Here is a 113,545-nt window from a genome sequence, read left to right on the forward strand (position 1 = left end):
CTACAACTACGTTAAAGATTTCTTGACAGACAGGCGAGCTGTTTTAGTGGCAGGGGACCTCCAGCTAGAAGAGCAAACGCTGGGGAGCACCGGCACCCCGCAGGGCTCCGTCATCTCGCCCACGCTCTTCAACCTGGTCATGATCGGCCTCGCAGAAAAGCTACAAGAACTGAAAGACGTCCGGCACACAATATACGCCGACGATATAACCCTTTGGGTGCACAAAGGCAGCGACGGTCACATCGAAACGGCACTGCAACTAGCAATCGAGACAATAGAGGAATACCTAGAGGGTACGGGTTTACGATGTTCGCCGAAAAAGTCAGAACTCCTACTCTACCGCCCCACGCAGAGGGGCAGACCACCCGGGAGTGGTCGGAATGCGGCAACGACAAAGCGCGAGTACGAAGAGATCAGACTATGTACGAGAAACGGAGCAACCATCCCGATAGTACACACAATTAGGGTCCTCGGCATGATAATCGAGGCCAACGGCGTCAACGGCGAAACGATCACTAAATTAAAGCACAAGACAGCTAACGCCATGCGAATCCTCAAGAGGATCACTAGCAGAAGAAACGGAATGAGGGAGGAGAGTCTCACACGACTCATACACTCTTTCGTCATTAGCCATATTGCGTACGTTGCGGCATTCCACAACTGGTACAAGGGAGAAGAAGCCAAGATCAATGTCCTCATTCGCAGGGTGTACAAGATAGCACTGGGTCTACCCGAGTCCACCAGCACGCATCGCTTGCTCCAGCTCGGACTTCACAACACGCTTAGCGAAATCGCCGAGGCGCAGCGCACTTCACAACTGGAAAGATTAACGGGAACGACAGCAGGCCGCCAGATCATGGAAAGTCTCGGCATCCGTTACCACGTACAACAAGGCCAGAAAGTCGCCATTCCAAACGCGATCAGACAAACGCTAAGAGTCGACCCGATTCCACGAAACGTCCACCCGGAACACAACCGGGGAAGAAGAGTGGCCAGGGCCAGAGCTCTCCTGCACAGCCATGGAGACGATACGGGGACAAGGTTTGTTGACGCCGCGGAATACGCAGAACGCTCGCGATTCGCGGTTGCGGTCGTCGATTCGTGCGGCAAAACGCGCATAACGTCAAGTGTAGCGTGCGAACGCGCAGAAGAGGCAGAGGAAGCGGCGGTGGCACTCGCCCTCACGGATCCGACGTGCACCGTGGTTCTCTGCGACTCGCGTCAGACGGTTAGAAACTTCGCCAAAGGATGGATCTCACAGAGAGCGGCCCAAGTCCTGAGGAACCGGCAAGTCCAGCAGGAGGTAGAATTCCAAACCAGAATTCAATGGTTCCCGGCGCACATGGGAGAAGTATCGAGGACGCATCGCAACCGCAACGAGACGGCACACGCCAAGGCGCGCGAGCTCGCGAACCGCGCCGGCGACCGTCGTCCGTGGAATAGCACCAAAGACTGCTTGATCAGCTACAACGAAATTACCAAGGCCCTCTGCCTGGCCCGCCGAACCTTCCCTCCGCCCAGCGACAAGCTGGACAGGGCGCACGCGGTGACCCTCAGACAACTGCAGACGCTCACGTACCCCAACCCGGAACTATACCACAGGCTTTACCCCGGTACATACCCGACAAATATATGCAAGGTCTGCAATGCCAATGTAGCCACTTTAACTCACATGCTCTGGGACTGCAACAAAAACCTTCACGGTGCTAATTCCGGAACCCTCCCGCCGCGGTTGGCCGCTGCCTTGCGCAGCCCCAGCCTCGGGGACCAACTCTGGGCCGTCCAGCAGGCCCGCGAGGCGACGGCGAGGCAGCGCCTCGACGTCCCCACGTGGGAGACCTAAGGCCCCGTCGGCGAAAGCTCTGCAGGACTATGAATAAAGTTGTTACCAACCAACCAACCTGTTCTCCTTGGCTCACGTGATTTTTTTTTGTCTTCTGGGTATCGCGGGAGAGAGTGGTGGGCGGGGTGGAGCTCCTGCGAAATCTGAGCGTTGTCTCTGCCCTTAAGGATGCCTGATGAGCGGCGAGGCCTAGGTTGGCCTCTCTACGCCGCACTAGGAACGTCTAAAGCGCTCACTTGAATCGTAAACACATCACTTTGATGCAGTTTGTAGGGAGCGTCGGGCACGCTTTTGTCCTGCTCTTGATGTAGTTAGGATGATGATGGTAGGTCCACGATGTGAACATGGGAGAGTTAGCAGTCGCCTGCAGCTTTCTGTACTCTTTCTGTAAGGCAAGCCGGCAAAATCTTTCGCTTGTTTGAAAACCTGACAGCATGAGAAGCACTCTCGGTACTGTAAAGTAATTACAATTACAAAAATATCATCGAATCAAGGACCTTATATCGGATTATTAGAGGCAGTTTTTACCCGACAAAACGCTTAGATTGCAGCTGGATGAGGGCGCTGGTGCATATTCGCAAGCGCGAAAAGAGGACGAGGAGGCAGCTACCGCGAGACCGCTTAGGGACGAACGCCCAGTCGTATCTGTGCTTCCACCCAGCGCATATATTACCGCGGCCAGGTTTCGCAGGTATCTGCTCTTGAAAGAATTCGCAGCATCAGCTCTGACCTCCTCTCCCGAATTCCGGCATCTCCTTTACCCGTGGTGCAGTAAAGGATGGTGATCACGCAAGCTTGAGGTTTCCTTCACTCGTCTACGTTGTCGCGTGCCTCTTTTAAACTTCTACCTTTATAGATCTGGTCTGGCGGTCTCCCCATTGTGCCCGTTCTGCGGAGAACCGGAAACGATAGATCATTTCTTGTTGACCTGCCGCCGTTTCTCCTCTTTACGGAGCCGCCTGCTGGAGCTTCCGTTACGACAGCTTGGTCTAAGTCTGTCAGCTGGGGTTGCTCTGTCTCTTGGGGCTTCCTCCCTTGGGCACAGCAACTGGAATGTGCTCTCCGCCATGCAAAACTTCCTTACAGACACTAAACGGCTGCCGTCTTAAGCTCTGGTGTTTCTCATGATCAATATTTCTCTGGAATGAAAGCTTTCTGAAACGTGGAATATTTAGCCCCGTTCTCTATTTCAGTCACCGATCTCACAGCATTTGTTTAACCTATTTCAATTACACATTTGAGATCCTTTCATTTATTTCCTAATTGCTATTATTATCATGATTATTTTATTTTTCCCCACAATTATTTTCTTGTTTAACTTTTTGTACACCTATCAGTTGCCGCCTGTGTCTTGGCCAATCCCCCGCAGTGGGTATGCGCCATTTTCTAGAGGACAACAACAACAACAACAACGTTGCCGCTGCCGGACAGCAGGAAAACCACTCTTCTCGGTTTACGTAGGTGAGTGACAACTGGATTCTCTTTTTTTTATTCCTAACTCCCTGTAAGGAGCACCTCAGTTAGTATTTTCTTTAGGCTTGAGCCTTTTTTTATCTGGTTCATGGTTGGTTGGTTGGTTGGTTTATGGGGTTTAACGTCCCAAAGCGACTCAGGCTATGAGAGACGCCGTAGTGGAGCGCTCCGGAAGTTTCGACCACCTGGGGTTATTTAACGTGCACTGACGTCGCACAGTACACGGGCCTCCAGAATTTCGCCTCCAAAGAAATTCAAACCGCCGCGGCCGGGATCGAACCTACGTATTTCGGGTCAGCAGCCGAGCACCATAACCACTGAGCCACCGCGGTGGCTTATCTGGTTCATGGGTCTCCAGCTAAACGTCAGAAGCATAGATACCCTCTAGTTCCTTGACAGTGTCTGAATCATTGTCTTGTCAAGGACTGTAAGGTAGGCCACAGCAATGGTGTCGTATTACAATCCCTGTCGTCGGTCGTAGCTGCAGTCTAATATTACGGAAAATCATTGCTGAAAGATTAAATTTCGATAGAACAAACGGGCGTAGGCATCTCTCAGAATAAGGCTGATGGGACGGATATCCTGAACGATGCTATTCGCTGAGAAAAGAAAATTTCTCTCCCTGATGTTAGGGGTCTAATTGTGAGCCAAAACCACTCTGTAGAGGACACGGGTGGGCGAATTGATGCAAGTGTTCGAATGGAACAGTGGCGCTAGCGCTTGAAGAGTAATGGTCAGAAAAAAAAAATTCAGGGTACACTTTGACTGTCTAAAGTGCGTACAGGCGAAACAGTTTTCCGCACTACTTTGCCTATGTGACACGGGTGACGTCACCACTCGATGACGTCACACATAACCGATGACGAAGTACTGACAAATTACTAATTAATGACTAATTACTGATTAATCCCTCAGTACTGACTGACTGCTAATTAATGGCGCTTAAGCTTTGCCTTTAGGAGTGGAACGCGACAGCGTGTTGTAGCGCTGCCAGGGAGTCCACGGAACGCCACCACCCGTTCGGCGCGATGCCTTGCCCTTTGAACGCACCGCTTTTTGAGGAAAGGAAACGGCGCAGTAATTCTCTGTCATCTCGGTGGACACCTGAACCGCACCGTAGAGGGAGGGAGGAAGTGGGAGTGAAAGAAGAAAGACAAAGATGGCCCGTAATGAAGAAAACTAAAATTGTATTTGAGGAAAGAAAATTACGAACTGTCTCACATATCTCGGTGGACACCCGTAAAACGCGGACACACCTGTCGACACGGACGCAGACACGGCTGCCGACACGGATTGCTAACGACAGCACGAGGCATTAAAGGCGTTCGCCTTAAAATGTCCCCCAGCGTCCCTAGGTCGAAGGCAACGCGCGACAGAGTAAGCCGTCTGGTCGCACAGTTTTTTTTTCTAATCAAGTAATAATTAAAGGAGAAAGATCTTACCCACTGCGACGCTACCGTTGTCATTGTCAAGGAACTAGAGGGTATATATGCTTCTGACGTTTAGCTTTACTGAAAGGTTGCTTCCAGGAAAGCCAGCCTTGGTACTGGCTCTCACACGACGCTTCAAAACTTTCGTTATTTTTTATTAAAATACTCAGAGGGACATTAGGGCATTGCATAGGGCGGCATAAAACTTCATAAAACAACCCCGTTGTTGTGCGGTAAGCCAGATATTGTGGTAATACGTTCCAGTATTGTGGTACGCGTAAAAAATTACTGTTCAAAGAATGCTGTGCTGCCCTAGTGTGGTGGAAGCTTTAGTTTTTGAACATTTCGGGAGGAAACATAAAGGATACAAGTAATTCGAGGCACTAATTCTTGTTCGATTACGAAAAATAGAGAAACATCATTTTTCGACGTTCTAATAAAGAGCAATGGTGTTGTTTTTTTTTTGTCTGCAGTACTGAGGAATTTATAAAGCTTGCTCACAACAAATCATGGCGCAACAGATTGTATATCCTCACATGTCCAACATTCTTCTACAAAAAGTTGTGAATATTGGAAAATTGCAAGGGGCTGTTAAGGAAATATTAAAGCTAATGCTCCATTCTTCCCATGTGTAGAAAATCTTTCTTTAGAAGTTTTTCCACAGTTCGCATCGAGCAGTTAAAGGTGCAGTGAAGAGGAATCTGAACTCGTCTTTTTGCCGCGGGAACTCTATCTACACTTTCTGAGCACTCTTAGAAACTTCGACTTATTGCCCTGTGTGGCCGATTTCCCTAATTAAATCGGATTAACGTCCGGCTCCCGCCTTTTATTTTTTTTTGAATTTTCCCCGTGCGGTGGGCGGAGTCGAGCAACGCGTGGAGTGCCCTTCAGCCAGCTCCAAGGAGGTTTTGCTTTCGCTTTATTTTGTTTTTTTAGGTTTCCTTGAACAAATAGTTTCATTCGCACATAATATAGCTACAAAACAAGCCCGCATAAATAAAAATACGCGCGGACTATTTGCTTTCGCGTATTACTACGTATTAGTTCGCCGATTGCAGAGCGGCAAGCCTCCACGGAGCAGGCTGAAAAGCACTGCACGCGTTGGCCGACTCCGTCCTACGTACGGGGAGAATTAAAAAAAAAAAGCTGAAGCCGGACGTTAATCCGATTTAATTAGGGAAATCGCCCACACAGGGCAATAGGTCGAAGTTTCTAAGAATGCTCGGAATGTATAGATTGAGTTCCCCCGGCAGAAAGACGAGTTCAGATTCCTCTTCACTCCACGTTTCAGATTGCCTTAGGAAGCCAATGGGGAACGCCGTTGCCGACGGCAAAACTTTAATAGCAAAAAATTTCAAGCCTGCGTGCTGACGGGACATAAGGAAATGTTACAATATATTAAAAATTGCGATCATAAAATCTTAACCGTTCAAAATTGCTTTTGTCCAGAACTGTTGGTTGTGATGGAAAGGAGCTCCTACAGCGATCATTTCCCTACCTTTAAGCAAGCTGTGCGATGGTGGTCGAACTTTCCGGAGCCCTTCACTACGGCGTCACTCATAGCCTGAGTCGCTTTGCGACATTAAACCACAATAAAAAACAAACAAACAATGAAACAAAGCAGCGATGCAGGAGTAATTTTCCTAAAGCGCTCTCATTTTTTCGTCCAGCTCAAACAGTCCCGTACGCAGTGCACCATAAGAATGGGACATCGTGAGATGGAACTTAGGCGACTGGGCTGTGTCCGACTGGCCAACCTAGAGGCAGCCAGGAGTCCCTTCTCGGGACGAATGATCGACTACCGTGCGCCCTATTCGGCTTCGGAAATCACCACATGCCACGTTGCCCGGCAGCTTTCCCTGTGGAACGAATTCCTGTTGTACGTCCATCTTGAACTGCGCGTCTCGCCAACATCAAACGGGCAGCTGAGCTTATCCACCACTGAAGTCGACGGCTTCCGTCTTTACGAGTTAAACCAGACTCGGGCACACCAAGGCACCACCCTGGTTTATTGGCTTCTCCACCGTCATCACTGCGTCGTTTCGTTCGAAGCACATCCTGATATTCTGAGGACGTACCCGGACATATTTGCCCGCATTCTCTACTCAAACAGAACCCTGAAGTCACTGAGCCTTCACGTTCTACGCACAGGCTTCCTTGAAGACTTTCGCCTGGCCATACCCAAACTGAATCACATGGAAAAACTGCAATGCACCTCAAATGAATCTTGCCCTGCAAAGCTTCTTGCTGCCATCTCTAAACTTCTCCGCACCACCACTTCGCTGACTGACCTGAACACATCTGCTGAACGCATAGACGGCCACCGCGCTGAAATGACATTCTTCGAAGCCCTCACTGCGAACTCGACCCTGCGGGTTCTTAGTCTTAGGCACGACGCTAGATACGGCCAGTACAAACACTATTTCGAAGATTACCTGAAAACTACCGTAACGCTAACGAGTCTAAAAATTGTGGCTGCATCCGAAGCTGAGTCACAGGCGTGGCTAAACAGCATTCTGAAAGGATTAACCTTCAACAGATCCCTGACTTTCGTAACACTGAAGAATTTTAAAATTGACTACATTTGCGTTGATGCCTTGACAAAGGTCTTCGTAAAAAATGCTGTGTTAAGGATTCTGCACTTAGGACCGTTAACAGAAAACTCATCCCGTCAACGCCGGATTGTTAGCGAGAGGTGTGTCGATGCAATCGCACAGAACAAATCTCTGGAAGAGCTCAGCCTAGCGCTTGACATATGGGGACCTGCCTTATGGAAACATCTTTTTAAGGCACTACCACCGCAGAGAGCGTTAAAGATAAATATTCTCTCATCTCCGCGAAACGCACCGCTGTTGAAAAATGTCTGCAGACTCCTCATGGGAAGTGGCGCTGAAGAAAAGGTTTTCCTGGGAACCTGCATTTGCGATGAGAACACCAATCTTGAAGAATGCAAAGCTTTCACAGCAATATGCTTCTCCAGCCGGACGCCTTTAGTGTTTGAGCGCGCCCTTGTAGAGCGTTTACCAACGTTCACTCGTGTGAAAAAGATCAGCTTTATGATATTCCCAGATGACCTAGACCATGCTTTTGCTGTTGCTAACTATGTTGCAGCAACGCAGACGCTACGAGCACTGAGTATATTCGTGCCGTATTATGAGATATTCGAAAACTTTCGCAGCATCTGGTGGACCAACATTCTCCAATCACTGTCTCAAAATTCCAGCATCATTGAACTGAAAATTTTCATCCTTAATATGGAGGTGGAAAATCTTCAAAGAGCCGCTGACGCCGTGAAGGAAAGCATGAACATCAGGCGACTCACCGTATCGTTGCAAGAACCTGCACAATCAACCGCCTTTGTGCGTCGCTTGTCGGCGGACATTACAGCCAACTACACGCTAACTCGAGTTGTTCTACAGACCGGGATAGAACCCTCTGAAAACTGGTTCTCAATCATGGACACAGCTCGCAGGAACAGGACCCTCGTCGACCGTGCTCTACTGTTTGCGAGGGCTTCTGTGTTTGACAAGTAAGAAAATTTCGCGCTGTGGAACGACCCGCCTGCTTCTAGTTGATGAATCTGTAGGCTAACTAAAATATTTTGCATGACTTCCAAAATAAGTAACTTTTCCATGCAGTCAAAATTGTATAAATTTATCCTAGTGGCAAGTGTTATTGCAAAGTTCTTGAAAAAATACCACACCTTATGCGCTCACGCTGTGGAAGCCGTACTTGTAAAAAACAAATAAAGTAAATGCTTTAGTGTAGCAAGTTAAGACACTATATAGGTAGTGAGCGTATAACCCCTCAAGTTGCTGCATCCATGGTTCCTACTGCATATATAACGATGTTCTGAGCTGTTGATACTAATTTGTGACAATTCTTCGTTTGTTCACTGAATACTGGTAGCTGTTCCTGCAGCCTGTGAGAGCTCATTTCTAGGAGATACTCTCCTGACTTCAGTAAAATGATAATCATAAGCCTGACTGCGCCCATGCACTCAAGGAGCAAGGCCTTTCCATATCTTTCCAATTTGCCCTGTCCTACCGCGAAATATTGTCGCACAAAAATAGACAGTTTTCTTTCTACCCAGGTCCTCTTATTTTACTTACGCCCCGGAGAATTTTATTTCAGAGAACTTAATCGTCGATAAAAAGGTATGGAAATCTCGAGCTTAAACTCTCTAAAAGGTTCTACACACTTTATCCGCCTACTGCCTTATCCCGGACAATTTCTACTTAAAAACCCTTAATCTTGAATAAAGAGGACTGGAAATCTTTGCATTAAACTCCCTAATAGGTTCTACACACTTGGTCTTCCTACTGCCTTATCCAGGACAAGTTATATATAAGAACCCATAACCCTTGATAAAAAGGTCTGGAAATCTCCGGCTTAAACTCCCTAATAGGTACTGCCCATTTGGGCTGCCTACTGCCTTTATAACTGGTCGTTCTGCTTCGCAGGTACTGTGCCACTGCTCTGGAGACAGTTTCCCAGCATGCAGCCCTCGTGCAAGAGTTCGCCGAGCTCGCAGCCGTTAGCGAAGCCGACGCAGCGGGGATGATCACATCGGCACTGCGGTCCATCCAAGAGATGGACGACTTCATGCGAGCTGCTGGCGTCGTCCGGGAGAGAGTCGTCTGTCATCCTCGTGAGGACGGGGGGACGCAGCTGGATGACCTGAATACGGACTGTTGGCTGCATGTCAGGCAATACCTGAAGGTGGACGACGTCAAGTATCCTTGATCTGGCTCCGAAATACAGTGGTCTTGTCATTTGCATGTTCAGTTCTCCGTGTCTCTCTGCGGATGCTTCTTTCAGCTTATAAGCATATTTATTCTGACCAGCACACAAACTGAAGTAAAGCAAAAGTTGCTAGAAATTCGCCACTTTACAAATTCTCAGCCATGCGCTGAGAAAAAGTGCCCCCGTAATTTTTGGCTGCTTGCACAAAAAATATCTTTGTGACATGGATCACGGTGTTTTCTTGTTGCAACCTGTAATTACCGTCTTTTATGCACATTATTTGTCTGATACATGTCTTATCCTAGCCTGCTGTTTCCGAAAGCTGGCTTTACATGAAGGTACAACGTTCGAGGCCAACAAACTAAAAAATAAATAAGAAAAGGCTTAGCTTCAAATAGGGAGTAGCACATTAATCTTACCAGAAAGTATTAGTATATTTCTTTGTGGGGCTCTAGTCGTAGATCCTTACACTTTTCCCACTGAGGGTATGTTCAAGTGGGTCAAGTGGTAACCTCCCTCATAAAACATACTGAGTCTTCAATAATTTATTTTGTATATTTTTGTTTGTACATAGTGTACGTTGCCGCCCTACCCCTATCCTTTCTTTCTATCGCTCCCCCTTTTCTTTCCCTCGCCCTGTCCTCTTCCTAAACTTTTTCTCACTCTAGCCGTAGCTCAGGTGCTTCAGGTTTCGGTGGCAGATGCCGCGTCTAGCAACATCTTTTTCTTGCTTTGTTATTCTATTAACAAGCATCGGCTAATACTACTACTACTACTACTACTACTACTACTACTACTACTACTACTACTACTACTGCTAATAATAATAATAATAATAATAATAATAATAATAATAATAATAATAATAATAATAATAATAATAATAGGCGATTAGTTTTCACATAAATTTTATTCGCAAGCGTAAGAAGCATAAACAAAATTGACTAAAAAAATTTAACCTCACTCAAACATTTTTCGGTTCCGTACAAGTTTTAACACGTTCGAACCTGTTCGAACCGGAAAGCGGAATGTCGCTGCGGAGCCAAACCTGAAAGGGGACCCTAAGCGCGCAAACCCGAAAATTGTGAACGCGGACGCGAACCCAATCCGAAAATCCAGTTCGGCACACTGGTACTAACGTCGTAAGGGACGTATCTCGCTCAGTTACCACATGGAGTTTTTTGACTCACCCTTACAAAAAATTTTTAGGCGGTCTAGAGAGTTCTCTCTATAATGTCTATAGACTCTCTAAAGACAAATCCTAGAGCACAGTTTATAGGCAATACAAATGCTATCGGGAGACTTTAGACAATCTATAAATTTATGGCCATACACTTTTAGTAGGCTTTTGCGCATAGACTCTCTAAAGTCTATGGATAGACAAAAATAAATACCTCTAGGGAGGCAATACAGTCTCTAAGAAGTCTATAGACTTTCTATAGACCATTTTGTCAAGAGGCGGGGAAGCCAGGCAGGCACACAACACTGATGTGTTTTGCCTCACTCTGTCCGAGGCGGACGTAGAACAATCACACGCGCGTTTCTTTTCGCACATTTCACACCAGAAAAAGAAGGATGCTGCAACGAGCTCACAGACACACTCACCAGGAGGAGGTTGACGAGTGCAAACTAGAAATTTCTTCCCATTTGTCTCCTTTGCCTTCCCTTTTCTGATTAAATCATGTTCAGATTTCGAACACTTGAATCTTTATTGGCCGAGAAAAGCTGCATATTCATTAAGACTCTTCTATTTGCATGTATTCGTAGTGAATTTCAGTACGAAAAGGGTTCAACTTCAAAAGGGAAACGGTAGCTGCAACGTTAAGAGACAGAGAGGGCAGAGTGGGTGAGGGATTAAGTACGGCATATTGCCACTAAAGTCTAAATGAAGAGGCAGAAAAGCGCTTGGGCAGTGCGTGTAATGCAAAGGCGATATAATCGATGGTGCGTAAGTGCAGCAGACTGGACTCCAAGGGAAGGGAAGCGACAGTAGCAAGGGGCTGCAGAGAGTTAGGAGGGCGGATTAGAAATCAAGTTTGCGTGTATAGGGTGGCTCTGGCTGGCACAGGATAGGGTTAATTGGAGAGATATCAAGGCGAAAGCCTGTAATGGCTCATGCTGTGTCGTGCGTTAAGAAAGCGTGTCACACGCGTTTAACTCGGGAACCAAAAAAGGTAGAAGAAATTCAATGGTTGCTTCCGATAGAAGAAGAAAAAAATGAACCTAGAAGCCAAGTTTGATGATGTAGGTATATCATTTTTTTTTTATTGGCAAAAATGTTCGAATTAAGTCGAAATAGCGCGGTCGTCGATATAGCAACGGGAAAGGTGTGACGTCAAATCCACCGGCAGTCGTCCCGACATAGTGAAAATTGTCACAGAGTGGTTTGTAAAGACGTCGGATTTGTGTCAAATTGCAAGGAGAAATGTGTAATTAAGCGTAATGAACACTTATGATCCCCGAAAGATGTACAATTTGGGTATCGATATAACCATGGGAACGGTGTGACGTCATATCCACCGGAAGTAGTCGTGGCATAGTGTTCTCGGCTTTCAGTTCTCAACACTTTAGTTGCCAAAGTGTCCACGCAATTTCTGGAGAGGCCTTTGTCCTGCAGGGGGCGTAGTCAGGCTGATGATGATGATGGCAACACGACGCATTGAGAGCGTAGCTAGTGTGAAATGGACGAACTTTCGCGTTGTTTTTACTATATGTATAAGTATACGATTGCCATGGCGAATATCGAACCCAGTTCGTTGCATTTTTCTTCTCGTATAGTATTTAGCGGGCAGAATACTTTAGTTTTCTTTACATTTTAGTTGCCCAGACAAATATATCCTTTAGTCATTTGATCTGATCATGATATGACCTCCGCAGTCCTGCTCTTGTTGAATTATGTGGTTAATGAAACCACATAACGCAACAAGGTTGGTCATGATGATGATGATTAATTCTTATGGCCCAAGGGCACCTGCGGCCAAAAAGCGCCATGGCACAAGGTTTTCTCGTATTGCTCAAGGTGGGGTCAAAGTGTCTCTTCGCGAGCATTTCACCCCGAATAAGCCGAGCACCAGGCCAGGGGGAGTTTGTACCCACTGCATCATTGGTAGGTGCCCGGCGGCACTGGGTATCGAACCCCGCACCTCCCGCATGTGAGGCGGATGCTCAAACCACTGCTGCGTTACATGAAACAAGGTAAACGCTAAGGTTAACGCTTAGTTTGGTTAGTTTGGTTTTAACAAATTATGGTGAACGCGTAGTTCGAGCTAAGCATTTTTATAGCATTGATCCCAAACCAAACTGCTATGAAACACTCTTGAAGAATGGCAATAATAAAACTCTTATTATCCAGACCAGAGTGGCCGTATGCTTAGACACCAAGCGAATAATGAAGAGTAAAGTATTCTTCTTCTGACTTATTAAGGAATATGACAAGCAAACACATGCTAGTATTTTTTAGGACAGTGCCATTGTGCTAGCTAAAATAAAATCAGATGCTAAAAATCATACGCTAATAAAATCACTTCGAGGTCAATTTCATGACCGTTACTCTTTTCAACGGAAAGTATACACTAATGATAACTGAACGAAACATGTTCGGCAATAGGCATCTAATTTTGTAGCCTAAAACAAAATGATGCAACAGTTTATTGTTGGTCCAAAACTGCCAGGTACTAAAGGCCTTTCAGGTAAGTTGCAAAGAAAGTCGACAGTGACAGTTTCTTTTAATCACAAAGTGAGCATTTCTCAAAATTTTTTAATTCTAGATGATCTTAACACCTAATTAAAAAACACCAGACCAGTGAATAACTACGAATTATTTCCGGCGACCATTAAAAAGACCGATTAATATTGAAAAAAAATTCTACCTCAAGTTCTTACTCCTCCTTGTCCCATTATTTCATAAAAAGTCTACTTTTTCGAATGCATTACTTTTTAACAATGCTTGCGATTTTTGGTGCGAAATTCCAACAGTCAAAAAATGTTTTTGATCTGCTTACAACAAAAAAAAAACATAATTAACCAAAAATTATAAATTTAACAAAATTTTATTTTTTCTCTGGCGACATTCAAACCCGATTTTGCGAAATCGCAGAAGCGACGTTTTACACCTCTTGCGATATGTGCTTTGTTTTTGAAGCAAACTGCAGTGTTTGGTACACAAAAAAGTTTCATTCCTGTGTCCTGACATATTTGCCCATCATATATGCAAATTTCATTTAAATCAAAAGATAATCATGGGACCCCCCGTGTAGGGCTTCTCCTTGGCGCATGTTTCCTTCCATGACGTTCCCACCTGCCCGGCACTATGCTGTCACGTGATCCACATGACCAGTTCCGGTAGGCGGGCCTTCGGTTCAGCGCTAACACTCGTTTAGTGGACGCTCCCGCTAAGCGATGCGCATACACGGCGCATGGCACCACTCCGACGCGTCTTGCGTACCCGGACGTAATGACAACAAAACACGGTAAAGCATGCATGCATTTCCGTAGAAGGGCAGGGAAGGCATGGCAGAGATTACACAAAAAATTTCACAGCGTCCACACCACAGCTGAGCTGTAATTGCTGATTACCGGACATGGTATTCAATTATCCCTTCTTTCTCTTTGTCTTCATTTCATCAGGCGACGCTGAGTTATTTCCGTTCTGCCAAGCATCGCCACAGTCCACAGTATGGTGCCTCCAAACAGTGCGTTGCGGACGGGAATCAGGCGTCCGCATTGTGACCTACTTCGATAGAACTGGGCCTTACGAGCCCAGACAGGCTAAGCTGCGAGAAGCCGCGTGCCTCGACATTTGTATTGTCTTCTGGGTATCGACGGCGAGAGCGGTTAGTGGGTGGGGTGGAGCTCCTGCGAAATATGAGCGTTGTCTGTGCCCTTCAGAATGCCTGATGAGCGGCGAGGCCTAGGTTGGCCTTTCTACGCCGCACTAGGAACGTCTAAAGCGCTCACTTGAATCGTAAACACATCACTTTGATGCAGTTTGTAGGGAGCGTCGGGCACGCTTTTGTCCTGCTGTTGATGTAGTTAGGATGATGATGATAGCTCCACAATGTGAACATGGGAGAGTTAGCAGTCGCCTGCAGCTTTCTGTACTCTTTCTGTAAGGCAAGCCGGCAAAATATAACCACAGCCAATTTTTAATGCGAGAGCGTTAAAGTTCCCGTTCCCCAGAAAATCCGATATCGGCGTTGTCAGCTTCGTCGATGCGATTCGGTTCGATTCGCGAAACATGAACGAGAGCTCTTGGAAGCCATTGAAGGGCAGAACAGAGTCTTCTCCGTTGTGAGGGGGTGTTGTACGAGTATAGCCATTCTTGCTCCCCAGGAACTGAGTGCACCGATTACGTTATAAATACACTTTCTGCAGTTCCTGCTCTTCACATACTCTTGTTTTTTGTTCTTGCTATTCTCTTTTGTTGTAGGCGTCCTTAGGGATACCGAAACGTTTCACGGTACCAGCGCCCAGAGTATTCTCCACCAATGTTTTCCTTTTGTGGTTTCGGACCATCCTATAGAGAGCGATAAAACAAGAGCAGAGTTTTTGAAGGAACAATAAGCGAATGTTTTCACTTTTGGGACCTGCAAAACACCTTAATTTCGCTTTTTGCCCCTCTTGTAGCCTGCTGGTAAAATAATTCCCTCGTAAAAACGCGAGGCGCAGATATGGTTAAACTAAGATGGACTGCTGCACGGCGCAACACAAAGCACACATCGCAGAAAGGTAATTGGAACGAGCGCTCAGTGTCCCTTCTACCTTTGTTTGATGTGCGCTTTGTGTTGCGCGATGCAGCAGTCCATCTGAAATAATGAGCCAACTAACCCCTAAACAAATGCCACTAAAATTTCTTAAACTTTGTGCAAAGTAACAACAGTAAGGAGTTGTAATGAATAAATCCTTACTTTAATGCAGGAAGCTTGGTTGGTTGAGCTGCACAGTTCCAAAAGTGGTGGCGTGGAGAAATTCGCGCCGTTCCGACCGATTTCTCGTTCACCAAGGATCACTTCGTGTGTTTTTTTTACCCTGTTTCGACAGCATCAATCTCGCCAGCCTTGAGTTCTTTTGCAGTGGACACGTGGCGGATCATGTCAGATAAATATACAATAACTTTGATCTCATCCCTTACAAAAATTTTTTTAGACAGTCCATAGACTGTCGATAGACTTCTGTCTATAAAGTCTATACGTTCTGTATGGTCAAATCCTAGAGAACAGTCTATAGGCAATACGGTTGCTATTGACAGTCTATAAACAATCTATAGATTTATGGCCATACACTTTTAGTAGGCTTTTGTCTATACGAGTCTATAGACTATGAATAGAAAACAAAGTAATATCTATAGGAATCGTTCATATTTATAACTGCGCGAACAAAACAAGGACCGAGCAAGAACACAGTAAGTTGGTTTCTCATTTTTTGCTCAGGTTTTAGTGATCTCTTTTTTGCCTTTTACCATGTTTATGTCTTCATTTTGTTGTTTTATCTGTGCTTCTTGGCGTGTTCGACATGTCGTGGACAAGGCACGTGGCTCGCGATCTTCGTCTTTTTGAGGTAAAATTTGCGCGTGTTTCTGAGTCACTTGTGTGCCGCTAGGCTCCTGGCCATTATCGTGGATTGTTTGGGACGTTCAGAGGAGATAGCGCACGTGTTTTAAGTGTTTTAAATGTTACGGATGATTTGGGGGGTGTGTTGATGGTATCCACAGAGGGTATAAAAAGACTACGGCAATCTTTTCGAATAAAAGTTGGGAGTCTGCGCTTGTGTGTGCTACTGTGTCCTTGCTCGGTCCTTGTTTTGTTCGCGCAGTTTTAAATATGAACGATTCAGACCAACTAGGCCGCCAGAAGATACTTTTGATCTATAGGAAGGCAATAGACTCTATAAGAAGTCTATAGACTGTCTATAGACCATTTTTATAAGGGATGTTTAAAAGCTATGTGGCGCTAAGTGAGAAACTGTTGCGTTCGGCCCCTTGTCGCAACCTGCCCCAGTCATCCCTAAATGCCTTGTTGGTCTGCCCTCTTGCAGGATCATCGCTGCGGGTGACGGGCAAGCTGACGGGCTCCCTGAACGGACAGGTCATCAGCGGCGAGGTGGACTTCCACTCGTACGTGGACACAGCCAACGGGCGTACCTACACCGCCCTGAGCCGCGTCTCCCCGACGTCGCTGGGCAGTGACCTGCGTGCCCTGCTCGCCCTCGGTGACATCATCGGATGGCTCTTCGCGCTGCCGCACGATGAGCGGGCGCGCAGCGGGTTCGTCCTCACCGGTGCGTGGCTACTCCGGAGGCATCGCGCATGCGCAGTGTCGCTTATAGAAAAAACGTCGGAGCTCAAAGGGACGAGACACGCATACGTACACTCCGAACAGAAGGGACTAAAAAGGGAGTAAAGTTGTCCTCTATAGCCCACTCCCTTTAAAAAAGGGTGTTGTGCGCTAGAGGACACCTTTACTCCCTCTTTACTCCCATATAGGTGCATTCATGTTTAGAGTGTATAAAACGAACAGGCCATGTAGCAGTGTCAATTGTCTCTTATACAGGGTGTTTCACCTAATATGTTCCACTGTTTTTAGAAATACGCTTTGTGAGTTATAAGAGCAGTTATTTTTCGGCATAGCTTTGTCAGCACTGCATCGCATCAGAATGCACCTAAGACGTTCTAACTATAGTCGGATACCACTCAAGTCTGCATTGAAGCTCCGCCTACATTCAGCCACCGCGCTCAGAACTCCTGCACGACAAAAAAGTAGTCCGCTGCTTAAACGTTTCTTGTTACGTAAACAAGAAGCTTATCACAAGAAAAAAATTATGACCTCTAGAATTTTGATGCGTGGATTGTTTGATGTAGTCAAAAATTAAAAAGCTGATTTCGTTTACAGTTGCGATTGCTCGGCGGTGTAATACAAGGCGCTGTGGACCGCAGCCCAGTGTTAGCAACTGCTGTTTTTTTAAGTTGTATCCTACTATAGTAGGCTGGTTAACCATAATTGAGTAGTTCACTTTTTAACTATAACTTTAATCTCCTTAATTATTGAGAGGCGTGTTACCCATCGTAAGCAATATCCATGTCAGTTTTTAGATTTTATAAAACGCAGTTACCCTCGGTGCCGTGGCACCAATAAATCTTGGCTACATCGCGTCAAAACACGTGCTCTTTCGAGAAGCTTGCAGGCAAAGCAATCCCACCAGGGCAAGTAACTCGTCGAAATAGACGAAATTTGGATCACAGCGCCGAGGGTAACTGCGTTTTCGAATTCCAAAGACTGATATGTATATTACTCACAGTGGCCTGCATGCCTCATAATAAATAAGAAGATTAAGAATAGTACTTAAAAAGTTGATTATTAAATATTTGTTAACCAGCCTACTAGGCAGCAGGTCTTAGCTTTATTCTGATGCGCTACACCACTGACAATGCTACGACGAAAAAAAGCGCTGTTCTAATTCAAAAAGGCTATTCTTAAAAATTGCATAACACCTCATGTGAAACACCCGGCAAACAAGGCATATGTTTTGTGACGTTACCTTCCAATACGATTGCTTAACATGCTTAACTACCTTTGCGGCGGTCGAGTTTCGATGGAGGCGAAATTCTAGAGACCCGTGTACTGTGCCACGTCAGTGCACGTTAAAGAACCCCAGGTGGTCGAAATTTCCAGAGCCCTTCACTACGGCGTCCCTCATAGCCTGAGTCGCTTTGGGACGTTAAACCCTATAAACCAAACCAAACCAAATCATCTTTGCTTTTTAAGTACCTACCTTATCGCAACATTGCGAGCACGTAACTTCTCACGAGGGGAATCGCCACTAGAGTGCGCAATCCCCCCGCGTTGAAAGGTCGCATGTTGCAGGCGGCGAATGCAACGTGACCTCGGAGGTGCACTTCAAGCAGACGGGCCACCACGTGACCATCCTGGGGAGCTTCCAGGGCTTCGACGTGTTCAATATGATGAAAGTCCATCTGGAGGTTCGCGGCAGCCTGCCCTCGGTCGCCCAGGGCTCGGGCGTCACCGTCACGGACTTCACGCAGGACTACAACCTAGTCGGACCAGGTGAGTTCTTTGTGTTTTTTCTTTTTTAAAGCCCTTTCTAACACATGTCCTTACGTCGTGTCGTGTCGTATTGGAATGAATCGCACAGCGCGACTTTCATGCAGGGCATGTAAGGCGAAACATGTTGGCCAAGTCTTTGCCAATATGTTTCCAATATTGGGCCAATTACCTGTGCTGCTTGGGAAGTGACCAACAACCCGTCAAAGGAGCACGGACACCAAACTTTTATTTCCGTGCTTTCGTCTCTATAATGATGCGTAAGAAATAAGTGTACATACATCAGCACGTGGTACTCGCCTCTGGCCACAAAATAATCTTTGTCGAATCTGATCTTTCATGCTGTTTCGGCTTCAACAGCCGAACTAGGGTACCCTAGCTCATGGAGGTAGGAAAAACTCAGGAGAGGCCCTCGCTATCCGAGCTGCACTCCAAAAAGTGTTCCGGAAGTCACGTGATTTCGCAAGGACTGCTGGGATTCTTTGGCCGCCGGCGGAGCCAATAGTAACGCTGAGCGTAGTGGCGTCGTCTGCTGCAATGTCTGCTGCGCATGCACAAGCGTGCTGAGACGGCCGCCAAGTAGGGGGTGAGCAGAGGGGGGGGGGGGGGGGGCGCCGGCTTAAGGATGTGACGTCACCGCCTCTCCTGAGTTCTTTCCTTCCTCCATGCTCTACCCGAACGGTGGCTGTGACGTCAAAGTTCAGTCTAGCTCACGTGGGGCACAAAAACTTGTATAATCGCTGTTTCTTGATTCGTTTTATTCCGGCTCTTGAGATTTGTTAGCCTTAGCGTTGTTTTGAACTGAAACTATTGTGGTTATGCGGTAGTTTCTGTAAAGATCATGGTGATGATAAACGCAGGCGTTGCAGATTCTGGAATTTTGAGCCCCGCTCACACTGAAGGGATACTCCGCGCAGCTCCGTGGCGTGATGTCCACGCTGCCTGCGCTTCTCCGCTGCACTAGTCACGCAACATCACTAGTGAACCGCGGCGACCTCATGCCCCATCGCTAACCATCGCCGTCTGCGAGTGTGAGTGGAATGCAGCCGACACTAGATGGCGAAGCAGGCGTTCCTACGTGGCAAACGCTGTCGCCTCCCGTTGGCCATTTTCAGTTGTGGAACGCGAGAAATTTAGTTCCTGGGCCCATCTTTCTGCGGAACTGCAAACCCGCTGGTCGTCAGGAGAAAAGACCTGCTGATTTGGGAAGCGGCGGGCTGACAGCGCTCTATGTTGCGAGTTTTCCCGCTAGTGTGAACTGAGCTTTAGGCACCATGATTTCATCGTCATCATCATCAGCCTGACTACGTCCACTGCAGGGCAAAGGCCTCTCCCATGTCTCTCCAATTAACCCTGTCCTTCGCCAGTTGCAGCCACCGTATTCCCGCAAATTTCTTAATCTCATCCGCCTACCTAACTTTCTGCCGCCCCCTGCTGCGCTTGCCTTCTCTTGGAATCCACTCCGTTACCCTTAAGGACCAGCGGTTATCTTGCCTTCACATTACATGACCTGCCCAAGCCCATTTCTTCCTCTTGATTTCAACTAGGATGTCATTAACCCGCGTTTGTTCCCTCACCCACTCCACCCTCTTCCGATCTCCTAATGTTACACCTATCATTTTCCTTTCCATAGCTCGCTGCGTTATTCTTAACTTAAGCTGAACCCTCTTGTTAGCCTCCACGTTTCTGCCCCATAGGTGAGTACCGGTAAGATACAGCTGTTGTATACTTTTCTCTTGAGGGATATTGGTAAAGTACCATTCATGATCTGAGAGAACCTGCCTTATGCGCACCACCCTATTCTTATTCTTCTAGTTATTTCCCTCTGATGATCCGGATCAGCTGTCACTACCTGCCCTAAATAGACATATTCTCTTACTACTTCCAGCACCTGGCTACCAATTGCGAACTGCTGTTCCCTTGCTAGACTGTCGAACGTTACTTTGTTTTTCTGCATGTTAATTTTTAGCCCCAACGTTCTGCTCTGCCTGTCTAATTCACTGATCATGCTTTGCAGTTCATGTCCTGAGTGACTTAGCAAGGCAATGTCATCAGCGAATCGCAAATTACTTAGATATTCTCCATTAACTCTTATCCCCAACTGTTCCCATTATAAGCCTAGAATACCTTCTGTAAACAGGCATTGAATAGCATAGGCGAGATCGTGTCTCCCTGCCTGACACCTTTCCTTATTGGAATTTTATTGCTGACTTTATGGAGAACTAAGGTAGCTGTGTAATCGTTATAAATATCTTGCAATATTTTCACATAACACTCTTCTACACCCGCCGCCGCGGTGGCTCAGCGGTTATGGTGCTCGGCTGCTGACCCGAAAGACGCGGGTTCGATCCCGGCCGCGGCGGCTGGAATTTCTTTGGAGGAGAAATTCTAGAGGCCCGTGTACTGTGCGATGTCAGTGCACGTTAAAGAACCCCAGGTGGTCGAAATTTCCGGAGCCCTCCACTACGGCGTCTCTCATAGCCTTAGTCGCTTTGGGACGTTAAACCCCATAAACCAAACCATCTTCTACACCCTGATTCCGCAATGCCTGCATGACAGCTGAGGTTTCTACTGACTCTGATGCTTTCTCGTAATCAATGAACGCTATATATAGCGGCTGGTTATATTCTGCGCATTTCTCTATCACCTGATTGATTGCGTGAATATGGTCTATTGTCGAGTAGCCTTTACGAAAGCCTGCCTGATCATTTGGTTGATTGAAGTCGGAGGTTGTCCTGGCCCTATTAGCGAGAACCTTAGTAAATACCTTGTGGGCAGCAGACAATAAACTGATCGGTCTGTAATTCTTCAAGTCCTTGACGTCTTCTTTCTTATGAATTAAGATAATGTTAGCGTTTTTCCAAGCTCTAGGTACGCTCGAGGTCACAAGGCATTGCGTATACAGGGTGGCTAGTCTTTCGAGCGCACTCTTTCCTCCATCCTTCAACAAATCTGCTGTTATCTGATCCTCACCAGCTGTTTTCCCCTTCTGCATTGTTCCTAGGGCTTTCTTTACTTCTTCCTTCGTTACTGGCGGGATGTCCCATTGCTGTGCCCTACCGCCTTTCTCAGTAACATTCTGATTGCAATCGCTACTGTATAGATTTGTGTAAAAATGTGGAGCTTCCTTTAACTCATGGCAAATAAACTGTTCGGATGCTTCATTTTCATGTAGGCCCTAGCCTTGCCACCTATAGTACACACCCGTGCGTTAATTCCCTTTCACTTTGTGCTGAGCGCCTTCAGATCATTCAGTAATATTTTTGTAGCCTGCTTAGCGTTTTTGTACCATATCTCACAGTCCCTGATCTTTTCTTGAACCATTGCTGGACATTTTCCTTCTGTATGATGAATTTTCGTCATTTTTTTATTCTTTCAAGCATCGCAGCGGCCTGTGGAGTTGAGTTAACCCCAGAAGCACAGCTAATCGGCCAAATATTGGAAATATATGGGCAAATGTCGTCCCTAAAAAGGACTAGAGTGAGACCATTCATTTCCAATACTGCGCCGGTTGGCAAAGGCCGTCCTTAAAAAGGACCAGAGTGAAGCCATCTATTTCCACTATTTGGCCTATTACCTGTGATGCATGGAAACGCTTGAAAAGAAACAAGGACAGCACGATCCGAGGTCACCAGAGAGACACTGTAGTAGAATGGAAAGTTGGGCTAGTTGGTATACGTTCATTTTGGGTGGAAAAAACAGCGCGAAAGGGACGGAAGACAAAGATGAAGGAAACCACACGGACGAGCGCTGACACGTAAAAGAGCCCTGTGCACTAGAAATACACTGTAGTAGAATGGAAAGTTGGGCTAGTTGGTATACGTTCATTTTGGGTGGAAAAAACAGCGCGAAAGGGACGGAAGACAAAGCGCTCGTCCGTGTGGTTTCCTTCATCTTTGTCTTCCGTCCCTTTCGCGCTGTTTTTTCACAGGAGAGAGACGTGTTGTCTCGTTCAGTGTGTCCTGAACATGCGTGCTGAATGTTGAGCGCTGATTGCAGCGACCTTTTAGTCGCCGATGAAGCGACGACGAAGTGCAAGGCAAGGCCCTTGACCAGCACGTATACGTCTCTATCGCAGGTGTAATCAAGTCACACCTGTCGCACTCGTTCCAACTGGAGGGCAGCTCACTGCCCATGGAGTACATGGTGGACACGAGCGTGACGTTCCGCCAGTGTCCGCACGCGCCGCCCGCCGACTCGGCGCAGCAGCGTGTCCAAGTGTCGCGCAACTTCATCGACTTCGACTCGAAGGACAGCATCGTGCGCTACGCCCAGACCACCAAGGTGTCCGCCGTGGACGGTGAGTGTCGCCCTACAGCAGTTCTGTCCGTCCAACAAAGAGCTTCTGTCGGATTTTGGGACTGGAGCTCTTTGTTGGACGGTGATTGTTGTCCTACAGGAATTCTGTCGGTCCAACAAAGAGCTTCTGTCGGATTTTGTGACTGGAGCTCTTTGTTGGACGGTGATTGTTGTCCTACAGGAATTCTGTCGGTCCAACAAAGAGCTTCTGTCGGATTTTGTGACTGGCTCCTTGTTGGACGGTGATTGTTGTCCTACAGGAATTCTGTCGGTCCAACAAAGAGCTTCTGTCGGATTTTGTGACTGGCTCCTTGTTGGACGGTGATTGTTGTCCTGCAGGAATTCTGTCCGTCCAACAAAGAGCTACTGTTGGATTTTGTGACTGGAGCTCTTTTTTGGACAGTGATTGCTGTCCTACAGGAATTCTGTCGGTTCAACAAGGAGATTATGTTGGATTTTGTGACTGGAGCTCAGGTTGACTTTTGTAGAGGCAATAGACGATATGCGAAATGCGCAGCGCCATCTCTCGGCGCTCCGAGAACTAAGTCCTCCATGTTGGTACGGTACAGAAAACGACACCGCTGCCCAGCGTTGGGTTAAAACGGCTGCGCTTCGTTTGAAAAGTAAAATGCCGATGCAGTGTTGCGCTACCCTCTCCACTGTGAAAAGACACTACGATGCGTGCCAGAACTAGGTGCGTTCCAGCTTTTCGCTTTTCTATTTTTTTACTCCGTCCCAACGTTTTAGTAACACAAAACGCCATGCAAGGTATCATGTGTCAGCACGCGGATCAGTGCGCTGCTTTCGCTTTCTGCGCTGATTTTTCACAAATCTCTCGAGTTGATTTGCGTTTAAATTAAGATAAGGACCACAGCCTTTGTTGTCTCTGATCAAAATTAGGAGCCGATTTCGTGCATTTATCAACTCTCCGTTCGGACGTGAATATATATAGACGCATACTTGAACAACGTACGTAATAGAGAAGGTAATTTTTTTGAGCGGGCCAATCGCTCGTGCCGTGGCGAAATAACTTCACTCGAAGAACCATATGCCGATTGCTGCTTAGTTTGCTGCGTGTTCATTTAAGTTTTTCCTGTGTTCAATTAGTTTTAGAAGGGCGAGCAAACTCTCTGGACCATATGCATATGTTATGCGCGTTAAGGAGTCTTTGTGAAGCAATACACCCTACGTATAAAAACTGAGGTGCGAATGCTTTATTTCTTGAGGATTCCTATACCTTCGATATCTGCGGCGACGAAAATCTAAAAAAAAAGAAGCGAATAATATAGCTTCTTTATTATGAAGGAGGGACGCATTTCTAAGCTAGAAAGTACGTGCAACAGTGTTCTGAAAACGCTTCAGGCCATCAGACTTTATTATCGTTGTGGCAAGCTCCAACAGCTTGCTTCGCAACAAAGCCATTTGTCCAAGTTTGGGAGTAAGCTAATTAAGTTTCGGAGTCAACCGAGCATGCTAATTTCACCCCTGCACACACAGCTTGACCAGCGTATCGAGTCCGTGCATACACCTACAGCTGTAGCATCTTTCTGTAATCAAGCCGCCGCGGTGGCTCAGTGCTTATCTGAAAAAAAAAAAGCTGCGTCTTTGCTTGCAATATTTTGAATTATATGTGCATGCCTACTTTCCTCTTGCTAATGTCGACTGACTGCGTCTTAAGCAGGACGCGGTTTCAACGAATTGTGGCGAAAATCAACCGACGCCGGGCTCTGAAACGGTGGCGTTGAAAACCGCGGATGCGCATTGCACATTACAGTAAAGGAATCGAATTACGCAGCTCTCGAGGGTCTTGTGTGATTATACTGCAATGCACGAAGCTTCTGGCGTCGGCGCGAACGAAAGTTCGCACTGTCACAGAAGTTTGTCAACACACGTGCGGACTCACCGAGAAATAACCGCTCGCTACCCTACCAGATGAATTCGCGTCCACCTGGGAATAAAATAGCCATGATAATGCGTGATGCTTGAACTGGTGCTTTAATGCGAGCATTAAAACGACAACAGCACACGGTCACGGTTCGACTTTCCAACCCACTTTCGAGTGCCGATTATTGCGATCATCAGCGCCAGACTTCAAGCGAAGCTGAGGACGCGGTAGGAGTAAGCTGGCGCTTATTGAAAGCACCTACATTTGGCCAAAGATCAGCTGTGAAAACAACGCAGCAGCTGAAGCTTGCTGTTGAAATTCAAATCGCAAGAAGAAAGTACGCATAGCAAACGATGCACCAGCTCGACGAGCTCGACCGAGCCAAGATGGAAACCGGAAGTTGTGGGCGCGGTGTTGCCAGACCGCCAAGCAATTTCGCATATCGTCTATTCCGCGCTCGCCCGCAGATTGTTTTGGTAATATCGACCCACTGCTGTGGTCGTACTTGTATTCCTCCAGGAAGTGGGTTACTTCCGTTTGATTCTGGCTTAGCAGGAATGCGATAGCTCATGGTAAAAGGAGTGAGATCTGAGATGATCGTTCACTCCGTCAAAGGAAATTTCAGTACTCCGGTACACTCTCAGAAGCAAAAGAGTTGCAGATATTCTTTTGGGGGGAGTAAACGCTTGCCCTATATTGAGAGCACCTTTATTGAGAGCCCCTTTCAGAGACCTATAAGCAGTCAGGCATTTACTCCGTTCGTGATTTACTCCAGAACTATTTACTCCCTCCACCAGCTGTTGGTCGCTGGAAGGAATAAATCAGCTGGTTTATTCGTGCCGTTAGGCCTCCAGCTTTTGGGGCGCACGGCGTAACTAACCAGCCATCCTGGCTGTCCTTGTATCGGCGCAGGCAGCAACCCGTGTCATGGCGTCGAGTGCGGCGACCACAGCAGCTGCGTGGCGGACGGCACCGAGCACCGGTGCCAGTGCGACGCCGGCTACGAGACCCTGCACAACAGGGATCGGAGCTCGGCCTGCGTCGGTGAGCCAGAAAAATCGCTGCTGTTGAGGTTGCGCTTGTCGAGTACGCAGTGCGCAGATAACTGCGCAACGTGCTCTGAGCTTGAGAAGGAAGAAAAAAAAAAACAGAAAATAGGAGGACGCCTTCAGGGCACAGAGGCGAAGGTTCTGAGCCCTCGACCCCAACCATTGGCTGGCTGAAGGAAAACATGAGCCCGTTTCATCATACTGAGCTTTCATTTATCTTCTCTTTCCTACTTCGCTCCTTCTATGCCCCACTAACGCACGCGCAGGGTAGCCGACCGGGCATGGGCTGCTTAACCTTCCTGCCTTTCCTGCCCTCTGTTTTAGAGCGGCAGCTTTACTCAACGCAAAAGTCGCTCACCATTCCGTAGATGATGTGACCTTGGTTTAACCTTAAGCACAGCATAGCAACAGATTGACAGATTGACCGTGGCCGATTTGTACCAAAATCGATGTGCAGCCATAGCTGAGCAAGCCCGACGCGATGGCGACCACCAAACTTGGCTGGGGCCATTTCCAAAATTTGGCTCTGACCATTCCCTAAATTTCACCTTGACCGATTTGGACCAAAATCGATGTTCAACCATAAATGAGCGTTTCAGACACGATGGTGACTTCCAAATTTGTGTGTAACCACAGTTAAACCTTTTCGAACTTTCTCTCTCTCTCTTATGCCACGAAATAATTTGTGTGATAACTCGTCGAGGAGGGCAACAAGTTATGCATCGATTTTTCTTCGCAACATGGAGAACCGTTTCTGGCCGCGTTGCGCAGACGTGAACGAGTGCCAGACGGGCCGCCACAACTGCCACGTGCACGCCGAGTGCGTCAACCTCAACGGGGGCTTCGCCTGCCGCTGCCAGCCGGGATACAGCGGGGATGGCGCGAACTGCCAACGTGAGCATTTTACACTGCATCCCTCCTTTGGTGAAGCCGTGCGGTATAGATCGCCATCGACTAAGTCCACTACAGGAGAAAGACCGCTGTCAGTGGTATCCAACTATAGCCGTGTCTTGCCGCAGTCACGCGACCACCCTTTCGAACCTAGTCACCCTGCCTAAGCCTTAGCTGCATACGGCTATGCTTCTGTTTGCCCGGTTTCATTCCCTCGTCTTGATTTCACCTAAAATATCAACAGCTAGCATTTGTTCGCTAGTTCATCATGCTGTCTTCCTTTTTTGAGCGACAGCTGTTAACTGCTCGTTTCTCTGCTCTGCGGTGTCGGCGTAACACCGCGCCACGCTGATTGGTCAACGCGCAGTGAAGTAACGCGTGACGTCACTAAATGTGCCACGCTGAGTGGTCCGAACATAGTGACGTCAGAGTGACAGCAGAGACAATAAGCGTACTCTAGCAGAGAAAAAGGCAAAAAATAATTAATAAGCAGTACATTTGAACGCTGTTATAAGGAAGCTGAAGGGCCCAGTCTCAGCCATAACTTCGTTATAGCCCGTGTTGACCAAGCTTCCAATAATCGTCATTCCTTCGTTATATCCATTGTTTTGTTGTTAACCGTTTCGTTATAACGAGGCTCGACTGCATTATATTTACCACCGCAAACGTCTTTCGCTGAATATATGCGGTGAGTTTGTCTTAACTACTTTTTTTTTTCTCTTCATCGATCGCTGCGCTGTCCTCGCTGTCGTCAGAATTGGCCAGAGTCCAACGTGTTCTCTCCCCAGGGTTGCCGGAGGCGACGTGCGCGTTTCTGCGCTGCGATCCGGCGGCCGAGTGCGTGCAGCCCAGCCCCCGGCACCCTCCCCAGTGCCGGTGCCCCGTGGGCTACACGGGCGACGGCACCACCTGCGTGCCAGAGGCCACCGACTGCCGCCAGAGGCCGCTCATGTGCCACGTGAACGCGCAGTGCCAGTACGACGCCCGCACCAGGACCTACGGATGCAGGTATGCAACTGCTACTGTAATTCCCGGCGGCTGCGTAACCAGGACGGTTCTTAAAAGTGTTTTAGAGCGTCAAGCTCTACTTCTCGCGTTTCTGGTCTCAGCGTTAGGCGTTTAACGCAAATCGTAACGCAGTGGTTGCCGTGGTAACCGAGCTGGTTACGCAATGGAATAAAATATTAACACATGACAGCTGCCCGAGCAACACAACTCGAAACTAAACCATGTCGAGCCGGTGTATATATCCCTGGCTGGCAGGCTTCAAAGTAGGACATGTAACAAGTGAAGGCGGGCTAGTTGGTCGTTGATAATGGAGTGCATATTGGAACCGCGCAAAACGACGAGGAACGAAGAGAGGAAAGCAGAGGCCCAGACGCGGAACTTCAACTAAGGTTTACTACAAGGAAAATCACATTTATACAAGATTCGTAATCACATCTGATAAACAGCCGACACCATCACATTATACAGGCACGTGGGCGCGCGTGGCACAAGTTAGCATCTAGATAGTTGAATTCTTTCTTGGATAACGATACTGAAGTTGACCGTTGCATCAGCTCCACTTCAGTATCGTTATCCAAGAAAGAATTCAGCTATCTAGATGCAAACTTGAGCCACGCGCGCCCACGTGCCTGTATAATGTGATGGTGTCGGCTGTTTATGAGGTGTGATTTGTATAAATGTGGTTTTCCTTGTAGTAAACCTTAGTTGAAGTTCCGCGTCTGGTCCTGTGCTTTCCTCTCTTCGTCCCTCGTCGTTTTGCGCGGTTCCAATATGCACTCCATTGTCAAAGTAGGGCCACTTGGTCCTGAGATAAAATTTGTGGGCCAACCGCTCGCCGTAGAGTGCTCCGGATGGTGTCATACGATTCAACGTTTCGTGCAGCATAAACATACATAGCCGGAGCATTTAATCCGATATAAATTAGAGAAATCGGCCGCATAGGACAATAATCTTAAGTTTCTAAGGATGCTCGGAACGTGTAGACTGAGTTCCCGCGATAAAAAAGACAAGTTCAGATTCTTCTCTAGTGCGCCTTTAACTTCCCTTCTGCTCGTTTAGAGGAGCCGCAGAGAGACGTACGGAACAGGGTAACGCCAACGAGTGGTCTGCGCGCAGATGCCGGGCCGGGTGGCGCGGTGACGGCACCTTCTGCGTGGAGCAGTCGTGCCTGGAGGCGGACGACTGCCACGAAGACGCTCAATGCGTGTACGACTCCCACGTGGACTCGCACTACTGTGCGTGCAACCCGGGCTTCTCCGGCGACGGCTACGTGTGCTACCCGCAAGGCGGAGGAGGAGGAGTAGGAGGGCGTGGCTGCAACTCGCACGCAGACTGTCACCCGAAGGCGCAGTGCGTCTTCAACGTATCCGTAGGCCAGTACAGGTGTCGCTGCATGCCGGGATTCCGTGGTGACGGCCACCAGTGCGTCCAGAGCCGTAAGTCTTGCCCGTTGGTAGGGGTGTGGTGTCTGCCCTTACAAACATTTTTTTACGCAATCTATAGACTGTCTATAGAATTCTGTTTATAAATTATAGTCTATAGAGTCCGTATAGACAAATCCTAGAGAACAGTCTATAGGCAATACAAATGCTATCGACAGTCTGTAGACAATCTGTAGATTTATGGTCATGCACTTTTAGTAGGCTATGGATACACAGACAGTCTATAGACTATGAATAGACAAAAAGAAATGTCTATAGAAAGGCAATAGAGTCTAAAGAAGTCTGTAGACTGTCTATAGGCCATTTTTATAAGGGTGGGGTGATTTTACTCCATAACAGCTGTATCTTATCGGACCCACCTATGGAACAGAAACGTGGAGGCTAACGAAAAGGGTCCATCTTGAATTCAGGACAACACAGCGAGCTGTTGAAATAAAAAATGATAGCTGCAATGTTAAGGGACAGGAAGCGGGCAGATTGGGTCAGGGAACAAACTCGAATTAATGCCCTACAAGGCCAAATCAAGCTGCGGTCGAATTTCGACGGAGGCGAAATTCTAGAGGCCCGTGTACTGTGCGATGTCAGTGCACGTTAAAGAACCCCAGGTGGTAGAAATTTCCGGAGCCCTTCACTAAGGCGTCCCTTGTAGCCGGAGTCGCTTTGGGACGTTAAACCCCCGATAAATCAAACCAAACCAAGATGTGCTGGGCATGTAATGCGAAGGCAAGATAACCGATGGTCGGGAAGGGTAACGGACTGGATTCCAAGTAAAAGCAAGCGTAGCAGGGTGTGGCAGAAAGTTAGGTGGGCGGAATGCCCACGGTTTTCAACGAAAACAAATTATCCCCTCTAAACATGCGAAGCTTTAGAGCGATTACGAAGGTTTTAACCGAGGTTTCACTCTACTTTATTTGCTAACCTCAAGACCTCCGGTGTAGCGTTTACAAGCTTCCTCTGGTTGATGTGTTGAAGAGTGCCCATGGGACTTTCGCAGACGCCGGCTGCGAGACGTCGCAGGACTGCGCGCCCATAGGGGGCGCTTGCGTGGCCAGCCCGGACGGGCGCCGGGCCTGTCGCTGCATGGACGGCTTCGAGGGCGACGGACACCGGTGCCAGCCCGTGGACGAGTGCTCCACACCCGACCAGTGCGACCCGAATGCGCAGTGCGGCTACGACGGGCAGCGCTACCGCTGTCAGTGCGGCCACGGCTACGAGGGAGACGGCAAGACGTGCAGGCCGGTAGGGGGAGCAGGAGGAGTGGGAGGTGGAGACGGTGCGCTGCCGTGCAACGTGGCCCACAACTGCGGCCTGTACGCTCAGTGCGTGTACGACCCTTCGACCCGGTCGCATCGCTGCGTCTGTGAGCCGGGCACCGACGGGGACGGCTACGTGTGTCGGCCTTCGGCCGTCAGGCCGCTGACCTGTCTCGATGACCCGTCACTGTGCTCCAGGAACGCCGACTGCGTCACCCGCAACGCCCAGGGACTTGGGTGAGAATCGCGCCATCTGTGATAGGCTTGACCTTTGACCTATTGGCTTGCGACCTGTCGGCCTGTTGGCGGCAGGAGACCAGTCGGCTACTGCGATCGACCGTTCTTAACCGGTCTATGGCCGAACATAAGTAACAGAGCGGAGGTTCTTTAGTGGCTCAGAAAGCACACGTGCCATGATCGGGGGGTACACTTTTCTGGCTTTAAACGCTGCGGCGCACTAAAGTTTGAGTTGTTTTCCCGTGAGCAACAAAAACGATAGGACGCCTGCTTTCGGTGACGGTCGGTGCTGCTGGTTCAATGTTGAACAGGGCGGAAAGGAACGTACACGCACTTACGGCTCAGGCGACAATAACAAATGCTTGTGCACACATTTCCACACGTTCAAACACGGTCGCACATCAGGATTGAATGCGTATTCATCAGATTTTTCTTCGTCCATTATTATGATAGGTTCCGCATGTATTTTTTACATGAACAAAGCACCGTTTACGAGGGTTCCCAACCAGGCCAATTAACAATCGCTAACATCTTTTTAACTGTATGTTTCGAGAGGCGTGGAGGAGACAGGTACCAGTCGGTTAAAAATCAACTGCAGAGCAAAATATAACTGCGCGACAAGAAAGGGACACAAGCAGAGGTACGGAGGAACGACACACGAGCGCATCTGTGCGTAGCTTTTTCCGGAACACCGCTGTAATGAGAATGTCCCTCAAGTTGCGCTGTCTGGCCGCTGCCGCAGGGTGTCGCACGTGTGCCAGTGCCAGCCGGGCTTCACCGGCGACGGCAAGACGTGCGCGCCGGCACCCCGGGCGTCTGGCGAGGAGTACCTGTTGTTCGGCCAGGGCATGTCCATCCTGCAGATGCCCCTCAACCCGACCAAGAGCAACCCGGGCAAGCTGCTCCTCATGGAGCAGCACCAGACGGTGGTGGGCATCACTGCGGACTGCGTCGATGAGCGCATCTACTGGACGGACGCCGCGTCGGGCGCCGTGCGGCGCGCCTACTACAACGGCTCGTCTCCAGAGGTGTTCCGCGCCGGCCTGCGGTCTCCCGAAGGCATCGCCTTGGACTGGGCCTCACGCAACGTCTTCTGGACCGACTCGATGGACGACACGGTCGAGGTGGCCTCCCTGGACGGCGCCTACCACCACATCATCGTCAGCACGGGGCTGGTCAACCCCAGGGGCATCGCCGTACACCCGGCGCTCGGTCGACTATACTGGACTGACTGGGACCGGCAGTCTCCGCGCATCGAATCGTGTCACATGGACGGTTCGGGTCGCATGGTGCTGGTTCAGGGTGGTGGCCTGGAGACGCCCAACATGTTGGCCATCGACCTGGAGCACAATGACCTGTGCTGGACGGACGCCGGCCGACGCACCATCGAGTGCGTCAACCTGAACGGCCTGGGCCGGCGCACCGTCTACACGCCCGCGCAGTACCCCTTCGGGCTTGCCCTGGCCGCGGGTAGGGTTTACTGGACTGACTGGAGCATGTGAGTATTTTGCAGGTTTCTTTTCTTCGAACGCTTCCCGAGGTCTTAATTTGGCGCACCTGGCGAAACAGTTGTTTCGAGTGGCTTTTGTTTTCTCTTGCAGCCCATTCATCCACATGGTTGACAGAAACGGAGGCACAGCCGAGCCCTTCAAGCTGCCGCTTGGCGGGAACGGAAAGCTCTACGGCATCACTGCCGTCTCCGAGCGCTGCCCACAGTGTGAGCCCTGTTGCGCTATTTGTGACAGTTCCGGCTCCTTTCAGAGGCCGTACCCGAGCAGCTGGGATTGCTGTCGATAGTCTAGGTGGTGGTGGCCGTATGTGAGGCGTTTTGCAGGTTCTGGGCCAAGGTGACGAGGGCACGTTGCAGGTTCAAATCCCGGGAGGCGAGCGAGATGGGCATTAAGGGGAGGGGGTGGGGGGCTGCCTGGCACTGTGTAAGGCAGTGTGTTGAGAAGCCTGAGGTTTGAAGCGCGGCACATACGACTTCCATCATCTACCTTGCTGCCGAGACGCTAAATGCAAGAAAAATTAAAGCTGTTGGCGAAATTTAACAAATGACACTTACGCCCTGCTGCGTAACTCTTGATGCTCAGAGAGCGAGCGTAAGCGTTGCGGTTGTCAAAAAGTGCACTTTTCACCGCTTCCTTATCTCCTCCACGGTACTGTTGAAGTATCTACTCGTTGTAAGATATCTTCCGCTCCATTTTAGTTTGACTAACAACTCCTACAAAAAGCTCGAGCGTCCAACTTGCGTTTCCAAGCGTCGCAGGCCCCGACCATGGAACCTGTGGTAAAAGCAACGGGGGTGTCGAAAAGCAAAAGGAACATGGGTGCCTTTTACGTTTTGCCGCCTCCAAAAAGCCGCCGCAGCGGCCAGGATTTCATCCTGCGTCCTCTGGATTAGCAATCGAAATAACCACTGAGCCAGTGCGGTGGATCAGCGGGTAGGGAAAGGATGAATGAGGGTCCGGAGTGAGCGTACAGTTGCAAGTGGGAAACATGCACCCAGGTTTGAACGCGGTTCACTCCTAGTCATGTTTTCCCGTAAGGATATCAGTCATGTAGTAAGGAGGCTTAGCGACTTCTAAAATTCCTTCGAGACCCCGATCTGGACTCCAGATGGTGACAGCTAGCAACAGTTGACTATTGGGGGACTGTGTACCCGGTGACGTAGATGTGACAGGTCACATATCTGTGCCTCGAGTTCTCCAGCTAATGATGATGATGACGTCCTCGCTTAACGGTGCATACTCACGGCGGGGGATTAGCGCTTAACATGTTTGTCGCTACGATGAAGCTAGTATAATCTTAAGGCTAATCCCACCACTAGTTTGCAACAACCTCAACTACATAACCAGGGACCGCTCTTCCCCGTACGCAGTGGCCAACGCATGCAGTCACCTGAACGGCGGCTGCCGACACCTGTGCCTGCCCAGCGGACAGTGGGGCCGAACATGCCACTGCGGAGGCAACAGCACCGCCTGCAACGAGATCAGCGCCTGAGCACTCGCCATGGACCTGTCTGCCGCACGGACAAGTGTGATGACCTTGAGGAAAACCAAAGAACCAGCGAATGGACGCTGTCTCCTAGCCGTGTCGAATGCCGCGCGCAGCATTTGCACTGCGAAGAACGTGAAATGCTCCGTCTTCTTTTTTTTTTCTCCCTGTTGTGTGTTTGGCGTTCGCGGGGGACAAAAAAGAAACTAGAGGAAAGCCAAGGTCGGTATAATGTAAGGATTCTTTCCCAATCCGCCTTTTTCACAAGTCCGCTCTGCGCATCCGCGCGTCTTTTCCTCCAGCTCCACTGGTTGAAAAACGAAACCACCAGTTCCTACTGCGCATGCGCAGTTCTTGTTAGTGACATCCGCATGCGACAGATGGCGGCAGCTGTCAAGCACACCCTTGCCACTTTGCAGGCGCAGCTTCTTGTTCATGGAACCAGATGGCGACTGCGTCTCGCACGAGCGTTTGTTTTCAACCAGTAGCAGACGAATTTTCGCCACTCCACGGAGAGCACCACATCTTGTGAAAAAGGCAGATTCCATTCCATTTTTAAATTCCCCACCCTTCGCCATTGGCTGCTGCGGCTTCACGCTTTGGGATTTAGGCAACGCCGAAGTACGAACGTGGGGCACGGGGTATGTACAGCTAAAAGTTAAGGGCAGGAAATTCAAAAATGGAGTGGAATTGGTTTCAGCATGGTTGTAATTCTTGTTCAGCGTTTGTATACATTGAAGTTATCCGAGGTTACTGCCTCGGTTGAAACCTCTCGCACGCCAGTTTCTCCTCTTTCTCTCGTTTCCCTCTTGCCCTCTCAACAGGGCGCTAGTTGTGTGCTTGTGCCGTGCCGTTAACCCGAATTCAACCGTCAACCCGTGCCGTATCCGCGATCCTATTTGGTGCGGCGCTGTACGGCGACGCAGTGATGGCTTGTGTTGTGACTATAAATGACGACGCGGGATCATGGCTCTCGTTCGATGAAGCCGCCAAGAGGGCTCAAAAGTAATCCGGAGTACCTTCCTCGCATGTTCTGTCCTCATTCACCGCTTCCTCGGGACTGCCCCTCTGGCCTCTTCGTAAATGGCGAGCCTACACCGTGTTTTCCCGCTTTATTTAGGCCTTACCTCTCGCCATCCCTCATCCTGCACTGTGAGGAGGTGCTGCTAACTCCCAGCAGCCCCCGCGCGGGAACTCCTCCTCAATAAAGGCTTCTCTCTCTCCTGCTCTTGGCCGGGGAGCTTCTGCGACACCCTGCAGTATCTTATTTAATGTAGGACCAGCAATGTTCTGGCTTGCTGTACTCATTTCCTTGCCTGGGCATGTTTTTTCTTTGGTTCGTTACGGCTGAACTGCGTGGGACATCAAACAGACGGGACTGGAAAGTATACTAACCAGTGCTATTGCGGTCGCATCACTGAGCGCAGCCACGCGGAAGCCGCATGTAATTACTCCCCGTTTTTGTTATCCAGTAGTTCGGCGCAAGAGAGACTGGACCTGAAGTGTGGAATCAAAAGTGTTCGTGTTGCTCGCTGTGTCGCTTTACCAAGTTTCTAACTGTCCTCTGCCCCTCATATCTCCGGAAGAGCCATTTTACAAAGCTCGCATTTGGTTGTGTCCTTTCGCTGTCTGTTCTCTTTTTCCTGCATTTCAGCGTGTCTCTTAACGGCCCTGACCTTGCCGCTCTTCCACTCGACGCCTTGCGTATTCGTAGTACGACAAGCCCGCATCAGGTGGCGCAACACTCGGCAGCCCGATTCATTTCCTCCTGTTGCCGGACACTTTTCTCGCCTTCACTCGCAGTTCAGCGTGCGCTGACCGGGAAAAAATCGCCGCGCTCACTATTCACTAACGCTGTTCCTTTGCTTAGAGGAGGTGCCATTTTCATCTAACAAGTTTAATAGACCGATTTCACAAGCAGTTGCGCTACGCCACCGCCGCCGCGATGCACTCTGGGAGTTGTGGTACTCCGGCCGGCGGCCGCGTCAGCGCGGTGCGTGGCGCAGCGCGAGAAGCAGCCGTTTGCGTCGCCACACGGTGTTTCTCTGCGTGAATGCTGTATTTGCGGGACAAGTGCGTTCACCTGAGGAGTGTCGTGAGCACCGACAACTGTGCGAAGCAGAGCGTCCCGGATTTTCCGTTTTCTAGAAGAGAAAAAGTAGCCAAGACATTGCGTAGAAGCTGTTCACGAGATGCAGCTGAAGAAGTGCTGTTCAGTACATTTAGCAGTACTGTCCCTGTTGATCAGTGCACAATGACAAATGGCAAATTTTCAAGTTCTGAACTGTATTAAATGCCTTTTACGCGGCTCTCAGCTTTGAGGCAGTCCCTTAAATTGTTAAAAAGAAGGCAATCGGATTTGCCTTCGTGCTGCGTCGTCAAGCCTTCTTTGCAGCGATTTCTGCCAGGTGCAAGGTTGTAAGGGAACAAGTGTGCTAAGATTTATTGTTACATTCAGGAATCCACAATGTTAGCTTGATGCACGTATTCACTCCTGATGTCTCGAGCTCCCATACTAGCGATAATGCTTTCTTTATTTCACGGAATGAGAAAGCGAGGCTATAAAACTGTCGAAATGTGGAATAATTTCCATCGTTTTGTTGCTCACTGGTCGTAGAGTATACATGGTATTCCAGTAACAGCCACATGCCATTTATGCCGGGATATCATCCACATTTTGCCCGTTGTTTTGGATAAAGAAGGCCATCTAGTGTTTACCAATCAGTCAACCTGTTCAGACTCGTACTACGAAAATAGCGAAAGTGAGTCGTACGGGAGACGCCCTGGCAGAAGATTATGTTAACCGAAATAAAAAGTAATTAGTGTATCAATAATCAAAATAAAACTATTCGTCACGAAATTAAAATTCCCTAAACCCTAATTAGGCGTACTCAAAAGCTCTACTGAACACAAGCATTTGTCACATCTCCATTTAGAAAAACGGCATAGCTCGCTCGAATCGCTCACCTTTCCTGCTGGTGACCCGCCGAGCACGTCGTGAATACATGTATGTGTTTACGTGAATAAGAGAAAAACAATCGCATGGCCGGTTTTGATCAAGGGCTATGATGAAAAAATAAAGGCAACAAACGCTGTGTGACACGTCTATAGCGAATGCCTAGATGAATACAGCGAATACTGAAACAGCAAAATGAGGTGGCAAGAAATGTAAATACTGTCTGAAGACGTTAATTAAATCGCGTGCATCGCTATGCGTTCAAATGTTCTGCTGACAAAATTAACGAAAGCGGCGGTCAAGCGCGTTTTTATCGCCACCGGCAGCATTTTCCAAAGCAAGGTTCGAGGAACAAACGCAGCCTCGCCACCGCGGCCACTCCACTTCATGCGGCAACTGTTCCTACCGCGATTAGCATTGCACCCCTCGAAACTCCGCCGTGGAGCCTCTGTTTCCTTTATAGAGCTCAACACAATAAACGAAACGGCGGAGAGCTACTGCGGCCGGGTATAATGCCAGTCAGGGCGCAAAGTAATGTAGGCTGTCGTGCAGACGACGCCACGAGGACTACAGCCAAGATGGCGGCTGGCTACTTCCGGTAAACGCGCGCATGCGCAGTAGGCTTTGTGAAATCGGTCTATTTTGGGGTAAAAAAACCGAATAAGCCTTATATCCCGGGCTATAACGGTTCGGACAACCAGTGTGCTGCGTTATAATCCGGCAAGGAGCGCTTTGCCTAAAGACAGTGATGGCATTTGCGGCCATCGTGCTCGGAAGGATCACCGCCGAGGAAGAAGCCGTACCTCCTCGAGCTGCTTATCATACACATGCGTCGCAGGTAATACTTTTTCGCGTTTTTCTCATTGTTTCTTAGAAAAAACAAAAAATAAACGCGCCTTATTGTTGTAAACACGGAGAAACGTTTCTTCACCTCCCGAAGGTTGTTCTCGAGTTGAGCGCGTGAAGATTAAAGGAGGTAAGGGGTGTCGAGAGGATGCTTCTTGAGCGTCTGGAATGGAGTGTGACGATGACTGAATCCGTGAAAGTTTCTGCGCAGTTTGTTGTGTTGGCCTCGGCGCGAAGAAAATAAAGTTGTCTCACCATCAAAATGTTGTGTTTGAAATCTTCACTAAAGTCAGTTACTGCTCGAAAAAAAAAAAAATCAGCGTAACTTAACCCTTATGTTTCATCCTTCGAAAAGTTACCCTCGGCCCGGTGGCTTCAGTCTTGTGGCTGAACTTCCTTCGTCTTCTTTTTACTTTTCCTACTCATATTTTGTGCAAAATGGCGCGTTGGTTCCTGCCTTGCTCATTTACTTTTGTAGGCGAATCTTTCACCTGCTATGATAGCGTGATCGCAGATCCGGTTCATGAGAGGGAAATAACTAGAATAAGAATGGGGTGGAGCGCATAAGGCAGGTTCTCTCTGATCATGAATGGTAGTTTACCAATATCCCTCAAGAGAAAAGTATACAACAGCTGTATCTTACCGGTACTTATCTATGGGGCAGAAACGTGGAGGCTAACAAAGAGGGTTCAGCTTAAGTTAAGAACAACGCAGCGAGCTATGGAAAGGAAAATGATAGGTGTAACGTTCAGAGATCGGAAGAGGGCGGAGTGGGTGAGGGAACAAAGGCGGGTTAATGACATCTTAGTTGAAATCAAAAGGAAGAAATGGGCTTGGGGCAGGGCATGTAATGCGAAGGCAAGATAACCGCTGGTCGTTAAGGGTAACGGAGTGGATTCCAAGAGAAGGCAAACGTAGCAGGGGACGGCAGAAAGTTAGGTGGGCGGATGAGATTAAGAGGTTTGGGGGGTACAGTGGCCGCAACTGGCAAAGGGCAGGGTTAATTGGAGAGAAATGGGAGAGGCCGCTGCCCTGCAGTGGGTGTATTCAGGCTGATGATGATGATGATGATAGCGTGGTGCTAAACCTCAGCTGACAGAAGTTCCAGATACGCTGTAACAAAATGTCCTGGAAAGGTGCAGTGATCGCTCACCTACCGTCCATCCCGCCCAAGCCTCAGTAATGGGACACCCTTCAGGCGATATCTTATCGCCCTATTCCACGCGATATGCACCGGGTAAGGAACAAAGACCAAGTTTCTTACTTCGACCATCCCTCCACCGGACCAAATTAGAGTCACTAGAAGTTATTCCAGAGTACCGCGGTCCTCCTCTACTCGCCATCAGATTAGGAAGGAATATTGCTACTGCTTATTCCGAGCGTTTTCAGCGCAGCAATAGCCATTTTTCTGCGCAGTGTATCTGTATCCGCAGTGTCGTTATTATAAGCGGAAACTTAAACACCATCGTGGCGTACCCAACTTCGATGATATAGTGAGCGCTAAGAAGAAACGGGGGAAAAATGGCTGGGGTTCAATGTAGCTTGAACTAGTTATACGAGCGAAAGCTCTGTTATGCACGGTCTCCATTGTATGCAATCAAATGTCAAGGTAAATGGTCAAGGTCAAGGGTGAAGGTCAAGTTTAGATACTCAATGGTCGTAGTCAAATGATCACGTGATCATAGTGCGATATCTTTGGCTATGCCACTACGCAGTTAAATTCGGTTTGACCTTGTGAGGCATTGAAGGTCATTGTCGATGTGGTGCCCACTGTCTCAAATTAAATGTCAAGGTCAAAGGTCAAGGCCAGATGCGCAATGATTATAGTCATATGATCACGTGGTCATACTACCATAGCTTGGTCCATGCCACCACGCAGTTAAATTCGGTTTGACCTTGTGAGGCATTGGAGGTCATTGTCGATGTGGTGCCCACTGTCTGAAATGAAATGTAAAGGTAAAGGTCAGGTACCCAATGGCTATAGTCATATGATCACGTGGTCATACTATCATAGCTTGGGCCATACTATCACGCAGTTAATTTCGGTTTGACCTTGCGAGACTTTGAAGGTCATTGTCTCGTCCACATCCAAATCGGAAGTTGTGCCCCGAGGAGAAGAGCTCTCGTTCTAACAGTATTTGAACCTCGTTTAAGCAGTACCCTGCGCATCTAACCCAGAGGCGCTGGAAGGGCGCCGCTCTGAATAAATTCCCTTCGAAAGCTAGTGCTCGCTGTTCTGGCTGCACTGGCCTGTGCAGCCATATAGCCTCCGTAGTCTGTGGCGGGTAGAAAACGAATTGGGTACTGTGAAAATTTTCCAAGCGACTACGAAAAAGTACTACTCACTGAGCGAACGGAGTACTCTCAGGTTAGAAAGAATTCACCGCAGCTCTGCGATAAGGCAGCTGTGCACTCAACACCGTGCTGGTTCGGTCGAGAAAATGAAACAGCTGCTCGTCGTTAAATAAATACGAACAAAAAGGCGGCTGCGCTTCGTAGCAAGAACGAAATACTGGCTGCATTCCGCTGTATACTAGGCGAGGATACTGCGAACGTGAAGGAAAAAGGCACGTTTAAGCTTCATGTTCGTTATTTTTTGTGCTCGCGCGACGGTTTTGCAATGAACGCCAACGGCAATGCCAGATACATGGAAGTGCGCATACCCTTTAGGAACTTTCACATTCTGCCTAAATATCAGAGCGCAGCTCTTAGGTCGAAAACGATAAAATGGGTGCTGTCAGCAGAACTGAAACACCTGTGACCAGGCCGCGTTCAGTGCGGAAAACAGCCGGCGCACAGTTCCCGGTAGCTACACGCAGGCCGAAACAAAGCTCTCCGGTAAGCGCGGGCGGCGGGGGTACCAAGGTATGATACAGACTATACGTTTGCGACGAAGCAGCTGCAAAGCATTTTGCGCCTGAATGTCGCCATGAATAGACGCAAGGTCGTCCGGCTATCGCTGTGTTGTTCTCGGCTGCAATTATAGTATCGGAAGCGCAAAAAAAAAAATGGCTGGGGTTAAACGTGGCTTGAACCTAGTTACACGAGCGAAAGCTTTGTTAAACATGGTCTTCACTGTCTCAAATCAGATGTCAAGGTCAGGAGACAAGGTCAGGTACCCAGTGGTCATAGCCATATGATCGCGTGGTCATACCGTTACGAAGTGGCAAGCCTAGGAAAAGGACGACATGATCACCGATGATAATATTGCCACGTATTATTGCAGTGTGTGTTCGTTCACGCTCAAGGCTGCAGGAAAGGGTTGTTATCACTTTTGTTCGTGACGCGAGAAGCGACCGGACTAACCTCGATTGTTCACAGCCATGAACAGCTGCATCTACTTGTTTCTAGATTACTCTAGATGATGCCGACCTGTTATCTCGAAGTTTCCTTGCCGGCTTTAAATTGAGCGATGCCGCGAGCAGCGGACATTCGTAGTTCGACGATTGACAAGCACGCTTGTTGCTTACGCCGCCACCAAGTGATTCAGTTATTTTGCGGGCGCAAGTCAGCCCAAATAAAGAGCTTCGTTTGCAAGTCTTTCTGGTGTCTTCCTGACCGCTGGACTGCCGTCACTACAACGTGACAGCTGGTGTACGGCAGGAAGCCCACGACAACACTCGACGCAATGCTCCCGCACGTTTCCGACGAAGACAACCTCGACGTCGCTGCCTACCTTCATCGCGCCGAGGAAGCCCGAAGACTTGCGCGGCTTCGCATTCAAGACCAGCAGCACACCGACGCCCGACGCTACAATCTGCGCCGGCGAGACACGCATTACAAGCCAGGTGATCGTGTTTGGATATGGACGCCAGTTCGCCGCCGTGGATTGAGTGAAAAGTTGCTGCGACGCTACTTTGGCCCGTACAAGGTTCTCCGTCGCATCGGTGACCTCGACTACGAAGTCATCCCCGACGGCACGACAGCATCTCAGCGACGCCGCACACGCCCGGAAGTCGTACATGTCGTACGCCTGAAGCCATATTATGAACGCTAAAGGACTGGAAGTTTTCATTGTCCGTGTTTATTTTCATTTTAAAGCATCGAGACGATGCTTCTTTGGAAGGGGGGTAATGCCACGTATTATTGCAGTGCGTGTTCGTTCACGCTCAAGGCTGCAGGAAAGGGTTGTTATCACTTTTGTTCTCTTGTAATAAAAACAGCGCAAGGACACAGGACGAGAACGGAGAGTAGACACACACGGCGCTGACTTGCAACTAAGTTTATTGGAAAAACACGCTGCTTTTCTAGGCAGGGCGTCAAGAAAGCGCGCGCATGCGCTTTGTCAAAGATACACTTATCGGGTAATAAAATGTCTCCTAAAGGCACGTGTGATTATCGGTGCTAACCACTGTTTAGCAACTTCATTTCCTTAGAGGACAATGCTACTGAAGGCTGGCTGACACATCTGTTTCCTTTCCTCAAGATATGAAATGCCTCTGCTACTTCCCTCGTGCTACGATCGTTATGTATGAACAAGATTTTGAACAGCGCCGTGTGTGTCTACTCTCCGTTCTCGTCCTGTGTCCTTGCGCTGTTTTTATTACAAGATGCTTAACCAACTCGCCCAAACTGCCATTTTACTACACTTTTGTTCGTGACGCGAGAAGCGACCGGACTAACCTCGATTGTTCACAGCCATGAACAGCTGCATCTACTTGTTTCTAGATTACTCTAGATGATGCCGACCTGTCATCTCGAAGTTTCCTTGCCGGCTTTAAATTGAGCGATGCCGCGAGCAGCGGACATTCGTAGTTCGACGATTGACAAGCACGCTTGTTGCTTACGCCGCCACCAAGTGATTCAGTTATTTTGCGGGCGCAAGTCAGCCCAAATAAAGAGCTTCGTTTGCAAGTCTTTCTGGTGTCTTCCTGACCGCTGGACTGCCGTCACTACAACGTGACAATATGATCTAATGGCCGCTGGCGTAGCGCGAGAGCTCCGTCCCGCGCCACTGCCAGCTTCGTCGTCTTCGTCACATTACCCGGGGCCACCGAGCGATCGTTCCGATCGTGAATAGAAGGAGACATCGACGAAGGGACGCGCGATACGGTGATGGGCCTCAAAGGCAGAACAGAAATGTCTTCGCAACAATACCACTATAGCTTAGGCCATACCACCACGAATTTCGGTTTGATCTTGTGAGACATTGAAGGGCATAGACGATGTGGTGCCCGCTGTCTCAAATCAAATGTCAAGGTCAAAGGTCAAGGACGGGTACCCAGCGGTCAGTCGTATGATCATGCGGTCACACTACCATAGCTTGGGCCATAACACCACGCAGTTAAGTTCGGTTTGCCCTTGTGAGGCATTGAAGGTCATTGTCTAATCCACATCGAAATCGGGAGTTGTACCCCGAGGAATAGAGCTCTCGTTCTAAAATTACCTTGAAGTTCATGCGAACTGCATCAACAGATGCGGCATGTGTATAAGTGCGAGCTGTTTCAGTTGCAACGCTTTTCATCCGGCGAAGACAAACGGCGTCATTGGATTGCAAGACCCAACCTAAAAGGTTCAGTCCCGTGTATGCCATGTCGCATGCTCTGAAAACGTTGTTGATGGGTACGGACAGCCAAACATTTAAAACCGATCCATAAGCAGGGATGTAAATGGCAGATACCGGCAGCAAAGGCTTACTGGGTGACGGTTTGCGGGAAAACATTTCGACGCAGTCGCCTGATCAAATATTGTGAAGGCATGGCAGGATATATGGCCTCCATCCGCTCGTAAGGGTATACTTGCTTCATTGGCTGTCAACTTTATATATAGCGAGGCAGTGCCACAATGTTTTTGTTTTTTTTCCCGAGAAGACGCGCTCGCTAAAATTATGTAGCCGATAGCACTTGTGAAAGTGGCGATATGAACAGCAGCCATTCCCAGAAATACGCGTATTTATCTACATCAAATGCACGAGAAAATGATGGTACATAAAAGCAACTGTCGCTCAGGTCATAAATGGCACGACAAATATCGTGAGAATTCCATGCCTTAGACATTCGAACACTGAACTCCGCCGAGTGTATGCCTAATCGGCGTATTCACCAAATTTATTGAGTCTATCATTACGCTTAAAACAGCCGTAAAGGCATGACTAGCTTCGTTAGCTTCAAATGTCCGAACTGCTACTGTATACAGCCGATCTGTAAACTCGGGCAGCTACCGCGAAAATTAGATTAACAGCTGCTCTGCATCGTTCGATTAACCGCCTCGGGGCCAGCGATACGCCACCCTCTCTTTTCACCATGTATGCAGGTTACTGAGAACTCCTGGCCAGATTCACGCCCGATAACGGAGTTCAAGATTCTTGTACTATGGCCGCGGCCTACACGACAGACTGTGACTTTGCCGAAGCCTTTTCGCCTTCTGCTTTTTCTCATCTCTGTTTTTCTCTTTCACCTTTATATCCCCTAATCCTTTTCTCCCAGTGCAGGGTATCAAACTGGTTTCATCTAAACCGGTTAACCTCCCTGCCTTTCCTCGTCCTCCTCCTGGTCAGATTTTTGCTTCCTTATGATGTCAGTCGTACGGATGACGTTGGAATCACATCCGGCCACATCATAGCCGGCGTTCAGCTCAATCTTGTCATAACCACAGGTGGCGTCACGAAAGGCTATAAAGCTAAGATGGCGGCATGGACCCTTCCAGTAAGCGCGCGCATGCGCAGTGCGTTTCGTGAAATCGGTCCATCAGGAACAAGAGGCGGCACTGCACGCTATAAAATGTTAACAACGCCCATTTACAAAGTGGCACGACGTTTCTGTGCCGGAAATCCTGTCCCCCCCCCCCTTTCCAACGTCGGTTCCGAGGCCACGAATGACGCGTTGTGCACTCAGATTCGTGTTCGCGCTAGCTACACGGAGTCGAAACGCGACTGCGGCTTTCTGTTGCGCCACACAGCGGATACGCTGGATTTTACTGATTTAGTTGGATATACAGTTGGCCAATGTCACGGCCCAATTAGGAGGCGTTTCATGTAAGCATACACAAAATGAAAAAGAACACAACGCGAGAAGTGAAGAGATAGGAAACACAATGTTCAGAAAAGAAAATTGAACATTACGACCGTACCGCTCACTGAGGCATTAAAAGGCAACAACATGCATCTCTCACATGGTAGGAATGAGATTGCGTGACAAAATTGCTCTTCTTGCAATGTAACAGGATGAACTATAGCGTGGGTTCTTGTTTGCACAGTTTGGCTGTTTCGTGGAATCTACCTGACACTGAAGAAATGGCGTCTTATTTTTTTAACGGAGTGAAAATCAAGCTAAACGAAACCAAACCAAGAAGCGGACAAGCATCTCGAAGACGGATGACTGCAATATAACTGCTGTTACGTCTTTTGTTGTCATTCCAGTTCTTAAATCTGGGTGGGCTTAAGCGTTGCCGAGAACTAAGACTAAGCATCAGTGGTTATATAGCAATTTTTATGCATCACATCACCTAATCACTTCATACATGCCCCAGACATCGTTCCACTGATGCAATCGAGATTGAAACAGCCTCAAGAGTAAATGAAATTTTCAATTATTTAGCGGTATTAGCTAAATATCACGGGGTGATCCATGTATACTACTGTGTAACACATCATTTGAAAGAAGAAAATACGTAAGGAAACATTTTGTGTCAATACTCCTCAAATTTCGGGGGAAAAAAACAGGGGTATAAACTTTGAAAGCTGTTCGAACTTCGAAGATTGTAAGTCGAACTGTAGGGGAAATGAGGGGTGAAAGGGGGGGGGGGGAATTCAGTCATACTCGCGCCATGCATTTCTGGGACTTTCTGCGTCGGAAAAATGGGGTTTCGACTTATTTTCCTGCGCGAAATTTCTCGCGTTTCCTGCAGACGCAAGTACACAGCCCACATTATTGGAGTTTGGGGTACTTCTGCAGACAGGGAGAAAAAAAAGAAAGCGCGATAACACAAACTGGCACGAATGCATAATGCAGGCAACGCTGCACTGTGTGAGTGCGAGTCGTCGAACTCTTGACGTATGACAAAAAAAAAATTACTTTCGTCGCATTGCGCTCGGCTTGCTTTTATCTCTCCACGCTACGGCCACCTGCGCCAGTAGGGAGGCCTTTGATGATGCAAGCCCCATTGGCGCCGTCTGTGCGCCATTGCTTTCGATACGCTCTGCAGTCAAGGCGCAGGTGTTGCCGTGGAACGCGCATGCGCAGCGGTTAGGAAGTTCGAACTCTTTTCAGTTAGCACTGCCCTGGATAGGGCTCGCTCATCTGAGCGCCGGGCCCGTCTCAGTGCACCTCGCGCCCTGGTCGTCTTTTAGTAGACGACTCCCGACCCTGGACTTCCCCTGGTCGTCCCCTGGATGTTTTCTAGACGTCCCCCGGACGTCCCCTGGTCGTCCTAAAAGTGGAAGGTCGTCGCAGAACGCCTGAGCTGAGTGAACGTAGGCTTGTGTCGATCCTAAAAGCGCAAAAGTCGCCGAAGCTGTGCAAGATGCCCAAGAGCCTGGACGCAGCCGACTGCGCAGTGTTCGGTATCCTCACAGCACTCGGGTATCTGGTAGGCCTGTACTTCTCGCTGGCCCGCCGCCGAAATGTGAGTACCGCATCCCCTGACCACGCTGCTCCCTCTCTGTCCCTGCTCACCCGCCTCTCATTGGTCTTAAGCACTAGCCGATCAGAGCTCCCTCGTTGGGTTTTCTTTGGGTTGCCTATCACAGGGATTCGCACTGACGATATTTGCTTCCCCAAACCGTGTGTCCTCGAAACTTCAAACGTCTATTACGACCAAACTAATTGACGTGGGACATTCCAAGTAGCGTCAAGCGATTTGTCTTCTTGCGCTGTATACGTTGGCACAAAAAAGTAGATATCCGGATATAACGAAAAATTTGCACCGGATATAGCGAAGATGGCTAATGATGCAATATTCGTTCTATATTGCTAACGCTCGGTACTTTTGCGCTGCCTCAGCGTTTTGCTCTTTTTCTTTTTCATGTTTAGAGAAGCCTTACAATCGCGTAAACATTATAAATGACTCTACTGCGAAGTTTATAACTTCGAGCTCGGGATCAGACTGAGTAGCGAGTTCGGAAGAGCGGGTTGTGAGGTCTGCCACTGAGATGGCTGCAGGGTACGACACGCGGCAGTCGCAGCGCCCTTCAAGCGTAGCTGCGTCTATCTTGCAGCGTTCGGCATCGTCCGGCGGCGCGGCAGAGGAGGCGTGTCTGGCAGGCCGCAGCCTTCCGGCCGCTGCCCTAGCAGTCTCTGTCATGGCGTCGGTGGCCAACGGCCTGGCCGTGGTGGGCTTCGTGGGGCACTTCTATGCGTATGGATTCAACGTAATGTGGGTGCTGGCGGGCATCCCGGCCGCGGCTTGCGCCACCGCGGCCACCGTGGTGCCTCTGTTCCACGGCCTGAGAGTCACCTCTGTCTTCCAGGTAAGGCCAGTGACCTATGCTAACAGTCCGTGAGCCAGTCCATGTGAACCAGAGTAGCCGCTGAAAGCCTGCTGTATTTGTGTGTGGTTGTTTTACGCTTCCATAGATGGAGCTACATTTCTCTATAGCCTCTCACTGATCATCGTCATCATAAGTGTTATGCTGCGTCATCGAAGATAAGGTTGTTTCGGTGGCTCCTCAATCTTTGTGCAAGGCGCACGTCAATTCACCGCGTCGTCACTACCTAGTTGTCTGAAAACAGCACGATACTAATGAGCATTTCCTCTTGCGGCACACAGGACACGTCACTGCCGCGAAAATTAGGGAGGGCACTTCAGGCTACTTACCTGCTGTGAATGCGAAAACATTTGTGTCTCATCATGGGCTACTAACTGTATTTGTTTGCTAGTTAGTCCTAGCTAGTAACTAGTACTAATTCCTCGAAGGCCTTTAGACATTTAAAATTTCAAATTTTAAATGTCAAATGTCAAATGTCAAATTTCGAATTTCGAATTTCGAATTTCGAATTTCAAATTTCAAATTTCAAATTTCAAATGTCAATTCAATTCAGTTCAGTTTATTTCGAATCTCTTTTACAGAAAATACAAAACACTTTTTGGATCCATAGCCGACGGCTAGTTCGGGTCCAAGTACATAAAATATGTAATGTAATGTGAAATATGTAAATATATGCACAAAATATGTAATGACGCACGTCTATTCGGTTTAGCTACGTTAAAACTACCGTTTTGCTGCCTCATGGTCGAGGCTATCAGGCAACCTTGGAATACATGAAGCTACATGTCTAGGCTGTGTGATGGAAGTGAGCCAAAATCATTTCGAGTCAACACAGCCCTGCGCTTTCAGAAAATTCCGTTAGTGTCATTGAACAGCCGAACATAGCGTTCGCTTCGATGCAAACGTAAAATGTTTCATTGCATCGGCGATGACTAGATGAGACAGGTTCTGAAAACGCTCAAAAAATCATGAACGCCTGCGACTAGAAAGCTCGCATTCACCGAGCCACTGTTGCCACCTTTTAATTCATCAGCCGCCATTGCTGTAATGTGTACAAGTCCACACCATGTGTTCGAGAGTGGCTGGAGTTGAGCAGTGTTTGAACATGGGAGACATGGGAGAAGTCTTTGCCCTGAAGTGGGCGCAGTCAGGCTGATGATGATGATAATGATGATGATGAATTAGTCTGGACAGTGCTCCTCGATCTACCTACGAAATATTATCGCTACTTCAGCTCGATCGACTGTGTCTTTCCTTGGGCTCATGTTTTCGCATTTAATAATCCAGAATATTTGCCTGCCTCTCTAACACAATTAGCCGCGCTTTGACACGCCTTCCCCCGCCTGTCTTTTCTCTGCACTGAAGTACCTGTGCATGCGGTTCGACAACAAGGTCGGCATCACAGCCTGCATCATCTACTTCGTCCTGAGTGTAAGCTGTTTAACAAAATATTTTTGCGCCTCTAGAACAGCCGATACGTAGTATACAGGTCTGTTGTTAGTGTTATAGAACACAGAAATAACTACTGGGGGAGGGGGGGTAAGGCACTGCAGCTGCAAGCTACAAATAGTAAAGTACAGTCGCCGTCAAAAGTAAATGGAAGGCGACTTTATCAAAAAATTTAATTTCTTTAATTCTAAAGCATAATGGGCCATGTCTGTTGGCGCACAGTGCAATTCGCGCAATCACAATTAGTCTGCACATATGTATTCAAGGATGCATGAATTGAGCGGGCAATGATTAAATTTTTTCGTTAATATTGCCTCCATTTACTTTTGACGGCACCTGTACCTGCAAGGGGCGAATTAGTGTTTCGTATGAAGCTTTTGCAATCCCATCCGGGAAAGGCAGACGAATAGTTAGCTACCTTAAAGGGCACCTGCACAACTTTTTGAGAACTACGTGGTATTCAAGGATTCGAATCTGTACAGGCTGTAAGTAAATCTTGCCAACTGTTTTTGCGCTAGCATTTAAAATAATGACGTCATCGACGATGAAATTTACCGCTTCCCCTCAAAGCCACAAAGCAGAGCGGGGAAGTTTGGTGTGACGTCACGGAAGGTAAAATTTCAAATTACCTCTGCCGTCAGCCACTCCCTACCGGGCCTCGTTGGATGCTGGCAAACAACGCTCGGCGAGCTTTGGGTTCGGTGGCATTGCTTTCTTTTTCCTGAAAGCAAGCGTTTATGAGCTGGAAATATACTGGTACCTTCAATGACGCCATCATGCGTCTCCTACTTGAAACTGTGCGCTGCGGAGCAGCTTCAAAGCCGTCGCGATTTTAATCGGCGATTACGTCACCATTTCAAATGCTAACATAAAAGGACTTTGAAAGCTTTACCTGCGGGTGTCACACATTCGATCGCTTTAAGCTCGTCGATTTCTAAAACATATGGAGTTGCCCATCAAAGAAATACTCAGGAAAACTGCATTAAATTAGCGTTCTTAGTGAAAATGGTCTGTATCTTCTTTAGCATTGGAATGCGATAGACACATCGCACCTCACCCTCAATCTGCCTTCACTCTCACTTTAATTTTAGTTTGACTAGAGCATGAAGAAGATTGGGGGCAATATAGTATATTGCCGACTCAGGCCTTGCCGGAAGCCATTTGACTGCACTTGAATTGCAGTAAGTGATTCTGAAATGCAGAATGCCGCAGTTAGTTGTTCGCAAAAGGTAACACTGCTCTTCCTTACAACAGTGTAACTGTTGACGTGAGAACGGAATACACTGCGCGAAGAAGCTCTATCGTGGCGCCCTCTTTGAACTGAAAAACCATGCACTTTGTTTCAGCAAACTCTCGGTGCAGTCGGAATCTACAGCGCCGCCGTGGCCGTGTCAACAAGTACGGATTTCTATATGCTGGCTGCCTTCATTTCAGATGTTAGGGGAAGAGGTGGAGGTTTTCGAGAATTAAGCGGCAAATATGAGTTATTTATGGGAACGCCATATTTTGTTCCATTCCAGCCATCACTAAAGAAAAGAAAAAGATAGCAGGCTGATACATACATAACTTTGTCTACACAAACATACAAAGATATTCACCTGTAACGTACACGCCTACGCAGCAGGATTTTTCTTGGAGAGTTTGATTGAATAAAACGAAATAAATTGCTTTTGCCAAAAGAAAAAAAGAACTGCGAATATTTGCGACAAAACCATATGTCTAGTTGAGTTAGAGGAAGGTAACGAGCTATAGGCTGTAGTTGCTGAGAAAATTGTTCGGAAATACACCTCAAAATACATTAAAAGCAGAGGGCCTGCCGGCCAAATAACAGAAATCGGTGCAGTTTTCTTGAAGCCCACGAAATATATAAAAAACCTGGTATAGTTTGACAAACGTTGTCAGGTTTGTAGGATGGGTCTGGTGTTTATAACAAAAGACGCTTGGTAACGTGCGACAGGTGGAAAGAACTATTTGTGTGTGCTTTTTTCCAGTGTTCCCTGTGCCCCTGCTGTACTCGAACGTGGCCATTGGTCTGGCGGGCACCGTCTACACGGCTCTGGTGAGGCTACGTTTTTTGCTCTTTCTGTCACTATATACTGATGATCATACCCAAACAAATCCCCCCCCCCCCCAAAAAAAAAAAAAAAAAAACTGTCTTGCAGTTTGCTCGTGAAAAGGGCGTCGATGGTGGCGACACCTGTATTTTATTTTCCAACCTTTTCTAGGTGACAAAACCTCCGGTTTGAGTGAAAGTAATATCTTCGTCGCTATAACGGAGTGTTTGATGATACAGGCCAACATCAATTTGTCCTCGGTCTTTAAACAGGCCTGGAAGCTGGGAGAAGAGATGTAAATTCGTTTTTCGCAAACACTTCCTGCACCCCGGTTTGAACCCGCCGTGAGCCCAAGGGGAACACCCGCCCTGCTTACAAGTATACTTGTATATCCCCGGCCGCATCATGTGGCGTGCTCTTGTCTGGTACCGTCTTAGCCAAAAGTAACCAAGCAATGGAGCTTCCTTCTCAATCCAATAATGAAGCCATACGGCACCCCAGCAGGACAAAGGAGTCGTAAGGTGAGAAAGATTCCTCTTACCTTACACCTTAAGGATGCCATAAGTGCTCTACTGCATGGCTAAGAAACAAACCCGGTTACCTGGTTACATCTGGGAAGCCTGTATATCGGTGTGTATCTGTATACCGGCCACAGGCCAGTATACAGAGTACTTGATTTGAATTTCAGAGGGAAAACATAGAGGACACCTAATCATTAGCTGTGGCAATGCTATACAATAAGAACCTCGATGTGAGCTGCCATGCACGGCCCCACTTACCATACAATGCGCACCATATGAATGCGTACCATGCATTATCAACCTTGGTCAATGAAAAGGTTCCTCCCGTGACAGCCACCTTCCCGTCTCTCCCTCCTATACCCTAGAAGGACACAGAGGGATTTCTCTACACTCTACTCTCTCTACTTTGCACCTGCCAACCGTAGCCCGTGGCAGGTCGGAGCTGTTTCCTCTGTGTACAGTTGTCCACAGATCCATCTAGAGCGCTCTAGCACCGTGCCGTCTGCGCTCCGCAGCGCGCTGGGCGACGTCTAGTTGCGGCGCCTGGATCGAGACAGCGCATGTCTGATGCTCAGACGACTCTCAAAGATGCTGAACCTCGAACCAGGCGCTGCCGCCAGACGTCGCTCTGTGCGCTGCGGAGCGCAGATGGCACGGAATTCGAGCGCTCTAGATGGGTCTGTGGACGACTGTACCAGCCTTAGCAGGTGGCTCTTGCCGCCTACTAGGTCGCAAGTGTGTGACATGACACCGCCGGATTTTCGTCACACTGACGCTCGTGTGCTATCGCATTAAACTATTGTCTGATCTCCAAACTGCCGTAAATTTCTCTGGACAATTGCATAGAGTGATAAGATAACCTTGACTGGATACACCTTTTTCCTACCCCAACACGCCTGCTCTCCCCTCAAATCGCGCAGGGTGGGCTGCGCGGCGTCGTGTGGGCGGACTGTGTGCAGGCGCTGGTGATGTTCGCCTCCCCGCTGACCATCATCGGCAAGGTGCTGTACGATTCGGGACGCGCCAGACCTCCTCTGAGGTCCATGGCCGACTTCGACGTCACCGACTACGCGTTCAGGTGAGACCCGACCTGTGCCGATCATCCGTCCTGGCGACTAACAGGTTCGCACGCTCTGTGCTGGTCGCTGGAGGTCTCTGCATATGGTGGTTTCGGTTTCATTGCTTGCCATCTTTAGTATGTGTAGCATGATTTAGGAGATTTGGGAGAAGTAGGGTTTTAGACTGCAACCGTAACGTGGATTTCTCATTAGCAAGGATACCTTGGCGAAGAGTAGACATTGGGTCTAGATGGTTTGGGTACATTTTAAGAAACAGCGCAAAGGACGGGACACGAGAGAGACAACAGGACGAGTGCTGTCCTGTTGCCTCTTTCTTGTCCCGTCTTCTGCGCTGTTTCATAAGACGTTCTACTGGGGACAAAACTCTCCTGGACACATGCCCGAGAACAAAAGCCGATAGCTCAGCCAAACTTTCGGAAGGGACAACCAGACTCGTGTGCTTCAATGCGGTGCGATTAAAGTAGATGCTCGTTGGCAGGCGTGACACTTATGGATATAGATCGCTTTTCCCGCGTCCTGGAGAGTTTTGTCCCGGATAGTACCTTGGAGAGGTTGAAGTCGGAAGGTGTCCAAGCATTTATAACGAAGTATTCGGAAAACTATAACAAAGAGCATTGGGGAGCTCCAGAAGAAGAATTTACAGCATGTACGATGCACAATGTCGAGCATGTATAAAGTGCAGAACAGAAGTTGGCAGCCGTCATACAAGCGGGGAGGGTTTTGATCGAAAAACACAACAAAAAGTTTCCTGATGTCACAACAGATTTTCCTGCAGTGTTTTTGGACCTAACAACAGATATTCTTGTAGTAACAACAGGATTTTTTGTAGTATTGAGCAGTCTCCTGTCGTAACGACAGAGCCAGTTCGGTCGCAGCAGTAGACATCACAATACAACAGAAAAATCTGTCGTAACGACAGGAAGGCAAGAAATTTCTGTTGTATTCTGGAACTGGCTCTGTCGTATTTTTGGACTGGGAATGCCGAAATGATGATTGCATATCAATCATATTTGCTGCTGTAACAAGAGCACAGCGCACGCAACGCTCCTGCGCATGCTGTGCGCGTGTCCTGCGCAAGCCCTCCTGAGCATGTCCTGTTTGCTCTTCTTTTGAGTATGAATCGCAGAAGCTGGAAAAGCATGGGCGCAAGTCCTGTACATAGAGTTTTCAATATAACCTGGGCGGAAAAGTGGCGCCACTGTCTATGCGAGTTTCTTAAAGGACGCCTCATCCGCAGCGGGAATGCCGGAAAGACGAGGTTTGGTATCTGGCTTGGCTGTTGTGGGGCCGAAAACATGGATTCTGCCTCGAAATCGCTAGCTAAGCCGCAATGCTCTCCTCGGTGCGCAGGATAAGTTACTTTAGTACAACATTGAAAAAAATTTAACGGAAGTGAAATTTCGGCTTTATGCTGGTATGGAAACTTCCACAGCACCTTTTTTTATAGTCTGACTTGATAAGAGTCATCGTTACTGCTCAATCCACATTTCGAACGAAACAAAATCCAAGCCAGATATGAAACCTCATCTAGCCGGCATTCCTCCGCCTCTTGATTATGGATGAACTATTCCAAGCAGCGCAAGTAATCGGCCCAATATTGGAAATGGATATTTTCACTCTGTACCTATGTAGGACCGACATTTGCCAGCACATTTCCAATATTGGGCCGATAAGCTGTGCTGCTTGGGGTCGCCGCGGCGCTTTTCCCTCAAGGTAGTATTGAGAAAATCTATGCTGATGCACACTGTTGAACGGATTCGCTACAACTGCTCAAAGCGCTTGTACAGGCTGCGAAGCCTTCCGCGCACCCCGCTGCGTCTGCAACTACTTGTAAGACAGGAAAGAAAGATGTTTGCTGCTTGTTAACAATCTTTTCTTATTCCTGCCGCGCATGCAGGACAGAGCTGGACACGTCGAGCGACGAGAACGTCTGGAGCAATCTGGCGGGGGCGATCCCTTACTGCCTGGTGCGCGTCGGGTTCGACCAGATGGCCGTGCAGCGCTTCGTGGCCGCCAGGACAGCGGGGGACGCAAAGAGGTGCGGACAGCCCTCGTTCGCTCATCCTCTTTCTTTGGGATGGAGCGAACAGAAAAAGACGGAAATGCAGCGTCGAAAAACGCCCACTGCGGCACGTCCATGCGTTCCTCGACACGCAGAAGACCGTCCTCAACATAGCGACCAAGCCAGATACCAATCCAGTTCATAGTGTTTCGTCGATGTAGAAAACAGGGACACGGGCAACATAGCAATTTCTGAAAAATATTGCCGCATCGGTTAAAACACTTGGTAGTAGAATATGGATGGCTTTGGTGAAATGAGCGCAGCTGACACTAGTGGAAGCGAATTGGATTTCGGACAGAACGAAGGGAGATTCTTGCGAGGAGGATGATAGCACACTCTTGCAGAGCCATGCATGCGCCCTCTGCGACCCTTACAGGATCGCCGTCGCTGGCGGGGGGTTCGTGCTCTTCTTCTTTGTCGTGGTGGCGTGCTCGGCCGCGGCCATCATCTACTGGTACCGAGACTGCGACCCACTCCAGCGAGGGGCCATCCACAGCTACGACCAGGTAAAGAAAAAAATTCAGTTGTCGGGTTCAACTTCCCGAAGCGACTCAACGGCTATTAGGGGCGCCGTAGTGGAGGGCTGCGGATAGATTTAGCCATGTGAGCGGCGCTCGACACCTACGGTGCTAATGCACCACTACTGGAGGCGTAAAAGCAGAACGAAAAAATTGGTCACAGTGTCAAAAAATTAAAGAAAGTTGAGTATGTTTAGAATGGCAAACAACCAGAATACTATCAAAACAAAAAAGTGTTTGTTTTGCTAGCCCAGAAAACATGCAAGTTACGTAACTTCATAGAAAGACCCTTCAGTGGGTCATTTTTGAATGCACTTCTGTTGTGTAATTCCGACGCAGTGCTTGAAGCACTGACAAGCTAGAATGGAACCCAAATAAAGCAGTTAGATTTATTTATAATCGATCCGAATACCTCTCATCTTCGTTACATGCCAAAGTTATCGCCCCAGTCTTTAAATTATATGCGCGTGTGTGACCGAACTATTATATTGCACAGGATCATACGCTCATTGACACCCATTGAATCTGTTATCACATTCGTTGATCATTTCTTGCGAAAAACCTGACTCGCTGACCGACCGAACATTGTGCCTTTTTGGACCCTTTTTACTGTTTGAAGTTTTTTTTACACCGCTTCACCACCCAATTACGGATTGACCTTGCTTAGTTTGTCCCTTGAAGCGTTTGACAGTGCATTGTCTTTTCATGTTACTTGCTGATACCTTGAGCTCCTGTGTATTACGTTCAGTGCGAAGGCATTACTGGTCCCATTGCGAGAAATGCCAGTGGCGTGTGTGTACTCGCAGATGGTATGGAAAACTCCAGCGATGGCAAGATGATGATGCGCTTACATTTGTGTATTCCAGATCGTTCCCTACTACATGATGGAGAGCCTGTCCGACGTGACGACGCTGCGCGGTCTATTCCTGGCCGGAATCCTCGGGGCGTCGACAAGGCGAGCAGCATGTACACCCTTCCAATTTCAGAGCGAAAGCTCTATTCTTCACACTACAACTCCCAAGGTCAAGTTTGGTGCACGTTTGACCTTGAGCCGCCGGAGCGGTGGTGTGGAAAGTGACGTCACACCACGTGACTCGCTTTGGAGAAGCGCCGCAGCTGCAACACGTGACTAACTGGGGGGGGGGGGGGCATAACAGCTGCTTCGCTGGCGCTCAGTCGTCCAGTCTCGCCATGGATGAGTGAATGAGGCGCGCGGCGGACCTGCTCCGGCGCCAAACCATGCATAACCATTCTTAATAGATCTTTCGCTCGTTCACTAAGTTTAACAAGCGCTAAACCTTTGCTACTTTAGGCGAAGCAGAACAGAAATCGGGAGAGGGAATGAGCATGCGCGCCAATCATGCTGCTACAGCCAGCGTCGTCTGCTTGGCTGTTCTCTATCTTGGGAAGCAACCCCCGCGAAACAAGTTGAGTTCTGAGTATCGTGTTTAATTTGCTGCGTGTTTGTGGCTCTGGATTGATACAAACGCCAAGCCTTCAAAGCACGACACTATAGGCACCGGTTGCATTTGCGGGTAGCGCCTCGTTCTCAATCAGATTTGCGCAAGTAACAAATGACACTCGTGTCTTGGGCATGAGTGTTCAAAATGTGTGCTCCTTTCAGAATCACCAACGCTATTTGCAGCGGATAAAAACAAATTTGTCGCAGCTTTTTGGGGCTCCGATGCATTGCAGCCGATGACTGGCAGGGGTTCGTTCGCGCTAATCAGAACAGCCGTGCAGACGACGCTTGCTTGCTTCGGATGTGTTCTCTCGCCGGGCAGTCGATGCTCGCGCGTTCATGTTAACAAAAAAAAAAATAATCGGAAATGTGTACACAGCGATGTCACTGCACGGTGTTGCGTGAAAGCGCTCACGAACGAAGAGGCATTGTTCAGGCAACAGGCTCTTGCGCTGATGCCGCGTGACTGGCCTGTGTCCAAGTGATGCACCGAACAGCCTTCGAACTTCGATGCGTTTTGTGCCTCGCAGGAAAGGAAATAAATTACCAAATATTTGAGCTGTGCTGCCAGCGCGCTAAACTGGGCGAAAGCTGTAGCTGCGATGCTTCATTTCTTTTACCAATGCCTAAGAACTACGGTAATGACGCACAGGCTTTGTGTCAACCTGGGATACCTCAACCATCGTAATTGGCGCACAGTCACGTGTCTGGTATAGGTCAAGTGGGCGAAACTGGTCATTTTGACTCATGACGGTCATGTTACTGGGAATTGGACACCTTTAGAATACCATGTATCGTGTTACAGGCACCGGAGTACCGGGAGTTCACGCAGCCTATGCGCATGCGCAAATCGCCTTGACGGCGCCAGATAGCGCCACGTACCCGGAAGCTACGTGCGCGTCTGCAGCGTCGGCACCAATCAGCGCGTGCTCGCCGGCGGTGGGCGGGCTCCCGGTACTACGGTACAACATGGAATACAGCATGCCAAAAGTGTCTATTGATAGCCTAAGTTCTCACGTGACCGGGCGTTAATAGAGTAAGCTGTCACATGACCGGATCATGATGCCTTGAATCTACCTGTTAGAAATCGTGTAAAAGGTTTATCCGTAAAAAAAAAAAGCAACGAAGCAACGGCTAGAATTGAGGTCTCCTCTGTACTGGTTGGTATTAGCGGAGCAGGTTGTCAATGGCGCAGCGCGGGAAAATTCCGCATTTGGCCGCGCTGTGCCCTCCTCGCACGACGAGTGGACCGGTAGAATTTTTCCGTTCGGGATCATATTTAGCAAAAAACAAGCTTCGAAGGAGGTGGACAGAATGGAATACTGTATGTCCTCTCTTATTCGCAGCACGGTCTCATCCGTGGTCAACTCTCACGCTGCCATCTTCTACGTCGACGTTATCGCGCCATACGTCAAGATGAGCGATAAGAAGGCTGCCTCCGTTGTGCGCCTGCTGGGTGAGTCCTTTGTCAGGCGTATACTGCAAAGCCTGGGACTTTTTGGTATGCAAAAGTGCAGCTGGGGGCAACTAAATATTCTTCAAAACAAAACAAAAAATTGAAAAATCTTATTTTAGAGTTTTAACGTCAGCCAACTGATCGATTTTCAATAGTACTCATACACTATTATTAGAGACGAATCCCAAGCGATTTTGGGATATGATACTAACGTGAACGTGATATCAATACGTGATATGACTTGATATCACGTGATAGCAGGGTTACGAATGATACGACTTGATATCACGTGATAGCACGGTTACGAACGAACGTTCGCCCACGCTAAGACAAGGGAGAAACTCCGAGGCCGGACGGGGCGAGCTGGCGGGATAATGTTCCCACCACGAGGCCTCACCTCGTTGGCGAAGAGCGGAATGCCAAGCCTGAAACGTCCGTACGCGACGAGTTCCCCAGCCGCGCGTGCGCGGAGCAATTACGCCGTCCGTGGCACTCGTGTCGCTGCGATGCCGGCGCCCTTCTTTTTTAGCTATGGTAACTAGAAATCACACCGCGGGGAAACAAACCCTAAAGGGGACGAAACGGGCCAAGGTTCCCACGAGGTACAATAAACTTGTCACAGTGCATACATGCAGCAAATACCTGCTCATCGTACAGAGTACCTTCCCTTCCAGCTGCCTCCAGCGGTACTGTGATGACCGTTTTCGCAATAGCTGTGCCAGCCATGGGCACAGCGACACGGGTGCGTATACTGGTCAGACTGCGCGGTTCCAGCGCCCTGCGACGGCGTTTGCGCTGTTCGCGTCTACATCCTTCTGCGCTTCATCTCTCCGCAGCTGTTCCTGTCACTGTACAGTTCAGCTGCGGGTCCCTTCGCCGGGCTGCTCCTCCTGGCCATCTCGTCACCATGGGTCAACGCAAAGGTCGCCGCATATCCCTGTCTCACCGGTCTTGCTATTGATTGTTTCGTAAAGAGCTTTCGTAGATGGGAGGAAAAGAAAAAGATACCTAAACAAGGCTGTCTCCCGCGGGACTCATCCGCTGAATACGATGATCCTTTTAACGATTACAGCAGCGCACGGAACTTTATCAGGTCTATAGGAAGTCACCGTTGGCGTAGAATGCCGAGACCTCCCGCGTTGTCATGCACATGGTGTAGCACATGAACGGCACATGGTGTAGTGGTGCAAATCACGCTACACCGCCTGTGTGCGGAGCTTGCACGGAGACCAGCCTCTCAGTAAAAGCGCCAATAATGACTGCGTGCCTAACCTGAATCATGCACATTACTCTCACGTTATACGACTATGGTTACTCCGTTCACTTGGTTGGTTGGTTGGTTGGTTGGTTTAACGTCCCAAAGCGACTAAGGCTATGAGAGACGCCGTAGTGGAGGGCTCCGGAAATTTCGACCACCTGGGGTTCTTTAACGTGCACTGACATCGCACAGTACACGGGCCTCTAGAATTTCTCCTCCAAAGAAATTCTAGCCGCCGCGGCCGGGATCGAACCCGCGTCTTTTGGGTCAGCAGCCGAGCACCATAGCCGCTGAGCCACCGCGGCGGCTCCGTTCACTTAGTCTTTACTAAAACATGCCCCTTACGTCTGAAAGCGACCTGGAATAAATCACAATCCGGTGGCCAATGGCTACGTTGCCACCTGCCACAATGGGCAGGTTGTTATGACCTCATAAGGTCACAAAACCTCTCTTGACCAATGAGGAGGCCCATCGGGCAGGTTGTTATGATGTCACGAGGTCATGTGACATCTCTTGACCAAACAGCGAATTTAGTGACGCCGGACATCGTCAGAGTTTTGGTGTGACAACTGAAATGCTATCGCATTAGAAATGTTTTTACCAGATGAAAAACGTTCTTGCAGACCGCTTTTAACCTTACGGTTGAAAGAACGCTCGTCTGGGCCGATGCGATATCTCGATTCCATTCCATCTTTGCCATTCCCGCCTTTTGACATTGGCTCATGCGACCCCATGACCCGCATTTCCTCATCATTAGTGGCTGAAGCCCAGTGACATCGGGAATCGACGTGGGATCGCATAGAATAATGTCGAGAGGCGGTGCAGAACAGGTGGTATTGAATCGGGATATCGCATCGGCCCAGACGAGCTGTTGCTGTTTACCAGTTGTGGCTCTGCGGTGAATCGAGCCAGGGAACTTCTAATGTATAGCAGGAAACCTTACGTTGGGGCTACCACCGGAACGCAAGGGTGTAAGAATGTGTGAGCACTGTTTATGCGTGGTTGTGGCATTACAGGGCACTCTCTCTACATTCACTCAACCACTGCTGCGAAGTGCACGTTTGACAGAAAGGCACAGCAGCTTTCAATACTTGTGCCCTCCTGGCTGCTACTCTCCGCCACTTGAACTCTTGTCCTCTAACAGAATCCAAGATTCTAGGGCCTTGCCACAATACCTTCCTCAGAAAGGAAAGCGGTGAAAGCGCTCCTGAGGTTCTTGAAGGACTCGGGGTTGGGTTCCCGTCTATAAACTTGAAGCTCTAAGTGTGCACCCTCTGTCCCCTCGTCATAGTGGTCGATGGACAGTTGAAAAACTCCTTTCGTTTCCGCTATTTTTCCTTTTCCCCCCTTTTGTTCCCCTCCCCACGTGTAGGGTAGCTTGCTGGGCATCGCCTGTTTAACCTCCCTGCCTTTCCGCCCTTCTGTTTCTCTCTCTCTCTCTCTGTGCGCCCCTCAGCGCCAATCTCCCAGTTTCCCTAGCAGGCGCGACCTCGCGAACGCCTATAAGTTCTAAACGTTTAAGATACCGCCCCTCAGTTCTCCACGGCCAGCGGAGAATACAAGGAATCTAGCCTGTGTTCTTGCACATACACGCTCTCACGCGACCCCTACCGTCTCAGGGCGCTGCTTGGGCGAGCCTGCTGGTGTGTGGGATGCAGCTGTGGCACGCATTGGGCAGGATCTTGTCCTCTTCCGGCCTGGCCCCGACGCCGTTCCTACAGCTCACGCTGGACCGCTGTCCGGAGGCCTATAACAGCACGGCAGGGGAATCCCCGCCGGCTAGCGCCTCAGCGTTGCGGGCGCTCAGGTTAGTCTCGCACTAAGGTCTTGCATCATGCTTTGCGTCTTCTTACAGTTACAGAGCTCCAGAAGGCTTTATTGCAGTGAAAGCTGTATGTGCAACCATCCATACGTTATTCTGCGCTACGACCATTTTCTCCGGTCCACTCCTCCAGTAGTTCGGCAAGAACGCGGTGCTATAAGCAAAGTTGATTATTTGCTCGATAATTAGAGAAAACCAACGGTTTAAAGAAATGATAATAGTCTGCCCAGCCACTTTAATCGGGCAATGAGCGAAAACTGAAGCCAACCTGTATCGATAGATTGCTGCGTTTTATAACGTCAAAGTGGTTCCTTTCATTAAAAAAAAAATTAAACTGGACCTCTTGTATGAATGAGAAAATAACTTCAGATGTCGCTATCACCGACCGTCAGCTTGGACCCTATAATTTAGTAATAATAATAATAACCTTACTTTGGCCGGCTTAGTTAAGCTTTTCATGCCTTTTGTTATGTTCAGGGACACCGATATTTATATTTTATGAGCAAATCTTTGTAACAATGTTGACTGGCGAATATACTTTTTGCAGCATTTCTTAATTGTGTGCCTTAAGTGAATATGTGCTGTTTTTCTTGTTTTTTTCTTTTTTTGTTTTGTTTTTGTTTTCGTGTATAATGTTATATGCAATGTCTCTTTGGTGTTATGGTCTGTTTTTCTTTGGTTAAACCTGCCCACTGCTCAGTGGTAGAGTGTAAAGGGGGCGGACGCTTCGTCAGGCAACTTTTGATTGCCTTTTTGTTCGCCTCCTCGGCAACAAAGTGTTGTTGAAATAAATCTGAATCTGAATCTGAAAACTGCTCCCCGCAATAGCTCGCAACCGATGAGGGCGACACCTCACCCAGAGCTATCAAGTTTGACTGGAATACCCACTAAGACCACCTCTACAAACCTGTTTCACTAGAATATGCCCATCGAAATCATTTCAGGGCTAAAACTTTACGTGGTTGTCCCTGTTGTCCGTTTAACTACCTCTTTTACCGTAGCTTTTATTGACCTCCTGGACAAACATCTAAACCACGTTAGAGGATGCTCGACAGTCATACCTATCCGACAAATCATCAGTTCTGCGACTGGGTCAAACAAACTTTCCCGTGCACCAGTTTTCCTTTGGCTATGGGGGGTCATAGATCGCCCTGTGCTGTTTTTTTCTCAGCCGCAACTGTCTTTACAGCTCTTCACCCGTGTTCCCGTTGTACCGGCTGTCTTTCCTGTGGGTGTGCTGCCTGGGCGCCCTGTTGACGCTGCTGCTCGGAACAGTCCTCAGCCTAGCAACAGGCGAGTGCCTTGTCTCCGCTGCAACGCAACGGGCTGCAAGGGAATCAGTTTGTCCGGGCCCCGGCCACGTGTTGCCGCGCCAACCCGTAGGCACACACTCAGCGTGTGACCCCTAGAAGCGCCACCCCTGAAAATGATTTTGGTTGAAAAGCATCTCAGAATACAATCCAGGAGGTAGCATTCACCCAAGAGGAATATAATGAATGATTTGCGTGCTGGTTATTGTTGGTTTTTAAAGCGACAAAATAAATAAACATTGTGGAACGAGGTTCTACCTAGCTGCTGTCTTGAACGTTCAAAGACCGAGCGTTAATCCATAGCGCCGCAGATGCGACGGACTTAACTAAACTGAAAAGAACGCTTTTAACTGTATTCTTGTCCATTGTCAAAAAGCTTTGAGATCAATGCGGCGACCCGCATGGGAACAATGTGAAAGCAAAACGTCCGCATACTATATCGACGTCCGCGGCTGTTCTGACGTCCAAGCACTATATAGACGTCCATGGCTATGTTGACGTCTAAGTGTATTTTTTCACGTTTTTCGCGTTCAATTAATGAACTAATCATACCTCATCAAACTAATTTTTCCCACGACAACACTTTTTCACAAGCTATTTGTCACAATCACACTTCCACACGTTTATCTTCAGAGAAGGACGTAATCGTGCGGACAAAATTGCGGACAGATTTTGCTGACGCGACCGAACCATATAATGCTCTCGCTTTAAAAATAGTTATATTTGCTCCTAAGGATATTGTTTACTGACAACCCTGGAATGGGAGCGCTCTAATGATTTTCCATTTCTCTTGGCACGCATGCGCGGAAGCGTGAGCAATCCTGAGATTAAAGTGCACCATCGAACCTGAGCTAGCTACGCAAGCAGTGGGCTGCGGATAACGACACGCCTCTGCCCTCGCCGCTCTTCACAGGTGGTCTGCGCGAAGCCAGAGGAAATCTGCGCCTGACCTGCCCCGTTTTCCTGGACTTGTGGAGGCGCTTCCGGGTTCTCCGTCGAGTGCTCCAGGTATGGTTCTTGGGTAATAATAGCAATCCACGGTGTTCATCCCAGGCAAAAAAAACGACAAAAAAGTATTGGGTTCAGTTGGGAATATCAATTGGACCCAGCTCTAATCAAACAAGCTCAATGGGACAGCCAGTTCGGCTTACGAAGCTAACTGAGCAGTCCACTCAATTTCCCTACATCCAGATCGGCAGTCCCATTGCGTCTGCCGTTCCAAAGGGATCGTCGAAATGAAAGGTCTAATATTGGATTGCCCAATTGGACTTCCGTCCGTCAATCAATCAATCAATCAATCAATCAATCAATCAATCAATCAATCAATCAATCAATCAATCAATCAATCAATCAATCAATCAATCAATCAATCAATCAATCAATCAATCAATCAATCAATCAATCAATCACTCACTCACTCACTCAATCAATCAATGCTTGTTTATCGCGAAGGTGCTACAGGCAGCTGTTAAGCTTTAAGGTCCGGTAGTCATTTTTCAACTTGGCAGTACAGCTGGGAAACGGGAAACACGATATCATTTTTCATACAAACAAAAAGAGAAATGAAACAATAGGAACACTGGGTAAAAAGCTGCGCTACCCATTGCCATGAATAGAGCAGCAACGCACTATAGTTGAAAAAATAAAAAAAGTCTAATTTGTAAAATGCGTGCAATGTCACCATGTCAATTTGCTTGGTAAAAATCTTTTAATAACGTTTGAATGCTGGAAACGGTCAAATAGGTCTTAATTTATATTATTTGGTGAAACAAACAAGGTATAACCGACAGACGGTTCGGTGAAATATGCTCCAAGTGTCGGCGCTAACCACTTTTTATTGTCTGGTCTGCAGGATATGGGTGTTTTTCGCAAGTTCTGCCAGATGACCAATATAATCCGTCACCCGTGCAGAAGATTTTAACTAATTAAACATCTCTAACTGTACAAACCAGAAACTACTTCATACTTGCTAACCGGACGTGCCAGTCGAGATAAACTATTGCCTCTTTTTTGTTTTTTCCTTGGATGCATCGCTCAAGGAGCATTCCATTGAGGGAGCTTTTTTTTTTTGGCGTCTTTGCAGCCTGCCGAGGGAACGCTGGTCCCAGGAGCGTCGGCCGACGATGACAATGACGACGAAGGCACCCACACGGCCTTCAACAGCAACGGTCTTCTAAGAGGAACCCACTCAACGAGCTACGAGCTCAGCTGAGCTCAGATCCTTGCCCTGACACTGCCATTTTCGGGAACACTGGGAATGCTCGCTTGGGGGCTGTGCGACGCAGCGCCTACGGCTCAAGCTGGGTTTTATTGCGAAAGCAATACTACTTGCACTTTCACGCATTTGCCGTGCCGCGGCGGTGACCACCATTGACCTTCATTTGACCTTGATTGCATTAGATTGGATTAGATTGGACTGGACAGGACTGGATTGGATTGGACTGGATTGGACTAGATTAGATTAGAGTAGAGTAGATTACATTGGATTGGATTGGAGTGGATAGGAGTGGATTGGATTGGAGTGGAGTGGTTTGGAATGGATTGGATTGTATAACCGATGCATCACCACAAGTCTAACCACAAGCACCACCACCAGCTACACTACCAGCTGTACCATGGCGTAGGTACGGATATTGCTTTCGCAATTACCGGGCTTAACCAAGCTAAGCCACAGCGAATTTTATTAAGGCGAAAGCTTTATATGGCTCATGAGGCGGAAGATCCGGCGCTACGTCCGATGGTTCGGAAACCCACGTGACCTCATGACGAATTCTGTTGGATTGCTACATGTGGAGTAAGAGTGAATAATGTAGAATTAAGCTGGACTACGGTAGACTGCCGTAGAATGCAGGTGTATTTGAGTGGACTAAGAGTAGGTTACAATGGATTAATTTGCAGTAGGGTGGATTAGGTTGGTCTGGGGGGAATTGCGGTAGATTGCGGTAGATTACGAGTAGATTGTAGTGAATTAATAGTAGATTACACTGAATTAGTTTGCAGTAGGGGGGAATAAGTTGGATTATGGATGGACTAAGGTTTGCGCATGCTTTAAATTTTCTATATATTTGCTGGCTTTGCAGTAAATAAACTCAGATGAAGTTAGCGCATGTTCTGTGTCAGTCTTTCTTGTGTACATCTTGCTGTAGCGCTATTACCATTTCTGTCTCAAATAATGCACCATCTAGCCCAAACTGACGTTCTTCTAAACTGTGAAAGGATTACGTATGATTAAATTGATTTAGGGTAGAGTGAGGTGGCTTAAGGTCGTATTGCAATGGATTAAATTGCAGTGCGGCAGATAACGCTGGATTGCGGTAAATTTTGGTGGTTCTGGTAGATTTCGGCGCATTGCGGTGGCTTACTAATGAATTAAGCTGGATTGAGTATGATTATATGGTATGCAGCGGCGGATTCTGGTGGATTGCAGTGGATCAAGAGTAGATAACGTGGGGTTATGTTTGATTTATTTATTTATTTATTTATCATCATACCCACAGCGCCATTGTCTGGCATTACAGTGGGGGGGGGGGTTGTGAACAAAAAGTACACAAATGCTACCTCATGCAGGTTATTACAAAAAAAGAGATAACAATGAGATAGAAAGAACACGGAATTATTATACATAAAAAATGTCACAGCATGGAAGAAAATGAATCACTTGATAATATGGACACTACTTCCTCGGGCAGCTTGTTCCATTCCGAAACCGTTTTAGGGAAAAAAGACATTTTAAAAATGTCAGTCCGGCATCTGTATTCTTTAACTTTAAGTGGATGATGGTTTGGTTTATGGGGTTTAACGTCCCAAAGCGACTAAGGCTATGAGAGACGCCGTAGTGGAGGGCTCCGGAAATTTCGACCTGATCTCTTCGTAAAGACACGTAATCAGGGTTGGCTATATATTTGGTTTTGTCCATTCCTAGGGAAATTAGGGTCTAGGGAAATTAGGGTGCATTAAGGATAGATTAAATTGGATTCGGGGGTGGATTAAAAAGCAGTTAACGCTTTCGCCTTCACAGCACGTAACTAGTACTACGTGCTCTCCGCAATTTTTATACCCGAGTCCCGCGGGCGGACCTTCCTACAGCCGCGAATGCTGGAGAAATGAGCAGCTTTAGCAGAACAACTGCCAATGCGGCAGTGATAAGCGTAGTCGCTCCCCACCCATTTTGTTATTGTTTTATTATGTTTTCCTGAACATATCAACCGTGCTTCTATTTCCCATTATTAAAAAGTTGGAAATCTGCGTCGACGATGTCGTCACTTCGCGTCTTTCTTTCCTGCCCGTCCTTCTGCGTAGTATTTCTATCCGCGCGAGGCAGTAGCGCCTTCTGCCTAGCAGGGTTTCTTGAAGGAGCGTGCGTGTAACTTTGCTGACTTCATCGCGAATGCTCGCACCAGAAGGCATACGTGCGCCCCCCCCCCCCCCTCCCCCCTTACTCTTCCCTGACTACCAAGGAGGAACACTTATAGGGCAAGAACACCACACATCAAAGAGGCGAATTTGTGAAGATATTGTCACGAAGACGAAGCTGGCAGTGGCGCGGGACGGAGCGCCCGCGCTAGGCCAGCGGCCATTAAATCATCTCATAGCCATGGTTCACCACGTCTCATTCTTCGGCTGGCCGCCGCGTAACATTTGGTGTGAGGTGCTGGGGTCCCTTCATCGCCATCCTGGTCACGGAGCTTCGGCGTCCTGGGCCTGCCGTGGACGTCGGCCGTGAGTACCTGGTCAGCGCCGCACGGCCTTGCCCCAGCCCGCCCGACCTGAACCGACCTCGACGCTCACCCCAGCCCCGTCCCCCGCCCGGACCACACTACACGACGACCCAAGACCCGACGGACCCAAGACCCCACCGACCCAAGACCTCACTGACCGAAACGTGAAGACACCGTCCCCCTGCCTCTGCCGTTCGGTGCGTCCAGAGACCTCGGCCGTCAGCGCCTGGCACCCTACGGCCCGGATGCTTCGTTGACCGGGACTCATTCTCTCATCTTTCTCATCGTGGCGGCCAGCACTGCACCATCTTCTACATATTGTTCGATCCTTCACTCAAGACCATCGCCATTTCGCCGTCTGTTCGTCACCGATTGGGACGATCGCTCGGAGGCCCCGGGTAGTGTGACAAAGACGAAGCTGGCAGTGGCGCGGGACGGAGCGCCCGCGCTAGGCCAGCGGCCATTAAATCATCTCATAGCCATGGTTCACCACGTCTCATTCTTCGGCTGGCCGCCGCGTAACAATATGTTGAGAGGAAATTAAATAATGCCCATAACAAACTGTAAATATCTAAGCACCGAACCTTGCGGCACTCGGGAGCTCACCGGTGGAGAAGACGGCTCGTGGCTTCATTCATACTACACTATAGTCATGTTGTGATTCGCACCAGACGCAAACAAAGAACTTGGAGTGGCCCCGATATGGCATCGCCTCTCTATTCCACTATTTCTTTTTACTGTGCGAAAATGGTTATACAGTTACAATTAGGCCTTCTCGTGGCTGCTTTCCACTTTTCTCTTGTCCGTTGTGCCATTCGGAGGTGTTCAGAGTTTTCTTTCTTTTTCTAGCCCTTCCTAACGTATGTCCTCTTTATCGTGCCCGCATATGATTAGAGACCTTTAGCATAGCGCGTACCATCACTGCTACCACACACCGCATACCGCGCAGCCACGGCGCATGCGCAGATGGTCTTGACGCGGCAGGCGTGCCTTGTTCTCTCTCTTCTTTTACTCACTCCTCCATATCTTCCCTCATTGCACTTTTGAGGGGTCCACAGAGAAGTGAGATACTGCGCCCTTTGATGTTCTCAAAAGCAATTTCTGTTCTCCCATCGGGAGACTGCGGCTTCTTCTTGGCGCATTGGATTGGATTGGAGCAAACTTTATTTGTGCCTGCAGTTGGGCGCTCGCGCGCCCCGACGACGGCCTACGTCGTCTACGAGGCTGCCGTTACTCGGCGCGGGTCTCCGCTCGCCGTTGCCGGCTCGCTGGGTCCCTGCCTTTCGAGCGCCCCGAGGACCTGCTTGACGGCCCATAGCTGTTGGTCATGGTCGTTGCTCTTCGCGGCTGCCTCCAGCCGCGGCGGGATGGTTCCTGATATTGCTTCCTTTGGATTTCTGATGCAGTCCCACAAGATGTGCGTGTGATCTGCCGGCTCCCTCCGGCAGACTCTACACGTTTCGGTCAGGTAGGTCTCGGGGTACATGCGATGCATCAGTCCCGGGCTCGGTAGCGATCCGGTCTGGAGCTGTCTCAGTAGTACCGCCTCCGCTCGACTCAGCCTCGGGTGTGGGGGTGGGAGAGTCCTGCGAGCCAGGCGGTAGGCCTTCGTGATTTCGCTGTAGTCGGTCATGCGGTCCTTGGCTTCGAACCACGTCGGACGGTGTGTTTCCGGGGCGCGGTTGGTTAGCGCTCGCGCCGCTGCGTGTGCCGTCTCATTGTGGTTCGCACTGCGTTCCGACGCGTCGCCCGCGTGCGCCGGAAACCACTTGATTCTTACTCTTCTGTCTTGCAGTTTAGTCGCTCGTAGTACGCGCTCGGCCTCCCTGCAAACTTGGCCTTTGGCGAAGTTTCGCACATCCTGTCTCGAGTCACTCAGCACCGTGTAGCAGACTGCGTCGGCGATGGCCAGGGCGATGGCCACCTCCTCCGCTTGCTCCGCTCCGGCGCTTCTCACGCTCGCTGCCGTCCTCGTGGCGCCGGTCGACGCCTCTATGTCGACCGCTGCGAAGGCGTTCCGTTGGTATTCGGCCGCGTCCACGTACCGCGCGTGCTCGTCGTTGGCGTGCAGGTCGATGAGAGCCTTGGCCCTCGCCCCTCTCCTTCCCTTGTTATACTCGGGGTTCATGTTCTTGGGTATGGGGTCGATTCTGGTCTGGCGTCCGACCTCTTCGGGGACGGGGAGCTTCGTCTCCGCCTCGTTCGAGTGTCCTATTCCCAGGTCGTCCAGTATCTTCCTCCCGGCTTTGGTCGTGGACAGCCGCTCCAGTTGAGAGGTCCGTTGCGCTTCGGCTATTTCTTCGAGCGTGTTGTGCATCACGAGTTGTTGTAAGAGGCGGGTCGTGCTCGTGGACTCGAGCAGGCCCAGCGCCGCCTTGTACGCTCTCCTGATGATTACATTAATTTTGTTGCGTTCGTGTTGCAGCCATCTGTGGTAGGCTGCAACGTACGCGACGTGGCTGATGATGAAGGATTGGACGAGCCTGATTAGGCTCTCCTCTATCATGCCAGCCTTCCGGGAAGTGACTCTTTTGAGGAGTCGCATAGCGTTGGCCGCTTTTGCCGTGAGACGGGCGATGGTTTCGCCGTTTCTTCCATGCTTTTCGATGACCATGCCTAGGATCCTGATTTTGCTGACCTCGGGGATCACGTTGCCGGATTTGGTTACGATTCTGATTTTTTCGCATTCGCGTTGTCTGGTCTTGCATCTGCCATTGTTGGGAGGTGCGAGTATGAGGAGCTCCGATTTGCTCGGCGAACATCTCAAGCCGGTGCCTTCCAGATGGTCTTCTATCGCGTCGAAGGCGGCTTGCAGAGCGCCCTCGATGTGGGCGTCGCTGCTGCCGGTCACCCACAGTGTGATATCGTCCGCGTAGATGGTGTGCCGGACGTCTTCGATGTCCGCGAGCTTCTCGGCCACTCCGATCATTACCAGGTTGAACAGCATCGGCGAAATGACCGATCCCTGCGGTGTGCCGGTGCTCCCGAGCTTCTTCTCTTGCGTTTGTAGGTCGCCTGCTCGTAGCTCGGCGGTCCTGCCCGTGAGGAAGTCCTTGATGTAGCTGTAGGATCTTTCGCCCATGTTGAGCTTAGAGACTTGGGACAGAATCGCCGAGTGTTTCACATTTTCAAAGGCGCTCTTTAGGTCGAGACCCAGGATTGCCTTGTTGTCGCGGGCGCTGCCGCCATTGTCTATGATTTGGTATTTGAGCTGCAGCATCGCGTCCTACGTGCTGAGGTGCTGTCTGAAGCCGATCACCGTGGCCGGATACAGCCCTTCTCGTTCCAAGTAGTCTTGCCACCTGTTGAGCAGGACGTGCTCCAGCACCTTGCCGACGTGAGCGAGATGGGCCGAAGGTTGTCCGTGTCCGGTGGCTTCCCCGGCTTGGGTATCAGGATAGTCTTGGTTGTCTTCCACTGCTTTGGTAGCGCGGCCGCTCTCCAGCACTTGTTGAAGTATTTTGCGAGGTTCTCAATCGAGCCGTCGTCGAGGTTCTTGAGCGCCTTGTTCGTGACGAGGTCCGGGCCAGCTGCCGACCGGCTGTTGAGGGCGTGCAGGGCCGCGCGGACCTCCTCGACGTCGATGTCACGATCGAGCTTCGCGTTGGGTAGGCCGCCGTACGGCGCATGTTGTTCGGTGGGTGTAGTGGGCAGGTATTTGTCATTGATGCGCCTGGTGACTGCATCGGCGCCCTGTACCGAGACCGCCCGATGTATGAGCTTGGCGAGTCTGTCCCTTTGGTGCGACTTGGTCTTGGTTTCGTCGAGCAGGTGCCGCAGCAGGTTCCACGTCTTCCCGCTATGCATCTGCCCGTCTGCCGCGTTGCAGATCTCGATCCACTGTTGCGTGCATAGAGCGCGGCAGTGCTGCTCGATCGCTCGGATGACCTCCGCCTTGCACGTTTCCTTCCCCGCCGTTCCCACCTGCCCGGCACTATGCTGTCACGTGATCCACATGATCGTTTCCAGTGGGCGGGCCTTCGGTTCAACGCTCACACTCGTTTAGTGGACGCTCCCGCTAAGAGATGCGCATACACGGCGCATGGCACCACTCCGACGTGTGTTGCGGACCCGGATGTGATGACAACAAAAATTCAGGGGGGGCACTTTGCTGACCTAAAGTGCGGTGAGGCGGAAGTTGTATCTGTCCTCGCTTCGGCGAGCGCGGCGTCGGCCGCTTATATGTTTTTTCAGCAACGTCCGCTCGGCGGACGCAGTTGTTGCTGCGACGCGCGTCTTTTCTTTCCTTTTTCTCTTTCCTGTGATCTTTTAACTCTCATTTATCTGCACGTGGCAGCGGTGGTCGCTGGGCTCGAGCCAGTAGGCAGGCCCCTGCAATTTCCTTTTCATCCTTCTCTCAGTCACAACAACAGCAACAGCCTCAAGCGCGGCGTTGCTGTTTGTGTCACTGATATGTGGTTAAGACATTAAGCTTCGCCTCTAAGAGTGGAGCACGACAGCGTCTTGCAACGCTGCCAGGGAGTCCACAGAACGCCATCGCCGGTTCAACTCTATGCAAATTGGTTTTTGAGGAAAGGAAATGTATCTGTCTCGCCTATCTCGGTGGACACCTGAACATCCCTGTAACAGGAAGGGAGGATGAAGGGAGTGAATTAGGACACCCTATTCACCAACGTTACTAGAACAAACTCCGTTGCTATTCACTAGATGCGCCTTTGTTCATTCCAAACCATCGAGCTGGCATGGCGGAGTAATCCGTGATCAGCGATGCGGTGCCTCCAGGGAGAGGCGCGGGCATTGCACTGCGTTCGTGCTGACCCCTGCCACTACCCCAAACTGGGACAGATAAGCATGCAATTTTTGGTAGTGGGGGACTGCGTTCGCGCTTTCCCCCTAAAAAAAAGAAAAAAGAAAGCTAGCATGGCGGAGTGGTTAACATGCTCGTCTCGCACTCCGGAGACCGGGGTTCGATTCCCGAACTCGACCAATTTCCGACTCGGTTTTGTTTACTTACTGGCCTGACTAGAAAGGTTAATTAGGCTAATTGGGCAGTTAAGCAGCTAACTAAACTCATTCCCACTTACTGGGAACATCACTATACCATCCCTTTATTTGGTTGCATGGCTACTACACAAAGTACAATTGGCCCCGTTTGAAATTCGCGCACTGTGACGTCACGACTGTTTAGACCAATTGAAAAGCGTGACATTTCAGTCGACAACTTCTGCTTACAACGATGAGGCATTAAAGGCTTCCGCCTTAAAACACGGTAAAGCATGCATGCATTTCTGCAGAAGGGCAGGGAAGCCGCCGCGGTGGCTCAGTGGTTATGGTGCTCGGCTGCTGACCCGAAAGACGCGGGTTCGATCCCGGCCGCGGCGGTTGAATTTCTTTGGAGGAGAAATTCTAGAGGCCCGTGTACTGTGCGATGTCAGCGCACGTTAAAGAACCCCAGGTGGTAGAAATTTCCGGAGCCCTCCACTACGGCGTCTCTCATAGTCTTAGTCGCTTTGGGACGTTAAACCCTATAAATCAACCAACCAGAAGGGCAGGGAAGGAATGGCAGGGATTACGTAACAAATTTCCCAGCTTCCACACCGCAGCTGGGTTGTAAATGCATATTACCGGGCATGGTGTTCAATTCTCACTTCTTTCTCTTTCTCTTCATTTCGTCAGGCGACGCTCAGTTCTTTCCTTTCTGTCAAGCATCGCGACAGTCAACAGTATGATGCCTCCAAACAGTGAGTTACGGACGGGAATTAGGCGTCCGCAGTGCGACCCATTTCAATAGAAGCGCGTTTGACGAACGCAGACAGGCTAAGCTGTGACAAGCAGCGCGTTTCCCGTCATTGTTACTGATCTGGGTATGGCGGGAAAGGGTATGGGAATGAGCTCCTACGAAATCTGAGCATCATCTGTGCGCTTCAGGTTGCCCGATGAGCGGCAAGACCATCGTTGACCTGGTGGTGAAAATATTTTAATGAAATGGTTTAGGAGGTTGTAGCCGTGGTTGGAGCTCTCAGTCCGGAACCCGATTGGCGTAGGCTGCTGTCCGGGCTCTTTCGATGAGTTGCTTTTGATTCTTTCCGTCCGAGCTGGACAGAGCTGCCTCCCACCCCTCCTGCGTTGGCTGGTTATTAACAGTGATCGCCTGATTTCGTTGGCAGGCCCATACCATATGGTACAGGTCCGCCTTCTCCCCGCAGAATTTGCATTGTGAGTCAAATGACTCCGGGTCTATGGCATGTAGTCTTCGTGGGTTGTTGTAAGTGTTGGTCTGTAGCTTTCGGAGGTGTTGTTCCTCCCCTTTATCTAGTGTCTTAGCCGGCGGAGGGTAGACCCGACGGGATAATCTTAAGTGCTGAAGTATGTCATTGTAAGTTAGTAGTGGGGTAAGAGGTTCCACGGCATCCGCACTGGGTTCCAGGGGGAGAAATGCGCGGGCTGAGGCATGTGCGCTCTCGTTCCCTGGGATGCCCTGGTGACCTGGTACCCATATTAAGTGTTTGTGTGTGGGTTGGTAGCCACGGATGTAGCTATCTTGCAGGATTTTAGCTGCTAGCGGTGCGACCCTGCCCCTGAGGTAATTGCGATACGCTGTCTGTGAATCTGTGAGAATGTATATTGAGCTAGTGTGTGTTGCAGCTAGAGCAATCGCCACTTCTTCCGCAGCCAGTATGTCCTGGCTAGCCAGTACTAGTCCGTCGACTGTTGTATTTTGGTGCACTACCGCGACGGCCGTCATTCCCTGCTCGGGACCCGCAGCATCGACATAGAACACGCCCTCGCGCCCGCCGTAGTGTCTTTTCATGGCTTCGGCTCGTGCTTGTCGTCTTGACTGGTGAAAATCAGGGTGCATATTCCTGGGTAGTGGAGCTGCCTTGAGTTGTCCTCTCCATGAGGCTGGGATGTCGGTTTTGGTGTCTAGCTGTCGGGGGCAATTGATGTTTAAATCACTCAGGACTTGTCGGCCAGTTCGAGTTGTGGAGAGCCGTACCACCTGCGCCGTAAGGTGTGCCTCTATCAGCTCATCGATCGTGTTGTGCACACCCAGTCGCAAGAGCCGGTCCGTCGATGTCGCAAGAGGGAGTCCCAGGGCCTTCTTGTAGGCAGTTCTGATTATGATGTCGAGGTTTTTCATGTCACGCTTCTTGAGGCGGAGGTAGGGCGCTACGTAGGCGACGCGGCTTACAACGAAAGCCTGCACCAGTCGCAGAGTATCGTCTTCTCGCATCCCCGATTTGCGCGTCGTTATCCTGGCGATCATCCTGGCGACTTGCTCGCTCACGAGCCGTAGTTTCTGGAGGGCAAGAAGGTTGTTGCCGTTGTTATTTATGTACAGACCCAGTATCTTCATGGTCTGAACTTCCTTGATGGGTGAGTTGTCTACGCGGATATTGATGGTGTCTTGATTCTTGCGTTGACGGAAGACTATCAGTTCGGATTTTTCGGGTGAGCACGTTAGTCCACACGCCCGGGCATAATTTTGAACTGCTGTCGCCGCGGTTTGTAGTTGTTCTTCAATCATTCCCATACTTCCCGTGGTTGTCCAGATGGTTATATCATCAGCGTACAGGGCGTGGCGTATGCCCTGTACCTGATTGAGAAGAGGTGGGAGATTTAGGAGTGCAATGTTGAAGAGAAGTGGGGATAGTACTGCCCCTTGCGGAGTGCCTCTCGTGCCCATCTTCACTTGCGTTGTGTGTTTTGAGCCGGTGGTGATGTTGACGGTTCTGTCCGTAAGGAAATCGCAGATGTACGAGTAGGCTCGCTGTCCGCAGTTCATGCTGTGGAGGTTGTTGAGGATTGTGGAGTGTTTGACATTGTCAAACGCTCCGTTGAGGTCAAGTGTTAGAAGCGCTCGGTTACTGTTTGTGCGTGCGGGATTAATGACTTCACGTTTGATTTGCAGAAGCACATCATGGGTGGACAAGTGTGCCCGGAATCCAAACATCGTGTGTGGCAGTAGCTCATTGTCCTCAAGATAATTGGAGAGACGGGTGTGGACTGCCTTTTCCATGAGTTTGCCTGCGCACGACGTGAGGGATATGGGGCGCAGGTTTTCAATGCTGATTTTCTTGCCGGGTTTGGGAATAAAGTGCACATTGGCTGTTTTCCATGCTTGTGGAATGGTGCCGGTACGCCAACATTCGTTTAATGTAATCCGTGAGTTGCTGCAGAGCCTCCGTGCCGAGGTTGGCCAGAAGTCCGACAGTAATTTTGTCTTGTCCCGGGGCTGTGCCTCGGCGCATATCTGCTAGTGCAGCAATGATTTCCTCTGAAGTGAAATCTCTGTCTAGGTGTTCGTTCGGTTCCCCACGGTACTCCTTATTGTAGGGTTGTGGGTCTCGCGCGGTGCAGATATAGCGACGCGTGAGTTCATCCACGAGTTCATGATCCGTGCCTTGAAAGCTGTGTAGGGCTCGATGCAAATTTCTGTGTTGTTCACTCTTCGCTTTCGGAGGGTCAATTAGGCATCGCAGAAGGTTCCATGTAGCCTTGGTGTCTAGGCGGCCTTTGAGGGATTCGCACTTCGTTAGCCAATTGGTGCGAGCGAGGTCCCATGCGTATTGGTCTGCTTGAATAGTAAGCTTGGCTATTCGAAGTCTTAGTTTCCGATTGTGTCTTTGTTTTTTCCACCGTTTTATAAGACTACGTCTTGCTTCCCAAAGGTGTAGGAGGTGGTTGTCAACAGCTGGGTGGTCCTCCGTGGGGCAAGAGACTTTGTGAGCTTTTCTTTAAGGTCGAGAATGGAAGCCGCCCAATCTTCGTAGCTGGTTATTTGTTCGGATGTGGTTAGTTTGGTGTCCTTTCTGAATGTCTCCCAGTCTGTAATTCTGGCTTGCCCTCGTGGTTTGCTGTGCTTGTTGCTTTCGAAGATGGTCTGCAGCACGCAGTGATCGCTGCCTAGGGTCTCTCCTGTATTGAGCCACTCATAGTTGCGGGCATTGCGGACGAGCGTGAGGTCGGGAGAAGTATCCCGCGTTACGCTGGTGCCGACTCGCGTCGGGTGCTGCGGGTCCGTGAGTAGGGTCAGGGCCATGTCAGCGATGGCGGATGCTAGTTTTCTGCCTTTCGTGTCTTCCCTGGGGTATCCCCATAGGGGGCTAGAAGCATTAAAGTCGCCAACTATAGCTAGGGGAGCTTTTTGGGCTTCTCTTAGGGCTTTAAGAAAGATCACGTCGAAGGCTACGCGGTGCTGTTTGGGGCGACTATATATATTGAGTATATAGGTGCCCTTGCTGTTTCTGTGCTGTGGCAGTATTTTTATGAAGGTATATTCAATGTCGCTGTCTAGATTAAGGTTTACAGTTATTGCCGTGCATGATTTGTGGACCAAGATGCATGTCGAGGGATTTGTTTGATGTGTTGAGTATCCTCTGATCTTAGCCTCCATATTCACTTCTTGCAGGGCTATTATTTGCGGCGTATCGGGATGAGAGTCTATGTATTGCTGTAATGTTTCCCTCTTCCGTTTTAGTCCCCTGCAGTTCCACTGTAGGATAGTAAGTTTATGTCTACGTTGTGGAGCCATGCTGAACACTAGAAACTTGTGCCTCATCATGTGGTGCGCCCTCAGGTTGTAGATCTGGCTGAGTGCTTGGCAGACGACGAGTTCCCATTTTACCCTGCAGCTTTGTGCCTCTGTTGTGAGAAACATCTGATAATTCCTGAAGTTTGCGGTCAATTCTGATCTCCTGCGATTGCATCCTTATTAAAACTGGTTCGAGGTTTTCCATCATGGGTTTAATAACTGATTCGAACATACTTTTGATTGTCGTCTCGATCATAATTTGTAATTTATTTTCAATGAGGTCTTGAATTGTTTTTTCCAAGCGAGTGATGCGTTCCTGGGTTGTTTGGGGGTGCTCTGTATATTGCTGCTTTAGTGCCTGCGATGGTGGTGCCTGCGGAGTTGGTGCCTGGTGGGGTGCGTCTGGTGTAGTTGCTTGCCTCTCGGGGGTGCTAGCATCTAACTGGTGTGGAGACGGAGGGTGTAGCTCTGCCCTATCTTCTTCCATCGGACATGCCTGTTGCGTCGATGGAGGTAATGTGTTGTTTGGATTGACTGCGATGACTAACTGCTGCTTCAATGTGCTATTTTCTGATTTTAGTTGTTCAATCTCTGCTCTAAGTCGTTTGTAAGCCAACGCTTCGGGGGAGGAGGCAGCTACATCTGCCCAGCTCACCTTGCTGCCGTTGCGCTGCTCCTTGTTATGGGGTCCTGTTGTCTTCTCGGCTGGACGACTGCCGTTGTTGTGCGACACATTATCGGTAGTCCCAGGTCCATTGCTTGAAGAGCGTGAGCCGGGTGGTGCTGAGTTGTTGCTGGACTGGTCCTGGTGGGTCAGTCGGTCCCCGCTGCTCGATGGACCTCTGCTGCCGGACCGGTTCCGAAGCCTGGATCTTGACCGGTGGTTGACTTCTCCTGTCTTGGGCTTGGTTTTTTGTGATGTTCGGTACTTGTACTTGCACTGATTCGACCCCATGGGATGTGGACCTTCGCAGACCGTGCACTTGGGTTGGCAGTCGTGGGATTCTGGAACATCTTGCTGACCGCACTGCGGACATCTTGACTTCGAAGGGCAAGGGCAAACATCCGCCCGGTGTTCAAGTTTCCCGCACAGTGCGCAGGCTGGCGTTGTTTTCTTGTATAGGCGTATTGGAACCGCTTCACCGTAGTAGAAGACGTGAAACGGAACCTTTCTTCCTTCAAACGTGATGGCAGCCACGTTGGAGGAACCTAATTTTCTCACGCTCACCACTGGTGCGTCCGGGGAGCGAAGCGCGTTCGTGATGTCTTCGTTGGAAACCCTCGGGTCCACTTGTATTACTCCATTGCAAGTGTCGTCGGAGGGGCGGAGGTAGGAGTACACTGCCTGTGCCTTGTCCCCTAGCTGAATTTCGTGAATTGCCAGGATCTTTCTGATTATTTGGGCGTCTCGCACCCCGACGACGATGATGTTCTGTTCCCATATGGGCCAAACGCTGAGCTCGGCTGAGCCCTTGTCGACGCCAGCAGCAATGTGCAAGGCGTTTCCGACCGCGTTGCTTCCCCTGAATTTGCTGAGATCCAGCGTTCCTTTAGGTTTGATTATGATCACTGCATCTTGCTTGTCCAGACGCGGCTGCGGAGGAGGCTTCCAACGCTTGACTTGCGTGCGGGGCGTCTGCTGCAGCGGCGTATCCCCCGCCGCGGTGACGCGTCCATCTGGTGTTCGACCTTTTAAGCATGAAATGCTTTTAGCCCCCGTTGTCGGCAGTGTGGTGACGTCACGCCGAGACCGAGATCCACTCATCCGGGCATTGAAATCCACTCATCCGGGCATTGAAATCCACTCATCCGGGCACTGAATTCCAGTCATCCGGGCACTGAATTCCAGTCATCCGGGCACTGAATTCCAGTCATCCGGGCTCTGAAACGAGAACATCCGGGCACCGTACGAGACTTAACGAGAATTAACGAGACTCTGTAAGCCCTCCTACGCGACCGGCATGCAAGCGCCGGTTGGTCTCCAAAAGAGTCACAAAAAATAACTACTGCCAATGCCTTCTCAATGTTTATCAAGATATTAGTCGCTGTGCGTTTGATAATGCACGGAATTATAATTTCCGATTTCTAATAACGCGTGCAAAAAGCACATAAATGCCACGATACACTTGGTTGTCGTACGTGATCTCTTAGGGGCTTCGCGCATCGAAGCAAAGCCGCGCAGGCGGACAGGGGCCCGGGGGAGAAGCGCTGCGTCCAAAGGGCAAGGCATCGCGCCGAACGGGTGGTGGCGTTCCTCCCTTCCTTTACGGTGCGGTTCGGGTGTCCACCGAGATGACATTAGGCCCGTAAACATTTCATGCTTACTCTACTCTCGGTTACGGGAGAGGCAGAGAATTTTTTGCCGTGCCGAGTGGTTGTCACGGGCTGATGCGCGTTCCCACTCTTCTATCTTGCGTTGGAAAATCGCCTCCGTAACCTTGTCGAAAACTGGGGTTTTCGCCTGCGGCATGGTGACAATCTGCATCCCCTCCGGGTCGTATCCCATCAGGGTCGTCATGGTTTGCGGCAGAATTTGCCCGCGGAGCCGCGGCGGGCAGCTGAGTCGTGGCCTAACTGTTAGGCTTAGCAACTCGCGCGATCCGCTTGGTCTTCAAATTCTCGAAGGATTTGAGAAAACGGTCCCACCTGAACAAGGGTGGGTGGTCTCCTCGTTGTTCTGGAAGTGTAGCCAGATGGTGTCGCAGCGCTTCGGCAAATGTTTCCGGAAAGGATCATAAAATTCGGCGGAGCCGACGTGAGACACGTCCGCTCTTCCCGACTGCTGAGGCGCGTCTCCATCGTTGACCTCTCTACGCCAAACTACGAACGCCTAAAGCGTTCACTTGATTCGGTTTGGTTGGTTTGGTTTATGGGGTTTAACGTCCCAAAGCGACTAAGGCTATGAGAGACGCCGTAGTGGAGGGCTCCGGAAATTTCGACCACCTGGGGATCTTTAACGTGCACTGACATCGCACAGTACACGGGCCTCTAGAATTTCTCCTCCAAAGCAATTCAACCGCCGCGTTGAATTTCTTTGGAGGAGAAATTCTAGAGGCCCGTGTACTGTGCGATGTCAGTGCACCTTAAAGATCCCCAGGTGGTCGAAATTTCCGGAGCACTCCACTACGGCGTCTCTCATAGCCTTAGTCGCTTTGGGACGTTAAACCCGTAAACACATCATTTTCGATGTAGCCTGTGGAGAGCGTCGGAAAGCCCTTTGTCCTGCGGTTGATGTAGTTAGGATGATGATGATGATGACTTCGTGATATGAATATGCGAGAGTTCGCAGTCGCCCGTAGCTTTCTGTGTGCTTTCTCTAACGTATGCAGGCAAAAAATTAGGAGTCACTTTGGCGACTAAAGTGGTGCAAGGCGAAAGCCTGAGTACAGCATTCTGCCACGAATGTGGTTGTGAATGATGATTCAAGTGCTACCAGCGAATGACGCGTCCATTGGCTGTCAGCGTGTGTTACTGATGTGTGGTTAACATGTTAAGCTTCGCCTGTAAGAGTGGAACGCGACAGCGTCTTGCAACGCTGCCAGGGAGTCCACAGAACGCCATCGCCAATTCGGCTGTACGCCTTGCTGAACGGTAAATTTATTTTGTGAGGAAAGGAAATGTATCTCTCTCGCATATCTGGCTGGACACCTGCACCTCGCCGTAAGGGAAAGGGGGAAGATGGGAGTGAACGAAGATGCCGTATTAGCTAGACGCGCCTTTGTTCATTCCAAACCATTCAGCTGGCATTACGGAGTGGCTAGCGTGCTCGTATCGCACTCCGGAGACCCTGGTTCCATTCCCCAACTCGACCAATTTCGTTCTCGGTTTTATTGATTTATGCGGTCTAACTAGAAAGGTTAATTAGGCTATTTCATATTTATATCATTGTATTTCTATCCTTCGTGTCATTCACCTGTCAAATGTTGGAACTGTCTAGGATGTTCGACACAACGTATATGAAACGAGCAACGTCGAACTGAGTGGGGAAGTGCGTGGTGGTTGAGCGAACGCGGCTTCGTACTTATGTTTTTTCAGCAGCGTCTCCCGCTGACGCTGTTGTCGCTGCGACGCGTGTCTTTCTTTTCTTTTCCTTTGTCTTCTGACCTCTTCATTCTCCTCTATCTTAATTAGGCTAATTGATTAATTAAGCAATTAACTAAACTCAGTCCCACTTAGTTGGAGCATCATTATACGATCCCTTTGATTGGTTGCATGGTTACTATTGATTGTAAAACATTTTATTCGCCGGGAAGAGCTTGGCAAGAGGTCGCGTTAAGTGGTCGAGAGTACATAGCCCTCGACGACTTTGTCAGCCCACTCCACCGCCAAAACTTGCGTTCTGGGGTCAGAGCTAGCCAGCACGGTCTCCCACCGCTCGAGAGAAGGAGCTGTAACTAGATCACCCGGAGGTGGCTCTATTTTGCAGTCCCACAGGATGTGATCGTAGGTAGCACGTTGGCCACAGTGTTTGCAGTTTGGGTTGTAAAGATCTGGATAAATGCGCGCGAGGAGTGATGGGGTGCGTATCGATCTCGTCTGTAGACGACGCCACGTAACCTCTTGTTCTTTACTAAGTCTTTTGTCTGGAGGGGGGAAAATTCTCCTCTCTAGTTTAAAATGATTGGTGAGATCATGATATGTGATCATGGAGTCCTTCGTGAAATTCAGGGAGCCAGACTCATCCACTGCCCGGTCGACGAAACCTCGGGCTTTATTGTGGGCTGCCTCGTTCCCCGGATTCCCCGAATGGGCTGGGACCCATATCAATTCGGAATAATTTGGTGAGAATTTGGTTGCGTTAAGGATTCTAAGGGAGGTGTTTGTAATTCGCCCTTTAGCGAAATTATTGATACCCATTTTGGAATCGCTGAAGATGATGCTTCCTTGGGTATGCGCTAGGGCAAGGGCTATAGCCGCCTCTTCTGCCGTTTCAGAGGATTTCGTTTTGATTGTCGCCGAGACGATGTGGTCACCATTCTCGTTCACAACCACAATTGCAAAGGCATTGGTATTTTTGTATTCTGCTGCATCTACATAAAGTGTTCCAGCGCACTGTCTGTATTTGTTATGTAAGGCTTTGGCTCTTGCTTGTCTTCTACCCTCATGGTGTAAGGGGTGCATGTTTTTGGGGAGTGGTTTGATTAGTAGGGCCGTCCTATAGTCGCGGGGTAAGTCTACTTTAGCATCGTTATTCGTAGGTTGAAAGTTAATTCCGAGCCTGATAAGAATACTCCTGCCAGTTCTGGAATTGGCTAATCGCGCTGTTTGAGCCATTAAATGGGCTTCTTTCAGTTCATTGTAGGTGTTATGTATTCCTAACCTCATAAGCCTTTCAGTTGAGGCATTTAGTGGTAGTCCTAACGCAGCCTTATAGGCCTGCCGTATCATACTATCCAATTTGTCCTTTTCTGCTTTCGAAAATTTGAGATAAGGGGTGGCATAGAGTATCCTGCTTAGCGCAAAGGCCTGCACTAGTCGGCATAAATCTCTTTCCCTCACCCCTTGTCTGCGGTTAGCTATGCGGCGGATTAATCGCGCCGTCGCTTCTACCGTGCGTTTTAGCTTAGTGAGTGTGTCAGTATTCTTTCCATTTGTTTGTAAATACAACCCCAATATTCTCATGGTCTGTACCTCTTTGACAGATCGTCCATTAACATAGACGTTTATTTGCGGGGGGGTTGTCGTGGTACGCCTACCTCTTTGTTTACGACGGATCACTAAAAGTTCAGATTTTTGCTCAGAACAAGTGAGGCCGGATTCCCATGCGCATGCCTCAATGATGTCCACTGCTGCTTGGAGTGTGTCTTCTATGTAGCCTTCGCATCCTTTGGTTACCCAAAGTGTGATGTCATCTGCATAGAACGTGTGATGTAGGTCTGGTATTTGTGCCAGTTTGGGGGGGAATTTTGATGAGGGAGAGGTTAAAAAGGAAAGGGGACAGGACGGAGCCCTGTGGCGTTCCTTTACTTCCTAGTGTGATTGGGGCGGACTCTATTGTTCCGACCGTTATCACTGCTGTTCTGTTAGTGAGGAAGGATCGGATGTAGTTGTACGTCCTTTCTCCGGGGTTGATTTCTGACAAGTTTGTCAAAATGGCTTTGTGGGTGACGTTGTCGAAAGCTTTAACAAGGTCTAAACCCAATATTGCTTTCGTTCCTGTTCCCTCGTCAGCTTCAATTATGTCCTTGTTAAGCTGCAAGAGTATGTCCTGGGTAGATAGTTGGGCCCTGAATCCTAACATTGTTTCAGGTAGGAGTTTCATGTCCTCCGCATAGTTTTGGAGCCTATTGAGGATGACATGTTCCATGAGTTTGCCTAGGCATGATGTTAATGAAATTGGGCGTAGATTCTCAGTGCTGAGTTTCTTACCCGCTTTAGGAATAAAAGTGATTTTCGTGTGTTTCCACTCTGGTGGTATGTTGCCTGCATGCCAGTATTTGTTCATAAGGTCTGTAACCGCCGCGATCGACGTTGCGTCTAAGTTCCTGAGAGTCTTATTTGTTACTTTGTCTGGTCCTGCCGCAGATGTTGTCCGCAGTTTTCCAATTGCGTACCAGACCTCTGCGTCTGTGATGTCTGCGTCTAAATTTGGATTAGGAGTCCCCCGGTAGTCTGGTTGTGTGGTACCATCATCCGTGTTTAGATAACGTTCTGCTAGCTCTTTGATTAGGTCTTCAGTTGTACCCTCATATTTATGTATGAGTCTGTACAGTTGACTTTGTTGCACGGGACGTGTTTGTTCTGGGTCGAGCAGGTGTCTTAGAAGATGCCATGTCTTCTTATTTCCGAGCTGTCCATTGACGCTTTCACATATTTGGTTCCATTGTTGTGTTTGGAGAGTAAGTGTATGTTCCTCGATTCGCCTCTCGATTTCAGCGATCTTTTTGCGTAGTCGCTTGTTGTGTTTTTGCTTCTTCCAACGTTTTTGGAGGCCTTTTTGTGCCTGCCACAGGTGTAACAGTTTTGAGTCTGCAATCTGCTCCTGCTTCTCAACTGGCACCACAACGCTAGTGGAGCGAAGTTCAGGCAACTTCGCGACAAAACAGCTCCAAAGGAGATCTCTAACCTTAGCGACTGGGTTATCTCCCTGAATGCATGGTTACTAGCCAAAATACAATTGGCCCATTTGCAATTCGCGCGCTGTGACGTCACGAGCATTTCGACCAATTGAAAAGCGTGACATTTTCTGTCGACAACTCCTGCTTACAGCGATGAGGCATTAAAGGCTTCCGCCTTAAAATCTTGCGCTTGTTAGAAAAACGTGACAGCATGCGAAACACTCTCGCTATTGTAAAGTAAATACAATTACAAAAATATCATCGAGTCGGGAACCTTATATCGGATTAGTGGAGGCAGTTTTTACCCGACAAAATGCTTAGACTGCAGCTGTCTGAGGGCGCTGGTGCATATTCGCAAGCGCCAAAAGAGGACGAGGATACCGCTACCGCGAGACCGCTTAGAGACGAACGTTGCCGCTGCAAGACAACAGTAAAACCACTCTTCTCGGTTTACGTAGGTGAGTGACAACTCCGTTCTGTTGTTTTTTTTTTTTTTTGCTAACTCCCTGTAAGGAGCACCGCAGTCAGCATTTTCTTTAGGCTTGAGCCTTTTTTATCTGGTTCATAGGTATCCAGGGTTAGTGGCGCCCAAGCAAGCTTGCTGTAACGGCGGTTGTTTGAACCGAACTCTCAACATCATCAGATCTCACAATTTCGCGCGTTCATTTAGTAAGCCTAACAACGCAGCGTCTGAATCATTGTCTTGTCAAGGACTGTGAAACAGGCCACAGCGTGTCGTATTACAATCCCTGTCGTCGGTCGCAGCTACAGTCTAATATTACGGAAAATCATTGCTGAAAGATTAAATTTCGCTAGATCAAACGGGTGTCGGCATCTCTCCGAATGAGACTGATGGGACGGATATCCTGAACGATGCTATTCACTGAGAAAAGAAAATTTCTCTCCCTGATTTTAGGGTTCTAATCGTGAGCCAAAACCACTCTGTAGAGGACACGGGTGGGCGAATTGATGCAAGTGTTCGAATGGAACAGTGGCGCTAGAGTTTGAAGAGTAATGGTCAGAAAAAAAAAAAAAAATCAGGGGGCATTTTGACTGTCTAAAGTGCGTACAGGCGAAAGCGTTTTCCGCACTGCTTTGCCTATGTGACACGGGTGACGTCACCACTCGATGACGTCACACATAATCGATGACGAAGTACTGACAAATTACTAATTAATGACTAATTACTGATTAATCACTCAGTACTGATTGACTGCTAATTAATGGCGCTTAAGCTTCGCCTTTAGGAGTGGAACGCGACAGCGTGTTGTAGCGCTGCCAGGGAGTCCACGGAACGCCACCACCCGTTCGGCGCGATGCCTTGCCCTTTGAACGCAACGCTTTTTTGAGGAAAGGAAATGGCGCAGTAATTCTCTGTCATCTCGGTGGACACCTGAACCGCACCGTAGAGGAAGGGAGGAAGTGGGAGTGAAAGAAGAAAGACAAAGATGGCCCGTAATGAAGAAAACTAAAATTGTATTTGAGGAAAGAAAATTACGCAGTAACTGTCTCACATATCTCGGTGGACACCCGTCAAAACGCGGACACACCTGTCGACACGGCTGCTGACACGGACGCAGACACGGCTGCCGACACGGATTGCTAACGACAGCATGAGGCATTAAAGGCGTTCGCCTTAAAATGTCCCCCAGCGTCCCTAGGTCGAAGGCAACGCGCGACAGAGTAAGCGGTCTGGTCGCACAATTTTTTTTTTCTAAACAAGTAATAATAATTAAAGGAGAAAGATCTTACCCAAGAAAACCACTGCGACGCTACCGTTGTCAGTGTCAAGGAACTAGAGGGTATATATGCTTATGACGTTTAGCTTTACTGAAAGGTTGCTTCCAGGAAAGCCAGCCTGGGTACTGGCTCTCACACGACACTTCAAAACTTTCGTTATTTTTTATTCTCACAATATTCAGAGGGACACTAGGGCATCGCATCGGGCGGCATGAAACTCCGTAAAACAACCCTGTTGTTGTGCGGTAAGCCAGACCTTGTGGTAATGCGTTCCAGCCGGCAATGGCGCACGTAAAAAATTTCTATTCAAACAATGATGTGCTGCCTTAGTGTGGAGGAAGCTTCAATTTTTGAACATTTCGGGAGGAAACGTAATTGATACAAGTGACTGGAGGCACTAAATTTTGCTGGATTAAGATAAATATAAAAGATATCATTTTTCAAAAGGTCAACGGTCAATAAAGGTCAACGGTGTTTTTTTTTTGTTTGCAGTGCTGAGAAATCTATAAAGCTTCCTCACAACAAATCATGCAGCAACAGATTGTGTATGCTCACATGTCCAACATTCTTGTACAAAAATTTTTGAATGATGAAAAATTGCACAGTACTGTTATGGAAATACTGAAGGTAATAGTCCATCCTTCCTAGGTGTAGAAATTCTTTGTTTTAAAGTTTTTGCATCGCTCGCATCGAGCAGTTAAGACCGCTATAGGAAACCAATGGGGAACACCTTTGACGATGGAAGAAACGTAAAAAGCAAAAATATTGTAGCCGGCTGACGGGAGATATGCGGATATAATGAATGTTATAGTGAAACTTTACAATATATCAAAAATTACGATCAAAAATTCTTTCCGGTTCTAAATTCCTTTTGTCCAGAATCGTTGGGTATGGCGGGATCTAAACAGAAATCTGAATTATAAAACGACGTAGAGCGATCGCTTTCCTACCCCTTAACAAGCTGTGCGCTGCAGTGGTAATTTTCTGCTAAACCGCTCTCATTTTTTCGTCCAGCTCAAACAGTCCCGGACGCTGTGTACCACAACAATGGGACATCGTGAGACGGAACTTGGGCGACTGGGCTGGGTCCGACTGGCCAACCTGGGGACAGCCAGGGGTCCCTTCTCGGGACGAAAGATCGACCACCGTGCGCCCTGTTCGGCTTCGGAAATCACCACATGCCACGTTGCCCGGCAGCTTTCCCTGTGGAACGAATTTCTGTTGTACGTCCATCTTGAACTGCGCATCTCGCCAAGATCAAACGGCCAGCTGAGCTTATCCAGCACAGAAGTCGACGGCTTCCGTCTTTACGAGTTAAACCAGACTCGGGCACACCAAGGCGCCACCCTGGTTTATTGGCTTCTCCACCATCATCACTGCGTCGTTTCCTTTGAAGCACATCCTGATATTCTGAGGACGTACCCGGACATATTTGCCCGCATTGTCTACTCAAACAGAACCCTGAAGTCACTGAGCCTTCATGTTTTACGCACAGACTTCCTTGAAGACTTTCGCCTGGCCGTGCCCAAACTGAATCACTTGGAAAATCTTGTATGCACCTCAAATGAATCTTGCCCAGCAAAACTTCTTGGTGCGATCTCTAAACTTCTCCGCACTACCACTTCTCTGACTCACTTGCACACATCTGCTGAACGCATAGACGGCCACCGCGCTGAAATGTCATTCTTCGAAGCCCTCGCTGCGAACATGACCCTGCGGGTTCTTAGTCTTCAGTACGATGCTAGATACAGCCCATACAAACACGCTTTTGAAGACTACCTAAAAACTACTGTAACGCTAACTAGTCTAAAAATTGTGGCTGCATCTGAAGCTGACTCACAGTCGTGGCTAAACAGCATTTTGAGAGGCTTAACCGTCAACAGATCCTTGACTTGCGTAACACTGAAGAATTTTAAAATCGACCACATTTGCGGCGTTGATGCCTTGACAAAGGTCTTCGTAAAAAATGCTGTGTTAAGCATTCTGCACTTAGGACCGTTAACAGAAAACTCATCCCGTCAACGCCGGATTGTTAGCGAGATGTGTGTCGATGCAATCGCACAGAACAAATCTCTGGAAGAGCTAAGCCTAGCGCTTGACATTTGGGGACCTGCCTTATGGAAACATCTTTTTAAGGCACTACCACCGCAGAGAGCGTTAAAGATAAATATTCTCTCATCTCCGCGAAACGCACCGCTGTTGAAAAATGTCTGCAGACTCCTGATGGGAAGTGGCGCTGAAGAAAAGGTTTTCCTGGGAACCTGCTTTTGCGATGAGAACACCAATCTTGAAGAATGCAAAGCTTTCACAGCAATATGCCTCTCCAGCCGGATGCCTTTAGTGTTTGAGCGCGCCCTTGTAGAGCGTTTACCAACGTTCACTCGTGTGAAAAAGATCAGCTTTATGATATTCCCAGATGACCTAGACCATGCTTTTGCTGTTGCTAACTATGTTGCAGCAACGCAGACGCTACGAGCACTGAGTATATTCGTGCCGTATTATGAGATATTCGAAAACTTTCGCAGCATCTGGTGGACCAACATTCTCCAATCACTGTCTCAAAATTCCAGCATCGTTGAACTGAAAATTTTCATCCTTAATATGGAGGTGGAAAATCTTCAAAGAGCCGCTGACGCCGTGAAGAAAAGCATGAACATCAGGCGACTCACCGTATCGTTGCAAGAACCTGCACAATCAACCGCCTTTGTGCGTCGCTTGTCGGCGGACATTACAGCCAACTACACGCTAACTCGAGTTGTTCTACAGACCGGGATAGAACCCTCTGAAAACTGGTTCTCAATCATGGACACAGCTCGCAGGAACAGGACCCTCGTCGACCGTGCTCTACTGTTTTCGAGGGCTTCTGTGTTTGACAAGTAAGAAAATTTCGCGCTGTGGAACGACCCGCCTGCTTCTAGTTGATGAATCTATAGGCTAACTAAAATATTTTGCATGACTTCCAAAATAAGTAACTTTTCCATGCAGTCAAAATTGTATAAATTTATCCTAGTGGCAAGTGTTATTGCAAAGTTCTTGAAAAAATACCACACCTTATGCGCTCACGCTGTGGAAGCCGTACTTGTAAAAAACAAATAAAGTAAATGCTTTAGTGTAGCAAGTTAAGACACTATATAGGTAGTGAGCGTATAACCCCTCAAGTTGCTGCATCCATGGTTGCTACTGCATATATAACGATGTTCTGAGCTGTTGATACTAATTTGTGACAATTCTTCGTTTGTTCACTGAATACTGGTAGCTGTTCCTGCAGCCTGTGAGAGCTCATTTCTAGGAGATACTCTCCTGACTTCAGTAAAATGAAAATCATAAGCCTGACATCGCCCATGCACTCAAGGAGCAAGGCCTTTCCATATCTTTCCAATTTGCCCTGTCCTACCGCGAAATATTGTCGCGCAAAAATAGACAGTTTTCTTGCTACCCAGGTCCTCTTATTTTACTTACGCCCCGGAGAATTTTAGTTCAGAGAACTTAATCGTCGATAAAAAGGTATGGAAATCTCGAGCTTAAACTCTCTAAAAGGTTCTACAGACTTGGTCTACCTACTGGAGGACAAGTTATATTTAAGAACCCATAACCCTTGATAAAAAGGTGTGGAAATCTCTGGCTTAAACTCCCTAAATGGTTCTACACACTTGGTCTCCCTACTGCCTTATCCAGGACAAGTTATAATTGAGAACCCATAACCCTTGCTAAAAAGGTCTGGAAATCTCCGGCTTAAACTCCCTAATAGGTTCTACCCCTTTGGGCTGCCTACTGCCTTTACAACTGGTCGTTCGGCTTCGCAGGTACTGTGCCACTGCTCTGGAGACAGTTTCCCAGCATGCTGCCCTCGTGCAAGAGTTCGCCGAGCTCGCGGCCGTTAGCGAAGCCGACGCAGCGGGGATGATCACATCGGCACTGCGGTCCATCCAAGAGATGGACGACTTCATGCGGGCAGCTGGCGTCGTCCGGGAGAGAGTCGTCTGTCATCCTCGTGAGGACGGGAGGACGCAGCTGGATGACCTGAATACGGACTGTTGGCTGCATATCAGGCAATACCTGAAGGTGGACGACGTCAAATATCCTTGATCCGGCTCCTAAAAACAGTGGTCTTGTCATTTCCATGTTCACTTCTCCGTGTCTCTCTGCGGATTCTTCTTTCAGCTTATAAGCATATTTATGCTGACCAGCACACAAACTGAAGTAAAGCAAAAGTTGCTAGAAAAACACCACTTTACAAATTCTGAGCCATGCGCTAAGAAAAAGTGCCCCCGTAATTGTTGGTTGCTTGCACAAAAAGTATCTTTGTGACATGGATCACGGTGTTTTCTTGTTGCAACCTGTAATTCCCGTCTCATATGCATATTATTTAGGTGTGAGACATGTCTTATCCTAGCCTGCTGTTTCCGAAAGCTGGTTTTACATGAAGGGACAACGTTCGAGGCAACCAAACTAAAAAATAAAGAAGAAAAGGCTGTTTGAGTTTCAAATACGGAGTATCACATTAATCTAACCAGAAAGTGTTAGTATATTTCTATGTGTGGCTATAGTCGTATATCCATACACTTTTCCCGCGGGTGGTACGTTCAAGTGGGTCAAGTGGAAACCTCCCTCATAAAACATACTGAGTCTTCATTAATTTATTTTGTATATTTTTGTTTGTACATAATGTACGTTGCCGCTATACCCCTACCCTTTCTTTCTATCGCTGCCCCCTTTCTTTCCCTCTCCCTGTCCTCTTCCTAAACTTTTTCTGACTCTAGCCGTAGCTCAGGTGCTTCTAGCTTGCGGTGGCAGATGCCGCGGCTAGCAACATATTTTCCTTCCTTGGTTATTCTATTAACAAGCAGCCGCTAATAATAACAATAATCTATTAGTTTTCACACAGATTTTATACGCAAGCGTAAGAAGGATAAACAAACTTGACTAAAAAAATTTAATCTCACCCAAGCGTTTTTCCGTTCCGTGCCAGTTTTAACACGTTCGAACCTGTTCGAACCGGAAAGCGGAATGTCGCTGCGGAGCCAAACCTGAAAGTGAACCCTAAGCGCGCAAACCCGAAAATTGTGAACGCGGACGCGAACCCAATCCGAAAAAAATCCAGTTCGGCACACGCGACGTATTTCGCTCAGTTACCACATCTCATTTTGTGGGCTCACCCTTACAAAATTTTTTTAGACCGTCCATAGAGTTCTCTCTACAAAGTCTATAGACTCTCTAAAGACAAATCCTACAGCACAGTTTTTAGGCAATACAAATGCTATAGGGAGTCCATAGACGATCTACAGATTTATGACCATACACTTTTAGTAGACATTTAGATATATAGACAATGTTCTCTGGATAGACAAAAATTGATACTTCTAGGAAGGCAATAGAATCTGTAAGAAGTCTATAGACTGTCCATAGACCATTTTTGTAAGGGCGGGGAAGCCAGGCAGGCACACAACATGGATGTGTTTTGCCTCAGACTGTCCGACGCGGACGTAGAAGATTCATACGCGCATTTCTTCTCGCACATTTCACACCAGAACAAGAATGATGCTTCAACGAGCCCACAGACACACTCACCAGGAGGAGGTTGACGCGTGCAAACTAGAAATTTCTTGCCATTTGTCTCCTTTGGCTTCCCATTTTTCATTGACTCATGTTCGTCTTTCGAACGCTTGAATCTTTAGTGGCTGAGAAAAGCTGCCTAATTATTGAGACCCCTCTATTAGCATGTATTCTTAGCGTATTTCAGAACGAAAAGGGTTCAACGTCAAAATGAAAACGGTAGGTGCAACGTTAAGAGACGGAGAGGGCAGAGTGGGTCAGGGATCAAGTACGGAATAATGACATCCTAGTCTAAATGAAGAGGCAGCAATGGGCTTGGGCACTGCGCGTAATGCAAAGGCGATATACTCGATGGTCCTTAAGTGAAACAGACTGGACTCCAAGGGAAGGAAAGCGACAGTAGGAGGGGGCTGCAGCACGTTAGGCGGGCGGATTAGAAATCAAGTTTTGGGGATAGGGTGGCCCTAGCTGTGACAGGAGAGAGTTAATTGGAGAGATATTAAGGAGAAAGCCTTTAATGGGTCATACTGCCGTCCGTTAAGAAAACGTGTCACACGCGTTTAACTCGGGAACGAAAAAAGATAGAAGATATCCAATAGTTGCTTCAGATAGAGGAAGCAAAAATGAACCTAGAAGCCAGGTGTGCTGACTGTAGTTTAATTAGTTACTTAATTATAGGCAAAAATGTAGGAATTGCATCGAAATAGCGCGGACGTCGCTTTAGCCACGGGAACGGTGTGATCTAACATCCACCGGCAGTCGTCACGACGTAGTGAACATTGTCACAGAATGGTTTAGAAAGGCGTTGGATTTGTGTCAAATTAGATGAAGAAATGTGTAATTAAGCATACTTAACACTTATGATCCCCGAAAGATGTACAATTTGGGTATCGATATAGCCGCGGGAACGGTGTGACGTCAATTCACTGGAAGTCGTGCGGCATTGTGTCATCGGCTTTCGGCTCTCAACACTTTAGTTGCCAAATCATCCACGCAGTTTTTGGAGAGGCCTTTGTCCTGCAGTGGGCGTAGTCAGGCTGATGATGATGATGGCAACACGACGCATTGAGAGCGTAGCTAGTGTGAAATGGATGAACTTTCGTGTTCCTTTGACTTAGATGTATATGTATACGATTGCCATGCCGAATCTCGAAAGCAGTTCATTTCATTTCTCTTTTCGTATAGTGTTTGGCGGCAGAATACTTTAAATTTTCTTTATATTATTGTTGACCAGACAAATACATCATTTAGTGATTTAATCTGATCATGATATGGACCCCGCAGGCCTCCTCTTGTTGCATTATGTGATGACCGAAACCACATAACGCAACAAAGTTGACAATGATGATGAATTCTTATGGCCCAAGGGCATCTGCGGCCAAAGTCCGCCATGGCACATGGTTTTCTCGTATTGCTCAAGGTGGGGTCAAAGACCCTTTTCCCAAGTATTTCGCCCTGAATAAGCCGAGCACCAGGTCAGGGTAAAAGCTTGCACCCATTGTGTCAGCGGTGGGTACCCGGATGGGTACAGGGGATCGAACCCCGCACCTCCCGCATGTGAGGCGGATGCTCAAGCCACTAGGCCACCGCTGCTTTACATGGAACAAGGTAAACGCTAAGGTTAACATTAGTTTGGTCAGTTTGCTTAAAACAATCTAAGGTGAACGCTTAGCTTGAGCTAATCATTTTTATAACCCTGATCCCAAACCAAATTGCTACGAAATACTCTTGAAGAATGACAAAAATATAGCTCGTATTAACCAAGCGAAGAATCAAGAGTAAAGTATTCTTGTTCTGGCTTATTAAGGAAACTAACAAGCAAAAATATGCTTTCAAATTTTTTTTTTTTTACGACAGTGCCATTGTGCTAGCTAAAATAAAATCAGACGGTCTCAGTTCGAAGTCAAATTCGTGACCGTTGCTCTTTTCAACGGAAAGTATATACTAACGGTAACTGAACGGAACATGTTCGACATTAGGCATATAATTTTTTACCTTAAAACAAAATGATGCAACAGTTTATTGTTGGTCTAGAACCGCCAGGTATTAAAGGCCTTTCAGGTAAGTTGCAAAGAAAGTCGACAGTGACAGTTTCTTTCCATCATAAAGTCGGCATTTTTCAGCATTTTTAAATTCTAGATGATCTTACTTCCTAATTAAAAAACACTAGACCAGTGAATAAGTACGAATGATTTCTGACGACAGTCAGAAAGACCGATTAATAGTGAGAAAAATTTCTGCCTCAAGTTCTTACTTCTTGTCCCATTATTTCATTAAAAGTCCAGTTATTCGATGCATTAATTTTTAAACAATGCTTGCGATTTTTTGCTGCGCATTTCCAACAGTCAAAAAATGTTTTTGAACCTGTGCCACCAAAAAACATATAATTACCTGCAAATTGTTTAATTTCACAAAATTTAATTTTATTCTCTGCTTACATTCAAACGAGATTTTGCGAAATCGCAAAAGCGACGTTGTACACCTCTTGCGATATGTGCTTTATTTTTGAAGAAAACTGCAGTGTTTTGTACACAAAAAAATTTCATTCCTGTGTGCCGACATGTTTGCCCATCATATACGCAAACTCCATTTAAAGCAATAAATAATCATGAGAACCCCAGTGTAGGGCTTCTCCTTGGCGCACGTTTCCTTCCAAGACGTTCCCACCTGCCCCGCACCATGCTGTCACGTGATCCACATTACCAGTTCCAGTAGGTGGGCCTTCGGTTCAACGCTAACACTCGTTTAGTAGACGCTCCCGCTAAGCGATGCGCATGTGAAAGGCGGATGGCACCACTCCGACGTGTCTTGCCGACTCGGGCTTAATGACAACAAAACACGGCAAAGCATGCATGCATTTACGTAGAAGGGCAGGGAAGGCATGGCAGAGATTACGCAACAAATTTCACAGCGTCCACACCACAGCTGAGGTGTAGTTGCTGATTACAGGGCATAGTGTTCAATCCTAACTTCTTTCTCTTTGTCTTCATTACGTCAGGCGACGCTGAGTTCTTTCCTTTCTGCCAAGCATCGCGACAGTCGACAGTACGGTGCCTCCAAACAGTGCGTTGCGGACGGGAATCAGGCGTCCGCATTGTGACCTACTTCGACAGAACCGGGCCTTACGAGCCCAGACAGGCTAAGCTACGAGAAGCCGCGTGCCTCCCCAAGCAGGAGAGATAATTGGCCCTATATTGGAAACGTACTGGCAAATGCTGGTCCTGCAAGGACCATGCATAGTGAAACCATCCATTTGCAAGATTGGGCTGATTACCTGTTCTCCTTGGGTCACGTGATTTTTTTCGTCTTTTGAATATCGCGGGAGAGAGTGCATTGTGGGGTGGAGCTCCTGCGAAATCTGAGCGTTGTCTCTGCCCTTCAGGATGCCTGATGAGCGGCGAGGCCTAGGTTGGCCTTTCTACGCCGCACTAGGAACGTCTAAAGCGCTCACTTGAATCGTAAACACATCACTTTGATGCAGTTTGTAGGGAGCGTCGGACGCCCCTTTGCCCGGTGGTTGATGTAGTTAGGATGATGATGATAGGTCCACAATGTGAACATGGGAGGGTTAGCAGACGCCTGTAGCTTTCTGTACTCTTTCTCTAACGCAAGCCGGCAAAATCTTTCGCTTTTTAGAAAAAACATGACAGCATGAGGAACACTCTCGCTATTGTAAATTAATTACAATTACGAAAATGTCGTCGAGTCGAGAACCTTATATCGGATTAGTGGAGGCAATTTTTACCCGACAAAACGCTTAGATTTCAGCTGTATGAGGGCGCTGGTGCATATTCGCAAGCGCCAAAAGAGGACGACGAGGCAGCTATCGCGAGACCGCTTAGAGGCGAACGTTGCCGCTGCAACACAGCAGGAAAACCACTCTTCTCAGTTGACGTATGGTGAGTTACAACTCCGTTCTGTTTTTTCCTTATTGCTGACTCCCCGTGAGGAGCACCTGAGCTAGTATTTTCTTTAGGCTTGAGCGTTTTTTCGTCCGGTTGGTCTCTGGGGTTAGTGATGTCCACGGAAGCTTCCTATAACGTCGAGTGTTTGAACAAAGCTCTCAACATTATCAGATCACGATTCCGCGCGCTTCTTTAGTAAGCTAAACAGTGCAATGTCTGAATCATTGCGTTGTAAGGAATATTAAGGCAGGGGACATCGACAGTGCCATATAAAAACTCCTGTCGCCGGTGGCCCCCTTACGAAAAAAGTTTTAAACAGCCTATAGAGTGTCTGTAGACTTCTGTCTATAAAGTCTATAGACTGTCTATGGACAAATTATAGAGAACAGACTATAGGCAATACAAATGCCATAGACAGTTTACAGACAATCTATAGATTTATGCCACACACTTGTAGTAGACTTTTGTCTATAGAGTCTATAGACTACGAATAGACAAAATGCAATATCTATAGGAAGTCAATAGTGTCAATAAGAAGCCTATAGACTGTCTATAGACAATTTTTATAACGGCGCAGCTGCAGTTTAATATTACAAAAAATCATTGCCGAAAGATTAATGTGCGCTAGACCAAACGAGCGTCGGCATGTCTCCGAATGAGACTGACAGAACGAATATCCTGTGTTTAGAAAAAATTTTATTTACATATGTACACATCCCAAGGTTACTACATACATTCACATTTACAAGAACACATGACACATGTAAGGCGAGCCAATTAAAGAGGTACCATAAACATTTCTAAGTAACTAACAGGAATGGGCGATGTAAAATAGGAATGCATATATACCGATTGTCAGAAGAGCGAAAAGGCAATAACTGGACATTAAAACATTGAAAAGGATACTTTAGCGCCAGTTTGGCCTAAAAACCAAGACAATACGACCGTTATTTACAGAAATAAATGGGCATGACCACTGTCGGAGAAACTCTTCCTCACCCAAGAAAAAGAGTTCCTCGGGCAAAAAACTGATCAGCTCACGTCGGAGACGGCCGAGAATTGGCCACACAGCGCGGCGTCGAAAGCCACTAGCGACCGCGGCGCATCGACTGCGCCATAAACTAAAAAGACCTGCAACTATTAACAGGCGAGCAAAACGGCCGCTGGGGAAGCGGCCGCGGGAGACGAAGCACGAAATGCCCTGCCCACGAAATCCCGCATGGAACGAATATCCTGAACGATTCTATTCTCCTCTCCCGAACGCTAGCCACCCAATCTTGAGACGAAAACCGCTATGGAGAGGCCACGGGCGTGAGAAATGCAGCAAGTGTTCTCAATTGGAACAGTGGCACTTGCGCTTGATGAGAAATGGGCAGAAGAAAAGAAAACGCGAAAAAGAGCAATCCGTCTGCTCGCACAGCATTTTTTTCTAAACTAGTAATAATAATTAAAGGAGCAAGATCTTACCCTACAAAACCACTGCGATGGTACCGTTGTCATTGTCAAGGAACTAGAGGGTATCTATGCTTCTGACGTTTAGCTTTACTAAAAGGTTGCTTCCAGGAAAGCCAGCCTGGGCACTGGCTCTCACACGACACTTCAAAATTTTCGTTATTTTTTATTCTTAAAATACTGAGAGGGACACTAGGCCAACGTATCGGGCGGCATGAAACTTCATAAAGCTACCTCGCTGTTGTGCGGTAAGCCAGATCTTATGGTAATAGGTTCTAGTCGGCAACGTTACGCGTAAAAAAATACTGTTCGGCAATGCTGTGCTGCCGTAGTGTGGTGGAAGCTTTAATTTTTGAACATTTCGGGAGGAAACGTAATGGATGCAAGTAACTGGAGGCACTAATTCTTGTTCGATTACGAAAAATAGAAAAATATCATTTTTCGACGTTAAAATAACGGGGAACGGTGGTTTTTTTTTTTTGTCTGCAGTGCTGAGAATTTATAAAGCTTCCTCACCACAAATCATGGCGCAACAGATTGTATATGCTCACATGTCCAACATTCTTCTACAAAAATTTGTGAATATTGGAAAATTGCAAGGTGCTGTTAAGGACATATTGAAGCTAATGGTCCATTCTTCCCATGTGTAGAAAATCTTGCTTTAAAAGTTTTTCCACCGTTCGCATCGAGTAGTTAAAGGTGCAGTGAAGAGGAATCTGAACTCGTCCTTTTGCCGCGGGAACTCGATCTACACGTTCCGAGCACTCTTAGAAACTTCGACTTATTGCCCTGTGTGGCTGATTTTCCTAATTAAATCGAATTAACGTCCGGCTCCCGCCTCTTTTTTTTTAAATCTCCCCGTGCGGTGGGCGGAGTCGAGCAACGAGTGGAGTGCCTTTCAGCCAGCTCCATGGAGGTTTTGCTTTCGCTTTATTTTGTTTTTTTAGGTTTACTTGAACAAATAGTTTCATTCGCAGATAATGTAGCTGCAAAACAAGCCCGCATAAATAAAAATACGCGCGGACTATTTGCTTTCGCGTATTACTACGTATTAGTCCGCCGATGGCAGAGCGGCAAGCCTCCACGGAGCTGGCTGAAAAGCACTGCACGCGTTGGCCGACTCCGTCCTACGTACGGAGAGAATTCAAAAAAAAAAAAAGCGGTAGCCGGACGTTAATCCGATTTAATTAGGGAAATCGCGCACACAGGGCAATTGCTCGAACTTTCTAAGAATGCTCGGAACGTGTAGATCGAGTTCCTGCGGAAAAAGGACGAATTCAGATTCCTCTTCACTCCACCTTTCAGATTGCTTTAGGAAGCCAATGGTGAACGCCGTTGCCGACGGCAAAACTTTAATAGCAAAAAATTGCAAGCCTGCGTGCTGACGGGACATAAGGAAATGTTACAATATATTAAAAATTGCGATCATAAAATCTTAACCGTTCAAAATTGCTTTTGTCCAGAACTGTTGGTTGTGATGGAAAGGAGCTCCTACAGCGATCATTTCCCTACCTTTAAGGAAGCTGTGCGATGGTGGTCCAACTTTCCGGAGCCCTTCACTACGGCGTCTCTCATAGCCTGAGTCGCTTTGCGACATTAAACCCCAATGAAAAACAAACAAACAATGAAACAAAGCAGCGATGCAGGAGTAATTTTCCTAAACCGCTCTCATTTTTTCGTCCAGCTCAAACAATCCCGGACGCTGTGCACCACAAGAATGGGACATCGTGAGATGCAACTTAGGCGACTGGGCTGTGTCCGACTGGCCAACCTAGAGGCAGCCAGGAGTCCCTTCTCGGGACGAAAGATCGACTACCGTGCGCCCTGTTCCGCTTCGGCAATCACCACATGCCACGTTGCCCGGCAGCTTTCCCTGTGGAATGAATTCCTCTTGTACGTCCATCTTGAACTGCGCATCTCGCCAAGATCAAACGGCCAGCTCAGCTTATCCAGAACTGAAGTCGACGGCTTCCGTCTTTACGAGTTAAACCAGACTCGGGCACACCAGGGCGCCACCCTGGTTTATTGGCTTCTCCACCATCATCACTGCGTGGTGTCGTTCGAAGCACATCCTGATATTCCGAGGACGTACCCGGACATATTTGCCCGCATTCTTTACTCAAACAGAACCCTGAAGTCACTGAACCTTGATGTTCTACGCACAGGCTTTCTTGAAGACTTTCGCCTGGCCGTGCCCAAACTGAATCACTTGGAAAAACTTGTATGCACCTCAAATGAATCTTGCCCTGCAAAGCTTCTTGCTGCGATCTCTAAACTCCTCCGCACCACCACTTCGCTGACTGACCTGAACACATCTGCTGAATGCATAGACGGCCACCGGGCGGAAATGACATTCTTCGAAGCCCTCACTGCGAACTCGACCCTGCGGGTTCTTAGTCTTCGGTACGACGCTAGATGCGGCCCATACAAACGCGCTTTTGAAGATTACCTAAAAACCAGTGTCACACTAACGAGTCTAAAAATTGTGGCTGCATCCGAAGCTGAGTCGCAGTCGTGGCTAAACAGCATTTTGAGAGCGTTAACCGTCAACAGATCTCTGACTTGCGTAACGCTAAACAATTTTAAATTTGATCACATTTGCGTCGATGCCTTGACAAAGGTCTTCGTAAAAAATACGATGTTAAGCATCCTGCACTTCGGGTCGTTAACAGCAGTGTCACCACGTAAGCGCAGGATTGTAGGTGAGAAGTGTGTCGATGCAATCGCACTCAACGAATCTCTCGAAGAGCTCAGCCTACCGCTTGACATTTGGGGGCCTGCCTTGTGGAAACATCTTTTTAAGGCACTACCACCGCAGAGAGCGTTAAAGATCAATATTCTCTCATCTGTGGGAAACGCACCGCTATTGAAAAACGTCTGCAGACTCCTCATGGGAAGTGGCGCTGAAGAGAAGGTTTGCCTGGGAACCTGCTTTTTTGATGAGAACACCACTCTTGACGATTGCAAAGCTTTCTCAGAAATCTGCCTATCCAACCGGGCACTCGGAGTGTTTGAGCACGCCCTTCTACAGCGCTTACCATCATTCAGTCGACTGAAAAAGATGAGCTTTATGATATCCCCATACGACCTAGACCATGCTTCTGCTATTGCTAACTACGTTGTAGTAACGCAGAAAGCTACGAACACTAAGCATATTCGTGGTGCCCTATTATGGGAGATTCGGAGACTTTCCCAGTAACTGGTTGACCAACATTTTCAAATCACTATCGCGAAATTCGAGCATCGTTGAACTGGAAATTTCCATGACTGACATGGATGTGGAAAATATGGTAGGAGTCGCTGACGCCGTCAAGGGAAGCTTGAACATCAGGCGACTCACCGTGTCGTTGACTCACCGTTTCTACTCACCTACAATATCAAACGTCTTTTTGCGTCGTTTCGCGGCGGACATTACAGCCAACTACAGGCTAACTCGAGTTGTTCTACAGACTGGGTTAGAACCCTGTGAAAACTGGTTCTCAATCGTGGACGCAGCTCGCAGGAACAGGACTCTCGTCAACCGTGCTCTACTGTTTGCGAGGGCTTCTGTGTTTGACAAGTAAGAAAATTTCGCGCTGTGGAACGACCCGCCTGCTTCTAGTTGATGAATCTATAGGCTAACTAAAATATTTTGCATGACTACCAAAATAAGTAACTTTTCCATGCAGTCAAAATTGTATAAATTTATCCTAGTGGCAAGTGTTATTGCAAAGTTCTTGAAAAATACCACACTTAATGCGCTCACGCTGTGAAAGCCGCGCTTGTAAAAAACAATGCAAATGCTTTAGCGTCGCAAGTGAAGACACTATCTAGGTAGGGAGCGTATAACCCCTCAAGAGCTACCGAGGTGCTCTTATTTTACTTACGTCCCGGAGACTTCGCATTTGGGCCCATAGCTCCTTAATAAATAGGTCTAGAGATCTCTCCCTTCAACGCCCTAGAAGTTTACACACTTGCTTACTGCGTACCGCACTTGGTCTGCCTACTGCCTTATTCCGGACAATTTCTATCAAGAACCTTTAATCCTTACTAAAGTATCTGGAAATCTCCGCCTTAAACTCACTAAAAGGTTCGACACACTTTGTCCGCCTACTGCCTTATCCCGGACAATTTATATTTAAGAACCCTTTTCCTCAATAAAAATATATGGAAATCTCCGCCTTAAACTCCCTAAAAGGTTCTACACACTTGGTCTGCCTACTGCCTTATCCCAAACAATTTATAATTAAGAACTCTTATTCCTTAATAAATAGAACTGGAAATCTCCGCCTTAAACTCACTAAAAGGTTCCACACACTTTGTCCGCCTACTGCCTTATCCCGGACAATTTATATTTAAGAACCCTTTTCCTCAATAAAAATATATGGAAATCTCCGCCTTAAACTCCCTAAAAGGTTCTACACACTTGGCCTGCCTACTGCCTTATCCCAAACAATTTATAATTAAGAACTCTTATTCCTTAATAAATAGAACTGGAAATCTCCGCCTTAAACTCACTAAAAGGTTCTACACACTTTGTCCGCCTACTGCCTTATCCCGGACAATTTATATTTAAGAACCCTTTTCCTCAATAAAAATATATGGAAATCTCCGCCTTAAACTCCCTAAAAGGTTCTACACACTTGGTCTGCCTACTGCCTTATCCCAAACAATTTATAATTAAGAACTCTTATTCCTTAATAAATAGAACTGGAAATCTCCGCCTTAAACTCACTAAAAGGTTCTACACACTTTGTCCGCCTACTGCCTTATCCCGGACAATTTATATTTAAGAACCCTTTTCCTCAATAAAAATATATGGAAATCTCCGCCTTAAACTCCCTAAAAGGTTCTACACACTTGGTCTGCCTACTGCCTTATCCCAAACAATTTATAATTAAGAACTCTTATTCCTTAATAAATAGAACTGGAAATCTCCGCCTTAAACTCACTAAAAGGTTCTACACACTTTGTCCGCCTACTGCCTTATCCCGGACAATTTATATTTAAGAACCCTTATTCCTTAATAAATAGAACTGTAAATCTCCGCCTTAAACTCACTAAAAGGTTCTACACACTTTGTCCGCCTACTGCCTTATCCAGCACAATATATATTTAAGAACCCTTGGTCTGCCTACTGCTTTATCCGGGATAATTTGTATTTAAGAACCCATAACCTTCGATAAAGAGGTCTGGAAATCTCTGCCTTAAACTCCCTAAAAGGTTTTACACACTTGGTCTGCCTACTGTCTTTATAACTGGTCGTACGGCTTCGCAGGTACTGTGCCACTTCTCTGGAGACAGTTTCCCAGCATGCAGCCCTCCTGCAAGAGTTTGCCGAGCTCGCAGCCGTTAGCGAAGCAGACGCAGCGGGGATGATCACGTCGGCACTGCGGTCCATCCAAGAGATGGACGACTTCATGCGGGTTGTTGGCGTCGTCAGGGAGAGAGTCGTCTGTCATCCTCGTGAGGACGGGAGGACGCAGCTGGATGACCTGAATACGGACTGTTGGCTGCATGTCAGGCAATACCTGAAGCTGGACGACGTCAAATATACTTGATCCGGCTCCTAAAAACAGTGGTCTGGTCATTTCCTGTGCTCCTTATTATTAATAATAAGTCTCGGGGTCTCTGCTCCGAATAATCAGACCAGCCGACTTGGATCGAATTGTCTAACTGCAATGGACAGTACGTGCTGCCAACTCCCAAACTTTCAGTCTTTCAAGGATAAATTTGGTCACAGCTCTAAGAATTAATTTACTATTGTGAACACAAATGTTAGAAGGCTCCGAAAACACTGGGAAGAGTTTAAGCTAACTGCCACATCATTAATCGGATTTGTTGACGTTTTCGTCCTGACAGAAATTAATGCTACAGATGCCTGCATGCACTCGTTTTCAGTACCAGGCTATCAGTGCCGTTTCGTAACGCGGCCTCGTCGACGAGGGGGCGGAATCGCTATCTTTGTAAGAGACACGTTTGACATTGCACCCATCGACGTGAACTTTGTTCATGCCTAATGCTTGGCGCTAACGATAACTTGTGGCTCTCGATGTCTGATCTTCGTAGCTTTTTATCGGCCACCTTGCAACAGTGTTACCCGTTTTCTATTGGAACTCGAGGAATTGCTGCGGTCATGGCATTCCGTGGAAGAACTATGCTTAGTATAGGAGACCTGAATATAAATACCTTGTGTCCTGCAGTGGGCTCCGTATCCGACTATTTGTCTCTCCCGCCATCGTATGGTGTTGAAAATATAACAGCTCCCACCCGTGAAGAAATAGCTGGTGGCCATTTAACAACGTCGTGTCTAGACCACATCGCCTTACGAGCCCCCAACTACTCATTTTCTTCTTGTGTTATTTTGCAACGTTTCGCGGACCACTATCTTGCCGTTTGCCGTTCATCACCATCTTTTCCTCTGCCAAATGCTCAGCGAACCACCACACCCAATAACTTAATTTACCTTACTGTAATCAACCAGAAGGTCTTAGATAACCTAATTAGCAGTTTTAATTGGATGGCCCTAAATAATTCCAATTCCCCGCAAGTAGTCTATACCATCTTCTGTAACCAAATAAAGAAGTTCGAAGGTAGTGCCAAGCGTGTCGTAATTAAGAAACGTAGAAAGGACTATATCTGGTTGACTGCGGACATAATGCATGCCATTTCATACCGAGACATGCTTTGGAAACGATGTAAACATCTCCCAAAAAATAAAAACCTACGTCTAGAGCACAATGCTGCAAGAATTAGGGTAGTAGCTTTAATAAGGTCCAACAAGCGCCAATTCTTTTTTCAAAAATTTCGCCAGTCGTCGAGGAATGCCGCAAAAACATGGTCCCTAATAAACCACCTTCGTGGTAAAAACGCGGCGAACCTTTCCCCGGTTTCCTTTATTCCAGGCGATTCGGTTGAGGTCGCAAATAGATTCAACCATTTGTTTGCACTTCCTTGCGGAAATGCATCCTCGTGTCAGGCCGTCCATTCCACGCTTGAAAATTCACTCCCAGCATCCGCTTTTCTTCCTAGAATTTCAGAAAATGAACTTTATGAAATAATTTTCAGCTTTAAGCGCAATAAGCCTCCTGGTATTGACGGTTTTTCAGCTAGTCTACTACGAGGAACTTTGCAGCGATATCCAATATTTTGCTCTTCATGTTAAACGGCTTTCTTGATACCGCGTGCATACCGAAAGAGCTTAAAACTGCGATAGTTAAGCCGCTTTTCCAAGGGGAACAAAAAGATGACGTGAAGAACTATCGACCCATTTCGATGTTGCCCATACTTTCCCATGTTATCGAAAAATTTCTTTTGAAAACCATGTCATCCTTTGTTTAAAAATTTTCGATTCTGTCGACTCGACAGTTCGGTTTCATTACTGGTAGTGGTACGGTAGCCCTTCTGGAGGAATTCTCGGATGAACTGTTTTCGGCTTTTGATCAAAATTTGTTTTCTGTTGCTTTGTTTCTAGACATATCTAAAGCCTTCGATACAGTTCATTACGGAATTCTTCTACAGAAACTCTATTCTAGCGGTTTCAGGGGTCCATTTTACGATGTCCTTAAGAACCATCTCACCGAGCGATCGCAAATGGTTGTTTTAGACGAGATGAAAAACGCAAGTGGTAAACTTCCTGTGAAGGCTGGTGTACCTCAGGGATCTATACTATCACCTTTACTCTTCAAGATATTTATTAATGATTTTACACACGCAATCTCAAAATGTCTAGTATTTCAGTACGCCATGACACGGTTTTGCTCTCAAAGCATTTTTCCTACGACATGGCCATCCTTAGTCTGCAGAATAGTGTCCACAAAGCCATGACCTGGTTCAGTGATAACTGTTTATAGGTTAACGCCTCAAAAACCCAACGTGTTTGCTTCAGATCCCCTTTAAAATTAACAGTAATAAACGCACCAGTTTTTCTACATAGCCACAACTGTCATCCCTGTCGATGCACGCCGGTCGCCTACACGAACTCGGTGAAATACCTGGGAGTATTCTTCGATAGTGATATGTCATGGCACAATCACCTATCGCATATCTGCAATAAGCTTAGGAGCGCTGCTTGGTTATTTTTCCACATTAAATATATCGTTCCCTTTCAAATAAAAAAAACTATTGCGCATGCTCTAGTCTACAGCACCCTCAGATATGGGATCACTGTTTTTGCTTTTTGCTCCACTCGATGGCAAAACCATGTTGATTCTTTGTTAAAGAACATATTAAGAAATATATCCTACAATACTCCAACAATCGCTAATCCTAACATCTTTTCTGCACTTCGTCTTCCATGCTTCTGGAATCTGTTCGTCCAAACTGTGGTTTTACGGCATATCTGGTTCAGTGAATTTAAAACAAGTTACACTGCCCCCCGAAGCCTTCGTAACAGTGTTCGCTTTGTTGTTCCGCGATCTTCAACAAGATTCGGCGAAGCTAGGCGTTGTGCTTATGTGCCGAAAATTTTGAATGATTTGCCAGATGATGTATTTTCGGTATCATCAAAAATGCATTAAAAAGCATGCTTGGTTCTTTGTAAAGTGTTCTCATTTCTGTAATCTGTACGCGTTGTCTGTTTCGATGTTTTTTTTTGTATATGTGTGTGCGGTTCACCACATGTTGACATTAATCGTCCTAACTGTTAACCATCATTCAACACTTTTTTTTTGTATGCTGATTTGAATTATTGCACCCTCGTCCGCTGACTTAGCCGGGCCTAGTCCCTCAAGCCACTGCTGGCTTTGACAGGCCCGCTCCTTGATCTATGTATTATTATGTGCAATAAAACATTTATTATTATTATTATTATTATTATTATTATTAGGAGCTGCTTGTTAAAAGAATTACAAAGCAAGGAAAAGATGTTGCTAGCCGCGGCATCTGCCACCGAAACCTGAAGCACATGAGCTACGGCTAGAGTGAGAAAAAGTTTAGGAAGAGGACAGGGAGAGGGAAAGAAAGGTTTGGTTTATGGTTTGGTTTATGGGGTTTAACGTCCCAAAGCGACTAAGGCTATGAGAGACGCCGTAGTGGAGGGCTCCGGAAATTTCGACCACCTGGGGTTCTTTAACGTGCACTGACATCGCACAGCACACGGGCCTCTAGAATTTCTCCTCCAAAGAAATTCTAGCCGCCGCGACCGGGATCGAACCCGCGTCTTTTGGGTCAGCAGCCGAGCACCATAACCGCTGAGCCACCGCGGCAAAGAAAGGGGGGAGCGATAGGAAGAACGGATAGGTGTATAGCGGCAACGTACACTATGTACAAACAAAAATATACTAAATAAGCTAATGAAGGCTCAGTATGTTTTATGAGGGAGGTTTCCACTTGACCCACTTGAACGTACCGCCCGCGGAAAAAGTGTAAGGATATACGACTAGAGCCGCACATAGAAATATACTAATACTTTCTGGTTAGATTAATGCGCTACTCCGTATTTGAAACTCAAACAGCCTTTTCTTCTTTTTTATTTAGTTTGGTTGCCTCGAGCGTTATACTTTCATGTAAAACCAGCTTTTGGAAACAGCAGGCTAGGATAAGACATGTCTCACACCTAAATAATATGCATATGAGGCGGAAATTCAAGGTCGCAACAAGAAAACACCGTGATCCATGTCAGAAAGATTCTTTATATGCAAGCAGCCAGCTGTTACGGGGGTTCTTTTTCTGAGCGCATGGCTGAGAATTGGTAAAGTGGCGAATTTCAAGCAACTTTTGCTTCACTTCCGCTTGTGTGCAGGTTGGCATAAATATGCTTATAAGCTGAAAACAAGTATCAGAAGAGAGACGCGGAGAACTGGACATGGAAATGACCAGACCACTGTTTTTAGGAGCTCGATCGAGGATACTTGACGTCGTCCAGCTTCAGGTATTGCCTGACATGCAGCCAACACTCCGTATTCAGATCATCCAGCTGCGTGTTCCCGTCCTCACGAGGATGACAGACGACTCTCTCCCGGACGACGCCAGCAGCCCGCATGAAGTCGTCCATCTCTTGGATGGACCGCAGTGCCGATGTGATCATCCCCGCTGCGTCGGCTTCGCTAACGGACGCGAGCTCGGCGAACTCTTGCAGGAGGGAAGCATGCTGGGAAACTGTCTCCAGAGCAGTGGCACAGTACCTGCGAAGCCGTACGACCAGTTATAAAGGCAGTAGGCAGGCCAAGTGGGTAGAACCTTTTAGGGAGTTTAAGGCGGATCTCCAGACCTTGTTATTAAGGAATAAGGCTTCTTAGTTATAAATTGTCCGGGATAATACAGCAGGCGCACAAAGGGTGTAGAAACTTTTAGAGAGTTTAAGGCGGAGATTTCCAGATCTTTTTATTAAGGAATAGAGGTTCCTAATTATAAATTGTCCGGGATAAGACAGTAGGCGGACAAAGTGTGTAGAACCTTTCAAGGAATAAGGGTTGGTAAATAGAAATTGTCCGGGATAAGGCAGTAGGCAGACCAGGTGTATAAAACCTTTTAGGGAGTTTAGGGGAGATTTCCAGACCTATTTATTAATGAATAAGGGTTGGTAAATAGAAATTGTCCGGGATAAGGCAGTAGGCAAACCAGGTGTATAAAACCTTTTAGGGAGTTTAGGGCGGATTTCCAGACCTATTTATTAAGGAATAAGAGTTGGTAAATAGAAATCGTCTGGGATAAGGCAGTAGGCAGACCAGGTGTATAAAACCTTTTAGGGAGTTTAAGGCATAGATTTCCATACCTATTTATAAAGGAATAACGGTTGGTAAATAGAAATTGTCCGGGATAAGGCAGTAGTCAGACCAAGTGTGTAAAATTTTTTAGGGGGTTTAAGGCAGTGTTTTCTAGACCTTTTTTTATTAGGGATTAACGGTTCTCAAATATAAATTCTCGTGGAGAAAGCAGTAGGAAGACCAAGAGTGTTGAAATTTTTAGGAACTTTAAGGCAGGCGTTTCCAGACCTCTTTATTAAGGGTTAAGTTTCCTTAAATACAAATTATCCAGGATAAGGCAGTAGGCACACGAAGTGTGTAAAAACTTGTAGGGGGGTTTAAGGCAGACATTTACTGGCCTTTTTATTAATCATTAAGGGTTCTTATTATCTATTGTCCGGAATAAGGCAGCAGGCAGACCAAGTGTGTAGAATATTTTAGGGAGTTTAAGGCAGAAATTTCTAGACCTATTTATTAAGGATTTAGGACTCAGATGCGAATTCTCCGTGACATATGTAAAATAAGAGCTCCTGGGTAGCAACAAAACTGTGCCTATTTTTGTGCTACACATTTTTGCTGAAGAACAGGGTAAATTGGAAAGATATGAGAAAGGCATTTTTCCTGCAGTGGGCGTAGTCAGGCTGATGATTATCATCATTTTACTGATGCCAATACAGTATTTCCGAGAAATTAACGCTCAGAAACGACAGCGACCGCTACCAGTTTTCAGCGAACAAATGAAGAATTGTCACAAAATAGTATCGAAAGCTCAGAACATCGTTATAAATTCAATGGGAACAATTCATGCACCTTGAGGTGTTATGCGCTCACTCTCCAGATAGTGCCTTCACTTGCAACGCTCAAGCATTTACTTTGTTTGCTTTTACAAGCACGGCTTACACAGCGTGAGCGCATAAGGTGTGGTATTTTTTCAAGAACTTTGGAATAACACTCTATACGAGAATAAATTTACACAGTTTTGACTGCATCGAACACTTATTTACTTATTTCGGTGGTCAGCAAAAACATTTTCGTTAGCCTGTAGATTCATTAACTAGAAGCGGGCAGGTCGTTCCACAGTGCGAAATTTACTCACTTGTCGAACACAGAATCCCTCGCAAACAGTAGAGCACGGTTGACGAGGGTCCTGTTCCTGCGAGCTGTGTCCATGATTGAGAACCAGTTTTCACATGGTTCTAACCCAGTCTGTAGAAGAACTCGAGTTAGCCTGTAGTTGGCTGCAATGTCCGCCGAGAAGCGACGCAAAAAGACGGTTGATCGTGCAGGTGGGTAGAAACGGTGAGCCAACGACACGGTGAGTCGCCTGATGTTCAAGCTTCCCTTGACGGCGTCAGCGATTCTTTTCATATTTTTCGCATCCATGTCAGTCACGGAAATTTCCAGTTCAACGATGCTGGAATTTCGCGAGAGTGATTCGAAAATGTTGGTCAACCAGATCCTGGGAAAGTCTCCGAATCTCCCATAATAGGGCACCACGAATATGCTTAGTGTTCGTAGCGTCTGCGTTGCTACAACGTAGTTAGCAATAGCATAAGCATGGTCTAGGTCATATGGGGATATCATAAAGCTGATCTTTTTCAGTCGACTGAATGATGGTAAGCGCTGTAGAAGGGCGTGCTCAAACACTCCGAGTGCCCGGTTGGATAGGCAGATTTCTGAGAAAGCTTTGCATTCGTCAAGAGTGGTGTTCTCATCAAAAAAGCAGGTTCCCAAGCAAACCTTCTCTTCTGCGCCACTTCCCATGAGGAGTCTGCAGACATTTTTCAATAGCGGTGCGTTTCCCACAGATGAGAGAATATTGATCTTTAACACTCTCTGCGGTGGTAGTGCATTAAAAAGATGTTTCCACAAGGCAGGTCCCCATATGTCAAGCGGTAGGCTGAGCTCTTCGAGAGATTCGTTGAGTGCGATTGCATCGACACACTTCTCACCTACAATCCGGCGCTGACGCGGTGACACTGCTGTTAACGACCCGAAGTGCAGGATGCTTAACACCGTATTTTTTACGAAGACCTTGGTCAAGGCATCGACGCAAATGTGATCAAATTTAAAATTGTTTAGCGTTACGGATGTCAGAGATCTGTTGACGGTTAACGCTCTCAAAATGCTGTTTAGCCACGACTGTGAGTCAGCTTCGGATGCAGCCACAATTTTTAGACTCGTTAACGTGACAGTGGTTTTTAGGTAGTCTTCAAAAGCGTGTTTGTATGGGCCGTATCTAGCGTCGTACCGAAGACTAAGAACCCGCAGGGTCGAGTTCGCAGTGAGGGCTTCGAAGAATGTCATTTCCGCGCGGTGGCCGTCTATGCATTCAGCAGATGTGTTCAGGTCAGTCAGCGAAGTGGTGGTGCGGAGAAGTTTAGAGATCGCAGCAAGAAGCTTTGCAGGGCAAGATTCATTTGAGGTGCATACAAGTTTCTCCAAGTGATTCAGTTTGGGTACGGCCAGGCGAAAGTCTTCAAGGAAGCCTGTGCGTAGAACGTGAAGGTTCAGTGACTTCAGGGTTCTGTTTGAGTAAAGAATGCTGGCAAATACGTCCGGGTACGTCCTCAGAATATCAGGATGTGCTTCGAAGGAAACCACGCAGTGATGATGGTGGAGAAGCCAATAAACCAGGGTGGCGCCTTGGTGTGCCCGAGTCTGGTTTAACCCGTAAAGACGGAAGCCGTCGACTTCTGTGCTGGATAAGCTGAGCTGCCCGTTTGATCTTGGCGAGATGCGCAGTTCAAGATGGACGTACAACAGGAATTCGTTCCACAGGGAAAGCTGCCGGGCAACGTGGCAAGTGGTGATTTCCGAAGCCGTACAGGGCGCACGGTAGTCGATCTTTCGTCCCGAGAAAGGAGCCCTGGCTGTCTCTAGGTTGGCCAGTCGGACAAAGCCGAGTCGCCTAAGTTCCGTCTCACGATGTCCCATTCTTGTGGTGCACTGCGTCCGGGACTGTTTGAGCTGGACGAAAAAATGAGGGTTGCTCAGGAAAAATTACTTCTGCATCGCTTCTTTGCTTGTTTGGTTTTTTTATTGGGTTTTAACGTCGCGGGCGACTCAGGCTTGGAAGGACGCCGTAGTGAAGGGCTCCGGAAATTTCGACCACCGTCGCAAAACTTGCTTAAAGGAAGGAAAGTAGAGCTCCACTCCATCACAACCAACAGATCTGAAGAAAAGCAATTTTGAACGGTAAAGATTTTGTTCGGAATTTTTAATATATTGTAAGATTTCCTTATTTCCCGTCGGCACGCAGGCTTGCAATTTTTTGCTATAAACGTTTGTGCCCTCGGCAACGGCGTTCCCCATTGCCTTCCTAAGGCAGTCTTAAACAGAATAGGAATAAGAACTTGTTTTTTTGCCGCGGGAACTCGATCTACACGTGCCGAGCATTGTTAGAAACTTCGACTTATTGCCCTGTGTGGGCGATTTCCCTAATTAAATCGGATTAACGTCCGGCTCCCGCTTTTTTTTTTTTTAAATTCTCCCCGTACGTAGGACGGAGTCGGCCAACGCGTGCAGTGCTTTTCAGCCAGCTCCGTGGAGGCTTGCCGCTCTGCCATCGGCGGACTAATACGTAGTAATACGCGAAAGCAAATAGTCCGCGCGTATTTTTATTTCTGCGGGCTTGTTTTGCAGCTACGTTATCTGCGAATGAAACTATTTGTTCAAGGAAACCTAAAAAACAAAATAAAGCGAAAGCAAAACCTCCTTGGAGCTGGCTGAAAGGCACTACACGCGTTGGTCGACTCCGCCCACCGTACGGGGAGAATTAAAAAAAAAAGGCGGGAGCCGGACGTTAAACCGATTTAATTAGGGAAATCGGCCACGCAGGGCAATAAGTCGAAGTTTGTAAGAATGCTCAGAGCGCAGCTGGAGACACAAAAGGCGATGTAAACAGAATGACAGAAGCAGCGAATTCGCGCGCCCTCTGAAAGTACCCAACCAACGTTAATATAGGCTCAGCAAATTTATTTTCTAGAAAAAAATGAGGTCTCCCTGACATTTGCTCTTGTGGTAAGGCGAATTTCACGTGGTCGAGGAGGAGTGAATGAAGACCATAATGGTCGGCGCCTGGCACGAGTGGAAGCCCTAGCCCGACATTATGGCAACAAAACAGGTGTATACTACGTGGACGCCTCCGGTCCTCACCACGGATGATGGAACACGGTCTCTGTAGTTCACAACCGCAACACAGTTACCGGCCTCACCTTCAGAGCCCGCAGTGCAACACACGCAGAAGAGGTCGTGATTGCTCTCGCGGCCTCGCAATCCGATTCACAATACATAATCACCGACTCGCGAGGGGCCTGTCGGAGCGTCGAACAAGGCTGCAATTCCTTCCTAGCCGATCTAATCTACTAAAATTGCATTCGGGATACGAACCCCGCACATCGTTACCTTATACGTACCCCTGCTCATAAGGGGTTGGCAGGAGACGAGGCAGTAGACGCAGCCGCCCGCGCGCTCTCTCACCGGGCTGTTTTCTCCTCTCCACCCGGTCAGGAACCCGATTTTAATCCGGTATATACCTTCAAAGATGCTACAACGTACTTTAAAGATAGTCATCGCCTTTAACCTCGCCCATGTAAAGGCCTCAAGAAGGCGGATAAGCGACTCCGTCTCCGCCTTTTCACCAATGCATTGCGGTGCCCGGCAACACTGAAACATTTTGACCCCTCCTTTAGTGGCAGCTGCCCGCACTGTAGAGCGGTGTCTTCGGACACCTATCACATGGTGTGGGCCTGCCCCTCCAACCCGGCCACTCCTCCATCCCCAACCCAACCCGGAAGGACTGGGAGGCAACCCTGCTCGGCTGCCACGACTTACAGGACCAAAAAGCCTTAATCGGCCGCGCCCGGGCGGCGGTCATCGCCACTGGGGTCCCTATACTACGGACCTCCACCTAGTGCTTGTAAGGATCGCGCCCTTACGGGCTGATCCAAACATACCTTCTGTTACTTGCAAATAAATGTTTTCACCACCACCCACGAGTGACCGGACGTTTACCCTGTGACGAAGGGTAGCGATGTTCCTTGGGGTACGGTACGCATGAGTCACGTACGATCGCTCATCCGTCCATAACATATGTCTAAGTACATAAGCGGGTGTGAGAATGCGGCGTTGACAACGTAAGACTATTCGGGTACGGAAAGCAGTCAACCGGTGCGGGTTTGGGGGGTTAAGGGTATGGGGGGTTAAGGGTGTGGGGGGTTAAGGGTGTAGGGGGTTAAGGGTGTGGGGGGTTAAGGGTGTGGGGGGTTAAGGGTGTGGGGGGTTAAGGGTGTGGGGGGTTAAGGGTGTGGGGGGTTAAGGGTGTGGGGTTTATTTTGGGTTTTATGGTGCATAAGAGCATTTTGCGCCTGAGGTTGACCTTGAGTGTGGCGCCTGTGCAGGCAGCATGTACAGTCGTATACAAAATAAAATGGACCACGGATCCGGATTGAAAACGCGGATCAGCGTCATCTAGTTGCCGGGCAACATGGTGTCGAGAGGTCGACTTGCGCATGCGCGTCCTCTCTTGCGTCTAGCCTGCCCATGAGCCTGCCTAATCGCTCGCTTCCGCTCGATTCGCTCTTTGATCGTAGCGAGTGGCGCGAGATGGCGCCACTGTACAGACGCCACGACATTTGCACTACCTCAGATGCTCGCCGCGAGAGCAATCTTGCTCCGTGCCCTACTCCCGCTGCCGCTGCCGAGTGCTGCGTCATTGCGCCGTGCAGTTTTTCGACTCGCGAAGACGTCCTCGCGTAGGCAGACTAGAGACGTCGCGGCTCACCTGGAATAAATGTAAGACGTGCGAATTTGGTGAAGTGCAGATTAACTCTGAAGTGTGTGGCCATAGATAAGGGCACTAACTGCCGCTGGATTGAGTGAAGTTAGGGCAACATGTGTGAGTGGTATCAGCACGACTAAGCAAGATAGAGACAAGCGCATGAAAATAATTTATATCGAATGAGGGGTGACCACACCACGTGTTACGTGCGCCATCACCTGTTATTTCATAACACAGGCTTGTAAGTAGTTAAAGTTCTTGTGGAGGGAAGAGGCTTCATACCCGAGGCAGGAATGGACAGTCTTGCGCGGTGCATACATACCGGACCGGGACCAGTGATCCAAGCTAGGGCTTGACGAGTCGGCACCGTGCTGTCCACGTCCAAGGGAGACCCTAAGCCGGCATGTCTGCAAAGATAAAAAGGGAACCTTCACCAAAGGCAACCATGGATGGAAACGACTGAACGCTGCTAACAGACGGCACGGAAGAGGCTGTGTTCTACTCTGCCGTCCCGTCTGTTAGCAGTGTTCAATCGTTTGCGTTCAGTGGCACGACATGGTGGCCTGGGCACAACGCCGTTCGGAACGGGTTTTTGTTCAGAGACGCAAACGGCAGCGGGCTCGCATATCTAGCCCCCCCCCTTGACGCAGCGGGCAAAGTGGGGCATATATGCAGTTCCCTCGCTGGCTGAATACCGACAGCTAACCTGCCTATAGTGAGCTAAGCCTAAATCTGTACTCATCGCGAATCCTGGCTCGCCGCGCTTGCGTCACTGACCAGAAACCCGAAGGCGACGGCTCATGAAACCTCTCCTCTATACACTGCATGTTACTTGCTGATTATTATTCAATGCTCGCGGAAAGAGCGCGAGTGAACCTTTAATTCGCTTTAGCAGCCCACAGCAGGTTTCACGGAGACGTCACCCTCGCCGCGAGGCTCAAGCCTCGCACTCACCTTCGAAGCCGGCGGCCTGGCTCGTAGGTATATTACCTTGGCAGTCGTCACTCGGTCGTAAGTGGAACGGCTCCTAGGACTGGGCGGTGAAGACTGCAAACCACTGGCAACGGGCACAAAATCACGTCTAGAAGAACTGCCGCTTGTACGGCGGAAATAACTTTCCGTGGCTGGCAGCAACGAAGAAAGAATGACGGTCTGCAGATCGCATCTATGGTCGCATTCCTCAACCGAGAATGAACTGCTTGCGCATGTGCGTTACTGTCGGCTGCAGGATTTTTCAGGGGCGGGCTGCGCTGCCGCACTTATCAGCAATAGAAAATATCCCCTGTGTGCAGAGGGCTCGAACGCTGACAATGCACTTCGCCGCGCTGCTGCTTCCATGGGCAGACGGCAC

At 48.2% G+C, this 113,545-nt stretch overlaps 6 protein-coding genes and 1 non-coding gene across 7 annotated transcripts; 6 read left to right on the forward strand and 1 right to left on the reverse strand.

Moving 5' to 3' along the window:
• The first annotated feature begins 6,934 nt into the window (after window positions 1–6,934).
• LOC149358147 (uncharacterized) lies at window positions 6,935–9,492 on the forward strand. The gene is made up of 2 exons (XM_089578032.1): window positions 6,935–8,275; window positions 9,210–9,492. The coding sequence occupies exons 1-2, from the start codon at window positions 6,942–6,944 to the stop codon at window positions 9,490–9,492; spliced, it is 1,617 nt and encodes a 538-aa protein (XP_089434158.1). The 5' UTR covers window positions 6,935–6,941.
• Window positions 9,493–13,820: 4,328 nt separating this feature from the next.
• On the forward strand, window positions 13,821–34,861 carry LOC149358148 (nidogen-like). The gene is made up of 12 exons (XM_089576736.1): window positions 13,821–13,833; window positions 16,525–16,767; window positions 18,351–18,551; window positions 22,627–22,848; window positions 25,645–25,776; window positions 26,553–26,675; window positions 27,461–27,680; window positions 28,797–29,116; window positions 30,117–30,612; window positions 31,355–32,110; window positions 32,214–32,329; window positions 33,494–34,861. The coding sequence occupies exons 1-12, from the start codon at window positions 13,821–13,823 to the stop codon at window positions 33,613–33,615; spliced, it is 2,964 nt and encodes a 987-aa protein (XP_089432862.1). The 3' UTR covers window positions 33,616–34,861.
• An 11,010-nt stretch (window positions 34,862–45,871) lies between these two features.
• Window positions 45,872–64,038, forward strand: LOC149358149 (sodium-coupled monocarboxylate transporter 2-like). The gene is made up of 16 exons (XM_089576737.1): window positions 45,872–45,973; window positions 46,566–46,817; window positions 48,201–48,266; window positions 49,631–49,682; window positions 50,276–50,343; window positions 51,780–51,937; window positions 53,836–53,976; window positions 54,377–54,506; window positions 55,385–55,473; window positions 57,327–57,436; window positions 58,111–58,178; window positions 58,273–58,359; window positions 60,314–60,501; window positions 61,706–61,809; window positions 62,740–62,834; window positions 63,910–64,038. Exons 1-16 carry the CDS (start codon window positions 45,872–45,874, stop codon window positions 64,036–64,038), a joined length of 1,839 nt encoding a protein of 612 aa, XP_089432863.1.
• A 7,201-nt stretch (window positions 64,039–71,239) lies between these two features.
• LOC149358150 (U1 spliceosomal RNA) lies at window positions 71,240–71,400 on the forward strand. The gene has a single exon (XR_016291993.1). It is a non-coding gene; the product is annotated as a U1 spliceosomal RNA (small nuclear RNA).
• Window positions 71,401–83,468: 12,068 nt separating this feature from the next.
• LOC149358151 (uncharacterized) lies at window positions 83,469–88,953 on the forward strand. Its single transcript, XM_089578033.1, has 3 exons — window positions 83,469–83,556; window positions 85,853–87,714; window positions 88,642–88,953. The coding sequence occupies exons 2-3, from the start codon at window positions 85,886–85,888 to the stop codon at window positions 88,922–88,924; spliced, it is 2,112 nt and encodes a 703-aa protein (XP_089434159.1). The 5' UTR covers window positions 83,469–83,556; window positions 85,853–85,885; the 3' UTR covers window positions 88,925–88,953.
• Window positions 88,954–99,020: 10,067 nt separating this feature from the next.
• Window positions 99,021–101,737, forward strand: LOC149358152 (uncharacterized). Its single transcript, XM_089578034.1, has 2 exons — window positions 99,021–99,307; window positions 101,006–101,737. The coding sequence occupies exons 1-2, from the start codon at window positions 99,021–99,023 to the stop codon at window positions 101,286–101,288; spliced, it is 570 nt and encodes a 189-aa protein (XP_089434160.1). The 3' UTR covers window positions 101,289–101,737.
• Window positions 101,738–105,556: 3,819 nt separating this feature from the next.
• On the reverse strand, window positions 105,557–107,795 carry LOC149358153 (uncharacterized). The gene is made up of 2 exons (XM_089578035.1): window positions 107,509–107,795; window positions 105,557–105,851 (listed from the first exon to the last, which is right to left on the reverse strand). Exons 1-2 carry the CDS (start codon window positions 107,793–107,795, stop codon window positions 105,557–105,559), a joined length of 582 nt encoding a protein of 193 aa, XP_089434161.1.
• Between the last annotated feature and the right edge of the window lie 5,750 nt (window positions 107,796–113,545).

This window comes from Amblyomma mixtum, chromosome 3 (genome assembly GCF_055824585.1).
Source record: "Amblyomma mixtum isolate Tamu chromosome 3, ASM5582458v1, whole genome shotgun sequence".
Lineage (NCBI taxonomy): Eukaryota > Metazoa > Arthropoda > Arachnida > Ixodida > Ixodidae > Amblyomma > Amblyomma mixtum.

Bases quoted from the DNA above. Each gene is read 5' to 3' on its own strand.
- LOC149358147 (XM_089578032.1), top strand. From the start codon at position 6,942: ATGGAAAAACTGCAATGCACCTCAAATGAATCTTGCCCTGCAAAGCTT. The intron at 8,276-9,209 runs GTAAGAAAATTT...TCTGCTTCGCAG, and splicing joins AGGGCTTCTGTGTTTGACAA to GTACTGTGCCACTGCTCTGG.
- LOC149358148 (XM_089576736.1), top strand. The intron at 26,676-27,460 runs GTGAGCATTTTA...TTCTCTCCCCAG, and splicing joins GGATGGCGCGAACTGCCAAC to GGTTGCCGGAGGCGACGTGC. The intron at 29,117-30,116 runs GTAAGTCTTGCC...GGACTTTCGCAG, and splicing joins CCACCAGTGCGTCCAGAGCC to ACGCCGGCTGCGAGACGTCG.
- LOC149358149 (XM_089576737.1), top strand. From the start codon at position 45,872: ATGCCCAAGAGCCTGGACGCAGCCGACTGCGCAGTGTTCGGTATCCTC. The intron at 46,818-48,200 runs GTAAGGCCAGTG...TCTGCACTGAAG, and splicing joins GAGTCACCTCTGTCTTCCAG to TACCTGTGCATGCGGTTCGA. The intron at 57,437-58,110 runs GTGAGTCCTTTG...CTTCCCTTCCAG, and splicing joins CTCCGTTGTGCGCCTGCTGG to CTGCCTCCAGCGGTACTGTG.
- LOC149358151 (XM_089578033.1), top strand. From the start codon at position 85,886: ATGGGACATCGTGAGACGGAACTTGGGCGACTGGGCTGGGTCCGACTG. The intron at 87,715-88,641 runs GTAAGAAAATTT...TCGGCTTCGCAG, and splicing joins AGGGCTTCTGTGTTTGACAA to GTACTGTGCCACTGCTCTGG.
- LOC149358152 (XM_089578034.1), top strand. From the start codon at position 99,021: ATGGATGTGGAAAATATGGTAGGAGTCGCTGACGCCGTCAAGGGAAGC. The intron at 99,308-101,005 runs GTAAGAAAATTT...ACGGCTTCGCAG, and splicing joins AGGGCTTCTGTGTTTGACAA to GTACTGTGCCACTTCTCTGG.
- LOC149358153 (XM_089578035.1), bottom strand. From the start codon at position 107,795: ATGGATGCGAAAAATATGAAAAGAATCGCTGACGCCGTCAAGGGAAGC. The intron at 105,852-107,508 runs GTGAGTAAATTT...ACGGCTTCGCAG, and splicing joins AGGGATTCTGTGTTCGACAA to GTACTGTGCCACTGCTCTGG.